The sequence below is a fragment of the Vidua macroura genome, chromosome 12 (assembly GCF_024509145.1).
Source record: "Vidua macroura isolate BioBank_ID:100142 chromosome 12, ASM2450914v1, whole genome shotgun sequence".
NCBI lineage: Eukaryota > Metazoa > Chordata > Aves > Passeriformes > Viduidae > Vidua > Vidua macroura.
In genome coordinates this window covers 10,704,787-10,848,965 of record NC_071582.1, presented here as the reverse complement: position 1 = coordinate 10,848,965, position 144,179 = coordinate 10,704,787, and the positions used below count along the sequence as shown (strand labels likewise).

The window sequence follows — 144,179 nt, the reverse complement described above, 5'->3', positions numbered from 1 at the left end:
AACTTAATATCATTCTATAATGATAAACCTTTTGTTCTAAGGGTTTTTTTCCTTCCTTTCTCCAACTTTGGATCATATTCATCATTTAGATAATCTTACTACTTTCCTCTGAGGCAAATAGCATTTGTATTTTTAAAGGCTTACCTTTTAAGTATATATATATTTGATTATTTTTCAGTCTTTTATTATTTCCTGACAAATTTTTTACTATTTTTTAAAATGAAAATACAACATTCAATTTATAAAATAAGCTTTCAATAAAAATTTTGACTTCCATGAGTGTACATGAACTTAGCTCAAAGGAGCTTCCAGGAACACACCAAATTAACCTTTTTTTGTTTTCTCCTTTATAAATCACCATTAATTTTACAGTAAATCTATTTAGCTCAAATGCAGTGTTTAAACTGCTTTGGGAGAGAAAATTCAACTGCTTCTACAGAGCTATTTGATACAGAGTAGTTCTTTGCAAAACACTCCAACATTTCCATTCCTTTTTTATAATTCCTTAAGCATCATAGCAGGTGTGGGTGTAAATGTATGTGATAACTAGTTGACAACCTTTCTGAATTTTTATTTTCTATAGTTTGGTTATAACTAAAACAATTCCCAGATTAATAGTATCTGATCCACCTAAAGCAAATCCCACCAAGTTTGGCGTGTAATATTAAAGTGTTCTGACAAAAAAATAGACATTAAAAGTAATGAGGAGTGTTGCAGGTAGCTTGAATATCTATATAAATTTTCAGTGATTTGTTCAACACTGAACAAAAATTCCAGTACAAAATTAGCTGTAGAACCTTCATCTACCAATTCCCAGCACAAGAATACCTCTAAGTCCAGGAATGGCTCGTATGTCAAAGGTTCTCAACTTAATCAACAGGATTTCCTTTAGGATTATTAGGATAAAATATTCCAATAAGGAAATGTTCTTCAAACTAGAAAAAAAAGCACAAAACTTTCTCAAATATTTTTCATTGAATTCATTGCTTTTGGCAGTCATCAGAAGAGCTGACAGCTGCATTTCAATTTTCAGATTTCAATATTGCTTTTGAGAGATGTTATTCTTTGTATATATCTGGATTATTTCTGAGCCTTATTCTTCTAAAAGTCCCTGCACAGTTGGATTTAGTTTTCACTGTCAGTGGCCCGAACAAGATGATCACTTAATGTGAAAAGACCCATGAAGCAGCAAGAGAGAAGGACATGTAACAGTGTCAAATGCTGCAAGATTCTTCTGTACTACTTAAGTTCATGTGACTGAATCACAGTCTGGAAAACTTAATTTTGGAACCCATAACTAAGTTTTGGAAGACAGTTTGTAATTGAAAAGTTCATTTCTAATGAAAATATGAGGTGATGAAAGGTTGGACTAGCAGACTAGATCATTTGAGTCTTTATTAATAATATGAGTTCATTTTAATTCAGTGAAGCACATAATTGGCATCAAGCTTTCCAAGATCAGCACTCTTTCCTGTGACTTGAATCTGTAATATTTTAAGACATTTTTAATGTTATGGTAGATGTTTTTCTTATTTGCATTTCTAAATTAGGTTACTGTTAGATAGCTCAGAGGAATTATAAGCTTGTTGATTTTATTGAGCCCAATGATATCCAGTGGCTAGTGACAAATCTTTATAAGCCTAAACCAGAATTCCTTGCAATGACTCTGCAGTCATCTTGCACTGTGGGGCAGAGATGAACAGGTCCCCCTGAGATTACTTCACCTTGAACAACCAGAAAAGGGCAATGGGGTCAATTACTGCTGCAGTTTACCTCACAGCTGCTGCATATAAATCAGTTTACCAGAAGCTCTTAAAGTGCTTTAACAACATTTACTTCAATGCCATTATCTTTGTAATTCCAGACATTCTCAATGTAGGACAATGAAATCCAGAAATAAAAATACACAGAATGCAATGGAAATGATCTTGGCCATTTAGACTGAAATCACCACTTTGAAAAATACAGAAACTTTCTGCCATTTGCCCTACTATCATGCATTTTATTGAGCTACTTGTCTACAAGAAAGATATGCTTTGAAAAACCTCCATGTAATAAAAATCACTCAGTCACATCAGAAAGTCCCACTCTATTTGGTATGAATTTTAATCAATAAGGTCCTTAGTATTTTTGCACTCAATGTCAGGATTCTCTGAATTACTCAAATTTTTTTGCAAATCCACAGTCTGATTTTTACTTCAACTTTCCAGAAGAATCTGTGATTCAAAAGTCTAAATTATATAATATTTGTCTTTGAGGTATAATATAGTCTTTGAGGTACAACAAACTTAGGCCCAAAATGATTGACAACTAATAATCTTCAGCTAAGTGATTACCAATGAAATTATTGTTTGGCTTTTTTTTCTTTTACTTTACATGAACTGCTTATTTAAGTTATCACAAATTGAGAATCTCCAGGTATCATTAAAAAAAAAAAGCTTAGAACTCAAATTAAGATAAAAGCAATCTCAAAGGACCAGTGTGTGTGTGTTGAAATTTACCATTATGCATCTCTGCCAAGGTTTACAGCCCTCATCATCTCCTTTAAATAGAAGTAACATATTGGAAAGTCTAATTAAATACTCTATGGCCTTTTTAGGTTTACAGAAGCATAAATGAGAACTAGCTACCCATCTAGCAATAAAAAAGCACAAGTCTGAATTTTCAGAAAGCCTCAACTTGCCATGGCTGAGCAATAAGGTGGGATTTCTCATATTTTATCTAGGCTGATAAAGCTGGTGAAAGTGGCAAGGAGAAACAGATGGGGTGTGGCTGATGCAAGCAGAAAGTTCTGGCTTTCAGTTGTGCCAGGCTGAACAGCAGTTCACGTGGCTTTACAGCATTTTTCTAGCTCCAAATACAGATTTGGACCCCAAACATAGCAACAGAAGCTGAAACCCACAGAACTTATGGAGTCACAATGTCGTTAAAACCAAGACTCTCCTTTCTGGAGCAGCATCTCACCAGAGCAGGTTCTGAGGTGGATCCCTTCTCATACATACTCTCTCTTTTGAAATGGAGTATGAAAAAGCATTGAACAGGCAACCTAACAGAACTTTCTTGAAATTAACATTCAGACTGAATTATTTTCCTTGCCTACATAATTGTGTGTTTTTAAATAATTCAGGAATACAGAATATCAATATATTAAGCTGGTATTCTTCAAAAGGAAAAAGACAGGAGGTGCCAAAAGGACAGACAGTATCTTAGCACAGAACGTAGCACAGAGTATTCAGTCAGTCTCTCAGGTGCTCGAGGTTTGAAGCCATAACCCATCATACTGCTCTAGGATGCTTTCTCACCCATTCAAAGCACTGCATAAGAAATTGATTGCAAAACTTCAGCCCCATATTTTAACAACATTTAAACAATGGAAATACATTTCTTTTAACTACTCAAAGTCAATTCTGAAAGAACCTGCAGAAAAAATACCATATTGTTTTCTGTCACCCTTTCGAAAGTACAATTTTAAAAGGGCTGACACAGTGTTTTCCTTCTAATAAATTAAAAAACACCGTAAAAGGTTTTCTACTAAATTGTTTTATTTGATGGGTTTATTCTAAACTCTCTCTCTTCTCTTGCTGTGCCAGCAGCTATCATCATACTTCATGGCACTTTTTTAGAGAACATGTCTGCAGACCAGAACTCTGTAAAAAAGAACAAACTAACATTGCAGACTGTGCATTCCACATTAGAAGGAAATGGATGTCTGCTGAGGGCAATGCTCTCCACTGTGATAGCCAAAGCTTTGAAGCTTGGTCAAACTTCCAGGACACTGCAATCTGCCTCGAGTAGATGACAGCACGAGCTGCACTCTGGCAGAAGCAGATGAGGGACAGGACACACTGTCACCAATTATCTGAGTCTTTGACTGCCAGAGATCCGGCTTTGCTTCTTTGTACGAGAATCCCCGCCCCACCAGTACTGTTCACTACTCATTCATCTCTTTTGTAAAAGCCTGTAGAGAGAGCCCTTCAATCCTTCATTTCAAAACCTCAGCAGACCCCTGGGCAGCTGTTAAACACAGAGTACTATTTGTGAAGCACTGTCAGCTGATGCCACCTCCAAGGGCACAATGGCAAAGGGACCAGTTCTGGCTGTCCATCAGCTCCTGAGCAGCAAAGGGGGGGATGCTGTTCTCAGAGTCCACCCAGACAAGAAGCCCCTCGGTCTTCATGGGATGGAAGTTTTGTTTGAAGGCAGTACAGGAACCGTGCAACAACATTGATGTCATAATTTTTTGGTAAGTTCTCGCTCAGCTGTCCATGCACAGTAAGGGCAGCAACACTCAGAATGAAGTCATTGCTCTACAGCCACATTCAGTTCAAACCAGGGCCCTCTGTCACTCAAGCTCAAATACACTGCAAATGGAGTTAGTCCTGCCTAGGCAGGGAAATACAATAAGGTCAAACAGATCAGCATAGTTAGAGACCATGCAAAATAACCGGTGTTATGTATTTCCTTAAAAAAAAAAAAAAAAAAAAAAAAAAAAGGATTTAAAGCCTAGAGTAATTCTATTCAGATAAGTAAGTGATATTGGAAGTCATCCAAGAATTGGTGACAAATGACATCCTACAGCATGTTTATGATGCTGTAGAATGTTCCTTTCCTACAGAGTGCACCCTTAGGATATGCCAAGTACAAAGGAACTCGAACACAAACAGTAATGTTCTAGAAAACTGCACACAAACTGAAAGCATCAAAGTGATATAAATAAATATTTTAAATCAAACCAATTATTTTTAAATTTAAACAAAACAACTACAACATTTACAAAACCTCCACTCAGAGCAAAAGGCATGGTAGTTCTCTGTAACTTGCAATTTCCACAACAGAATTTTGCTTGTGGTAAGCTCCAAATGTTCAACATCTCCCTCTCTACCTTCCCTCCCCAAGAAGCTGTAGAGAGGAATGAGGTCACCCCTCAGTCTTCATTTCTCTAAACTAGATAATCCCCAAGTCCCTAACTGCTCCTTACTGGCTATTCCTTCCAGCCCTTTTGTATTTCAGAATAATGGTAAAGTCTTCCCACAAAAAAGCAGGGAGTGGTGCATGTTTGTACAAGTGTCCGCTGAAATTGTGTCCTGATTCAGGCCCCTTTATAATACAGAAGATTAACGATCAACAACAAAGCTGCAAGACAAAATGCAGTAACAGTTGCAGCTTCCTTATGTGGTAACTGCTGATCAGGAAAACTTTAGACACTGCCTCTCATGCAGTGGGGCACATTTCTACTATACATGTGATTCTTAGCTGAGTTCATTCAATAAATCTATGTCCTCAATTCTTGACAGCTGCACATTCTGCTTTCTCCCTTTTCCTCTGAATTGCCTTCACTCCTTCAGCACAGATTGAATGACTGATTAATTGTAACAATTTTAGCATTGCCTTTGTTGCTCACATAGAGATGTCATTCATTTGTGTGAGAAAGCAGAGATATGCAGTGCTCAGTTCACCTTTCTGTCCTTGTACCTGCCTACAAAGGAGGAAGCATTGTCTTCAGGGTAATTATGCTGGTATTGGTTACTGTGGGTAACTCTGAGTGCCTTGAGGTGGAAGCATCTTGTTACCACAGCATGACCACCAACAGAAACATTCAAAATGCCTGTGTCTTGCAAATAGAAACAAGCAGAGAATTTCCAGAAAGAACAGTTGGCAATTTTATGATAACTGGGAAATTGAACATGTTTATGCTCAAATGGCAAAATATCTTCCTTCCTATAAACAAGGCCCAGCCTTGTGGTGTTACTGTGCAGAAATGAAGAGGGAAAAAAAGGTTTTGAATACATTTGTTATCATCCTGTCTTCCTGTATCCTGCCCCTTGTCCCTGGCTCTGCTGCATTAGCCTGTGGTCTTGAATGAACAATTATAAAGATAAAATGTTTTCATTAGCAGCTTATATTTTGCATTTTGTATGACTTCAGTGAGGGCAGATTTGTTTTAATTACATCTTGCATTTTAGTAGCACACATTCTCATCAGGCACTTTTGTCACCCGTGAGCAGAGTGTATGATCTCCATGAGCACTTGGCTGCTCTGTACTCAGACTGAACAGGGATGAATGCAACAGAAAACCTTACAAAGAGCAGGAAGACCAAATATTTTTTAATCCTACCATGACTTAATCATGGAAAAGCTGGCTGATTTTATTCCCCTGTACCACCCAGTCCTGCTCAGATCCATCACCAAAAGCTAGAAGATTCCGATTCACAATCTTGTCAGCTGACACTGTGAAGTACTGACAGATGCCTGAGAAGATTCTCAGTGTCATGGCCCCTGAAACTTCTCTACCCTCTGCATTATCACTCTGCTTGCTAGTCAGGAATTCAGAAATTATGCTTTGTTTCCTTTGCATCTAATTTATATCTCAGACAAGGTTGTCATTCTAACACAAAAATGAACAATCAAGGAAAAAAAAAAAAAGAATGGCTGCAAGAACACCAGTAAAGTACACACTATTATTAAGATAGCTGGTTTTAAATACACAAAAATTCTTATAAGACTTTGATGAAACCCCCTCACAAACTACCACCTCTAAAAACAACTTTCTGATCCTATGCTGATTGTAGGAAGGAGGATTGAAAACGAGCAGGAAACAATTCTGCAGTGTGAAATTCAGTGTGTAATGAGGAGTGCAGGTTCCCTCGCCCTGGGCATGCTTTGGTCAAGCTCATCAGGCAGCACTGGCACAGCTGAAGTACCATTGTGATTTTGGCAGTAAGGAACAATTCTGTTCACAGAAGCAACATCAAAGTGAAACATGCTTTGAAAACATAGAGCACTGAATCATGCTGCCATTTAATGACTTTTACATCTGATGAGGACAGGGTTTACAAAAGAATGCGAGATTTACATTCTTACATTCTTTTGTATCTGCAATTCTTTGATACCTTGAAAGACCCACTGCATTTCTTCAACTCTTCTCCATCAACCTCTTCCCAGGCACACCCTGGAGCAGCACACCAAGCCCAGCACATCAGACATAGGAACCCCATTCCTTCTATTTAATTTCCCCAGGGCTGATTAGACCAGAACAAGTACTGGTTTCAGAAATTGCCAGGGGAGGATTCCATAATATCTTTAGAAAAAAAAAAAAAGATTATTTGAGCCTGCATATAAATATTTAAAGACTGGAATTATATCAGGAAAAGATACACAGGTAGATCCTAGCATCAGAAGGGCAAGAGTGTAAACATTTTTAATGCAGCAGATGAGATGTTAGATCACAAACCTAACATTCAGTTAGTCAAATTCTCATTTGGTGAGAACTGACTTCCTAGCCTGAACAAAATTATGTCAGTCAAGGATGATGTTTATTTCCAACTGCACTGGCTTTGTAAAATTTAGGGCCTGATTCATTAATATTCAAGGCACTTTGCAAAGGCCATCTTTTCCGTGAACTTTTGTGGCAGAGATAGACTGATATATCCCAGTGGGTTTGTGATTCATAAGTTGTAATGTGGATTTGTTTTGGCATTAGCATAGTCAATGCTTAAATGAATTTCATTTATTAAATACATTCGCTATCAAGTGCTAAACTGTAAATAATGTGAGGTGGCTAGAAGCTGCAAAAATGTCAGAAAACAATCAAAATCTATGTCAAATATTAAGAAAGCTACACTGAATGTACATTCCTTCTCTCTCTGACATGGGTGATTCTATTATTTTTCTATCCTTTCTGTCTTCTCCTTCATTCAAGTTCCAACTTATTTCATGCTGCTACAATATTTAAAGCCATGCAACATACAGCACGTCAATTTATTATAGTCACTTGTTCACAAAATACAACCTAAAGAAGAATTTTCTTTCACTAGAACGCATTTAACACCAGGTTGTGTCATACATTCATGGGTTAGGAAGGCATTTAAAAGACTTTATAATTTTAGAGTAATGTTAGTAGGCAGCGAAGTCTGTTAACAGTGTTAATGAATTCCCATCTCAGCAAGGAAGGAGCTAACTACTCTTTCATTTCAGAATATGATTGTGTTGGGCTTCAGGCAACTACTTTGGTCATGGAAACAAACACCTGTTTTTAAAAGCTTTTGTGTAAGATCATATTTAACTGTGTATCTCTTTGGTTCTTGATCAATTTAACTTTAGAAAAGAAAAAGAGCAGGGGCAGAAGGAAATTGCAGATTTATACATGATAACACAATAAAACTCACAGTTTGAGATTTACAGATCACCATTAAGGTCATTTAAGCATAGCTTTAACATTCTGTAAACAGGTTGTAGGTTTTTCTTACCCTGGGCACCCTTCAAGATAAATAGAAATCTAGTTAAAAGTCAATAGTGTTCAGTAATTAATCTCATCCTATAGAAAACATTTAAGAGTAGCTCAGATGGAACATTCCTTCAGTGTATCTATAAACACAGAAACTGATCAGATTTGAAGGATTTAGCTGGAATGCGAAGATTTGTCTTAAAGATTTTTGAACAAGGCAGAAATAATATGGTTTGTTCCAGAGCCTGAAAATGATCATCCTAACTGAAAACTACAGGGTACTCTGACCTGCCACCTACCATTTCCCTCTGCTTCTCACCTACATTTGCACTGTGCCTTCTGAAAAACGACTTAGGTTCTTACTAGAAACCTTAGTTTAAAACAAACAGCATTTTTACTGTGATTTTTAAAACAAAAAAAAAAAAAAAAAGAATCATCTAAATATCAAGGCAAAGATCTGTTGTTACAAGATTTTTTTGAGCCACAGGAAGGGAAGCCTGATTTTAGCAGTCCCAGTGTTCTTATCAGTTGAAAATGTGAACATGTAAAGTAAATTCTCACAGCATTCATTTTACTGGACCAAAGCTGTCTTTAAAAAAAAAAACCCTGTATTTACTGAAATACAAACAGATAATCACATATGCATTTACTTTCACTTTTCTAGTCCTTAGCCCAAAATAAACATTAGAGAATGCCCCCCCACCAAAAATTGAAACAAACAAAAAACCAAAAAACTCACACCAAACAAAACCAACCAAGCAAAATACCCTTACCTGACAGCTTTTCAACTTTTTCTTTGTCTCAAATTTGTGCTTGAAGTGCTCAGATTAAGTACTGAATATAATATCGTTTGAATACACTTTTCATTAAAATATGTAGCAATTTTTTAAGGCATTTCTAGCTCCAAGTACAAAAATGAGTGTTCTTTTTCCCCTGCAATGCTCAGTGTAAAGATGAGAATCAAGTATTGAATCAGGAAAAATATCCAAAGAGATCAAATAAGAACTAGAAAAAAAGATGAAGCAGAAATTCAAAATTAAATTAATAGAATTTCAGTACTAAGAAAAAAATTACCTTTTTCCTATGCATTTTATCAGTCTTTCATCACCAAAATCCTGGATTTACAGATTATAGTTTACCATTTATCAATATGAAATTTTATGCAATCTAAGCACATAAGCACTTCTTAGTAAATATCAGTCTTATTTTATGAGTTGCCTAGGAAATGCAGGGATATGTCATAAATAAATAACATTTTTATTAATAAATTATTATGGCAATAAATAAGTAATGTTTCAAATTACCTACTAGCAAAGCACAGATACTGAGCAATTTACTTATTTTAAATTCAGATTTCCTAATTCACTCCTTATTCCATGCTGCCACAATAGCATTACAGAGTTATCTGCAACTTTCCAAACTCTAAAGATGTGTTAACTTTAACTGTCTCTCAAATTGACTGGATTATGAATTTATGGAATGCAGACATTTATGCAATTATAAACAAGAAAACAACAACAACAAAAAAAAACAAACTAGGCACAAAGATAAATCCAATGAAACTGAAATTGAAATTCTAAACAATATGTACCAAAAGTCAGTGGCTGTTTACACCTCAGATATTATCCCCAAGTACTAGAAATGAAACATTTTTAATTAGAAGTAGGGGCATATTGTATGAAACAATAAAATGGAAATATATAATGAAAGTTTTGAATTATTAAGATGAACACAGATCCACTCAAGTATTTTACTACATATTCCTTGTGTGGCATTATTTTGACAGACTCATACTTACAGTTCCCTTTTAATACTCTAGAAAGGAATAAAACACTGCAGAGCAGAAGCATTCCTGCTGCAGCCAGCAGTAAAAACCAATCTACACTTCAATGGATAATCCTCCTCTGGCTAAATACTGAGATAGCAACTCATTGTGATATCAATATTCTTGGACTGCACCGAGTGCTTTCATCTGGGAGACAGAGTTTTCCTGGAATGAACCTGTCTGGAGGTAGAAAAACTGAACCAAACCAATATGTGATGAAATAAGGAAGAGTAAAGATGACTTTAAATATCATCTAAATTGTGAAATCATTCTCTATAAGGATTTGAGTCAAACCCAAAGTGGATTGAGTGAGGATTTTGTGCAGCTGCTTAAATCTCTATGGTGGCCCAGAAGTGCTGAACTAGAAAGAGGCACATTATCCTCTGTTTCATCCTCAGCTTCACACAAAGCTGCTATTGAGAAACACAGACTCTTCCCTGAGTCTTCCTGGCACAGGGAGAATGGTACGGACTTTTGGAACTATGAACAATTTATCCCAAAATGTTTTGGGAGAGGGGAAAACAACATTTTATAAATGCAATATATGCCATTAACAATCATCAAAGCTATTGCAGCCATAAAAAATTTCCTCTGTGAGGAGAGCAACGTCAAGGGAAATAATGCCTTAGGAGGCAAAACTTGCATTATCTGCAAAAATAAATGCTTAAGGGGAAAGCCTGTCCAGTCAAAATGATCTGTTGGGCTGTGGGGATGAAGTGACCCAGGGGACAACCTCACAGTGTTTATGGTGCAAATATGCAGCTTAGTGTCTTTAAGGCAGTAGAATCTGCATATGCAAATCACAGGCACTGTTTTCACAGTCTCAGAATGTTCAGACCTTCATCCTTAATAATCCCAATGAAGACCAGTGTCACATCCCAGCAACAACAGGTATATCTATGAGGACAGAGAAAAGGATGAAAGCCAAGCTCAAATGTTAGCCACTGTTGGTTGAGCAGCTAAAAGCACATGTCCCTGTCAAGGGCCAGGCTGGCTCACACTGGAACAGGGCAAGGAAAAGGGCACAGAGAGGATGAACAGGACTATGGTTATTAGGCATTATCAGGTATTAAGCACAGAACATACCAAGAGAAATATTTCTTCACGCAAACTGAACTGTGAAAAATTGCATCTGTGCCACAGGTGTTGCAAGGGCTAAATTATAAATGTCTTGAAAAAGGTTTAGGCAAACTCCTGAAGGATAGGTCTATCACTGGATATTTGATGTGACAGTTCAGATATAACTTTTGACTTAGAAGTCCTTAAACTATTGATTGCTGTAAGAATATAAAATGACCCTTTTCTCAAAAGGGTCTTCCAATACTTTTCTGTGAGAATCTGCTGCTGGACTGTATAGAACTTTGGTATGACCTAGTGATATTTTTCTCATCTTACCCATCTTTTGTGAGTATATGTGGAATAGCATTGAGAGCCTTTGATTTGCCATCTGCCATAATCACTTTCTTTGAACTTGAATTGACAAGAATACTTATAAAGCCACAAGGTATATGCATGCTCAATTACAGTACAGAAGCAGTAATTTTAAACTCCAACAAAAAATAATTTTTGATGAAATAACTTACTAAAAAATTCAACTCTTACTGAGTTGCTTAAAGGAGTACTATGCATAGTCTGTTCCCACTCCTACATTTTGATCTTTTTTTTCCTAACAGTCTTTTAGCCTTTTATTGTGACTTGCTTAATCCTGGGAAAAAGTCTATTCATTACATATTCACAATTTGATTTTTCCAGAAGCTTATACAAAAGGTTTTATTGATATGCCCTGATGAGACAATTCCCTTTAATAAAGGGGGAAAAAAAACCCCACAAGAAACCAAAAGTCTGCTTAATATGAATCTAAACATCATAAAGGACCAAAGAAAACTTACACAAGCAAAATGGATTTTATAAAGTGAAGTCTGGCCCATTGTCAAGCAGGTTTGCACAGGTTATTGCTTAACAAAATTACCTGTGCCAGGACACAAGAGTGTGAACATTCTAGACACAGATCTAAGTGGGTAATGTAGAGCTGCTTGAAAATCTGTAAGTTTTCTAAGGGGCGGGGGGGGACTCAGAAAAGATTAATTCAGGGTGAGGCTGCAAATTCCTGCTGCAGAGTTTTCCCAGGCCTAGATGCAGAGGTCCTGACTAGCTGAGATCAACTTCATGAGCCAGGCAGGTTCTTTACAAAGGTTAAAGAATGTTTTCAAATATCAAAAAATATATGAGAGCTTCCTATAAACATTATTACATGCATTGAAAAATGAAAATCATATGTAGAAAAATTGCCTCATCTCATCCAGCAAAATATATTTGTCTGTTCTGGCCAAGATAGGGCACTAGATTTTATCATATTCAAATTTACTACACAAATATTATATGCAAAATTCAAGTTAAGATTGAAACACATAGTGAACATTTTCACATATACAGCAATTTTTTAACTTTCTATTTACTTTTGTTTTGCTTTTCTTAAAAATATGAGTTCCTCCAGTTGTGACCTGGGATATTTCCCCAAGTTAAGAAAATAATTATTTCAACAATACTGCCTCCATACAAAGATTAAGAATTCAAATCTAATTTTTCAAATAATGAAGCCAGGATAGTTGGGCTAAGTACAATGTAATCCTGGGAATGGTTAAATCGAAAGAAATCCATAATCTTGAATTCCCAATTCTGGAATTTATAGACATATCTATCATCCTGCTGACTGACACTGCACAAAGAAGTCCCAAAAGAGACTACACTAAGGTACCACACTCTTTACCACATTGACTTTTTATATTTAAATTATGCAAATCAAGAAATTAAATGAGAAATATCTCTCTTAGAATGGCATCAATCTGACCGTACAATTTAATAAAAGAGAAATACTGTGTCTGCCTTCCTTTCATACCAGCATTAAATATTAACAAGAAAAAAGATTCTCCACTGAAAATCAGCTCAATGCTACGAAGTATATTGGCATAAAGCACATCAGGAGAAATTTCTATTAGTGTATAAATGTTTTGTGTAGATAAAATCCTGTTATAAAATTGCAGGAAAACAGTGTTGGGTTTCATCTGGCCACATCTGCTCACACATAACAGAACCTGTATTTCTGTCGAGTTTGCTCTCATGAGAAATACCATATTCTCTTTAAAAAGCATAAGATCTGGTATTTACCTAATTTGTAAGAAAATGTCTCTTCTTCATGAAATCTTGACTGTTCAGTAAAATATCCATTCCTTTCCACTACTGAGCACAGGAAAAATATTTATTAGAGCATGACTGCTGGTGTACTACAGGTACTGTGAGGATGCATCAGCAAATGTGAAATGGTACTTCCAGATGGATTTTATCTCCCATAATACACCACTTTCCTTTCTAATAAAGGGAATTGGTGACTGCAAACCTGATCCCAGAATCACAGAATATTCTGAGTGGGAGGGGTTCTACAAGGATCATTGAGTCCAACACTTAAGAGAATGGCCCTTACAGGGATTGAATCCATCATCCTGATGCTATTAGCACCATGCTCTAATCAACTGAGTGCACACTGAAATCTGAGAATAAAACCTACCATGGATGGAAAAACTATCCAATTTACAGCTTCAATATATCAGAGCAGCAGTTGTAATACAAACTGATTTCAGGTTTGGTGGGTGTTGGGTTTTTTTTAAAATTTATTTCTAGCACATGCTGAAAATTATCTAAAAGTAAAAAATAATAAAACTTCATTCTTCCATTAAGAGTGATTTCAAAGTGGATATTTCAAATACGCCAAGCTTCTTCCTTAGTAGCAACATTAAGGCATCTAACACAAAAATATGCGCCCATGATCTACTAGAGAAATACTGGTCAAGTCATTAGAGTGTCCTTTATCCACGTCTCATCTAAGGGAAGATAAAAGCTGCACTAAAATTCCATTTCTGACTGAGACGTGTTGCATAGCAATCTTTATTCACCTCTACTCTCCAAGTTCCTGAATTAGCCATATCCCACTGCAAAAACTGATCGTCAGCATTGAATGCAGTCCCTCCAATGTGCACGTCCCTGTACCTGCAGAGCCATGATTCAGAGCACAAAGCCTTACCTAACCTCGTTAGGACAACGTTTCCAGCCAGCCCTTTAAGCAAGCTCCCCATTGTACACAGCTCTACTTGAGGACAGGAAGCAAAATAAAAGCATATCCATTTTGCCAGGGAAAATGCACATTTCTACCATGTAGATACAATGAGGTTACTATAACATTATGAAAAAGAGTGCAAAATTGATTTATTACTTACTTTGTATTCTGAACAGTGGTATATATTATTGTATTAGAAACTGGAAGGGGAAGTTTAGTCCTTAAGCAGGTGATAACTGGGAATGGGGCTGGGGGACAGAGCAGCCTTGTATTTAAAATGAACAGAAATACAGTATCAGAGGGAAATCTTCCTATGCCACATTTATAGTCCCCATATTAAACAGTATTAGTGTAAGATAACCCATCTGCAGTTAACGTGAAGACATCACATATATGATACAGCTTAACTGCCTTCTCAAAATCTCTAGCCTTGACATTTCATGGGCAGAAACTGACATGAAATGAATACTCCAGGATCTTTTCCTTTTGGGAGTGTAAGGGATATTATTCTGCAATTTTTTGGCTTTCCAAGTCTCCTACAAGCTTAGTTAGACAAACATTTCATGAGTTAACAGTGCCTCACTACACTGTGTGGCTATTTCCACAAAGACACCTTTCTATTGATCAAACTTATTAAAGTGTTTGTTGACTGCCTCAATCTGCCAGATACACAACTGCTTCATGTGGGAGCCCAATACAAAGCAATTGCTAGGTAACAATTAATTAGACATGTTAAATATAAACTAAATAATCAGAAAACACACAGCACAGAGTAAGGATATTTGAATAATACACTTTTTTGACCAATCTCTTTTGATCCAATGAGCTGTGCTCCTGGGACTTTTAGGGCACAAACATGGCACTAATTCCTCAAAGCATCATCTGCAGTGGTGACACAATCCAGATGCTCAAGAAGAAGCAGATTCAACATGAATGTGAATAATGCCATGGGAATTGCACTGAGCAGGGATACATCCTTCTGCAGTAGCCAATGCAGGCCTTGCACAAAACAGGCCTAATAGCTGAGCATCACTCTTCAGCTTTAAACACTCCTTGCCCTGGGGCTCTTCTGAGTGTTTCATTTCTCAGGTATCAATAAACATTAGAGAAATAGCATGCTGAACAAGAACAGAACTCTGGTTTTGCATGCCAAAATAGTAGTCAAAAGCATAAATACATTTTGTTAAGAACAACTCTAATTCCAGGGTTTCCTTACATGGTTATAGATTACTACAGAAAAAAATTGATGACATCAGTAGAGGAATGCAAAATTTGACCTTCAGCTAGACAATGATTGGCATTGACTGTAATTCTCCATGAGATTTCACATAATCAACATGCTGATGCATGCGGGGAGAGTACATAATCAGTTGCTCTTGATCACAGACCATTTTGCCTGATAAAAAATCCAGCACTGGCTTTCAAGAGTATAAGAGCTGTGAAAATTGCAACTAGAAACTGAAGTCATGGGGAAAATAGCAAAGGAAAGTTGGAAAATATACTATTTGAACTTGAAAAAAATACAATCCCACAAGGTTTATAAGCTTCAGACTGAGAAGAGATTATTGACTTAATCCAGTGGTTTGGTCTATGGGTGTTTGTCACAAATTTATCATCTTTGACTTCTACCATCATACCAGACAGATGCAGTCCCTTCCCAAACCACTCTTTGTTTTATTCAGCAGTTCTTGGGGACCCTACAAATACGTCAGAGCTAAAGACAGACATCAGTTCCAGATGGTAACAGTCAGGCTGGGAAACAGTCCTGCTCCTTCTCCATCAAACATTTAAAAAGGAGTATCCCAGTTATAAATATATCTACTTATTAATCCTGTTTGATTTTACATCCTTGTAATGATCTAGTCAGTTATTCTGCATAAATTCATGCAGTTTCTCCTATGATGTACATCATCAACAAACGTTACCTAGGCATTACCAAAAGCAGGGCATTGCCAAACTGTACACTTGCATGTGTAAATTCAGGGGCTGCACATAAGCAGTTAATAATTGATTCAGCTCATTTTTCAATATTCATGTGCAGTTGCAATAACTGCATAGGCAAAGGGATACAGAGACTAGAAAAAAATCTGGCCTTCATTAATAATATGGCAATCATTATGGTTAAATAGACATTTTTAGGACAGAACAAGAAGTTGAAACAATTGCCAATACAAATAAATAAGTCTTGCACCCTTTACGGCAATTAACAAAGTTCCAAAGTTAAGGAATAACAGTTTAACAGTAATAGTTAAGGAAAAACAGATTTTTTTTTTTAAGTGCTGATTAGTTACAATTAGAATTTCCCATTCAACAGACAAGAGTTTCAGGAGGAAAAAGTAGTAAAACCTCAGCTCAAAAGGAAAGCCTGTGGTTCTTCCAGCTGCATAAACAAACTTCCCACTCTAAGTTTTACGAAGACCATGGATGCTATGCCACACAGTTCAGCACTCACAGGCATAAGTTCAGAATCAGCATTATGAAAGCTTTATATTTGTATACTAAATTTTGTGACTGTGTTAAATGTGAAACTCAGCTGAGCTCAAGGTTCAATACAAATGGTTGACAAATTTAGAAAAAGCTGTATAAATCAAAATAACTTTCCTCAGTAACAATATATTCGTTGTGAAATGCTTGATATGAAGAAAGGGAAAGATGAAAATGTCTCCCTCACCACCCTGCAATGTGTTGGATTTGTGAAAGAGTGGATCAGGTCATCAAAAAGTGTGTAGAGTAGCTGTTCACAGAGCAGTTAAAGCAAAAAGAAAGGCACCTGTCAGTTCAAATTCAAATAGGCTTTTTCTTCCTCTGGTCAACAAACAGGGGTTGTCAATCAAAACTCCTTCACACTCCTAACAGCTTCAACCAACTTATTCGCTGCTCTGATCATATATGTACATAGTGCATTTTAATAAGAAAAGTGTCCCTGTTTCCTCTCTAGTATAGAAGAAAGAGAATTTGAGCCATGTCAAAAGGACTCCTAATCAAATAATCTTTCTAAAATAATTAAAAAGTACAAAAGTCAACAGAAACTTCCACTTTAGTAACCTTCAGCTTACACTTCAGTATAAACTTAAAATGACCCATTTTCCAGCCCAGATGTATAATACCTTCACAGTCCCCATGAGGAACTCCAAAAAGAGCAGATATAACTGTATGGCAAAATGGCAAAACAGTTTGAATAAGAATTTCTGTGCTGAATGTGTAAACAAAAGCAGCTTAGAAAACATGGCGAAATCGTGCACCTTTGCAAGAAAAACCAACATTCTTTTTTGGTTATACACACATATGTAGGGAAGGAGGGCATTTCAGCTGGCCCTTTTTAAAATTATTCGTTGTTGCACACACATATTTTTAGTTCTATAAAAGGTCAGTCTTCTTCTGATTCCACAACACTTGCTTGTGGAGTAAAGAAGAGTCCCATGAATATGCAGACACACACCCCTGTAACACTTCAGTCACTGTGCATTAATGTGTGTTCTCTGTATATTTCAAAGTCAAACAAATAATACCTGTCATGAACATGAATTTCTAATATCTTCTATATTTCATTTTAAATGAAATGTCAAAATGATGGAAAATATTTTCTAGAAAGCTACAAAGGGCAGTGTCTTGTAAGAAGCTGCAATATGCAATTCTGCACTAGTGCAAAACATCATTAAAGGGACACTGCCACAAATTGAATCAGATTTTTTAAATCCTTATTTTACTTACCTTTGTCAATCCTTACACAAACATTTCTAAGAACAGAAATCTGTAATTCTGGTTCATCATTCTTCAATTACAAGAGCCAGCTAGATTTCCCTACAGCTAAGAAAATGGATGCCAGTTTATAATTTTTCCTTTGTTATGCAGTATCATGTTGACACAATATTTACAAAACACACTGAGCTGGAAGCCAAGTTTGGATGGGTGGTGTTTGCAAAAGATTGATTTTTCTGGCTCTGACACCTGGCATGCATAGAAATGCTTTTTATACATTTATTCACCAATATTGGTTCAGCTGATTAAGCACCAAGGAAGTCTTAATCAGTTTATGTGGATATGCCAGTCACTCACATTCAAAACCTAAGCTGCCTTTTACATCCACAAACCAGGCCCAGCAGCTGTCCTCAGCTCACTGACATCTTTCTCCTGTCCTTGGCAATCCCACCTTCCCCAGAGCACTCAGGTTGCATTTTCTGTAATCACTCCACACCCATATGTTCCCTCTCTCAGCTCACACACAGCACACTGTGCTCTGCCAGGGGATCCTTGTTAATCCACCGAGTTCATCTTTCACTAGATTAGCTGTGTTCATAAAAAGAGAAGTCATTAAGGCAAGTGACATAATTTTATCATCAGCCACAGAATGCAGAAGAGTGGGGTTTGGTGGTTTTCCTGGGGGTAAAGTATTGGTTTTTTAATGTTGGCAGAGTCTTAATTTCTTTCACCATTGTTATTTCAGACTTGTGAACCATCCAAACACAGTTCACAGAGATGAAAAGATAAATCTTGGGAAAAAGAGAAAGCATTGATTTTCAGGCAGCAAATGAATCTCTAATGTCCATACTACCTTCACTGTGATCTCTAGCAGATAAATTATTAATGCAAGTGTATGAACATCATTTTGTTGTGATTAGATTTCACTTAAATTTTAATTTTAAAAAAGTCACAGGGGATTGAAGAAGCAGTCACATAAGATAAGTGAGTCAGTCAAAGTTTTATTTTTCATGTTTGTGTGCTGGGATTATCTGGAATCTTATCATTCATGCAGCAAATTACCAAGAACTACATTAAAAATGTGTATAGCCATTTTCATTTTTAAAAGATTCAAGACTATAAATAATTAAATGGGTGAGACATCTGTTATTTATGAGCTGAAATGACAGTTTTAATTTAGTTCTTCGTTTAGCTGAGCCTGACGTATTCAGACTAAGTAAGAGGAAACAGGAAATATTTTTAAATGACATCTCTCAGAGTTTAGAACTTCCAAGAGTGCAAATCACACACTTGGGTTTTTTGTTTGTTATGTTTTCTTTCCAGATCCATCAAAAAACACTCTTCATTTTTGACCTAGCATTGCATATCCATGAGGATTCTGATGACAAGGTAGATCAACCACAGTGGCTTCACAAAATAAATCAGCCACGTTACTTCTCTGTAAACATTCAGGAGACAAATTGTTTATTTAACACACGGACACCAGTCAGACATGTTGCTCAAACTATAACACTGTTATGAAGCAGATATTTCCCATACTTTTCCCTTTTATTTCTCTCTACTACCATACTAGTAGAATATTTATTGTTGTGAATCAAAATATTCCCTGTGAGAAAACGGAGGGCTCAGAAAACTCTGTAGCAAGGTCTGCACAGAGCTGGCTGTGTCAGATGGAAAAAAAAGGTGCCTATCTCCCCCTTGCCAGATTTGGTCTGGGGAGGAAACCTTGGCTTGTTCTAAAACTTTTGCTTTTCTCTCTCTTTCATTTTATGCTTGTTTTTGATTTTGCTTTTGTTTTAATAAAAAGTTTAGATACCATGAAATTATTCTTTAGGAACAGATCTTTAATGATTCTCCCTCATCATTGATTGTTGAAACTTCTATCTCATATGTCTGCTAACTTTGAAAGACAAGGGAATGGGCACAAATTATAGATTTACGATTCAAAGGATTTTTGCAGGTTTCAGTGAACAAAACAAAAAGTGTCAAATGATTAGAATGTAAGAGGGGTTTTTTTTGTAAAAAAGAAATATTTTTTTGTGATTGCAGCTATTTTTCAATACTCCAGCTTCAAACAAATTATACAGCCCCCAAAGCCAAAGGACCCAGAAATCAGAGCTCTGAAAGTAAATAAACTGAAAATAGATGCAATTATTTGTATAAATCTATTATTACAATTAACTTCAGATCTAGTTTACCTCGGAAATGACTGCCCCATTCTCTGTCTGAGAAAAGCAGATTCAGAGCTAAAGGGTATCACAGGGGGTGGGGAGATGGGGTGGGGTGGGAAATTCTGCTGAGACAGAAGCTTTCCAATAGGGAGGAATGTCATAATTCTTCTCAAACTGAGGAGAATGAGCTCTTGGCTTCTATGTGATCAGCCTGGGACAGAACTGCTTTTCAGAGTTGTTGGACATAAACAGTTTTCACTGAAATTCATCGAAGTTATCACTGCTCTGAGAGAAAGGGTTCATGGCACATGTTGAATGACAGAGGCTGATGGAAAAAAAACTCGAAAAAGGCCTAAGTCTAGAGACTTGTAATAACGAGCTATTTTTTATTAGATCAGTCATGAGAGGCTGGAAAGGAGAATATTCCAGCTGATCTCATAAAAGACTTTATCTGTCCCTCTGAACATAGCAATTCTTAAATCCTAGGTCATCACTGACACAACATTACTGCCGTGTCTAGAACCTGCAGTAACTTTTTTTGATATCTTATTGTTTCACAGAGGAACAACTATATATTCAGAATCTCAGGGTAATATAACCTTCCCAATGTTACACAACTGTATTGTTTATTTTTGGTGAAGCAGATAGAAAATCAAAGCCTCAAGGTTTTCTTTCCTCACCTGCTGCAATGCAAGGAAAAAAGCATTTCAAAAACCTGTATATTTTACATCTTATCTTTTAAACAAGAAAAGGCAAAACAAAGTAATAGTGACATTTCACTCCTGCAGAAGAAAGAGGAAAAAAAAAAATATATCTTTCTCAGCATCTTATCTTATTTCTCATTGGTCATTTCCCATTTATTTACTAGGAAAAAATTGAAAAGTGTTGGGGTTTTTTCACATACAGACAGGAAAGAAAAAGAAAAAACACCCAGCAAAAATGAGGTGGGGAAGGAATCCATTAATCCATTATTTTTCCACTGGAAGATTAGCTTAGCTATTAAAAAAATATCACAACAAATTTTCACATAACATAAAAACAATTACCTTCCTCTCCCCCCCAACATGTGGCAGTTGAGATACGTATTAAAAGGGAATCAGAAGAAGGTAGCAGGTGTTGAGGAGCATTCAGGCCAAAGACACCTGCTGTAGATGTCAAGAAAATTGAGAGAAATTAGGGACATCTAAGAGGACAAACACAGGTGAAAGCTTGAAAAGTAACAGGGTGCCAGGTGAAAAAATAAACAGTGCTAATCAGACAGATGAAATTAAGGGCTTGCAGATAAGCACTGCTGAGATGCCCACCCCATGAGTATAATCATTTGTAGCCACAGAAATAAACTTCAGAAGTTGCAGCCTGATGTAAATATCATCATATACATCCTATAACATCCTAAAAAGCTGTATGAGTTCATTTCAAATCCAACTTTTTTCTTTATTTTCTGTAAGAGGAAACTAATATATGTCCTGAAAACAGTGAATAAAAGATAAGCACATAAGCAGGACTGCACAAAATAGCCTGTTACAAGGTACCATTTAAGAGCATCTGGAAATCAGATGTCAAGTGGATAGCTTTGAGTGATGAGAGAAGCACCTGCTCCAATGCCACCAAGGGGCAGCTGTTTCAGTTGCAGAGCTGTGGACTCTGATCTGCAGAAATGTACTGCATCTGGAAAACACTTTCTGTTTAGGTGTACTTGAAATAGGGATTTTTTTTTTTTTAAGGTCATACATTAATAAAGTACAATTTTACTTTTGTGAGTAAAATTTTGTCAGGAAAAACTAAAAGATAGGAAGAGCAGGAATTATGTATGAAACTGCCAATAGCAATGCATCTCATAGTTCTGAAGCAAAAGAAGGAACACATGCAAACTGAACCAAGAGAATTGTTATTTACAAGAGGGGGACCAACACCACGCTTGTTCAGTGTGGACAGACCCAGTGTTTGTCTGTAACATTGGGCAGGTCGATGGAGGCATTGAGAAGTTGTGCCTTGCCAGTCAAGCACCCAGTGGCCTCTGTGTCCCTCAGGGCTGCAGCAGCACCAAGGGAGGACAAGTCCTGCTCCCTCAGGAGCCCCAGCTGAGGCTCTGCACGGCTGGTACCGCCTGCTTGAGCACATTCCCACAGCCAGTCTGGGGGAAACACACTGCTGGCACTGAGGAAAGGACACAGAGGGAATATTTGCTGTCATTTACCAGCCCAAGGACAGCAACTAATTAAAAGAGTTTTGAGAGTTTAGGGCAGTGAAAATCAAATGCAGAAACATGCTCAGATTATTCAGAAAAATTGCCATCATAGAAGATACTGACTGACCGTGACATCAAAGAAAGAGGCAGACAGGTGCTGAAAAGGGGAAAGATCTGCTCTGCAAACAGATCCAACATTCGGCACCTGAAGGAGGCATCTCAGTTTACCACTATCCGGAACAAGGTACCTGTCATGTGTTGCAGAGATTCACAAAGGTTCCTTCACTCTCTTGAATACCAAGCCACTTCTGCAGAAAAATATTTGGGCACCATAGAAAACATTGCCAGATTTAAAAGCAGGTGTATTTGTAATTCAGGTATACATTGTATATTAAAAGTATCAAAAACTGTTCAAGGTGAACTAAAAGTTTTAAAGTTTACAGCAAGCTCACTTTCTTAAAAACTCCCAACACCTAAAATAATGTAAATAGTATTAATTTTAAAGCAGATAAATGGAATACTCCACTATCATCAACACTGATCTCATACTAAAAATTAAGGGAAAGCATGTTAAAAAAACACGTAGTTAATCTACCTTTCACTTGTTGTCTTCGTAATGTACCACTGAAAGAGCTTAAATACTAGCATGACCTTTGTAAAGTTCAAGGATTCTGTAGCTGTATTATGGTTAAAGTAATTAAAACAACGTACTGAATACCTTTTATCTACAGATTAGTGCTACAAAAAGAGTTCATCAAAACTTGCCAATTTTGCTTCTAAAGAAGACAGAACAGAATGATTTTCCAAACTGAAGTCTGGAAAAAATATGCCACTTCCAAAATAATATGAATCATAGTCTTTTCAGGAAAATAAAAGAAAAAAAAACAAGTTTTCAAAAACATTAGAATATTATGCGCTAACACAAAGGTTTTGAAGACAGTTTTGCCTCTAGTTCAGTTTCCATTTCATCATCAAATGTCAAAATATCAGATTTTGTCATTACAAATACAAATGTGAGATCTTGATTTTAATTACAGGATGTTGCTGTACAGTGAGTGCTAAGATGTGGATATCAGATAAAATAAATAAATAAAATTTAAAAATACAATAGCTTGTCTTTTTCTTTGTCAGGAAATGGCAGCAAAAGGACATAATGTATCCCAGTACAATATCCCAGATGTATCTTCTCCTGTACCTATACTACTGACATGTCAGGAAATCATGGAAAACATAACAAGGTATATGATCTCCTGTCCCAGTAATACTTAGTAGAATACCTTGAAAAAATAAATTGATATACACCAGAATGTCTTTCTAATCCACCCATACAATAGAAAGAACACATTTCCCATTCCATAACAATGTTTCTAAAATGGAGGAAAACAACTTGATAGGATTTTAGGTTAGTTGAGTTTTCAATTATTTTGATAGGAAGAAAGAAAATCCAACTATAAGCTTTGACAGGATGAACAGCTCTGCATGTGTAAATCCTACTTCACCACAGTTGAAGTACATAAGTAACTATTTCCAAGTGATTGTGTGCAAAACAAAAGTAATAGAAATTTTCTATTCTCCTCCCACTTGCATAATAGCTGACTGCATTTAATTGAAACCTTCTTTAAAACTTTTGAGCTGAGACTAATGGTGGCAGTTTTGAGACAGCAGAAGTTTTTTAAAATGTAGTTGATTGGATAAAAAGAGGGCTTTAATAAAAGACTGTTTGCAACATTAACTAGGGTGTTTACTGGTGCAGAAATACCAGAAATTATCAACATACGTCTTTGCTCAGGTAGGCTGCAGATAAAACTTATGTGGCAAAAAAGGAAATTCTTCACTGGATTTCCACAAGTACAAGGTATATTATCCCAAAAGCTTTGTGTGAAAGGGAAAAATAACCCTTTTTTTTTTTTTTTTTCCAAAAGCCACTTGGTTGAGTTCCCTGAAGCAGAGAAAAATGCCTGTAGATGTACAACAAAAAGTCAAAGGCAAATCTCAAACAAGTTAGAACTGTGTTAGCATTTCTCATGTGAGTTGTCCCAGGTGTTGTTCAGGCATGAAATAAAGGGTTTGTTGAGCACAGTAACAAGAAGTGATACTTCATTATAGGGTACCAGAAACAAAAATTTCTATATCATTCAGATATTTACAGTCATATCTGGGAAAAAAAAAATAAAGAGATATTTGATGGAGAGACAACCTATCTCTGAAATAATTCGATAGTCTCTAAGTTAAGGTAAAATGTACTGAAAAATAAGAAATTGTAACATGTCCCAGTGCTTATAAAATACCGTTTGCAGGAGATGGAGGGGCTAGATGCAGTAAAGAACTTAAGCTCAGAAGCCCAGAAGGCAGATTTTAACTTAGTACATAACCCTGTAACAGTCTTTCTGTTTTACTCAATGTTTTCAGCCCCACTATCAGGGCACATGGGACATGCACCTGCTGCCTGCCTAGATGCTCCTGAAACCCAGAAATTAGGCATCCCTTTGCCTTAGGAAGCCACCAAATGAGCAAATTGAGGATGTTAGAGCTCTTTTTCAGTGTTTCATGGCATTTATCACCAGAAGGGTGACCTCAGTGTTCATGTTCCCCATGCACAGCACAGGCTGACACTGGCAAATCTGAGTGTGGTATCCTTGGCTGGGTTCCCAAACAGGCCCAGGGAAGTCCAAGCATGACTGGTGAAAAACACAGCAACACCAGCTAGAAGAGGAACTTTAACACACAACCAGCCCTCGCTGGCACATTGCAGGGAATGATGTGGGTCTCAGAAACATCAAAAATGGCACCAAACAAAAACTGGCATTTTCCCCACTTTTCCTACACCCAGCATCTTACACTGATTCTGTTGCATTTTAAATAACAGTCTTCCTGACTTTGAATATTCAAAGCATAAATAAATGTCTAAGAAATGAATAGAAATACTCAGGCTTTCCTTATTTTTAGAAAATACTTAATAGAAATAAAAAAAGCCCAATGAAAAGAAGTATCAAAATCAAACAACAACCCCATAAAAAAAAATACCCAAAACCTACAACTGCTTCATTGTCTACAAATAAACCACACAGAGAAAATACCTGTCATTTTCAAGCTCCTTCCCTTGGATTTCTAGCACTGAGAACCCACTTTAGAGGTATATTTCTGTAGCACAATGATGCTTATTCAACTATTAAGTTAATCAGTGGTATTTGTTCCCTCTGGATATGGTTTTGAAAATATTTTTTAATCCAAGCTTTCTTTTCAGGATTGCAGTCAAGACTGGAGGCAAAACAAAATTAACTCTAATTGAACTTGATCTACCAAGTTGCATGACTCAGCACTTTAGATACTAAAAATTCATCCATGGAAAAGTACAAAGCACTCCCAAATGCCTGACAAGACCTGCTTTTCTTACTTGACAAGCTGAGTCTGAAAAAACTCTTAATGGATTCATAGCAGTGAGGACAGGGAGTTAAGGATCCATTTATATGGGAGCTGATCCAAGCAGCACTTCTACACACAATAGTAGTCTCAGCCTCCATGAAAGCATCAGTGCAGTGCTGCACTCAGGGTAACAGGTCCTGCTAAACTCTGCAAAATGCATCACCTGCACAGCTCCCCACTGCAAGAGAAACCTGCTTCATACAGTCCAGAGATATTTATCTAGCTTGGCTAAAAAGTATAAAAAAGCCATCCAAAAATGTTGCATCCTGGGTCTTGTGGGATGTGGTAAACTACTGCAGCCTCCAGAATTTTGGTCATAATGCCCTTTCAATTGTGGCACACATGACCACAGAAAGATCAGTTCCTTCGGTGATGAATACTCAAAACAATGCAGGGAAAACTTTACATGTATTTGCCCACTACATGTATGGATTATATAGCATTAATTACATGCAGCTGGCAAGAGACTGATTTGCAGCATTTCAGGGAGAGCCCCTACAATATCAGCCCTTCATTCTAAATGAATAAACTCTTCATGCTAATCAGCTGAGGTTTGCTTTCTGTTTATATATAATTTTGCACATTCGATCCCTTCATTTAAACTCTCAGTGCTATTGCATATAGTAAGGACCAGTAATAACAACTAAAGACACAGCAACCTTTTCTGCTTATGAAGAAAAATGAAGGAAAAACCCCAATATAAGACTGCTGATTTCATACCTTGTGACTAACCAGGGAAAGGGAGTGGAAAGGATGTGCATGCTATGATTCTTTAAAAAACATGATCCAGGTCCTGCCTAGCCAGATACAGGAATATACTGGACTCCATAACTCCAAGAAGCAGCTGCCCACATTTAAAATCTTTGAGTAACACAGGTATGTAAAACAACTGAACTTCTGGAGCAAAATATGCACCCCACCCTACCCCCCCCACCCCCGTCTGAGTGTCCCTGATATGCAAAAAAACCAGCAAAGCATTTCCACAGAGATGCTGAACTCCAGACTGCACAGGTCAGCCTGCTCCAGTCCAGAGTTCTGTGACCTTACACAGCTGCTGTGGTATGGATGACTGCAAATCATTACAGAGTAATAGAGCTCCAAGGGAAGGACCAGCTCTCTGTGCTGCTGTGTGCATCTCTGGAGAGAGTGAACTGACACCCGATAGAATGGGAATCAATACATACCTGACACAAGCAATGTACATAAATTATAGATGAAGGATCATTTAAATACATTCAAACAGCACAGTTATCCCTTCAGATGCACTTGAAATGCAGATCTTGTTATATGAAAATTGGTTTGTGATACATAATTGTACAGGGAACCTTTTTTCAACAAAGGCAGGTCACATTACAGGCTCTGGGATGAGCAAAAGACCAGCTGCTTCAGAGATACAATACTATCAGACTAAGAATACTGTTAGGTATTTCCTACAGTTCCAGTTCCTTTACATTAACTGTAATTTACCTTAAGGTATTGATAACCTTCACCGAAGTGTTTCTTGCTTAGTGATTCTGCCCCATTCATTGCCTGCTTCTATTTCCATGTTTCTGCTCTTTTGATCACTTGGATCATGCTGAAGGCATGACTAAGAACATTATTCATCTGTTGTCCACCCCTTAGTTCAAGGACCTGATCTAAATAAAGGCACACATCATTTTCATCTTACTTACAGCACATATAAACCAGAATAATTCCTCCCAGAACAATTCCTCAGCCACGTCTCTCATCTTCAGCAGCACTATGCTGATTTACACTACTTAAGCATCCAGTCTGTGAGCTCTATATAAGCCCAAGAGAAAAATCAAGGCCCCAGGAGATCTGTTCTTTCTGAGATGCCAGTGAGAAATGAACTGAAGCAGTCCATTTGTCATAAGCAAACTTTGTTTTTCATCTTTATTCACCTCTATCACACATTTTTCATTCACTCATCACTTGTTTCTCTTCTCTTCTTTAGATGCTCACTTAGGAACACGAGAAAGAGCAATCCAGTTTGAATCAGAGGTATTCTCCCTCAGATAAACAAGGAGTGGGCACTCGCAAGAATAGCAAACTATCCGAGTTCATTTTGCAACAAGTACCAAGGAATAAGTTATTACTCCAGAGACAATTCAAGCTAAACCCCAAGAGCTGCTATTTCAAACATAGATTAGTTTAACTTTATTTTGTCATATGCAAGGTATCACTGAGACCACACCTAGATTTTCTCACAAAGTTAATCCTTTTATCGAGGAATACAATTTGATAGCCTGTCCCTAACATAGCTCTTGCAGTCAAAATTACTTCATTCATACTTTACTACTTCCCAGCTTTTAATACCTATTCAGCCATATGCAAAAGTGAAATATCCCATTAAAAATATGATCAAGCAATTCTACTGAAAAACTTACATTACCCTCACTGTAAAAATCATGACTAGTTTGAATTTAAGCTAAGAAAAATTGCTCTGCTCACAACAATGTAACAATGAGAGTCCATGAGAACAAGACTCAATTGGTTCCAAGAGTTTTACTCTTTACAAAATGGCAAAAAGCAGCTAGAAATGTGCGAAACCTTCTCATCCCCGAACATTCCTGTAGAACAGAGGAAATCCCTGGCTAGCACAGAGCTCCTTCGACAGCCAGCACATGTGGTAGTTTGGGAAATACCTGGAGTGCAGTTTCTGCAGCTGCCAAGAGCATCAGGCAAGGGCAGAATTAGTGCAAGAAAATGGGCTGTTAAACTGGTTACAGAGTGCAGAGCCTGCCTGGAGCTCTGTGCTGCCACACAGCTGTAACTGAGAATTCAGATAAATTAATACACATTTCAGTCACCACAGCCACACATACACAAATTGGATCCTTTTGGTCCCAAGTACACACAAATGCAGCACATCAGGAGCTGTTTAATTGTTCAGAATATAGGCTAGCACATAGCGTGAGCCCTTTCCAGTCCACGTGTGGTCCTCTCAAGAATCACTCAGTGCACAAGAGCAGAGGATGAGGTCAAAATAAAATAACATGGACTTCACAAGGTCTTCAGCCCAGCATCTTTCCCAGAGGGAACAGGGGAGCATCTGTTCTAGCCAAGGGCAGTTCACAAAATGCCTTTTCTCGCTCCCAATTGCCTTGGGTGGTAGTGTGGCAGCCCCTTCTGTCCAGCCACGTTGGCCACAGGAACCATTCGCATTTCCCCATTCTGCAGCCCTACCCTTCACTTTCCCTCTGGGAGAGCAGGAATGGGACTAACAGAGGGGGAAACTGTTCCAGGGATTATTTACAGAATTACTCTATAACATGCATTTTTAAAAGGAGGTGCATGTGGGTGCATTTTCTTTGTGCAGGATGAGAAATTAGTTACATAATAGAAACCCACAGAGCAGGGAAGGCACAAAGGATTAATAAAGCACATTGAAGTTCACTTGAATTGAGGTGATGGGTCTGCACTGTCAGCTGGCAGTCAGAGGTGTTCGTGTCTCCTGACAGAGACAGCAAGGGCTACATGTAACCTCTCTGGAGCAATATTTGATGTGACTGGTGGACATTTAGCTAAATGTTCATTATGCCTTCTTAGCCAAGACTTCAGAATGCAAATGCCAGGTACTGTATATCACAGCAGATCAAGCTGGAAATTGTATCTCTCCATTAATTAAACAGCCAAAACACAGAAAAAATATTCTAGATCAGGCTACAGTGCAGATTTTTATGTACAGATGAAGCACACAAAACATGAAAACACATGCAGATGATAACTAGAACAAAACTGCCAGAGTTTAATTGGTTGGCAGTCAGTGTGACTAGGCGGAAATAGCTGCAGATTGTTCTGTATTGTGCAAGAAATGAAAGCAGCAAAAAAAAAGTAAAATATTTACAAAACAAAAGAGCAGCAACATTTCCAGCCATAACTGTAAATCTGGATATAGTAATTTATTAGTAACAGTAAAAAAATTAATTGAATGATAAGAATTTCAATACCAATAATGACAACATACTGAAAATTCAGAGGAAAGCACGTAAAGCCTCACAAAGAACAACAAAACTTTACCCTGACCTCAGTATTTTTCCCTCACATAGCACACTGGTGTAAAAGAATGGCAATGCAGTCACACCTTTACACACAACTTCCTGCCATGAATGCCAATGTTTGCAGCGCAGCCAGGATTTTATTCTAGGTTTAGTGGAGCTGTGTGTAAGGAAAGAGAGAGATTGTGAGATCAAATGATGAGCTCAACAAGCCCGGGCATGAGTTCCTGGGCTTAAATAAAAGCATGGAGGTCAGAGAAGAAAAGAGAAGGAGAGAGGCAGGGCTATCCATCTTCTTCAAGTACTACCAAGGCATTCAGGCTACTTCTGCTTCCTGGCAAAGCCTACCAAATATTTAAGGAAGCACTAAGGATGCTAAAAAGTACATTTCCCCTTTACTTCCTTCCTTTCCTCCTGCCTTCCCTCAAATGGTTGCTATTTCACTATCTTCACCTTTTGTTTTACTTTCCCTTTAAATTTACAGTAGTGCAGATTGGTTCTGCTCTGCCTTGCCAAAGAGCATTCAGGCCAAGCTTGACTCGGCATGAGTCTATCCTCTTGATAAGAAGGCTGAGTAAAATCAGAAAAAATCCTCATTGCATACAGAAAGAGAATCACTGGTAAAGCCAGTTTCAAGTCAATCCAAACTACTCATGAATAGAGCAAATATTTTTGACCAAAGAAAGAAAAACATTCTGCATGGACTAAGAATGAAAATACTATGTCAAATATTTAAATTGATCTGGTATTTTAAACAAGGTTCCAAACTTCAATTAAATAAAACAAAACACTGCTGTTGACTAAAGCAATTTTAAACCTTATAAAGTATAAAATCAGTTTTATAGTTGTCCACAAACAAAAACCTACACTTCCCACAAGTGAACTTTGCAAATCACTGCTGGAATATAGCATACAGAACCCAAAAAGCTGTACAACTTCTTTTATCAATCCTATGAGGTGCCCACACACTGAGGGTGATGTTGTCATTAGAATCCAGTCAGCTGTTACATTACATAAAACAATACAGGGTTTTTTTCTGAAATAAGTTTGCAAATACTAAGAATTCAAAGAGAAAGGGATTTTGGTACTCTACATGTCCTCCAGCTGAACTTCAGATATCACTGGTCTGGCGCTACATTAAAATAAACTCTTATGTTTCCTTACCTTTTCTTCATCTTATTAACAAGTTTGATTTTCCTATCATTTCTACCTAAATAGAGTTTCTTTGAGATTAATAACCAATATTTCCTACAATTACACCTCAGTAACATCTACAAGGACATTTTGCTTTAATTTTTGAAGATCATGGTCTGGCCAAGAGAACCTTCAATCTAGTACCTACCTACTTCAAGTGAAAATAAATGGAGCCCAAAGAATTAAAGGCTTATACTTAACCTGCACTTACTCTGACCATTGCTCCTATTTGCCAAAGGGTGTCACAGCAGCTTTCCTGCACAAATAGTTACAACAGTAATCCATGGATGACAAGACAATATAAAGAGACCTTGAGCATAGCAAGCTGTGCTCAGTAAGACCTTCTGAAAATCAAGATTATTGTTGAAGTGTTGCACTATAGTTCCTTCCCAATTTGGGCAGTGTGTATGAGTGTGTAGCAAATGCTTACTCACTAGGGAAATTACTACCCAGGAAAATATTTCTGAAACACTGAGAAGCACAATACGTTAGGTCTAGTCTGAGAATATACCTTGAAATAAGCCTCAAAGGGCCCAAATGATGGCATGCCACTAAAAGTAGGCACCAGACTGTTTTGCTTTATCAAGAACACTGAACTAAAGCATGACCAAGGATGCCTGAAAAACATGGTTTTTACTCACAAACATGGGTTTTGTCTGAGTTTCAAGCAGACTGATTCAAACTGAGCTTGGGAAGCAAATGAGATATTTTTTTTTCCTAAGGACTACAATTTATGACTGGACACCTAAATACTTTTATGTATCCAGATTTTTATCGTCTTTTGCTCAATCCCAGCCCCCAGTATGATTTTAGGAAAGTTTTCAGTGCCCTCTAACAGAGATCCAATACCTGCTCAGTACTACTATACTCAGTATCTGCCAAAGCAAGATATATCCCTGCAAAGGCCTGGGATTGCCTAAACAGTTGTTACATGCAAAGTCCCTGTAGAAGGGAGGCAGTGGGATATATTGCCATTTTGTATGAACAGGCAAGTTCATCTTACATAAACAAGAGCCTTACTACAGAGCTACAGTCCCCACCAGACTCAAAAAGCAAAATACCTGCCATATTCATAAATCCCAAATAGCCTATGAATCCCAAGAGCTACTCTGAAATGAGTTTCCACCTTCACAGAAACTACATTATTTAAAGGACCTTGCACTTCTAATTTGTCATTGTAATGTGTTCTTCAATACCTTGCACTGACATTGTGTAATTTGACAGTGTTACATGAATTGCTCTCTGAGGACAAGTTATCCAGCAATATTCCCAGTGCTGTTAGTTTCACTGCTGAACATGGCCACTTTCACAAGAAGGACAGAACATGTAGTTATTGCAGAATAATTATTTCCATATTGGTTAATTTTGTTACAGAGAGTAAAAGTGGCCTCACTGAAGCTTAAATAGCCTCCATCAGCCCCTCTCTCTGACAGTCTCTTAAACAAAGCTGAAACTGCTGAGACAGCAGTGATCAAAATTTATCATGTTCTGCAACAGAATGTTCTATTGCTGAGAAGTCTTTGGTGATGACACTACTCTTTCTCATAAAATAGCACCTAAAATGCTTCATACAGTTGCTTCGCAGACTAAAACATATCCTTTAAACCACACACTGCTGACAAATCACCAACCAACAGTAACAGAACATGGCTAAAGTGCTTCACAGAGCAAGCAGCACAGAAAAGAACAGATCTGAGGCCACTAAAGGAAGCAGTGATGGCAGAACATATACAGCAAGTCTGGCACATCCAGGGCCGTGCTCTTCATCTGAAACATGCCATACTCTTCACCCACATTCCTCTTCCAATAGCACACTGTTCTAACACAGCTCTGGGTTTTGGTGGGTTGCGTTTTTTACAGCTGTTATCCATCGATTACTCTGATAACAACTAGACAAACAATGTTATCACACATATGTCCCTTAATGCATATTTTAACAGAGTTTAATTAAGAATTAAGAAACATCTAACACTGCAATCAGTGAGAAATACAACTCATTAGACCAGACTATTATGGATGTGGAAAAAACCCTTATAAATCAGGCATGTAGCTATTCAATTATGTTTAAAAAATGCCAAAACTATGATTATATTAAAATTACTGATAGCAAATTTGGCAGAAAGATATATTGACATTTCAAAGCAACAGCAGTCAGAAAAAATAAGTATGTCTTCTAAGCAAAGTATTAGGAATTTTCATTAAACTAGAGGTTGCAAAATTCTAGCTCAGCTCCTGATAATACAGTATACTTCTCCCTCTGCTGGAAAATCCATCCTACTACACAATCTAAAACCGTATAAAGATGAAGTATTATTATAACATACTTCTCTGACTCCTCCTGCTGGGAGAGGTAAAGACTTTAATATAAACACAGCTCAGTGTTTTTATAATGAATGCTGCATTGCCTCAATAATTTATTTATTTGGATAAGTGCTTCATTTTTGTGAATGACTTCCAATCTGAAGTTAAGGAGTTGTAACTGTTACTACTCAAACTCTTACTTCATGACAACTTTAAAAATTATCATGCTTGAATTTTCATGGTTAAATTGTCTCCTTCCAGAGAGATTTTTTTTTTTTTCAGAAAGAAGGGAAGGAATGCTGTATTTCAGCAAAGTTCTATAAGCCCTTTTTTTAACCACAGTGGTGAAAAAAATGTGTTGGTATGCAATTACTTTCTAAGAACTTCCACACATAGACACATTATAGAAAAACTCATAATTTTAGCTTCTATAGATGCTGAAACTAATGCTTAAGTGCCAGCTGATGTTTGGAGCAAGTAACAAGTGCAGTAAGTAATGAAACTAATTTGGAGAAAACTGTTTACTAAGATGAAGGATGGGTGGAATCAATTGCTCTGTGGAAATATTTCAAAACTAGCATAACTCATGCCACTATTTAACACTGCAAAGAGGTTTTCCTAACTTACTAAAGTACAGAGGTTCTGGGTAAGCATGTGTAAGCAAACCTCTTAACAGAGGAAACACACATGCGTACATTAATCTTTGAGGACACATCTATGCTGCTGGAAGAGTCTGCTGCCAAAATCCAGATATTGATGAATTTGAGTTGGATGTGCATCCAGATTTCCAACCATTCCTATGCTTCCAAAAAACAATCACAAAATTTCACTCAACTCATCAGAAGAACAATCAGAGAAGGAAAAAACAACACACCATAAAGCAATTCCTTAAATGTGCGCTTATTTTGTTTAATAGCTACATAACACACTTTAGGATGACAGTCTTCAACTTAGTTATCTAAATTGCATCATGATTGAACCCATTTTCTGAAAAGAACAAACGGCAATGAGCTTCACAAAAGACTAGCCTACTTGTAAGTCAAAAAGATAAGATCTTATTAAATGGAAGAGTAGTTCCCCATGAATTTCTGAGAATTGCTTTCAATTAGCAAGGCCCAATTCAGGCACCCTCCTGTGTTATGTCTCTTCTGGGAAGGAAAAAAAACAAAAACACACACCAAAAAGAATCTAAGAGAAAAAAAAATTATTGTAATTCCAGCTCTCTAGTCCTTTAAGTCCTTGGGTTAGCAGCCATGGGTCAGTGGTATACAGCCAGCTGAGATAAAGCCCACCTTCTATCAGGTCTCTTGCTGAGAGGTTAAAAGGGCAGGAGGACTTCAGCCCTAAGAGGCTAATATTTTCAAATATTTTCATTTTTCTCTAGTCTCAATATTGTCCGCTGTTCACCAAAAAACAAAATTCAGACACAAATTCAATCTGGATCCCACAAATCTTGTGACAATACCAAGTCTCAGGTCCAGGGATAAACCTGAAAACCATTAATAAGACAAAACTGTCCTACTCAGGGGGCCCAACTCTCTTTGTGTCCCCAAGCATTGCTCAGTCTGTGAAGCATCCAGCATGTACGAGGCACTGTGCTCTTCAGCCCATGCCCATCCTGCTGGGCTTTGTCAGTGCTGCCCACTGGGGCTGGCACTCCCTGCCTGCCCCCTGACCAGGGCTGGCTTCAGCTGCCACAGGCCACGGCAGCAAAGAGCCCGGCAGGACAGACTGACTGGGTGTGCCAGCCCATACTGACAGCTTCCTACTGCAGACCACAGGACCCATGGGGAATGACAAACAGTATTTGGTGTAGAAATCCTGTTCAGATGAAGCCAGGCAAAACATCTCATCTCTGCTCCAGAAGCCTTAAAAGGAAAAAGCTTCTATTCTAGCAATAACCATTAAACACTACAAAATTACATTTTAAACCTGTCTGAATCACTAGTTTTCTCTTGCAAGTGGAAAATCCTCACAAGGAACACAAAGTAAGCAGTTCTGAAGACTGGCAAACAAGGTCCACCAGAACAAACACAGGTGATACTGGAGAAGCCCCTGAGAGCATCCAAGAATATTGGCACCTTTGCAATTAGTACTTTCTCAGCCCAGGCAATGGCTCTTAAACATGAGTTTCAAACTGATGAATATTGGATGTATGATAGACTGGAAACACAAAAGAAAACCAAATGAAAAAGTATTCACAGACTCATTCAACTCAGAAACAATAGGTAGGGGAACTAAAAAATTAATGAAGACGATCTGAAAACTGAGATAACGTCAACAGAAACATGCAAAGTAAACCAAACCAGAGAGGAATAGAAAACAAATTACCTTGCAAGTTTGACACACAGCTGTTAAAAACAGACACCTCTGAGCAGAGGATACTTCTGCAGAGCTGTTTCAGGGCAAGTTCCAGCTATGAAATGCAGCAGTTTGCGGGTTAGAATTTTACAGATTTCATTTAAAGAATACAAGAAAATACAGTATTTTCTGCCACTTTAAATTGCCAAAAGAAGCTTCCATAGCTGCTCTTCAGGGCAGTCTCTGTTTTTCCAAATTACCTCAGATTTGCTCAAGTGAAGTTCAAGTAAGGTATTCGAACAGGAATCAAAACTCATTAAACAATGTTAGTGCTTTGGCAAAACTGCTACGTTTTTGACAAAAATGTGAATAAATCCAAGAACAAAAAGGGTACTTTGAAACAGTACCTGGAAAACAGGACTGGTCTAGGCATTGCCTCCATTTCCCTCTAAGTCACCACACAAGGTCTGTCAGCTACACTGACAGTTTTGACAAGAAAAAACCCAAACTCAAAAAGCTACTTCTTCAAATTAACTACACGGATTATTTTAATTTCTTTTTCATTGCTCAGCTTGTTCCCCTATATTGCATCCAAGTTTTGTCATTTTTAAAAATAAAATCAATTTTCCTTTAAATCAATCTTTTTCAGATTGTATAAACAGAAGAGAAGTCCACCCAAGTAATCTGAATATTTCCTGTAGACACCCCTTTTTTACAGGGTTTACCTTAAAGCATGGTCAGATACTTCCACATTAAAAAGGGATGGTCACTTCAACTGGGGCTCTTTTTTCCAAGGATTCTTTTTTGGAGGATTAAAACCAGCCATCAGTTATTAGAAGTTTAATCCATTTAGCAAACCTATATAAGCACTCTATTGCAAGTATGATTCTTCTCAAGGGAATGTCATAGTGGCTGCCCTGCAATTCAAAGAAGTAATAATTCAAATGCACATTTCAGTTACAGCTTTTTTGAAACAATATTTTTAGAGCTTTTAAAAATTTCTGGGGTGATGCCAAAAATTAAAGTATAGAAGAGTCCTATAAAATGACTAATCAATCTTTTTTTTATTTAAATAGTCTTTGGCTTGAGGGTCAATATAAAAAATGCTGCTGAGCTTCTTCCTAATACCATTGTAAGATATGATAGAATGTGCCATTAAAATACAACACATTAATGGATTTTGTTCTACCAATAAGTACTTTTCAAAAGTTTCAGTAAATATTTTAAAATACAATACAAATAAGACAAATTATTTGCTGAATCTGTTACTTAATAGCAGAATATCTATCAAAGTTACCCGAATTGTAAGTCCCATCATTTTGGTTTCTATGTTACATTTTCAAATCTGAAAATATTTTTCTCCATAGAAGTACCTGTGCATTCAGCTCCTACTCCCAGGCTGGGTAAATCTGTGACTATGCACTTGTCTAAATCTCATATATTTTCTTTTCATAACATGCACAGAAGAAATTCAGAACAAGCAGTAGGGCTTATTGCATAATTATTAGCTCCAGTAGGAGATTGTGTATGCATGAACAGCTTTGGAATTCTTTTTTTTAAAAGACTACTTCACATCTAAATCTTGAGCTTGATTTTTATTTTTAATTTCATCACTGCATATGTATTTTAAAATGACTGCTGTGTTTTATAAGTGCTAGTATTTCTTTTAAAAATAATAATTTTGTAACTTATCATGCTGTAATTTTGTAACTCAGCATGCTGATTCACTTTGAGAAATATGTATTAAATGTAAATAAATACTTAAGAAATCTCTAGCAGTGACTGTTATGTTGTGAAAGTTTCTATATGTCAGAAATTAAGGATGATATTATTTGTAATGAAGAAATACTTTGCTTAGTTTAAACCATGTTTTCCTGAATTGTTTCCACTGAATATTATTGAACAACTATTAATTGTGAATAATGAATGAATATTTGAATGCATACGTGAGCCTAAAGATCGATCAAGAATTGTGTGCTTTTCCTTCTTCTCCCTTTAATATGCTGTAATTGTTACCTAACTTGCCCCTTGACAATATGATTTATTCTTCTGAGCTCAGAATGATAACAAGAAAAATAGTTTCAAATAAAGGTAACCAATCCACATTCCATGCACGTGTGTGTTTCTTCTGCATACAATAAGGACTGGAATCTGGTATATCTGCAGGCAGAAATAACAAATAGAAATGTCCTATGCAAGACCAAGAAGCTGTTTAGAATTCAAATCGAAAAGACTGTTGCATTTGTTACAACCCAGTAGAACAACTCCACCCATTTGATTTACACACCACATTTCTTATATGCATAATTTTTTTAAGCATGGGCCTGAAATTTTTCAGAGAGTCTCTATATCCAAAAATGAAATCTGGCCAAAGAAAAAACCCACCTCACTGCCTCAGCCATTTTCTTTATCTGTCTGCTAGCGCCAAGAAATGTAAACACTTCCCTACAGAAAGATACCACTGCTTGAAAATTGGATCCTCAGTACCAACTTCATCATCTCTGCTGGCTGGTGCCTATGTCTGAATTGGACTCCAAAAAAAGTAACAACACTTAAAAATTATGTTCTGAGTGCTCATTAGTTAAGACTTAAAATATTGGCAGAGCCTAAAAATTCTTGAAATAACCCACAAGCTCCTTATAAGAAGTTATTCAGACTACACCACTCAGATGTGTTTCTATTTTAAATAGAAAGTTGTTGCAGAGGTGCTGTTGAAGATTCCTGCTCCTCCTCACAGTTGTCACTCTTCACACTCATGTTCTTGTATTTCTTACCATTGGCTTCTGTGAGTATGGATTCAGTCACCAAAAGTCTCTTACCCACATTCCATCCTTCCAAATAGCTGAAACTAGCCAAGAATTTTAAATACATCTCCTCAGCTGAAGGTTTTTCATGCAAAAGAAGAAATTCTCTTGTCAGTTTATTTAAATTTTTCTTATCAGTCATGATTTGAGAAGAGAAAGGCTCTTATTTAGAGGCATTAAAATCCAATTTAAACTTAGAAATTGCACACACAATCAGGCAGAGCAAACATGTTATTTCATTCATGGCAATAAGTCTGTGCTGCCTGAACTGAGACCTGTGCCCCTGTCCAAGCTCTCTACCTTGCAGCTGATCTCTCTCAGCACAAACCTGCACCCAAGCCATTGGATAAGGAAAAAACATTTCATCCCACAAAACCAGTGGGCCTCCACACATCCATATACTCTTCTGGTGACGTGAAGTGATCAACAGCAGGCAGATATTTCATTTCTATTTTATAGAAAAGTCTCCCTTGAAAGATCTGGCAATCAGATGAAATTTGTACACAACCAGAGCACTGTCTGCCTTTGTAACACTCAAATGTCACACTGAGCAACAAAGTCCTGTAATGTCACTGCAAAGCATCACTGCTTTATCCAGCTGAGGTGCACAGACATGTTGTTGTCCTTGATCTTCCATTCCTTCCTCTCTTGTCTTTAAGCCATCTCCCAGGCAGCACCATCTTTTTCACTAAATTTCCTGTTGTGCATAGGAGTCCTCACATGTGTAAGCTCCAGGCTGATAGCCTAAGGCCATGGCTATGGGAAAGCAAACTCCATCACACCCGTGTGGATGCTGCCTCACTGGAATACACAGACACATGTCACACCTTCACATGTGCAGCTGATACCAGCTTGATTTTACATGGCAGCAAAACAAAACACATTGTGCAGCTATACCAAGAACTGCTAAAACACACAATAGACTTAAGGTTGAGAAGTTTTAGGTTTGGAGTTGATGGACTGTGACTGTCTATCAGCTGTGATAGCCTAACTGAAGATATGCTCTTTCAAAGTGAAAGAGGATTAAATAACTCAGTCACCTTCCGAATATTCTTAATTCCAGTCTCCCTGACAAGGCAGGAACACAATATTGATAATATGTGAGATCTATCAGATATCACAAATAACTACAAGTTAAAATTTTAATTTTGTATTTCTAAATTCAATTCATAAGAACACATGGTGTTGCTTCTCTCTATTCATATCTCTGTGTTGTTTGGAAAGTATGGGCTATGTTTACTGCTTTGTAAGTAACTACAACTCTGACACCTTGTTTCCCAGCATAATTTTTCTTATTCCATGTTGACTGCCACTGTCAGAGCACCGCAATGTGCAGAGTAATTTCCATGCTCATGGTTAAATAGCTCTTGGTATTATTCATTTCTCTGGGAGACATGATAAATATATTCTGTACTTAAAGGTATGAATCTGAAAAAAAACATGAAATTTGAATATTTCAGCTCGAGTCTTGATAAAGCTAGACAGATATAAGAAAAATCAATCCCCCACTGGTCTCATTTCAGTTTCATGGATTCTCCTCTGCAATCATAAAGCAGGGTAGTAGCCTGTCTGAATGGAAATATTACTTGTTCTAAATTGATCAGTATTATATAAAAATGGACAGTAAGGGCTATAGATACTATGTGCTTAAGAGAGAAACTTTGAGATTTGAGTGGCCTTCTACTTTGTGGTCAGTGCATTTTGCTGCCCATTCCAAGACTGAAAATTAACCACTTCGTAACATCGTCTCTCGTGAAACAGATGCTGAAAAATGCAGCCATGCTTGGTGAGATTGCCCTTAGCACCTCCTAAAAAGGGACTAGCATACTGCTAGGCAAGTGTTCCCTAAACACAGGAGGATTTTATCCTGATGAAAATCAATGAAAACATTCTCTCTCTTCCATAAAGCTACTCCTTATCCCCCACCAGTAAAATATTTATTTTCCTGTCTCAGCGGACAGCTTAGGTCCGCCAAATCAAGCATGTGCACACTGCACTGGCCTGGCTCCATACTGTCTCTAGGCTTTAATGTATTTATCCTCAAAGCCTGGGAAACACTGATATCACCACATTACATGTCATGAGTAGATGTATTTAGAGCTATACAGGTTGCATTTAAAAGTAAGAAACTGAACCCAAATTTCCCTCATTAAGCCTAAAGTTTATATCATCCCCTAGCTGGACACAGATAGGCTCAGAAGCTAAATTAGGTTACCTTCCACCTCAGGCCACCACCCAAAATCACCCTTTCCTTTCTTCCTTCAACCTTCCAAAGCCCAGAAGAGTATGAGTAAGAATGTGTCATCTTTGTGTCACTGGGGTACAAAGTCCTGCTGTCTGGCCTTTCTGTATCCTCTGCTGGAATAACTGTCCTTGTGACCACCTGTATTTAGGACAGTCATTTTTAGGTTTTGTACAAATGCTTAGACCTCCTGCTACAGGTTGAATAAAAATAATTAATCCTAAGGAACTTAGTAAGACTGGCTTCAAGAACAGGTTTTGCTTGGGAATAAGGCAAGAGTTGACACAATAAGACAAGCAATTTATGACCTATAATTTCAAAACACCTTGCAAACATTAATCAGTTGCTAAATGTATTTGGCAAAACAACTAACCAAGTCCTAGCAAACCAGTTAAGGGGGGCAATGAAAGAGGGGAATGAAAATAGACTAAGTCAGCAAAGAAGCTTTCTGTAAAGATCTACCTAAGCCATAGCAGAAGAGAAGAATAAATCATACATTAATACAGTGTATTATTTTAAAATAATGTCAGATAAACAGGGGAGGTAGGAAAGAAAAAGAAAGAAGAAGGAAAATTATTTCATTTCTCAAAGCACAAAATTTTTACTTTCTCTATTGTCATTAAGTCCATGATAAAATGAGAACCATTTCATAACAAATTTGAAGTGCACTTTCCCCCCTTAATTCTCATTATTTAAGCTTACTTAAACCTTGGAGCCTGAAGTACAAGCAGCATATATACCAGACAAAGACTCACAGACTCAAACAGTTTTTTCATGGGTTCTCTGACCTCCAGTTTTTATACGATCTTGTAAGTTTAGAATAAACTTTTTAATGTCTGTTAGTCCAGGACCAAATATAACCACTGGGTGTCACTAATGCTCTATAAAAAACGCAGCACATGATTGCATTTCCCAAGTATTTTCTGGTGGAATTACTGCCACATGCTTTGGCAATCCCCGAGCCTTCATAAAATACTCACATATTTAGGACCAGCATTAAATTCAAGCAGATGACTAAGTGGGAGCACAGGCTCTCAGGAGGTCTGTGTTTTCCTGAGAATCAATACTATCTCTGCCTCAACTCTGACTGAATAGGATTCAATTTAGCGAGCAACAAAATCCTGCCACAGAACAACAAAACATGAAAGCAACTGTTTCTATGCAGTCATTCTGAGAACAGAACAACCTAATTAATTGGTGTCAAATAGAACAACAAAGCCAATGTGCTCCTAGGGTAAAAATCAAGAGATCCTTTGTTATCATTTTTTTTATCAAGTGATACTAAAATCCAGCACTGACAAGAACTATTCATTGTGCTTTGTATGTCTGTGGGGTTGATCTGTAAGTGAGGTTTAGAGGTGAGGTTCTATAAACTAGTTTTTTTTATGCTGCCAGAAAATTAACTTTCCACTAGCAAAGCTCTATTTATCCTAAATAAAGCAAATTAATTAAAAGGATTTCCTTTCATCAGGTTTAGGAAAGGGCTTTTTCAAGTGTCAGGTTGCCAGCTTTCTAATCACTTAACAAACGATAAATCATTCAGGACAAAAAATCAACCTTTTTAAAGTGTTTTCACTATAAAAAAGGATATCGTTTCTGCCAGAGTAGAACTGCATTTAACATTCAGTTTTCCAAGTGCAATACTAAATAGCTCCTTTGATTCTGTATTGGAAGGACCAGCTGTGAAAACATCACTTCAAATATAAAACTACTGAGATCAAGTTTATCACTGCAGTTTAAACACTTCCTTTTCTCATTAGTAATTCTGATTTTTATTCTCTTTGATCTTTTCAGTCTGAAAAAAAGTAGAGCATCACCCATTTCCTTGATTCTTGGAAATAGATTATTATTTAAAATGAACCAATTTTTTACTTCTTTTTCACAATCATTCTAGAATACATTAAGCATAAGAAATAAAAAAAAAAAGTTACGCTCGCAAGAAGACACCTCAGTGTAGTTTTATGTCATCACCAACAGCTCCATTGTTCCATGTATCATTCCAACGTAGTCCCATCCACATGAAAGCTACATGCTGACTGACAGAAGACAGAATGTTTCTTTCCCTTTCCTGTCCTGTTCTCTTATTTCATTTTAACAGCAGATGGCTGACATGCAACACGTTAGGGTCAGAGCAAAACAAATGTATAGTACATCAACCATTTCTGTATGCTTCCCCAACACAGTGCCTTGCCACTGGAACATCCAGCACATGTCCCTCACTCCAAGAAACCTTGCAGGATGACACAAACAGAAGCAGTCTGGTCAAAATAAAGCACAGATAAGTTAACAAATTTAATCCATATTTATGCTTTTCATTAGTCATTACAGTATGTTGGTTATGTTTCTATCAAAAAGGAAGAGATACCTATGTATGTATAAAGAAAACAGACATATACTTGAATGGCATTTCTATGAGATGGGGAATGATCTCAAAGCGAGGTAAGCAGATAAAGGTCAATCAAATACAACAAAGTGGAACCACTGCACATCCACTAAAGTCTTAAGAATCGCTTTGGTAGAGAATCGCTTTCCAAATACATTTTTCTTCATTAGTGAATGAAGAAAGATCCTCTGGGATTAGAAAAAAAAGACTTCATAACTGAAGGTTCTCTGGCATCAGTCCATTCCAAAAGAGCAAAACCCACATACTTCTGGAAAGAAAGAGAGCTAAAAGCCTCACTGGTACTGATAGAGAAAGCTGAAGATCTTGTCTCCCTCTTGAGAATAAGAAGTTTTCAGCATAGGAAGCCCTATTCCTAAACAGTGATTCTGACTATCTAAGTTGCAAGAGCCTTGTACATTCTATGGTTTTGTTCTCTTTCACTTTTATGGATGGGAGGGGAGAGGGTTTGCAGCCATCTATGTCCATAGATATTTCATTTTAAAAAGCTTATAAAATGTGTCAAAGGCATCTGCTGTGTCTCTCTAGACGTCCATTCTGTCAGTATAAGTCCTTCCTGAAACATAACACATTGTGTGAGGCTGCCTCTGAGGATGCTTAGTCATTTTTCCAAGGAAGCTACCAAGCATTCCTTCAGAAATTATTCTGATCTATTTTGCAAGATTGCTACTTACTAATTACTAGCAAGAAGGGACAGATAAGAATTTTGGAACATAACCTAGAAACTGAAGAATAAACGTTTGAGAACAGAATAACTGAGAACTAAGCACACAAAAAGGCTGGTTTGTGGGTTGTTTGGGTAGCATAGACTGTCAGAATACTACCTTGCACATCTTGCTCCCCTAAGAGTTAGTAGAGGAACAGAACCCAGCATTTTTCCAGCCTCCACCCCTTCATTTGGATTCTTCTATTAGATATTCCATTCCTGGGCTAATCTTCCTACTGCTTGTTCAAATATGGGGAGAAGAGGATTTAATGAAAGTTAAATTCTCCTTTGATCAGTTACTATAATCATAAGATAAAGAATAATTTAGTGAATGTTTTGATATTTTTAGGAGACATATTAGGTTTTTGAAATAGACAATGTAAGGCCTGCTGAACCCTGAGATGGAAATAGAAGTGAAAAGAATTTTCAATTACATCTCACTGAGCAAAGTAACCAGTCTGAAAAGCTTCATGAGACATTTCTTATGTCCAGCCTCACATCTGGTGAGACCAGTGGTGGTTTCTACCTCTACTGGACCAATAAGTCAGAGGCTCATCAGTTGCCATGACAAATATTTTACCAAATGAATCATAGAACTTACTCACAGCTAACGCCATCTGGCAGAGCTCTGAAACTCTGGTGTGGCTGTACTACCCTGTGGATACAACCCTTGCTAAATACAGTAGCAAAGACTATTTCCCTTCCCTTTACATCCAGGCAGCAACTGAAGAAATTTCTCAGGCGTGGAAAAACAACACTCCAAACACACCTGCATATTTTTGCTGCCTTTTTGCAGTAAATGCACTGTCCTTGCAAATAAAAAAAATACAAAAAAACAAACACACAAAAACACCAAAACCTAACAAATTATTCACACTGTCTGCACTGACTCATCATTTTTTCTCCCACTCCCATCTGTTCAGTTTCACTCAGCTGGAAACAAGAGAAAAAGCCAGCAACATTCAGCCGCTCTGTTCCTTGGGAGTTGGAGCAGTCAAGAGACTAGAGTTTTAAAAGGGACTCATATTGCAGATATGTTTTTAAATGCATTGATAAATTACACATATATTGGAAATATGTCTTTTATCACCAAAAAAAAATACAAATTGTATTGCCAGGTGAACAGGATTGTAAAAGGACTGAACAAAAATGCATATAACATCATAATTTCCTTAGGCCTTTGGGCTCTATAATGCAAAACATATAAACCCATAGACATCTCTCATGAATTTAAAAAAATATTAGAGTTTATTTTAGTCTCTGCAGTTGGAAGAGGAAAGTATTCCCAGTGGTCTTCCAGCATCAGCTCCCAGGTTTCCTAAGCTGTTCACTTTTGGGGGTGGGAGGAAACAGCATTTCAAACAGTTCAGCATCTAGTACTCAAAATAATAAAAATAATTTTTTCACATTTCTTTGAGGTTTTGAATTCCTGTTCAATAGTTGTTCTGGTTTATTTCTCAATAAAATGTTTCCATTTTCTTCAGAACAGAGATTCCACTCAACAGCCAGGTCTGTAAATTTATCTGGGTTCTTTATATTAGTACAACTGCACAGATGGAGAATTTACACTGGTGCTAGAGGTCTAAGCACCCAAGCATCAAATTAAGCTGTACAAACCATAATACATAGAATGCAAAGCAGGTGATTTATATCTACTGCCTATCTTGGGGATGGCAAGACAAAACAATCCAATCATTTGCAGTGCTGATACAACTCTCCTAAGCATCTCTCCTTTTCAACATTATATGCATTTATTTAGTACCAAGACATAATGGAAATAATTAATCTTTGCACTGGAACCAGGCCCAATACAAGAACCAAATGGAAACCATTTTGCTTTTGAGCATTACTTTGACTCTTTGACACAAAGCAGGCCAAATTCAAGGTTTACCTAACCCACTGCTTTCAGGAACAGTCAAGTTGTACCATGGTGCTACCAGTAAAAAACTGCTGGAACAGACAGAAGTTCATCCTGGATGTTTCCTGCTCCATGGACCCCCAGAAAGAACAGGTAAGACATACCAACTATTCTCCTCATCACCAGCAAAATACTGACAGATTCTTTAGCTAAGTGAAAGCTGATGACTCCAAAACAAATTAATGAGGCACAAAGAAGTGTTAGGATAGAGAAAATCAGAGAGCATTTGAATATCCGAATGTAATTCCTACAGATATCATATGCTGTGCATGAGATCTTTTAGCACAGTTCAGTAGCCCAGCACAGCTGGTGCCCAAACAGCTTTTTGCAATAGAGTGTCTGACACTAAGTCTGAGACCCTCTTCAGACAGACCACACCACAGACTTACTTGGGTTGCACAGCCAGTACTCAAAATAAAAGTGTTTTAAATATGTTATTTGGCCAAGAATAATGGCAAACACCCATCAGTAACAAACATGGCAGCGACTGTAATTATTCTATTTTATTTATTCTGCTAAAAATCAAAATATAGACTATCTGATAACAATGACTACAAGGTCATTTGGAAATGATCCCTTGTGGTTACTTCATCAATAAGATATAAAAAAATACTCTACAATCCACATAACAAACTGCTTGTCCTGCTGCCTTAGTTACTGCAATTATGTATTTGCTAGAATTGAGAAAAAAAAATCAATATTGATTAAATATAGAAAAAAAGTATTATTTACTTAGCTGTGGCTCCTTTACCTAAATTTGCAATAACCATGGAATTTCAAAGTATTGTGATGAATAAAGACACTTGACCTGAATTCAGAGATAATAAACATCCAGAGAAAAAACAAAAGCAAGTTTTTCCACAAGTTTTAACATAAGTAAAATGGTACCATTTTCTGCTTCTCTTAATGTAGCAAATCTTTGTGAACAGATGGTAGCAGATCTGTGTGATGCAGTGGGCAGCATTTCCATATCACGCTGCTGGCAAATATCACCACCATTTAACTCATTTATTCCTGTGCACACCCTCACAACACATGGACACAATGCTACCTGTCAGAGGTGCTCAGCTCCTGCCATTTGAGAGTACTTAATGCCCAAGTCTGGCTTCTCCCTGTATTGTACCCGATGAACAGCCAGTTTTTTCATCGCTCCTTCAATGACTACAAAATTAACATTGCCCTCTGCTTTTCAGGCAAAAGCAGATAACCCAAATTCAGCCATTCCAGTTTAGACAAAAAAACAGCTGGTCTATGCTTTGCTGGTAAAACAAGAGGAGCCCCTTCTGTGAGATGAAGTGTTACATGAGGAGTACAGTGAATAAAGCCTGTCCATGGCTCCCACCACCTTAGTCCCCTTCTTACTGCCCTGCCACAGCCCTTGTGATATCAATCTTCTCTTAAACAGCATTGCTTCCACTAACTGCAGGTACTGACATCCATTTCTCTCCTGTGACATATTTTCACCACAGTTTTACCACCAGTGAGGGCCTAATTAAATTCTCTTCTCTATGCTGTTCAGAATTTCCTCAATATATACAAGGGACTTCAGCATTTGTTTAAACTGAGTTAGGGAATTCAGGAGTTTAGGGAGATGGAAAGGGGAAAAGGGAAACTGATGGGAGGGTGGGACATGAACCAGGAAAGCACAACAAAATCTCAAGAAAATATACACAAATTTAAGACAACGTGTACTCTTCCCAGCAATCAATGCACTAGTAAAATGATTTGCTTATTTAGGTCCAGATTTCACCCTTTATTTTGCCCTAAGGTATATGACTGGATAGCAATGTGCGTTTTCAGTGTATTTGTTGCAGAACATAATTAACCATGGCCAGCATTACATTCATTTCTCATATCCTGTGTGCAGATGTAGGATGAAGAGGATGTCTTTCACAAGCATACATCTTTATTACAATCTCAGCATTGTCTGCAAGATCAGAACACACAGTTCACATCCCAAATTAATCCTAGAGGTTCTCAGTACTATATAATATGAGGAGTCAAGCAAATTTCACTTTTACATCTACTGCAGCATCCTGCAGATCAGTTTGAAGACCAGAGAAAATGCACATGTTCCTCACCAATATGTTGGCACAGGAACCAGCAATCCTCAACTGTCTCTGCATTTCTAGCTGTAGATACTCTACAGACCTCTCACATTCCCTGGAGAGAAGGTACAAAGAACTGAGTTGTTGCACATATAACCCTATTTGGAAAATATTAATTGTCAACAGTTACTTGCTTTTCATTATTTATTACATGTAATACAAATCCCAAATAATTCAGTCACCAGTTTGAAACTATGAAGTCAAAAGAGGTTTGCATATCACCTGTCAAATTTGCTGCTACCTCTTAGAAGCCTTACACGAGTCATTATTTATTTTAGCAACTGAATGCATAGACAGCACTTTGTTCTCGAGATATCCTCCATAGATGCCACTTTTCAAATACTGCATATACCTTAAATATTAATGCTCTTTATGTACTATTGCAAGAAACTTTCAAAAAGGTTGTTCTATGGACACAAATTATGAGCAGGTGTTAAAGCAAGACCAGCTGTGAGGCAGCCAAATTGAAGTGGAGGGTGTATGGAATTTTTAAAAGATTTTTTATTTTAATTTTCCATTTTCCAGAAGACTTTGTATTTTCAACTTTTTACTCTGATTGGGAGGCAGACGATGTGGAGGAGAATAACAGACTTTCATACAGCCCCAGTTATTATTAACTATGTGGTCTGGTTTATATCCCCAGCTTTTTAAAAGTCAATTAGCCATAAGAAACTTCCTCAACATCTCAAAATAAATTTCCACACTAAGCAGAGCTGAAGAGATGCCTCAGAGTTATGATAGTGAGATGGAATATTGATAACCACTTCAAGTGATTCATATCTGTCCTGACAGACTGTCTGGAAATGCATAAAGCAAATAAAATACTTGTGGTCTCCAAATTACCCACAGCAAACACATTCATACCACCCAAGCCACAGCCCATAGAGATAAATTGCACTGTTGAGCTCAGCACAAGAAAATGCCATTGGGTTAATTAGCAATTGTTCAGCTTGAGTGTTTATGCAAGAGACAGGAATACTTAAGAGTTAATGATTAGAGCCTCAAAAAACCAAACTAAACCCCAGCAACTGGCACACAGCACTTCAGTTACACTTAACTGTGACAAGTTGCACAGGTGGCAAATTCAGTCTTGTTTTGCACACTTCTTTTCACAATGCATTCCCTGTACAGACAGGAAAACAGTGAGATGTTCCAGGGGGCACTCTGGAAGACCTAGGCAAGTACTCTACATGAGGTGTTAGTTTCCAAAGCCTTCGCTGAGCATCTAAAGAACAAAACAAATAAACAGTGTGGATACTTTTTCCACTCTCCTTCCTCCAAATGCAAACATACCTTTAAAGACAATGTTTATTGGGTTTTAATATTGCAAACAGCAGAATATAATAAGAGGTTCACAGTGATTTTCAGCAGCTAAATGCACATGATTGCACATGTTATTTGCATCAGCAGTTCAAAGGAAACAAAACTGACAGCTTTAATGTTACAAGCTTGGTTGGTTTTACTTCAGTTTAAAAACCCATACTACAATCTTCGGAAGCATGGATAATATTACAACAGCCTTCAGGTAGTTAAGGTCTTACCAAAAGCAAGTGAGTATTGAAAATATTGGATAAGGATGCATTCAGGTACCTGCAGAAAGTGTTAGGCAAAAAGCCCAGAGCATGTAAACATGCAGATCTGCATGTTGTTTCAAAAACAGCCTATATAGAGGTGCCAGGAAAATTCAAGAATGGTACCATATGGAAAGCTAAAAGAAAATAGCATAAGAGAAAAATTCCTCCCTTACAGATTCCCAATAGCACTTATAAAGTGAGGATGTATTCACAAAATGGCACCTTGAAGTTGAAGAAATACCCAGTACAAGAGCTACCAAGAAAGCAACACTAACCAAAACTCATAAGAAGCTTTTCAAATTTCAGTCCAAAATATTTTGGCTAAACTTTCTCAGAAGGGGTTTTAAATTCAAGCCTTTCTCAGCCTTCATAGCACCATTGTTCCTGCAATGCTTGTAAAACTGTTGGTGTTGAAGACCCAGCTGTGCTTGAAAACAGTTATTAGAAATTTATAACTGGAATCTTCTTTTGGGGTCCTCCAGTTCCTGGATAGGAATTTGCTCTGTAAATTCATGCAAAACTTTTCATCACCTCCTTAAGGACAGAAACATCTGCCTCTGAAATTAAGAGCTGAAACCCTGAGTAGAATATAACTCGGAATGCATCTGATATTTGTTTTGTGGTTTTTGGTCCCCAGTGAAAAGACCAGGGAAAATTCCCCAAACATCTTTTATATACACCTAGTGCCATCAGAAGACTCAGTCTGAATGCTTGTTTATATATTAGCAAAGTTATTAGTGGGTAATTGACAATAAAATTTGTCATTCTATTAAGTCATCTTTTAAGAGTGGAAGCTAAAGTAGATGGTGCATGAACTAACACACTTGAATGAATTGCATGTGGTCATTTGTGACTTCATTGGAGGGATTCTGTCTTCCAGTTGTTTGGAAGATATATTGAAAGGCAGGATACACAAATAATCAGAACTGAAAGGGAGCAGAGCACTAATTATTCTACCTGAAGAAAAATATCTACATTAAAATAACAGTTTCTCCTACTATATATTAGGATCCCAATGCTCTGAAAATTATCCTGACCACATTTGTTCAGCAAAAGGTTCAGTAAATACCTCTACAGGATACGCATTTAACAGAGAGCACGTGAATAAATCTGGCTGATCTCACTCTAAAACCTTTTGAATTTTCTGCCTTCCCATTAAACACTCCACCTTTTGCCAAAAGCAAAACATTTCTCTTACCCCTAAGCAAAACTAAAAAAAAAAATAGTTAGATTTTTTTTACATAATGATGGTTTCTATATAGAAGCATCATATTCACTTCTGATTATTTTATATAATACCACTTTCCTTAGATAAGTGAAAACTCTACTCCCTAGTAGAATTGCACCTGTGTAGTTTAGTGATTGCTCTCCAAATTTGCAGCCCTTTCCTCTGTCTCCTCTCTCTCTGGAAGCAGCAGAAAAGATGACTGAAGTCTCAGCCTTGAAATACCTCTGGATCTGACCTGGACAAGCAAAAGGCAAAGCTGTACAGTCACTCTCATACCTGATGCATGCAGCCTCGAGAGGTCACCCAACCCATCCTGCCAGACCAAGCCAGAAGCAAAGTACTCTCAGCATGCCTAACACCTTCTTAAAACACCACTTAAGGCAGCTCCAGCTGTAGCTTATTAGAATGAATTAAACAGACCTTTTGATTCTATGCAGCTGACACTGTCCTGAGGTGCAGAAGTTCTCTTCTCACAAAGTCAAGCCAAAACAGAGAATTCCTAGGCAGATTCCAGCAGAAGGACTGCAGGAACTTTTGTTTAGAGTTAAAAATAAAATAAAAGAATAAAGCAACAAGATGGTCAGTAATTAAAGGGGAAATTAAAAGATTGAAGGCCCCTTACATGTTTTTACTATTATTTTACATTTTATATATGCATATATATATATATATATATATACACACACACACACACACGGAAGAGAGTGTTTCATGGTCTCAGGCATAGAAATCACAGTCACACAGACTAAAAATTACTTTAATGTGATGTATTTAAGTCACTAATAAGGAAGAATGATTTCAGGTGGGTAAAACAATCTGTCAGCAAAACTCAGGTAAAATATTTGCTTTCAGGAAGAATGTGGAGGCCTTATCTGCAGATACTTGCAGAATGACTCTCGCTCAAAGTTCTGTGCACAGAGGTAGCCACGTTTCCTCAGCCACAAGAGCTACAGTCAGACTTACTCTCATCAGGTGACAGACCACTGAGCTGAAAAACAAAAATCTCACTCATCCTGTGTGTACCTAGCAAGACTGAACCAATCCTGCAGGTACTCAGCTTACTCTGAAGACTCCATGCCACCAAAACCAGGAAAACCCTTTCCTTTAGTTCACGCTGTTCATTCTCATTACAGCTGCCAATCCAAAAGCCAGCTGCCCTTTTCAGGCATTAGCTGGACTTAGTTCCACTCATTAAAACAAACAAACAAATATCCCAACCAAAACAAAAAAAGCCCCACCAAGCACTTTTTGCCTTTAAGTCCTGTTGCAGGTATTAAAAAAAAAAAAATCTCACTCAAAATAATAATCAGTTGTAAATTACACATCTTATGTGGAAGAGCCTTCAATCAGAAAATTTATGGAATAGTGAGCTGAAGCACATGAACATTAGATAGTGCTCTCATGTGTAACCAGGTCAACTGAAGGTTTAGATGCTTTTTTCCTTTTTCCTTTTTGCGCCAGCTAGAGACACTGTGGCCTTTTTAAATGGGATTGTCTATAACAAGCATGGGAGTAGACAAAATCTGAAGTGTTTTCTTGACAATTCCTATGGAACTTGACTTTGTGTTTCTTTACCTCTACACTTTGAGTAGTATTTCATTTATGTAGTAAGTGATGTACACTTTTAAGAAGCAGTACAAGGCAAGAAGAATCTTGTAGTCTTGACTCAGGCAATACTGCCATAGACTTTAAAGGAGTGGGAGCTTTGCAGCTTCAATTATTAGCAACGGTGACTCTATTGACCTAGGACAGGAAAACAGAGAATGTTCCTTATCTCATGACACACAGCACACAGAGTATTTTTATTCCCCCACTCAGAGATTAGAATCCCTTCCAAAAGATTTCCCAGATCCAATCTTCTTCCACACCTCTGAGACAGAGAAGGATAGGGATACTTAAAGGCTTTAGTTTTCAAGAGTGTTTGGCCTTTATTACAAATAAAGCAGCAAAAGCCTGGCCGTATTTTCTGCGAGGTGCACGAAATTTAACTGAACTCCTTAACCAAAGTCCCCACACTGCGAGCACGTCCCTGCCCCCGCTGCGGGCACTGCTGGAACGACGCTGGTACATTCCCGAGAGCATCCCAAGCTCTCTGGGATATGACCAAACGAGAGGATCCTTAACGGAAACAAACCAATCCACCCTCAGAAGCACTATACACACACACAGACGTGTGTATATGTATATATGTATGTATGTGTGTGTGTACGACTAACTACCGAGCGGCAGCCGTGCGAGCCGGGCGGCAGCGCGCCCGCACCTCCCGTGCTGAGGACACCGCGCTCCCGGGACACGCCTCCCCGCCGCCCCGGGCCGGAGCGCCGCCGCCGCGGCAGCCGAACGCCGCAGCCGTGCTCCCGTCCCTGCCGCCCGAGAGGCGAGTCCAGCCCCGCTCCCGGCCGGCCCTCCCTCCTCACGGCACCGACTCCTGCCCCCCACCCCTCCCCCTCCGGCCCCGCGCGCGCGCGCGCGCCCTTCACAACCCCTCCGCCCCGCCCGCGGGCACGCGCACGGCCGGGCCCGCCTCCCGCGCGCGCAGAGGGCGGTGCCCGCGCGCGCGCGCGCCTCACCTGATCCGGGCGCTGCCCGGCGCGTGCGCCGCCACGCGCGCCCCCCCCGCCCGCCCCTCGCGCGCGCGCGCCCGCGGAGCCATCCGGGTCCCGGCGGCGCGGCGGGGCCGGGGCCGCGATGCATCTGCACCAGGTGCTGACCGGCGCCGTGAACCCCGGCGACAACGGGTACTCCGTGGGCAGCGTGCAGGACACCCCCTTCACGGTAACGGGCGCCGCGGCCGGGGCCGGCCTGGGCACGGCGGCCGTAGGCCCGGCGGCAGCGGAGGGAGGGGAGCCTGGCGGGCGGGGGGCGCTGCGGGCGGAGCGGGACCCGGCGGGTCTGGGGGCAGCCGGGGATCGCCTGTCAGCCCTGGCCAGCTCCGTCATCTGTCTCAGCCGGGGAAACCCCCGGGTGTGTGTCCTCGGATTTCGCTGGTGTCTGTCTGTATTTTTTAATTTTTTAAAATATATTTGTGTGTGTGTGTTTATATCTCATCTGCAAAGCGCGCCCAGTCAGTTGCACTGGGGTTCTGACGAAGCCTGCCCGCTATTGATGAGCGTCTGCCTTCCATTACTGAGGCTGATAAAACACAAATTTGTCAAATGCTCCTCTCAAACTAGAAAAGAAATAGAAACAGATGATAAAGAGATACGCCAAGTGAATTTCAAGAGCCCCGTAGTTTATAAAACTATTTGTTTCTCATTCACAAGCTATTTTGATTTATTGTCAATTTCCAATGTCAATTTCACTCCGTTAGGTTATGTATGCTTGGTATGCTTTGATTTTAGTGAGTGATCAGCTTCTGCAGTGTTTTCCTGCTGCCATCTAATCAGTATCTTATTCTTTAGGTATCACTTGTCTTACTGCATTTTATATTAACAAGATTATATCCCAGGCACAAACCAATTCCAAGCAAAATGATGCAGAGCATCCTTTTTGGTGTAAGATAAATGTCAGCAGACTCGTGAAACATTTAAAACTTGCAGTGAATTACCATAGATATCTTATTTCAGTAATGAATGCTGGAGAGTCTTAAGAAATAAAAGGTGCCATGTTTGACTTTATTTTCCTGGTTCTGCTGCTATGCAGCCATACTGCTATTAAAGGGGCCTCTGTTACTTTTAATATTTATATAAGAAGTCATTTACTCATATTTGCATTCTTATGTGTTTCTTTTTACTATGACAATTTGAAAAGTCAATCAAATGATATTATGCAACACAACTTTATGCTAATTCTTGTCATAGTTTTGATAACATCAGTAATGAATCATAATGTATATTGTGGTTTATACAAGAATTTTCCAAGAGCAAAGGTAGCATCTTCCAAAATGATGCAGGATTGCTTGGTAGGATTTTAATTATGGAACTACATATAACAGACCACACTGTTTCTCTGGCTGCTGTATCCAATTTTTTTATAATACAGTAAACAAGGAACTAAAGAGATAAGTATGTTTTATAAATGTATCTTCTGGACTTCCATAGCTGTAACTTTCTTCTTTGCTTTTTCTTCATTCTCTGTATTCATGGTATTGTTTCCTGCTCTTTTAGGCCTTGATCCTAGAGTAAACGGTAAGGTTAAAAACTGTCTGCAAACAGTTTGGGGTCTTATATCCAGATTCTTAGGAAATTGGTTACCTGTGTGACTTAGTAGAATCATAATCTACCATTGACTGCCAGCAGTTCATTGGTGCCTAAGCTCAAATTCTGTCGGTCGACATCACCTGTATGGGCAGAGCTTTGTGCTCCCAAACCAATGAGCTCTTTGGAGCCAGAACTTCAGCTCAGATCCTGAGGCAGGTTTTGCAGTTCAGGTAACAGAGCGGTTCAGAGACAGATTCTGCAGACCTGCTCTGAAGCCCCAGCACCTGTCAGGCACTGGCACAGAGCACCAGCAGAGCAGGAAGAGGGCAAGGGAGATGTGCACAGCACGCTGTGACTCCTTGGGTGTCTGTGGGAATCCATAGGGCTGTGGCACAGGAGCTGCTGTTTGTGTGCACATGTGCCCACTCACGTTTTGGTTGGTGTTTGGGCGTTGAGAATGCGTGAGAATGGTTCAAAATTGCTACAACTGATTCATCACAGGCACTTGAAAATACAGCTTTTTTTGTGTGCAGAAATGAATCACTGCTGTTAAAAATACTCTGCTTAACAGCAGAATAATAGCTTGGGTATGTATATATATGTACCCACTAGTTAATAGGTTTGGAACTATTTCCCTTTTTTCTTGAGGAGGAGTAGGAGAAGAAACTTCCTCTTAAGATGAATGTACTTTAGATGCCTAAGTCCAGCAATCTTAGGATTCTGAGAGAAGAAACGCATTTTCTTCTAACCTGATTAGGGACATTACAATTCTCAGGTTCTTCATTCTTCCCTTCTTCTTTGGTTTGTCCTTGGCTTGTTTACATGACTCCTTGCTGGGGATAAAGGTAAGCTTTTAATTTCCAAGTCGGTGTAACTAGAGGGAAGATGATAACACAATCTGACTCAACTTTTTTAAAACTTTGGTAAAAGTCATCTAGTCATCTAGCTTTCTGAGAATAAGACAGGGAAAATAATTTTTCCACTGTTTTTTTCTCCGCCTGCTAAAACATAGGTGGGAATCCACCTATGGACTCCCACAGACACCATAAAACTGTAGAGATCCAAAGACATAGAGACAGGTGTCTGTAGGCTGGCTACAAAGGTTTTGTCAGTGCTTATTCTGGAATGTGCAGAGTCTTTTCCTCCCTCAGCTCCCACATCTGCCTGCAGCAATCCTGACATATATCCAGCCTTTCCCAAGGAAGGGCTGAGGCACAGAGATGTGTGGTATGCCTGCTGGATGGTCTGGTAGAGCAGATAATACACAGGAAAAACTGTTGGAAGGGTGATTAGAAGCAAAATAGCTCCATAATGCTGTCTTGTACCAGACGGTCTCCTCAGCCTCCTTCATCTGAGCTCTGGAAAAGATACTGCTTCAGCAAAGGGTTGAAGTACTGAATGACAGAAGTTCTGGGAATAATTCTGTGCACTCTTCAGCTTGCTGTTAGTTCATGTTCTCATTTTAGCAAATATTGCTAACTGTGTTCCACAAGAGCGTTTACAGAAGGTTGAGGGTTGAGCTTTAAGCAAAGGGCCTTACAGCACACACAGCCTTGACAGAGAGATATCTATACCTCACAGTCCAACTGGCAGCTAATAAGCTTTTAAAGGTAGTAAAATGCATTTTTCAAACCACAGCTCATTTCATTTAGCTTTTGTTCTGAAAGAGCTGGTTAAGCAGCTACAGCAGAATGTAACTGTTTCTAAGGTTAGTCTGGGTTTAAAAATGAATAGATAAAAATAACTATGTCATTTACCTAGAGGCTGGATTCTGTAAGTATAAAAATTTCAAGTGTCAGACAAACAGGAAATAATATTTACTTCTGCACTAATTGCACAAAATACAAAATTATGAACATTCTTAATGAAAAATCAGAAGGTCAGATTTTAGGGGTATCTAAGAACTTTACTGATAAAAGTGAGAAAAAATTCATTTATTATTTTGCATTTTTGAAAAGGATAAGCTTCTTAACATATTTCATGACAGTACTGACACTTGGCCTGGAGCTGCGTGTGGTGAATTCCAGAAGCTGTTGCAGATGAGTTTCCCACACCCCTGTAAATTTATTACCTCTCTGAAACCAGCAAAATCGTCATTCACACAGTTGTCCACAAGATACAGCAACTGAGAATAGGCTTTCTCTGCTGTGTCAGGTTCTCCTACTTTTTCACTGCTTCATCCTTCTTAAAACACTTATTTGCAAATCCCTCTCAATTATATATTACTATCTACATATATCTATATGTTCTGCACTGTTTTTATGTAAACTGGATTAGAGATGCTTAATATCTCAATCCTTACTAAGTTCTTTTATCTCTGTATGTTTAAGCATGTTGTAAAGTATTTAATTATGAATTTGTCTGAAATGTCAGCTTAAGAAAGCCTATTTTACAGGCCATGGGCTAGTAGTAAGTTAAGAGTTGTTTCTCAGTTATTTTGCTGGTTTGCATTAAGTGTATGTAATTCTAGTAGTACATGGAAGGAGGAGGGGGAGGAAGTGTAAACGTTGTGTCCATTGATGAGAGCTTGGAAGCGGTTCAGGATTCAGGTGTCTTCATCGCTAAGTGGAAGGTGGAGGAATTTCTGCCAGAAACTTAAAGATGAGTGTTGTTTTACTAGAGGAGCCCTTTAAGCCCCATACAGACTTTCAGGTTTTAATTTATGTAATTTTAGATGTTTATGATTTTTTTTGTAATAGCATTGTGGGCTGATTCTGTTTCTTGACATCATTTGCCATCTCTAAATGCCTCTGCACCCCTGATAGCGCACACAGGAGTTTGAGGACTTGTGTTTTATTGTGCTTATGCCAAATTTGTAAAGAGTTGCAGGTTATAGAAAGATAATTTTGTTAGCTTTTTTATACAGAGAAAAGTATTTGTATAAAGAAAAACCAAGATGAGAATGTGAAGGAATATTTTTTTCCCTGTCTCTTAGTTCCAGAAGCAAACTGGAAAACATGAGCAGCTGAAAAAGACAGAAGCATGTTCTGCTTTCATATTATCTGAAAACTGAGGATATAGCATTAACTCTTACACCAGAACACAATGTCCTACTTCTGTGTGGTGCTCCTGCATTCAATTAATGTTTTGTAATTGTTCATTTCAGTGGTCCCAGATCTTGACAGATAGAGCAGACATTGGCAAACTACAGCTTATTAGTTGCTTATGGATCCTGCAAGTCATCCTTGCATTCTGGCGGTTTTGCAACTCTATTTAATTTTCTCCTTGAAGTTATCAGCGACATTAGAAATGGAGGTTGGCAGATACTCCCTGTGGGTGGTTCTTACTGCACTTGTTTTGTTCAGTCACTGCTCATAATTCTGTTTATTTAAGAGCTCTGTGCTTCTCTCATCCATTACTGTATCTCAGTGCTGTATTTTTCATCTTCCCTGTCTGTATGGCTTACCAATTTTCCATTCCTTTTATCAGGCTAGGCAGATTGTTAGTCTGCTACCACCAGTATTGTGGCCTTTGTTTCTCTGGCAGGAGAGACCTGTGGTGGCACAAATGACCTCATGAAGATGTTGTCAGCTGAATCCTTAAAAAGGAACTACTGATGTTAAATATTATGACACTTCCCCGTTCTTTGTCATGGGGTGTTTCTGCTGCATTACCAGCTTAAAGATGAAAGAAAAGAGGATTTAACAGAAAAGTGTTCTCTTCAAGTATAAACATGTTAATATAATGAAGACATCAGAAAAGCTGCATAAAAGCAATCAAATGAAAAACTTGTATTCAGGCACATAACATGAAATATGAAAATGTCTTTCAGTACATAAAACTATATGGACCTTTTCCAAACGTGTGTTCTAATGACTTTACTTCGTAAAATAATTTTAAGATTTCATATACTTTCAAGAAATAAGTCGCATTCTTAGAACAAATATCTGCACTCTGAAAATGACCCCAGAACCAAGAGATAGCAGCACTTGCTCTAACAACCTAGAGCTGAAGGCTGGTATCCTGCTGCTGGGAATGGGTTCTGCCTACCCCCCTAACCAAGGGATCTCCTCTGTTGGCACAGGACGCTCAGGTTGCTGAGTCACTTGTTGGTGCAGCAGTAAACACAGGCAAAGAGTAGGATGGCTGCAAGTGACAGTAATAAGATTTCACAAAGGAAAGAGATCTCTGTGTCTTGATGAGTAAGAACCACCTTTTTACTTAACTGTGTAAAAATATGCTAAATAGGTAATAATGAGCTGAAAATTTAATGCTTTGTTGGTGGAATAAGTGCAGGTCAGGGACAGGAGAGATGAAAAACTAAAATGTTTGAATAGAAAGACACTAAATTCTTTTGCTTCACAGAATAAATAGACATAGCCAAGTATAAAATATTTTCTGTTTCATGCATTATGAGTTATACACACACATACAATGGGCATGTTTAAGAACACTAAGCATAAGGAAATCTAAGTTGAGAAGTCTTTTCCTTTTATAATTTCTGAGATACACATAAATAATATTGCTAATAAAATTGCAACTAATGATAAGTTATGTATAATGTAGTTTGAAATTTGCAACTCAAGTTATGAATACAAACAGTGAATAGGGGATTTGAAAGATATAAGTCTTGTTTTAAGTGGATCAGCACCTCTTTTTATTTAGATAATTTGAGTCACATCTTTTAGTAGGTTTATATTGGTAGTTATGAAGAAGACTATTGAAAAGAAGACAAGTCAATACTTTTCTGTTTTAATGCTCACTCTTTGAAGTTTGAGTAGGAGAATCAATTTCATGTGAATATTCGAATTTTGAATAAATTATTGGAACAAGAGGATGTGCTTTTATTTTCCTGTCTACTTTTGGGCATTCACATTTTGGTCTTAATCTTCTTCCTTCTTACTAAGGAGCCTACACTGTTTCATCCAGTATTCAACACTGCTGGTGAAGCTTGTTTTATAAAGAAACTCTCTATAAAAATAGGAAAGCAACAAAACAAAAGGACTTTCTGTTCAATGACAGAACTTATTTCAGAATCTCATTTTTCATTCTCTTACATTCTGGAAATAATCCTATTCAATTTTAATAATAACTTACTCCCTTCCAGACTGAGTCTAATGATCACATAGCCTAGTCATCAAGGAGCTGGGATATTCTGTTACACAGATAATCTCCCTCCAACAACCTTTTAGCAATCCTGCTTACATTGTGAATCACTCCGGGATCAGTTCCTCAGAGCTTCCCAGAACAGCAGTGTGGGTTATTATGTCTCACACAACACTGTGTCACTCTATTTTTGTGAGATGACCTTGGAAATCTTTTAGACAATCTATCTTATCTGCAATTTTCATTTTTGTGTGTGCAGTTGTATGGTGTGTTAATTTCTGGGGACTGAGTTTCTGCTTTGCTGCTTGCATTGCTGTTTCCTTCTGTTTCATGCAGTGACGTACTTTCACTAAATTAAGTTCTCTTTTTCAGCCTTTCTCACTTGTTGCTCCTTCCCAGCAGAATTAGAAGTAGGCATAGAAAGTCATGAGACCTAAACTGTCCATTCTAATTCCAGTGGTTGTCTTGCACCCTTATTTTAGTGCAGCCACCCAGGGGCACTGGTGGTAAATCAATACAAATACAATTTTTATACATTAACAATAAAGTAGCCTTTACACTGATTGATCTCAAAGGAGAGGGCAAGGACTGACTCAGTATTTTAGAAATTATTGTGAAAAATCCTGTGGACAAGTTAAAGTGATAAGTAATTTTGTACCATCTGAAATTCACTGTGGAGGACTTGCACTCTCTGCTTAACTCAGCTGTTGTAAAATTTCTGCCTACTGTATTGGAATAAATGGAAAACTTACTTTAAGGAAAGAGACTTCCAGCTCTAACTGTAAAAGGCTTAGTGGAGATTGATCCTAGGGAGAGATTTCCGTGCCTGAAGGTGGGAGCTCAATGGGACAGATAATCTGGAGTGATTAAACTTTTTAGAACAGGTGAAAGGTTGGCAGACAGGTATATATTTATCCTGCCAATAAAAAGTGCTGCAGGCTATCACTGTTCTATAGCTACTACATAAACAAATTCTTTAGAATATAGAGTGTATTGCACAACAGTATATCCAAAAGAAATATTTGTTGTTTTACAGTCCTATGGTAATGTGCACTTCTTAAAACTCAGAAAAGCCCAGAAAGTACATTCTTATAGAAAAGAATCCCTTAACAATCTTGATTTAAAAAAAATAATAAAGAAGGCAGACGGGGGTATAAGACACATCTATTGAAGAAAGGTATGTGTGAATTCACTAAAAAAGGCTTGACTGACTTGCTCAAAGAGGCAACAAGAATTGGAGGGGAGAAAAAAATTAACTAAAACCTAAAACAAAAAAAAAGAAAAAGTAAACAGAGAGCTCAAGTTCTCTATATAAGTTTAGTAGGAGTTTGGTTGGTTTGTTTACTGTTTCTCTTTGCTGTGATTTAAACCCTGGTAGAGTTATGGTCGTCCTTGCTACTTTGTTTTTCCTTGTTGCTCATTGAATTAGTGAGGAGCAAGCCCACTACATTGTAACTTGCTGTTTAACTGGGATATTCACAGCTTCCAAAAACATCAGTTCTGTATCAAGCGTTCAGTTAGCTTTTAAAATAAAGCTAACTTTATTTTTATTTCTTTTAAAAATTATTTCAGGCATATGGCTCTGGTTGTGACATTGTTATTCTGGCAAATGACTTTGAATGTGTGCAGATTATTCCCGGTGCTAAACATGGAAACATCCAGGTCAGTTGTGTGGAGTGCTCCCAGCGACAAGGCAGGGTAAGGATTTTAATAAATCTCTATCGAATTTTTAAAATTTGAGAATTTTAAATTGAATAATTGCAACATAATACATGAAAGGAATGAAAGAATTAATTTCACAACAAAGATCATGGTTTACTGATCTGGGACTTTCTGAGTAACACCTCTTGTGTTAGTCTTTCAATTTATCAGTAATTTGGGGGAGTGAAGAAGGTAGAGGAAGCAGGAGACATGTTGGAACAAAGGTTTTATTCTCTTTCTGGGACCTGCAATAAGAGGTGTCACAAAATGTGGACAGATGCATTAGTTACAGTAGAGTATCAGAACTGGAATGCTACTGAAATGATGGTTACTGGCTCCATTTTGTGTGCTTCCATCTAACTAAAGAAGAAATGGATAAATCGTTTATCTATACATAGATATACACATATGTGTATGTATCTGTGTGTCCTGCAAAGTAATGAATTTGAAATACTTACATTTTAGAAAGGTTTCAGCACATTTAATGTGTTTAGAAGTGCTATACTATGAGCTGTCATGACTGCATGGCCCCTTGATTTGCTTTGTGGTTTCATTTTAAATCCCTAAACAATGCTAGAGAGGTTAGAAAGAGGATGGGAAAAAATTTCTAGGAGTTCCAGTAGTGCACTGAGCAAATTTTGTTTGTCAGTTGTCACTGCTGACTAGAATTAGCCAGGTAAAAATTGGTACCAGTACTGAGGAAGCCCTAGTTAGGATTTGGGCAGATTTAGTTGGCAGAGCCCTTGAACTTCAGCAATGCAGTCCCAGTAAGAGTGGGAGAGAGATTCCAGCTTCAGAGGTGGTCCCTGCAAAACCACCACAAACCCCTGGGTGGTTCTGCATTCAGGACTCTGAACTCAGGTCTGTTCTTTACTTTGGAACTGACTCTGTTGTTGCAACCTTCTCTCCCCCTCCCCCTATGGAAGAAATAAATTTCATAATAAATGTCGTGAAACTTTTGCATCATTTCCATTTTGAGGAAACCAGATCCTGGATGGGAAGGAACTTAAACAGTTTTTCTTTTAAAAATCTTTTAAAGAAGAAAGAGGAATTTTAAAGATAGTTAAAAGTACTTAAAGGATGTGAGTGTTAGGAACAGGCCCAGATAAATACCTAAGAAATACTATTTTGTGTTTAGAGATTTCTGTGAAATAAGTGGGTGAAAGAAACTGAGGGGTTCAATGGCATATGTACTTCAATTTTTCTATTTACCATTTATCTCCTCTCAAAATGTATTTGAATGTTAAAAATCGAATTGCATTTCTTTCTTCTTCTTGTAACTATTATTTACTGGTTTAGTGATACAGAGTGGAATCTATGGACACAGACACTAATAATTAATGCATTAGTTAGCTGTGAAGTACACAGAACATGAGCAGAAGCAGTGAAGGCATCAACTTTCTCTTACTCATTAAAAGTGATTGCCCTAGAAGAATGTGACTCTGTTTGTGCCACTGAATGAGATGTCTGCCCTGTTTAGAGTTAAAATGTGAAAGGTGGGCTTCTTCAAGAGTATGTTTTCCTCAATTGCCTTAAGAATATATACCCATAACACAGTTAATTACATTTGTATTAACTTCACTTTTCAATAACCCTGGCACATAGAAGAGGTACTGGAAATTCTTTAGCTATTTTGGAATACTAAGGAGCACTTATTCCACTTGCCTCCTAACCTTACATTTTGAGTCTTCAACTTTTTTTTTCCTTTCCTTTCCCCAGATTGCAGCATCATATGGAAACGCTGTTTGCATTTTTGAACCACTTGGTATAAATTCTCATAAAAGAAATTGTGTAAGTGTGTATTTCATAATTTTAATTCTGTTTAGGCTCTTAGAAGAGGCAAAAGTCTGTCTACAAGTTATTTTTATTATATTATGTCGGCACACAACAGAATAATGGATAAACAGTTTCCACCATTCATAATACAACTGGATGGGTAGACTCTCCCACTGAATGAACTGTGGACTGCACTTCTCCTAAGTTCCCAACATCTTGTTCTTGAGTCTCATACTAGAAAGGCAAGCTGGTATTTCATACTTGAAGAGGTTGTCAGAGGTGCAGTACAGAAATACAACAAAGACTTGTTTAGTGCACCCAGACTTGTTTTAACAGCACAGCCATGGCCAAGCACTCAAGCACTGAGGATGTTCTCAAGCAGATTTCACAATCTTTATGGCAGCTATACTGCCATCCCTTATGTTTCTGTATGGTCACAGTAGTTCAAAGTAATCTGCAGAAATCGTTGTATGTGGGACAGGTCCAGATCTGGTTTGCAGGGCACCCTAGGATGCACTTATATTTTACAAAACAATTTAAATACATATTAAAACTAGATTTAGCAATCTACCACTGAATACTTTTGCAACAGGCTTAATAGCAATTTCATGTAGAAAGAAATACCAATATTTTTATTTTTTGCTGTTGATGTGAGAATTAATTCTTGACTGTTTTTACACTACAGCAGCTAAAGTGTCAGTGGCTAAAAACTGGGCAATTCTTCCTCAGTTCTATGACTTACAACCTGGCCTGGGATCCTCAAGGTAATGCATAATTTGTGAAGTATTTGGTCAACATTTGTAGATAGAATGACTTGAACACAAAATGTTTTTAATGTAATAATGTAATAAAGTGAGAGCTTGAATATGCAGATTTTAAATTACCTCTTCTCAGGCAGTGTTGCATAAAATGTGAGGCTACAGTTAACATTTGTTAGGATGCTGTGCCAAGTATTTGCATCTCTTATGTAAGATCTTAGTTTGGGAATCACAGTGTTGTTAACTGACTTAAATTATCACTAATAACCACTTAAATAAAATTTTAGCACAAATAAAGTCAACAATGTACCTCGATATGAATCTTTATAAGATGTCTGTGTATTTATTTGAGATGTGAATAGCTATTAAGCGTCTGCAACATTTATTAGTAAATACAATTCTATGATTCAAAGTTCTCCTTTTAACAATGCAAAAAGAGGAGCTAAATAAATAACCTTGGTATTCTTTCTTAAAAGATACTATAAATTCAAAATGTTTTAATAAAACCAGCTGGGTGAGATGATGGAATACCCTATCATATTTAAATTGGACTAAAGTTTAGCTTTCAACCTGTTCTGGATAATTCACAACAAAATATGATGAGAGGCTTCATTTTTCAACATACCTTCATCATCCTGGTTCCATAGCTTTGGTATCACTCCCTTGCAGGTAACAGGTTATTGACAGCAACAGACTTTTTGCAATTGTGGGCCCCTCCGTCTGATGACATTCTGGAGGAAGATGAAGATGATGATGCCAGCAATCAGATCAAAGATGATAAAGTTCTCCCGGTTCTAAATGACTGGAAATGTGTCTGGCAGTGCAAGTGAGATAATTTTTGTTTTAAGACAAATTGCAGTGATACCTTGTCTATATTTTAAAATGTGCTTTTAAATACCCTAAAATTCAAACAATATAAGTTATTTCAAATAAAAAATCCTCACTCCTATTGGATCTAACCTAGGCTTTCTGTACTTAAACCAATTTTTGAGCTGTCTTTTCAATAAAGTATGAAAATACTTTTATGCTCCTGCTATTCAAAAAGTATGCTTAAAGAAACAACTATAAAATACTTATTCTAATTTTTACTTAATTTAATATTAAATTTAAATAGTTAACAGTAACACTGAATCAACTGAATACCTATGGAGTAATATTTTAGAATAAATAGACCTTACTTAACTTCCTCTTATGTTCTGTAGGACTGCAACATCAGTACATTTGATGTCATGGTCTCCTGATGGTGAATATTTTGCAACAGCTGGGAAGGTAAGGACAAAAAAGAATAACTGACTTTTTGCAATATTTTTTATTTGTTTGACAAAAGTAAGTAATATGAATAGTCCTGGACCATACATTCTATGGTAGTCTTAGCAAACGTAAATTATGATCTCATGTAATGCTGTGTTTTTGTGTAATTCCGTGGATTTTAGCAACAAGAAATTGGATTTATCTATGTACTCTTACTGAATACATGAATGAATGACAGTGATACAGGCTTGTATGTTTGTATGTGTAATATATATATATATACATATATATATATATAATTTTTTATATGTAGTATACTTAGATGATTTTTCAGATAAACAATTAAAATAATGAGATTGTTATGATAGAGCACATACACATTTAAACTGGTGTAATATGCACATGTCTGGATAAATTCAAGAAGGTTTTTATTTAGTGAATTCTGGGTTCAGTTATCAATTCTATTTCAGTTTGCAATAATTTTGTCAAATCACTATTCAAGCTAAGTTTTCAATTAATAATTCTCTTTAATGTCACCCTTTCATTTGAATCATTCCTTTTGGTTTACAAGTCTCAATAGGTAAGCATTTTTTCCTTGCACCTACTGTTAGTTGAACAGTGAGATGAATTTTAGTTCTGAGCCAAGTTTTCGTGAACAATACCAGAACAGCAGTTGCTTATTGCTTGTGATTTTCTTTTTGTTACATTTTTAATTATAGCTACCCCCTGGCTTTTTATTGCTTTACCTAGGATGACTGCCTCTTGAAGGTTTGGTATCCTATGACTGGTTGGAAGTCATCTCTTCTGCCCCAAGGGAATGAAGAAAAGAAAAAATGCTCAGAGGATGTGCAGTTTTCCTTTGTTTATTTGGCGCATCCCCGAGCAGTGACAGGATTTTCCTGGCGGAACATCAGCAAGTACATGCCCAGGTTTGAAAGCTGCCTTTTTTCAAAAAGCAAGCAAGCCTTTGATCAGATGTTTTTTTAGCATTCTGCTTAATGTTTTGCCATCAAGAGCATGAGACTTCTCTTCTTATACTTTCAAGAAACAAAGCATACCAACATCTTCCCATAAACTTCTGTATCACCAGGTTTAATAACGATACTCACATTAACCTTCAGTTACGGGAGAAGCAGAAATTTGGATAGAACAGTAACTACTAAATTCTTGTACAATCCCCTAATTTCTGCTGTGTCTATGTAGCTAACTGAGTTACCCAGGCAGTAATTTTGCTGTCTCTGCCATCAGGGGGTTGGTCTGTAATGTGTTACTCACATCATGCCTTGATGGCATCTGCCGGCTGTGGGCAGAGACGCTGCTACCCGAAGATACTCTCCTGGGGGAGCAGATCTGTGAAACCACCACTTCCAGCATCAGCAGCACCATCTCTCAGTCTGGAAAGCAAAAGGACACTATACAGCATGCACTAGAGGTACATGTAAATACTTAATTTGTGAAATTTTTATTTCACGATTCTTAAAACTTTAAATATTTAAGGATATAAAGCTCTAAGAATGTATATTATGTAATCTCTACATGCATAACAGAATAACCTGAATTATTCCATATCAGGTTTTGAAGTCTATTACTAAACACTGAAAAAGTCAGAGACTCCAACTCTGCATTCAAGCACCATGGTTTTAAAACTCAGTTTGCTTTTTCTATAGTTAACAGTGATGGAAGAGACAATATTCAGTGTGGAATGGTAATGATGGTATCATTCTGATTGGGTCTGAAAGTCTGCAATTATAAAGACAATGAAAAGAGTAAATGAACTCTTTTAAATTCTAGTTATTTCATTAGATAATTTTGTTTCAGTGACAGTCTTATAGTCTTAGTGAGTCTATTAAGTTTACAGTAAGAGAAAACCTGTCTGTAGAAGTGGCTGCTCCTGTTGCTTAACAAGCACCTTTTTCCCATGAGAAAGTGCATACCAAAGATCATCTACAGCCATAAATACCTGTGTGAGAATGTTTCAATTAAGCTGTGTATGTGTGAGAGTGTCTGAGATAAAAGAGAAACATCTGTTCTGCCATTTAGTTGTGTGATTGGTCAGTCTTCTAATCAGTAGCTGTGTAGTTGATCCTTCTTGTACACAGAAGAAACATAAATATTCAAGTGTGTTTAATAAAGACAATCCCGCTAGATGACAAAGTGGTGGTCTGTTATCCTCAATTGCTACACTATCAATATAAAAACAAGAAAAGATAAGAAAACAAAAAAAAAAAAAAACCCGCCCCACCACTCATTTGTAGACTATTACAATCAGACCAAGTTTTTACTTCTTAAATATCATGACCATAATTACACTTCGGGCTGTTAAATCAGTTGTGCTCTTTACATGCTCTCAGAGATTTTCAGTCATGCAAAAATAATTACTTATAAAGTTATATCACAAAAGTTGCTGCATTTAGGTTGTTTTAATCTTGTTCATGAACGTTGTGCAAAATCCTGTGTATTTTTGTGGTGTTGTTGAGTAGATAATAAAAGAGCTTTTAGAAGACTGTTAGAAGGGCTTTACTTTTAGGTAGATCAGATGTACATAAGTGTTACTAATCTGTGTTGAAATATGTTTAAAATAATCCTTTTGAAATTAGTCTTCATTTCTTTGGTAGAAAGAAGCTATAGGTTTTATGTAAGTGTAACTTTTTATCTTACAGTGTTTTTGGTATTTATTTGTTTATTTTTTATAACTACAACAGACAATTCATCATTTGAAAAATATGAGAAAAGGACAAAGGAGATCTTCAGTTCTTGTTACCCACACAGATGTACTGCCAGATCAGCAGGGCACTCATGAAGTTCAGCGTCACATTTCCCATCAAGCAAATGCACTTGGTCACTTCCACATAGCAGCAAGCATCAACCCTAATACAGGTGAAACACACACACTTATTAGACTGCAATAATGTATTTGCACAACATGAAAAAAATAAAGGAAGCTGAGCTTTGCCTAATGAAATAGAGGGAACTTGTAGGAAGTCTGTTATTTGGCATAGAGTTTAAGACAAATTAAGCTGAATTTATTCTGAATACCTTCAGCACCTTTATGAGCAAATTAAATTCATCTTTGCAGATGAGAAGGCAAAAGAAGCATAAATTTCCAGTCTGGATCGTGTTTGATTCTTGGATTTGGGGGCTATGGTATATGATGAATAGGGTAATTGCATCCTACAGAATGTAGTGATTGAAAAAGAGCTGTATCAGAGTCTTGGGTGGGAAACCAGCTGCTTTTTATAGAATAATGCAGAATATTTTTAAAGAAGGAAAAGATTAAAGAGCAGTGACATGCTATACCTAAAATCCATACACAAAAGTCAACACTGCAACATATGAAACTGAGCAGTTAAAACCACTAAATGTCATTTGCCATTCACATAAGAATAAATTTTCATGTACATTTATTTACCTTAAAATATCTTTACTGTTTTCATTACAATTGGATGAAAAATCTTGATCTTTACCTTTTTTAATCTTGCAGGCACAAATTATGTTATACCTAAAATAAGTGAAATGTGTGTGTGTACATATATATATGAATAAAAAGATGAGTGGTTAATATATGGCTTTATATACTTTTATATAGTTTAATACATAGGGTTTTTTTTGTTTCAAAATGTCCACAGATATTCCTTCGGTGTTGGCTGGAACTGCTTTTAATATAGACGAAGGAAGTGGAGGCTTTGTTGTCCACTGGCTGAATAATAAAGAATTTCATTTTACATCCTCTATTGAAGTATTCATGCAGCATCTAAGACAAATTTCGGAACAACAACTAGAACAAGATTTTGATATTGAAGCTGAAGAGGAAGAAGAAACAGAAGAAAAAGAAAAAGAAAAAGGCTTACATATGAAGTTAGATCATGGTTAGTAATCTGGTTAGTTCTGATCAGCTAGTACTACTAGCAGATTAAAAAATACTGTGTTTTGAATGGAAACTGATAGGGAAATCTTTGCATAAAATGGCGCATTTCTGTTACAGATTTGTCAATAGACAGAGAATCAGAGACAGGGACTGGTACAGGCTCTTCAGAACATGAAGATGGAGAAAGAGAGGGAAGCCCCAAAACATCTTTGCTAGCGGGCCCACGTCTGCCTCTGCCGACAGTTTTGTTGGACCGGAAAATCGACTTGCTCCTAACGGAATGGAACAGGAATCCAGATATGCTTTTTACTATCCATCCTGTTGATGGTACCTTTCTAGTGTGGCATGTGAAGTATTTAGATGAATACACTCCAGGCATCTTTCGACAAGTTCAGGTATGGTATATGTGAAAGGGTTTTATTATTTTTGATGTTAACATTGTCCTTTGCTTTAGAGCTGAACATCAGTAGGAATTTCAAGTACTTCCTGTAAAACAGCTAGCATTTATTCAGGCTGAAGCCAAGTTCATATATTCTAATTGTTTTTTTCTTCTTTTTTTAGGTTTCATTTTCTTCTAGGATTCCTGTTGCATTTCCATCTGGAGATGCTAGCTCCCTTAGCAAAAATATTATGATGTATGCCTGCCCTGTCTTTGTAAAAGACAGCAGCAGTGCTGCACAGCAGAAAACAATGGACTTTCCAGATAATAGTGTAGCAAATAAAGGACCAAGCTTTGCCCAGGACAGTGCAAATGTGAATATAATTTCTCCTGTGGTAATGATGATTTCCAAACATATAGATGGCTCTCTAAACCAGTGGGCAGTTACTTTTGCTGATAAATCAGCTTTCACTACAGTGCTAACTGTATCTCATAAGTTCAGGTACTGTGGGCACCGCTTTCACCTCAATGATCTGGCCTGCCATTCTGTTTTACCACTGCTGCTGACGTCTTCTCATCACAATGCTCTGTTAACTCCTGAGTCAGACACTTCCTGGGACTCCGACAGGATAAACAGGATGATGGATCCTGTTAAACATAAGAGAGGTTCTTCTAAGCAGCAGCTTAAAAATGCAGCAACCCGTACATTCCATGACCCAAATGCAATCTATAGTGAGCTGATTCTGTGGCGAGTAGATCCCATAGGACCTTTATCCTACACTGGAGGAGTGTCTGAGCTGGCTCGAATTAACTCTCTTCACACCTCTGCTTTCTCTAACGTAGCCTGGCTTCCAACACTAATTCCCAGCTATTGCCTTGGTGAGTATACCTGGCATGTTTCCATATAGAGTTAACACTGTGAGTTGTAGAATTAATTTGTTAAAATAAATTGCTGTTTTATTTGGAGTGCATTTACATTAACTTTTCAAAAATTTCCTTTTACTATGCAAATTAAGCATTTTTACTTTGTTAGTGGCTAAGCTACTGCAAATCATTTGCAATGGTCTGAGTGTGTCTGCAGTCCCTGTGGATCAGCTGCCACTCAGGAACTCCTTTGTGTGAGTAAGCACTCCTTGCTCCCACAGAGAACAAGATGCTGCCTTTCCCAGCACTTCAGGCAGCTTCCTTGAGTGCTCTCTGCATTGATGTGGTTTGCAAATTCAGGTGTGCTGATGGCTTAGGGTGCTGGCCACGTGCAGCTGCAGGGGCAGTGGCTTGAACAGAGCTACTATTTGGACCATCTGAACATCAGAACTGTAGGGGAAGAGTTCCAGCCAAAATCAGCATTATCAAATTCCTTTAACATGCTGGCTGAAAACTGCTTAGGAGGTCCTGAAACAGTACTGAAATTCTTCAGACCACCAGAAGCTTACAAAAGCCCAGTTGGAACCCAAGATATTTATAAATAAATAGACTACATTAACTTTACAGAACTGCAAAGAACACTTTTTCAGAGGTCAGGCTGTACAACATCTGATGTGTGATGCCCCTGGCCAATTCTTCATTTTTTGTTTTTAATTTTAGGGCTTTCCACTGCAATTAAGAAAATTACTTCTACAAATGTTACTCTATCCAGCCACACAGATACTTATTTTCTAATTATCACAAAGATGCTGTTGACGTAGTTGTCATCTTTGTATACAGTACTAAAAGCCATTTTTACTGTCGGTGTAGCATTAAATTTTATACTAATGCAAAGTTATAAATACATAATATATTTGATTTAAAATAAAACAAATACATTTTCTCTGCTTACTGGGCTGTCTGTATCCCACAAAGTGTTCTAAATACAAATAATGAGCTGCATTCTTGTAGTTTGGAGGAAAATATATATCAGAGTGTCAAGCCTGTTATATATACTGTTGAGAATCAAAAAAAAGACTCTCTTACAATTTTTCATATCTTATTCAGAACTGTAGACAGATCTATTTCTCCCTCCACTTTTATATCTGCACTTTCAACTTCAGGGCAGAAGGGAATATTCATAGAGGTTAATTTTATGCAAAGAGCCTAGAGTCAACAAACAAGGAAGAAAGCTATGGCTGAATAGTTTCCCCTTAGACTTGTACCCTGAATTGTCTGTGACAACCTTGGGAATCTGGAGTTGGCTCTTCCAAGCAATGCCCTGTAGGTGACAGTGAATCAAATATCACCAGAGTAAAGAATGGCAGCATTCCCTTAGGTGTACTACAGACTGTGAGTAGTGTTTGTAAACATACATGAGTTCAGCTTAGATTATTGAACCTTTTTCAGGAGTCCTGGGTACATTCATGAACAGAAAGGGAATTATTTCAAAGTTCAAATGATGTTGTATTAATGCACACATTTGCTTAGGTTTTTTGCTTCAATGCTTTATGAAAATTGTTTGAAGCATGTTCACATACTGAGGATTGTAATAGACTGCCTGATGCCATTGACTGCCATTTTTTACTTCATGAATTTTTTTGTGTCTTCTATTAGGTACCTATTGCAACTCTGCTAGTGCTTGCTTTGTTGCATCAGATGGCAAAAACCTGAGGCTCTATCAAGCTGTTGTAGATGCACGAAAACTTCTGGATGAATTATCTGACCCTGAGTCATCTGTAAGTTTTATGTAGCAAACGTTTGGTTTGAAACTGTTAAGATACAAGTAACATAACTCACTTTTTCTCCCTTCAAGTGGTTTGTCTTCCTTTAGTTCTGTGTGCTTTTTGTGCCATTCCATGTATAGATCTTATGCATTGCATCTTGCATAGTTGCATGTTTTGCAGCTGTCCTTAAGCAATAGCAGAAAAAATGCAGCTATTACTACTAAGAGTGTCTGCACTCAACCAAAATTCCCCATATAAGTTTCCCCAACCTGTAGCAAGTAGGAAAAGGAAAAATAGGATTTCTTAGTTTGTCCTCTCAGAAAAGGGGATTCAAGAGCAAGAAGGAAGATGAAAACAGAAAAGCAAGGCTGAGGTGTATCCACTTAAGTTGCATCTATATATGAGGAAGGGCAGAGATGGTGGAATATAAGGGAATCAGCTAAGGGTCATATTAGCTTTCTGTTTTTCCAATAACTAATTTTTTCATTCTTTTGATCTTTCATTTCTGTGACTTTAGGAAAAGTAAAGCCTGATCTTGTACTGTTATTGTATAAAGAAACACATCTTTAATTTTTTCCCATACTTCTGTTGTTTTTATAAACCATCCTGCAAGACAGGGCCTGTCAGTATTCAGATCAGTCTGAAGAATCTGTTCTAGAAGCAGTGACTATGAATGTTCCAGCAAAAATCAATAGAGCTTTCAGTATATATAAGCTGTACTGAAGGTGTTTTCTACATGTTGTGACAAAACCTGAAGCTTGAAAAAGAAGTGAAATGGTATATTGTTTCTCTTTGCACAGACACATTATGTGTGTTATGCAAGGATAAATCTTTAAATTAGCAATATTTAACTTCCATAAAAACTGGTGTTTCATGCCCACGAAGTGCTACTGACTCACAACAGTGCACATGCTTTGATAAATACATTATTCATGAGTGTCAAAGTGACAACTGCAAGAGCTCTGTTACGGTTTGTGCCAACAAGAAAAAATTGAAGCATCAGTTTATCATAAGCAACTGCAATTTTCTTCTGTCTGAAGGAAAAATATACTAATTCTACTCATTTTTCTCTGTTTCAGAAACTTATTGGGGAGGTGTTTAATATTGTGAGCCAGCAATCTACTGCTCGACCAGGATGTATCATTGAGCTCGATGCAATAACTAACAAAGTAAATAAATTGTTGACTCTTTAAGGGTATCACATAAGGGTGTTTGAGAAGTTTATTTGTTAATTAGCCTAATCTGTTGAAAAGACATAAAAGAAACCACATTTTTCTATAGTGACAATGACTGCCTTGAATTTTTTTGAATATTGAGATGCCGTGAGCATTTTACTATGCCAACTTTTTGTTACATGCTAAGAGCTCAAAGTACATTTTTAGAGTAAAGCTATATTTTCTAAGCATAATTATTGAAGAAAACAAAACTTTACTAAAGAATGGTTTCCATGGTATCATAATTTAAAGGAAATAATTACAATCCCCTCAAACCCAAACAAACAAAAATAAATTTTAAATAAGTTTTAAAAGCCCAAACCTAAAAACTAGATCTAACTATCCAAAATGTAAGAATGATAGCCAGGTATGACTTTAAGCTTTTTGTGTTTGTATTGTAAAATAAATTTAACAATTAACACAGCTATACTTCTCAATAAATGAGCAGGTAGGATAATTGAACCTTCTTCTTACTCAGTTATTTTGATGATACATGCTCCAGTCCTGTTTTCTGTTAGCAGCCTGTAAAAACAGTAAGTTTTACCAATTTTAATTAGAAAACTGTGGAGTTTTGACATTTATAAATAAGTATTTCTCTATTGCCAATAAATTTCTGTGTCTTTTATATACCAATAACATATAATCTTCAAATTTAAGATCAGATTTACAGAACATTTTCCTATAATTTTTATAAATGAGTGCAAGAAATACCATCTTGTTTCTCTGGGGAAAAAAAAGGTGTTCTGCAGCATAACTTTGCCATCACTGTATTTTGGGGATGTATTTTTCCTTACGAGCAGGGAAGGATTTCACCATGAGCAGCCTTCTCTGTAGCAAGGTAGAGTTACTGCAAAGAAATATGTTGCTGTCAGGAAAGTCAGATGTTAAGATACCTGAGAGAAGGAAAATCTGCAATTTGTTCCCTTTTTCAGATTTTCCAAGCAATTCACTGCAGACATGTCCTCCCACTGAAGTGGGATAAAAGTCTGAGACTTTTTGCCACTGTCATTTATTCAACACCAAAGAAATAAAAATGAATCAGATACTAATTCTTCTGTCAATAACTGCAGCAGAAGTGTTATTACAGAATTTGTCTATCCTGGCAGACCTTGGTGAAATTATTTCAATATACAAATGATGAGTTCTAGAACATGCTGTTCATAGTATGAAAGGAAAATATTTGGGTTTTCTGATGATAATTTTAAACTTTATAAAAGAAAGTCTTCCTCATTGGTAGCTAGATTGCAGAGAGGAAATAATTAATTGCATTAATACTAAATTTTGCTGTACTGTTCTGGAAGCATAACAATTGCTCAATGTTTCAGTGTGGCTCAAACACACAATTGCTTCATGTCTTCCAAGAAGACTTCATTTTGGGATACAAACCACATAAGGAGGATGCGGAAGGGAAGGAAACTGAGATATTTTTCCAGCCATCACAAGGTATATCATAAACTGTAACTAATATTAATTAAATTGGTACCAAAAATGTAATTCAGGAATACTAAAATCTGGCTGGCATGTGGTAATTTACTTTTAAATGATAATCTGTAAAATGTATTGAAATGGCTGTTATGTATTGCTCATATGAATTGTTGCTAAATGGTGTTAAATAAAAACTTTCTAATTGCTTAGAGTGAAACAGCTTATATGACAAAGTACATTTTTCAAAGTGTTTATGTTGAACAGAACAGAAGCACATTTTCTGCATCAATAGGTATTTGCAGGTGATGATGTCAATATATCTGGCTTTCAAGTTAAGACAGTGGAAAGTCACTGGAAAGTTTGGTAGTAGACTTAAAACTTCAAAAGAAAAAGGAAAACAGGTAGAAGAGTATTTATAAACTGGCGAAACAGTTCAAACTGAATGGAAAGGCAAATATCTAATAAATTAGATTTGCCATTAATACTCCGATTGTAAGTCAGTATCTATTTTGTAATTCTTCTGTTGTCATGAGCAATGAAAATGTCAATTAAAGCATGCTACTAATGATACTGTTTCAATATTTTGTTTTATAATCTAATTATTTATTTCAAAGATGAAAATAGGGGTTTTATTGTCAGTAGTTTTTAGAGAATCTTTTGCTGTGGAAAAATTATTTAGGTTAAATATAAATTTCATGACCCTAGAGCAATAGATATGCTTATATAGTATATATGTGATATGTAAATTACAGGGTATCGTCCACCACCTTTCTCAGAGAAGTTCTACCTGGTAGTAATTGAAAAAGATAGTAGTGGCTGTTCTGTTCTTCAAATGTGGCATCTTCATCTCAAATCTGTGCAAGCCTGTTTAGGTGAGTGAGTGATTGTAATTTTCTTAGACATTTATATCATATTACTTAAGATAAAACAAACTTTGGTGGTTTATTATAAAACAAATTATATCACCTTTGCCCAGCAGAAGCCTAAATATGAAGAATCTTCTGAATAATATATCAGTGTAATAGAAGCAGTAAAGTTCATTACAAATATTGATTGCATTCTATACTACTAACAATATAAAATGTGTTGATGGGATGAGTAATGTACTTAAGCAGTGGCTTCTTTATTTGAAACTATCAGTATTTCAGAATGTTATGGATGTCTTAAATGAATAGTCACAGCATGCAATAAAACTGACACAGCATGCACACATCATATAATTATTTTGTGTGCAACTTGAGCTCTTGTAAAAACAAATAAATTTGATTATCAGATTCATGCTTTGTCCTTACAAACAATATTTAACACTGCTGACATTTTTTTTTTTATACAGCAAAACCAACTGAAGCATCTTCAGCAGATAATAAGCTTAGTGTACCTGAGCAGAAGACTGTGGATTCTTCTCCAGATGTATCACCTGGCATAAGTCCCATACCACGATCTTCATCAATTGCTAACCTTCAGACTGCTAGTAAACTCATTCTGAGCTCCAGACTTGTGTATAGCCAACCCCTGGATCTTCCTGTTGGTGTGGAAGTAGTAAGAGCAACTCCTTCAGCAGGTAACCTTAACAATTTTTGCTGTACAGTTGATCCACTGATTTATCTCCTAGTTTATAGAATTGTATCTGCCCAGCCTATATTCCGATTTACTGATACAGAAAACACAAAGGACAGAAAAGGTGCTTTCAAATCATCATGCCCATGTCATGTTACTCTTCTGTAAATGTATCAATTCCCCACAGGAACACAGTTCCTGAAACTTACTGCTCTAATAGTTGGAAATGTAACTTTCAGTGTTAATCTATTAATGAACAGTTTATACCCAATTGCTCATTTGCTAGAATTCCTGTATTTGATATATAGTGGGTTTTTTACCTGATGCACTTACCCTCCTTCTGTTTGTCTTTGTATTCCTCTCATTGTTCTAAGAGCCCTTCTCTGAATTAGTTCAGTTCCAGTTTATCTTCTTTGAATAGTAACCAGAAATGCAGATGATAGGTAATGTTCAAGCTGCAAGACTGTTACCAGCTCTGATATTATTTGCCCTTATCCAAATCCAAATTAAAAAAATAATTCCAGATTGTAAAGTTCTCTAGCAGTAGGTAGACAGTGTTACATCTGCCTTAATCCTATAGGCATTCTACTGTCTATTACTAAAAGTAAATATGTTTGTTCTGACTTCAGGTCACTTGAGTTCCTCATCAATATACCCTGTCTGCCTCGCACCTTATTTGATAGTAACGTCCTGTTCGGACAACAGAGTGCGGTTCTGGAGATGCACTGTAGAGACTGACCTGAACAGCAAAACTGAGGAGAAGGAGACGTACCACTGGAGAAAATGGCCTTTAATGAATGATGAAGGGGAAGACAACAGCAGTACAGTGAGCATAGTAGGAAGGCCGGTTGCTGTTAGCTGTTCTTACACAGGACGTCTTGCAGTAGCATACAAACAACCCATACAGCATAATGGGTTTGTTTCCAAAGAATTTTCCATGCATGTTTGTATACTTGAATGTGAGTCTACTGGAGGATCAGAGTGGGTTTTGGAACAGACAATTCATCTGGATGATTTAGTTAAGGTTGGAAGTGTACTTGACTCAAGGGTCAGCGTGGATAGTAATTTATTTGTTTACAGTAAGTCAGATGCTTTTTTGAATAAAGACAAATACCTGGTGCCTAGTATCAAGCATTTGGTGCATTTGGACTGGGTTTCAAAAGAAGATGGTTCACATATACTGACAGTTGGAGTGGGTGCCAACATCTTCATGTATGGAAGGCTTTCAGGGATTGTAACAGATCAAACCAGCAGTAAAGAGGGAGTAGCTGTCATCACCCTGCCACTCGGAGGGAGCATAAAACAAGGTGTGAAGTCAAAGTGGGTGTTGCTGAGGTCCATTGATTTGGTTTCATCCGTGGATGGCACTCCTTCCCTGCCTGTGTCTCTATCTTGGGTGAGAGATGGAATACTGGTGGTGGGAATGGACTGTGAAATGCACGTTTATGCCCAGTGGAAACATGCGGTCAAGTTTGGTAATGGAGAAAGCGATGTTTTTACTTCTGAAGACTCAACAACACAAGATCCATTCAAAACAAGTGCAGTAGTGAAGAAGACCAGTGTAATTGATGGGGCAGGTATTGTGGATGATGTTTTTGGCACTCCAACTGTAATTCAGGACGGGGGCCTCTTTGAAGCTGCTCATGTTCTTTCACCTACTCTACCCCAGTATCATCCAACCCAGTTATTAGAACTGATGGACCTGGGTAAAGTTCGCCGAGCCAAAGCCATTCTGTCGCATTTAGTTAAATGCATTGCAGGAGAAGTTGCAATAGTCAAAGACACAGAAGCTGGAGAAGGGACTGGTCCTAAACGCCATCTTTCTCGCACCATCAGTGTGAGTGGCAGTACTGCCAAGGATACCATTACTGCTGGGAAAGATGGTACCCGAGACTACACAGAGATAGACTCAATTCCCCCACTGCCACTGTATGCACTGCTTGCTGCAGATCAGGATGCCACCTATGTTGCCGAAGAAACTTCTAAAATACCTCAGGGCTCTGAAGACCATGCAAAGAGAAAAACAGAGGATCAGTACTCAGATCTGTTCCAGATTCAACCTGTTACAACCGAAGACTTTATAGATTTTGAGCCTGAAAAGAGGGAGAGTAAATCCAAAGTTATTAATCTGTCACAGTATGGGCCAACTTACTTTGGCCGAGAACATGCCAGTGTCCTTTCAAGCCACCTGATGCACTCAAGTTTGCCAGGCCTCACTCGACTGGAGCAGATGTTCCTTGTAGCTTTGGCAGACACTGTGGCCATGACAAGCACTGAACTAGATGAGAACAGAGATAAGAATTACTCAGGTTAGTAACTGACATATTATTGAATTGATATTCTTGTTCTTCTCAGCAAAGGTAAATTTAGTCCTTGGGTATTTTGGGATAACAAAGCTGAAAGCTAGCATCACTTATTGAGGTTAGATACAGCAGGAAAGAAAAACAGATGGTAAGTATCTACTTGTAGTTCATATGTAATAAATAACTTGTAGTTCAGGTTCTCAGCAGCCTTAGAAACATACATTCCTCACACACTGTTGTGATAATTTGTATCTATGTCTACTGTAGTCAGCTGCATGTTTAAAAGTGTTTTCTCTACGGCACAGGAAGAGATACGTTAGATGAATGTGGCCTCCGGTACCTGCTGGCCATGCGCCTGCACACCTGCCTGCTGACATCCCTGCCTCCCCTGTACCGCGTCCAGCTGCTCCACCAAGGTAACCCTCACAGGATATGCTTACCTTTGATTTATAAGGTCATATTTCTATTATCTGCATATTAATTTTCTATTTCATTAAGGCCATTATCTTGCAAAGGCTTGGAGTAGGCTTCCCTACATGCACTGTAAATAGCAAAAAAATTATAGCTGTGGAGTAGAAGATTCTGGCTATCCAGTTTGAGGCACGAATAAATTGCCCAACCAGATAAAACACAGATTGTATATGTAATTCATTGTTTCTGCTAGAAGAATTAAGACATTTCCTTACATGAGCATGGGTTTATCTTAAAGAATATTTTATTATTTTCATCACAGCAGGTTTTTTTTCCTCAATCTGAGTAGACAGCAAAACAAAAAATTATTTCACAATAAAAGAATAATTACAAAAATAAAATAATAACAGAAGTTATTTGACAATAAAAGAGAAGAAGTTACCTCATAAAGAACAGAGAGAAGGGTTTCTGGCCCAAAATGAGTCTGCTTCTCTGATAACAGAATATTTTTCCTTTGGTCCTTCAACATATAATTTTTGTATAGTTATGAATGGGGTACTTGAAAATTATGAAAGAAGTACAGAGGTGAGCAAGCAAAAAGATACTTCAGCTGTTCATTTAACAGCTCTACTTCCTTTTGAGGGAATCAGTGTCTCTCAGATGTACCCAGCTCTTGGGTTGGAGACCCCAGTTTGCATCCCTGAAATAATCCATTTACTTATTAGGAACTCTTAGTCTTCTGAATTGTATTGGTTTATGTTATTGTTTAGGCCTGTCAACTTGCCATTTTGCATGGGCTTTCCATTCTGAGGCTGAGGAGGAGTTGATCAATATGATTCCTGCTATCCAGAAGGGAGACCCACAGTGGTCTGAGCTGAGAGCTATGGGCATTGGTTGGTGGGTCAGGAATATCAACACTCTCCGAAGGTGCATTGAGAAGGTACTTTTTACTGGTTACAGATTCTAGCTCCATGCTCTTAGATGTGCTACTATACTAAAGCCACCTAATGTAAAAATACATTTTTAAATGTTACCGTTTATTCAAAGAATCCAGGAGCAAAACAATTATCCTAATACTCCAAATCCAGCTGGAGTATCCTAGTACTCCAAATCCAATCATCAATTACATGAGAGTCCTATATAAAACCCAAATAGTGTTCATTCAAGAAATACTGTTATTAGCTTAAGTATTTTTAAGTAATGGAGGAATTTCACCTAATAGTAGGAGTTACTGTAAAAATTCTAAAGAAAATATTTTTATTTGCACATTGCTAATGTCCCACTGTGCTTGAGAGGGGTTGCTATCTGCAATAGCACTGTATTTCTGGCTCTTAAAAACATTTACAGTCTAGAGCTTTGTTATATCGGAATAAAACATTCTCACTGAAATTATTTTGCTGCATTGTAGGGATAATACAGTCTTACCTACCTCCTCTGTAACAAAGAACACAGGTTATTTAGCTAAAAGCAGCTTTTGTATTTTCATCAATAATAGTAGGCTTTGTTCACTACAGGTTGCAAAAGCTTCATTCCAGAGGAACAATGATGCCTTAGATGCTGCACTTTTTTACCTTGCTATGAAGAAAAAGGCAGTGGTGTGGGGTCTGTTTAGGTGAGTTCTGCTGACTTGAAGTTTGATTAAATCTTAATTGAACCAGGAATGCCAAGCAGAACTCATTCAAGAGTAGAGTTTAATTTCAAGTAATGTTGTTCAAGTGACAGTAAGATAAGGTACATAATAAATAGCTCTATAAATTGCATTTCTTTATACAGGTCCCAGCACGATGAAAAGATGACTGCCTTTTTCAGCCACAACTTCAATGAAGACCGATGGCGTAAAGCTGCTTTAAAAAATGCTTTTGCTTTGTTGGGAAAACAACGTTTTGAGCAGTCAGCTGCATTTTTCTTGCTAGCAGGTTCACTAAAAGATGCTATAGAGGTATCTGCTTTTGAGAAATTAAGTTTCAGTTTCTAATTTGACCTATGTTACCGCATCCTTACAAGCTGTCCTCTGATGAAATTTTCACAATTTGTGGCAGCAGAAATGGGATGGTATGTCCACACAGGACCCCCTTTTGCCCTGCAGACATACCATTTATCTCCACAGTACTGTGAAAAGCAACTGGGAAGCTGATTTGAAGGCCAGAATAATTGTTCAGATACACCATTCCTCAGTGGAAGTACTCTTGGGAGTACTTGGAGCTGTGACCCTTCTGGCAAAACTTTGTTTGAACTGCACAGTTAAGTTGTAGCACTCTGTTCAGCCTCGAGCTATTTTGCATGACCTCTTGGTACAACATTAAGTAAAAAAAAAAGAAGTCAAGAGTTCTCTTGTGAAGCAGTTCTGGGATCCCTTTTTAGTGGAGCTGTGATGCTGCTTGCCACAAGGGAGGTGGGAGCTGTGAGAAGGATCATAAGCTAAGCAGTATCTCTCAGGAAAGGATGGGATTTAGAGAACCTTTAGACTATCTGCCTATTTGTTTACAGTATGTTTGTCTTCACTTGAGAATGTATCTTCCTCAGAGATGTAGTCCTACATGAGATGGTGTGAAAAATAGCTTACCAGTGATGTAATAGCATGAAAGTTGGAGGGTGCAATTATTCTACTAGATAGAATAAAAATAGACATTCTTATCTTATCTTCTGCCATATTAATTTTTTAATGCTATGTACTGCTATGCATATGAAAATCCCTAAAATAGAGAAAAGTACACCTCTTTCCAAACAGAAGAAAATGTTACTTGGATATATATCACTTATATCACCACATTTTCGACCTGAAGATTAATTTATACTTCAAAGAACAGATAAGAGAAAAAAATAAAAATCTGTTCTATAAACATATATTGCTATCTACTTTATTTTATAGAACTCCCCTTATAAAACAATCTTTTCCCCACTGCTTACTATAGGTGTGCCTTGAGAAAATGGAAGACATCCAGTTGGCCATGGTCATTGCTCGTTTGTATGAATCAGAGTTTGAAACCTCTGTCACATACACCTCCATTCTCTATGAAAAGATTTTGGGTTGCCAGAAGGATGGAACTGGATTCAGCTGCACTAAGTTGCATTCTGATCCATTTCTGAGAAGCATTGCATACTGGATAATGAAAGATTACACACGAGCACTGGATACTTTATTGGAACAAACACCCAAAGATGATGATGAAAACCCAGGTAAGAGAAAAAATATTAATCTAATAGGGCAAACTTATTAAGAAAAAGAAGAGAGGGTCTTCAACCCTCTAACATCAAACTCAGTTCCTGCTGTCAGCTAAGCTCAGGAGAGCTGTCTTTGTTTGCCACTTCCATACAATACTTTTCTAGTAATGAATGCTGGTTGGTCTTTTTTCCAGTGGACTTAAATTCTTATTCTTACTTCTAGGAATTAGCAGTATTGTAGCAGGATTTCCTATCCCATCTATTCAAGATTAATGTTAAGTGACAGGTGGCCACATAGGTTTCATATTCCCTATAGGAATTTCCTTGGGGAAATCTCTACCTGGATGATCATCTCAGCTGCATTATAGCTTAGCTGAGTGCAATGTAACTGCAAGGCAAATGATAGAATTTGTATCTTTCTAGTCATTCAGCTCATACCTTTATTCTTATTGTGGGAAATAAGTAATTATTTCATTTTATTTTGATAACTAGACTCCAAATTGTCTTTCTTTGTGTGTTTTGATAAATCTCTAATGCAGGAAATAACTGCAAAACAGAATAATACCATCTAAAAGGCATTTTCAATGGATGTCATATCTGTTTAATTCCTCAGTTATCGTCAAATCCTGCAATCCTGTGGTGTTCAGTTTTTACAACTATCTTCGGACCCACCCATTGCTCATCCGAAGATACTTCAGCTCACCAGAAGGAACTCTTGCCACCTTAGGTCTAAAAACTGAGAAAAGCTTTGTAGATAAAATTAATCTTATAGAAAGAAAATTATTCTTCACTACTGCAAATGCTCATTTTAAAGTAGGCTGCCCTGTACTAGCCCTTGAAGTCCTTTCCAAAATTCCAAAAATAAGAAAAAAGTCACCTGTAGCTGAAGAAAAAGATTCATCCAGTCCTTCAATCCAGGCTGACATTTCAGATTCCAAAGCCCTACAGGATGGTGCTGGAAGTGGTGATATAGACTGGTCAAAACCCATTTCAACTTCCTTTGCTTTGGAGAGCACTGTTGAATCTTCAGCACAATTTGACTGGAGTCAACCAGCAGTAAAATTTGATGATGAGCCCCTTACTCTTGATTGGGGTGAAGACAAAAATGGATCAGATGAAGAAGACAAGGATGTTGGGATAATGATGAAAAAGTCTGATTCTAAGAGTGAAGATGAGAGGACCTCAGACACTAGCATGGTTCAAACACCACATGGGGAGGTTTCTGAGGCAGGAGACACTGAGGTTGATGTTATTGCTGAGCAACTAAAATTCAGAGCCTGTTTGAAAATCCTTATGACTGAACTGAGGACTTTGGCTACAGGTTATGAAGTGGATGGAGGAAAGCTCAGATTTCAGCTGTACAACTGGCTGGAAAAAGAGATTGCTGCTATGCATGAAATATGCAACCATGACACAGGGGACAAAGACTACTGTAAAACATATACCAAAGTAAATGGGGATCTGCTTGACCCCGAAGATATTATGGATAAGCCAGACATTGGCTCGTACGAACGGCACCAGATCGAAAGACGCAGGTTACAGGCAAAGCGAGAGCACGCTGAGAGACGGAAGTGGTGGCTGCAGAAGAACCAAGCTCTTCTCAGAGTTTTTCTCAGTTATTGTAGCCTCCATGGGGCACAAGGTGGAGGTTTAGCATCTGTAAGGATGGAGCTGAAGTTCTTGCTGCAGGAGTCACAGCAGGTAAAGCAAATTCAAAATTCATTTCTGCTGAAGAATGTGAACAGTTCTAGACTGTCAGTTATGTCAAATGCATAAGTCTGTGCCTAGATAGATTCTGGTAATGTTCTGTAAGTCTAATGGTCATGATAATTTTAATGTTCTTGGAGAAAGAGTTTGCTGTTTAAGTGTGCTGCTTTTCCCAATACGGATTATTTGGTTCTGAAGAATCTCTATGTGACACTGAGGATCAGGCTACTTATGATGATGGAATATAAATGCTGCTGTTTTGTATTGTATCTGCAGTGATGTATGTGTTACTATGACATAATTTTGGTCAAAACTTCTAGGTACCTATATAATAAATTAAATTCACAGTTTCTGAAATAAAACAAAATCTCATTCCTAGACCTCTGCAGATCATGCAAAGGAGCTACAAGGAATGGGGTGTTAGCTTCGAGGCTCAACAAATAATATAAAATCAGACAGGGTACTGTTCTCTTTACTCTGTTATAGCATTTTCTACATTTCATACAAAAAGAGATATTTTACAGCAAATGTTAACTACTACACTGAGCTATAGCAAATAATCTGATACTGGGCAAGTCATTTCACATGCTCTAGTCCTAGATTTCTCCTATTTCAAATAGGGGCAACAGACAGCTGTTTTGGTGGTACTTGACTTAGAATGTATGATGTAGTCAAGCATCACAGAGCTACAGCAGCAACCATCCCTTCCAGGATTTCTAGCAGAAGAGAATGAATGTACATTAAAGAATTTTTTTAAAGTTCTGTTTGTTTTCCCTTGAGAAACTCAGATGAGTACAAATCTGGCTTTGTTCCCAAACTCAGACCAGTGACTATTGTACCAACTTGTGCTACTGCAAGTACATTTTTAGTTAGTGTTTCTTAACAATCTCCACACTTCCTAATGAACTACATGAAAATACTCTTCCTGCTTGAAATCAAAATGTGATCCAGCAAACATGGCTATCAGGTCTGAACCCTGTAATTATAGTCAATAATTTGCTTTTGACAGTAAAATCTCGTCTGTATTGAGTAGACAGCAGTGGAAGAGGATAAATAATCTGGGAAATATATTTAAGATGTAAAATTATCTCTATTTTTTTCAAAGCAATGATTTTAAATACAATCTTTTCTTTTAAAACAGGAAACTACTGTAAAGCAACTTCAGTCTCCGCTTCCACTTCCCACAACACTACCACTGCTTTCAGCAAGCATAGCATCCACAAAAACTGTGATAGCTAATCCTGTGCTGTACTTAAACAACCACATCCATGATATACTTTACACTATTGTGCAGATGAAATCACCACCACATCCCAGTATTGAAGATGTCAAGGTAATTCATAGCTTTAATCTAAGGCCTAATGTTTGATGAAATGGAAAGATAGCAGGAAAAGACAGGAATGAGCACAGGGTGAGTTTAGGAAAGTTTGCTTTTTTAACAGTTGGACATTACCATTTTTTGACACTGCGGATTTCATTGAACTTTCCAAGAAATCCTTGCATTTCCTTTTTTTTTAAGAACTGGATTGTGTTTGTTGCATTGTGAGGCAGAACCAGTTACTTTGTTACTCCTGGAGACTAAAGCAATTTATAAGCACATAATTGAGATAAGAAAAGAGATTTTAGACAAAAATATTATATCATGACTACACAAATTCTTTGTATTTTATGTATATTGAGTAGCTGTTACTACATTGAACTGCAGTGTTATATAGTACAGATTCCAGGAACCATTTCATCAAATCCATTGTCATAACAGGACATGCTTAATCACTACTTCAGTATGCTCATTTACTGTGGCTGTTCTGTATTAGAATCAAGTTAATTATCTTGACATAGTATTAGAAGGTGTTGACTGCCATCAAATTATCTTGAACAAATAGTTATGATTTTCTAAGCACTGTAAACAGTAAACTTAAAGTAACATTCAGATACTATTTCTTGCACTTGGTTTAAAACTAGGACAATCCTGCAGAACACATTTCCAATACCCTTTAGAAAGAAATGTATTTTACTCACCTTTTATATAAAACATATAGCTCATTGGTTCTCTTTATTTTAGGTGTACACACTTCATTCTTTAGCAGCTTCACTTTCGGCATCCATTTATCAAGCACTATGCGACAGCCACAGCTACAGGTAAAGAGGGAAGTTTTCATACAGTCCTACATTTGCAGTATACTTTGTGCATCCTAAATGGAAATTCTTCCTGCATGTGACATAAAAAGGGATTAAATGTTTGTTTATGGGTAAAGATACTTTTACACGTTAAACATTGCTAACTTTGATATGCCCAATCAATTTTACACAGATAAAATGAAACCAACCATTCAGGGTTTTTCAGTAAACAGTAGGAAAATATGATGTCACACTCACTTGGAATACTCACTTTCTCATCAGAAAAAAATTTATTTGTATGTAGCAGTCAAACAGAAGCAAATCAGTTTACTGGGATGGTTTATCAAGGACTGCTTTTGAGTGATCGACGTAGACTGAGGACAGAAAGCATAGAAGAGCACGCAACTCCAAACTCATCTCCTGCTCAGTGGCCTGGTGAGACTAAAATAAGGTTACTTTTAGCTCCACTGGACCAGTTCCATGTGCCAGAATTATTTCATTGTCCTGTATGAGGGAAGAAATAGTGGATAATCACTGACAGATGTTTCTAACTCAATTCTCAAAATAGTAAGAGCCTTTCACTTTTTCACGTATCAAAACAAATAAACTTTGTATATGGCAAACATCTTGCTTGAAGAAGAGACCACGATCTTTAGGATAAACTTAATGACAATTTGTCACCCCAGAATGTTTTCCTCCAGTCTACCTAAGCCCTTAGCAATGCTACCTCTGTTGTCTCCACAGTACAGTCCTACATGTATGCTGTACTCGGTATAGCTGTCAAAGCAGCTAGTTCTGATGTACAAGCATGCACTGTGGAAGTGGTGCAGGAATTCCATAGGCACACTGAGCTGCCCATAGTATTTGCAGAGAAGTGCAGTGCAAAAGTCCCAGACCCAAGAAGGCTTTTTATAATTTTGATCTTTATGATTTTAAGAAAATTGTTAATAGTATGTTTCATCTGAATAAAAGCATCATGTGGCTTCTAGTGTTTACCATAAAGTGTAGAGGTAAAATGTTTCCTTTTTGTCCATTTGTCCTCCTACTCATTTAATCCCAGGATTTTTCCTCTTTGCAGGTGTGAGTTCACTTATCAACCTCTTAAGTTCAGCTCAGGATGAAGACCAACCAAAGTTGAACATCCTGCTGTGTGAAGCTGTTGTAGCCGTGTACCTGAGTCTCCTGATCCACGCCCTGGCCACCAACTCGTGTAACGAGCTGTTCCGGCTGGCGGCGCACCCCCTCAACAGCCGCATGTGGGCTGCTGTCTTTGGAGGGGGAGTGAAGCTGCTCGTGAAACCCCGCAGGCAGTCTGAAAACATCCCAGGTACGCTGCTCCCTAAAGGTCACGCTAGTGGTGTGCATTTTATGCCTCTTCTAGTAGGAGAACCTTCCTTCCTTTTAAAGAACTGAATTTAAGAAACTGCTGGCAAGAAAACAGTTACATTAACTAAAAAGCTGAAACAAATAATAGCCTTGCAGTTGTGCTTTGTAATGGCATACAGCACATTTTGAATTTGCCATAAAACTGTATAGTTATTATAGTAATGATAGTAATATTAGGTGCTTACTTATAACATTTTCAGGACTTTCAGCCATTATTTTTAGGGAAAAAAAACCTGCTATAAATCAGTGATATAAATCAGTGTTAATACCAATGGGTTTTTTATGGGAGATGAGTGTTGTTATTTAATGACTGCAGTAAGTAGGAAACAATATTTCTGAAATCAGTTTATATTGCAAGGTAGGATTTCACCTAGTACAAGACCACAGAGAAGAAATACCAACTTCATCTGGCAGAAAAACAGCTCATGCATATGTAAGCTCCAACTAAACTCAGGGTTTTTTAAAGATGAGCGAGTGTAAATATGCTGCATCAGGAAAAGCAAAAGTGGAGATTGAGTTCAGACTCTGAAGACAAAGACAGATACAACCATTTGTGATAAACTTCAGCAATACTGAAAATCACATCACACAGACTTTTAAATCACCAATAGGCTTGAAACTTATGCAAAAATTAGACATTATCTCTCCAGAATGTAAAACCAAACAGTAATAAGGCATTGCACCATTTCAAATTTGCACAACAGGTATTTGTCATTCATGGAATAAGTTGAACTCATTTAGGACAGTTATTTTCATAAGGTGATAGCATGAATAATTTCTGTAAGTCATGTTCATTTGAGATGTATTCTGTTTTCCTTTAACCTTCAAGCTGCTACAGCTTCTGATGTTTCAGAGGATGGTAACAAAGGTTTGTAAAGACTTGCAGTGTAGATGAGTGTTGGTAGTGGCTTTTTTGAGCAAACAGAATAGTTTTTAAATACCTAGCTCCCTTGTAATAAAGTAAGTGTGATATTCAATGTTGCCTGGCCAATAACACTTTGAAAAACAAATTCCACATTAATATTTTGGTTACTATTAAGGCATTTTAAATCATAACACTTTAAAGTAGACTTCAGTTGTCAAAAAGCCTGTCTTTCTGTTCAAATATTTTCTTTGCTACCCTAAGAATTCCTCGATTTATATTTGAGTAACTGCTAATTGTGCAGCATACTGTTAAGTGATATTTTACATATTACTTTATTTCTCAACAAAGTTTCTGAGTTTCTTTATTTCTTTCTTGAGAAATTTTTCAGCTAAAAGACTTCTTAAAAGCTACATCTCCTAAGAATTAATCCAGTATGTAAATACAAAGTAAAATGTATTTTTATAATATATCCAGTATCTAAATGCCACAATTATTTAATTTATCAGAATGAAACTTTTTTATGATTACACTTACTTTATTTAGGCTGGTTTTGATTCTAAATCAGTAGAAATTAGTATACCAATAACAGAGGTGGTTAGTTGCTTCAGTTATAAAATACAGACATTTTAAAGATGCAATATTAATATCATTTTTTTAAATTACTGGAATTTAGCACCTCCTCTTCCATCAGAAGAAATGGATAAACACCGCCGTCGGTTTAACATGAGAATGCTGGTGCCAGGAAGACCAGTAAAAGACAGCAATGTACCACCACCTGTACCTGCAGAAAGACCTTCTTACAAAGAAAAGTTTATTCCTCCAGAACTCAGCATGTGGGACTATTTTATGGCAAAGGTAATTGAAAATTCCATTAAGCTTTAAAAGACAAAAATAAAGTGAAAATTTTGAGCATTCTTAGTAGTAAGATGCAGATTATTATCCTGATAGTAAAGGGTAAAGAGCCTACAAGTCTATTACCTCACTTTCAAAACATGCCTCCTGTCAGTAATAGTGATTAACACTTTCCCCCCTCTCTAATTACTTGCATTTCTAGGGACATTGACTTACAGGCTAAATTGCTGTCATTTAAACTCTATGGGAGTCATAAGTGAAGTCAGAGAAGAGATGAGAATATTGTTTTTATACAGACTTTTGCTTTGCATTGCAGCCCTTTCTCCCTTTATCAGACAGTGGTGTTATATACGATTCTGATGAAAGCATTCACAGTGATGAGGAAGAGGACGACGCTTTCCTCTCTGATGTGCAGATCCAGGAACACACAGATGCCAATTCTTACAGGTCAGCAGAAATTGTCACTCTTTTAGAATAATTATGTCATATGCTTACCTTTGCTTCCAAATTGAAAAAAAAGTACGGATCTTCTGCACCATCCAACGTAAGTCAAGCAATTTTAGTACTGTGGGCAGACTTGTCTGTGGCAACAGGGTTACAGAAATTACAAATTCTCATCACAATAACAGTTCCCCATTTACTTGCCAGAAAAAAGGGATTAGGAAGTTAAAGTTGTGTGGCTTGCAGTTTTTTGGGGAGGGGAAAACAACTGAGAAGCACACATTTTCATTTTTAAGACTCAACAGAAGGTGCCACAATACCAGCTCTAGAATAATGATTTAGATTGCTGATTTAAGCATGTCGCTTTTGAATGAGGTGCAGGTTAAATACAACCTTTCTACAATGTTTTTCTAACCTGTGTATTTGCTTGAAGAGGAAAAATACTCTGTAGATAACTCTTAATATTTTTTTAACATGACTAAATCTTTTTATACAGCTGGGCTCTTCTACATCTGACAATGGTAAAATTAGTTCTACACAACATTAAGAACTTCTTTCCCATTGCTGGTCTGGAATTCACTGGTATGCTAAATCTTGCTTTACATTTTATTTTTCTGTATATATGGCTTTCTGTCAGATTTCATGTTTTAATTCTAACTTTAAAATTTAAATAATTAAATATATTATCTATTACAATTGCCAACATATACATTTCCAAAAAAGATTTTTTTGGATGGTTATTATGGGGTTTTGTACTCACTGTAGCTTAATGTTTTTTCTCTGAGCCTTACTTCATTAATATTTCTGTTTAGATCTGCCTGTAACATCTCCATTGGGCATAGCTGTAATAAAAAATTTAGAACACTGGGAACAGATTCTTCAAGATAGAATGGACCAGTTTGAAGGCCCACCTCCAAACTACATCAATACTTACCCCAGTGACCTGGGTGTAGGGGCAGGACCAGCTATTCTCCGCAATAAAGCAATGATTGAACCTGAGAACACACCATTCAAGTAAGTATTTTTTTCCTAGCCAAAACACATTCTTTGATCACAGAAATTTTAAAGAGGATTTCCTCCTCATGTTAAACAGCCAAACGAAGATTGTTTAGCTCTTAGGTCTGGTAGCCAATGTTTTACAGAAACCATTTTCCCACATCCCTTTGTTCATTCTTATGCAGCTGCCTGTCTCCTGCAGCAGCCTTTACTTCCTCTGCTGCACCTCTCAGAGCTGCAACAAGAAAGGAAAATGAGGAAAGAGCAGAGGTTGTAGGAATCAAGGGCAGGGGCTGCTGCTGAGAACACCCTATTCAACCTGTTTTACTATTCCTTCAGTAGCAGTTGTCTCTCACTCTGTCCCAGCAACAGAAGAGTTATTATAATACATGCAGATGTCTGGGGGAGAAGGTCCCTTTAGAGGCTGATCCTCCTGTGTTTAGACAGTGTCATGCCTGGAGGTGTCTGTAAATGCAGATAGTGAACTGTGTTTTCAACTCAAAAATAGCTTGCTTTTCTCAATATATTAAACTACAACTGAGTCAACAGTGCAAAATGAGTCAGCAGTGCCCTGGCAGCCAGGAGGGCCAAGCGTGTCCTGGGAAGCATCAGGCACAGCATGGCCAGCCAGACAAGGGAGGGGATTGTCCTGCTCTGCTCTGCACTGGGGCAGCCTCACCTCGAGTGCTGGGGGCAGTTTTGGGTGCCACAATATAATAAGGATATAAAACTATTAGAGAGCATCCAAATGAGGGCAGTGAAGGTGGTGAAGGGTCTGGAGGTGAAGCCATGTGAGGAGCAGCTGAGGGCACTGGGTCTGTTCAGCTGGAGCAGACTGAGGGCAGACCTCACTGCAGGTACAGCTTCCTCCTGAGGGGAAGAGGAGGGGCAGGCACTGATCTCTGATCCCTGGTGACAGTGACAGGACACGAGGGAATGAATGGCCTGAAGCTGTGTCAGTGGAGGCTTAGGTGTGTACTTAGAAAAAGCTTCTTCACCCAGGAAGTGGTTGGGCACTGGAACAGGCTCCCTAGGGAGGTGGACGCAGCACCACCAACAAAGTTCCAGAAGTGTTTGGTCAACACTCTCAGGCACATGGTGGAATTCTTAGACTTGAGTTAGGCTTCAATGATCCTTGTGGGTCCCTTCCAACTCAGGATACTCTGTTTCTTTCTTTCTTCTGTTTTATCCAGATCAAAGGATTACTCGGCTCTTCCAGCAAAAAGGCTCTGGCATTTTCTTGTGAAGCAAGAACTTCTTCAGGAGACTTTCATAAGATATATATTCACAAAGAAAAGAAAGCAGAGTGAGGTAAACAAAGGATGTAACTTTTTTTTAAAAAAAAGCTCAATTATAACTGTTCTTCAGTCTCCTCAGTATTTAATTTTTCTTCCCATTTTTCATTGACATTTCAGTTTCATTTAGCAATGTTTGGATTTTTTTCAAAATCAACATGACTGTCATGTTGTTGATTGGGATATCAACTGAAACAAACATTTTTAAACAAGACATATCTCACCTTTATGTATTTGAATACTATCCTAACAAACAGAACATTTGCAATAACAGTAAAGAGCAAAGAATTTTGAAAATTCTTTCTTTTTTTGGTGTGTCATACTGAAAAAGGAATTTAAATGTGCTATTCATTTGTGTATATGTATATATGCATGAGTAATATATACATATAAAGGTAATATTATATAGTAATATATAATATGGGGCTTTACAAATTGTACCGGTTACAACTTCTATGTTCTAACTGAAAATTTAAGCCAACACATAAATATCATGGGAAATAAGTATATGATTTAATATCTTTTAGAATTCCTGTAAGTATGGAGTTTGTGTGTGTATTACTCCTCCATTTATTTACTATATCATACATTTTGTGTTCATCTAGGAGGCATTACATTTTAAGTGAGTTTGTTTAGATTCCTGTCTTAGTTTCTGTGCCTTTTATAAAAAGTTAAAAGTACATTTGTCATCATTTACTGACAGAGTGGCCTTTAAAATCTAGTTTGGAATGTTTCATTCTTTTTTTATATTTGTTTGTGCATGTGTTTTGTGTTTGTGACTGTGTGATGTTATGTAGTCTGTAGAAGATCGTGTGGAGCAGGTCAAACAAAACTGCGTAGCAGAAGATCACAAAAACAAGGTAGTATCCCTTCTCCCAAACCTCTAGCACATTCTTAAAAGTTCTGTGGAACTAGCTTTTCTTTTCTAATGTGACTAACAGAAGCTGTGTGTTCCATGTAGTCTGTGTGACAGGCTTTTAATCCATGAACTAACTTGGATGTCCTGATAATTGGGATGAGTGAACACCTTGTAAATAGTGTTGCACACACAACTTCGTGTTTCTTACACTCAAATATCACATCTGGCTACTAGAACACCAAAGAGTATGAGAAGTCTAAAGTTTAGCTGCTGAAACAATGCTAAGGCCACTGAACTTTTCTTGCATGAATTTTGTATAGATTTTTGCACTCTGAATGCATCACTACAAAATGGATTTTCACATTAATTGAAGTTTTTTATAAATGTTTTGTAGGTTGAAGCAGATCTTGGATACCCTGGAGGAAAAGCAAAGATCATTCACAAAGAATCAGATATGATAATGGCATTTGCAGTTAACAAGGTAAGCCTCAAATACTACAAGAAATTTAATAAAATAGCTTAATTATAGTTAGTATAAATTTTGTATTTGTGCTGCATAGGCAAACAGCAATGAAATTGTTTTGGCATCTACACATGATGTTCAAGAACTTGATATTTCAGCTCTACTAGCTGCTCAGTCATTTATATGGATTGGGGAAGAATATGACAGAGAGTCTAAAAGGTAAGACTGTTTCTTTGTGATTATATTAATAAGAGTATTGATTTTCTGTGAGGCTGTGTCTGTATTACCTGTGTAAGTACAAATGGAGCATACAAAAAACATTAATTACTCTTCTTCAGTAGGTTTCAAATTGCTTTGCAAGTGAGGGAAAGCAAGAGAATAATTACTGTCTTTAAAATGTGTGCACTGCACAGTGACATGAAATCCCATGTGGTGCATAAGATAATGAAGGAAGTGCTACCTTGGACACTCTGCAGTTCCCTTGCATCAGTGCAGTGTGGAGGGCAGCTGTGGTAGCTGATGCTGGTTGTTCCTGTCCCCTCCATTCCTGTGCTGAGAGCTGTGAATGCATCAGCTGCAGCCAGCACTCCGCTGTACCAGCTCCCTGCACACTGCACACACAGGTCAGGGACAGCCCAACAATATTCTTCTCAGGGAAGCTTATATTCTTATACTGGGATCATCTCTTGAGATTAAACATGGATAGATTTGGGGCTCATGGAAAGAATTTGTACTGCATAAGTGCAGGAATTATCAATTTATAGTCTCATTATTGTCACTTCCTCTACCCACTGCCATTAGGCTCTTGACAAATAATTAAAGACTATTAGGAGCAAAGAAGCATTTGTTTAAAGCAGAACTGTTCTTTCACAGTTCCGATGACGTTGACTTCCGTGGTTCTACCACAACACTGGCTCCTTCAAGTGCACCATCATTTGGAGTGAGTCAGATCCAGCCATCTCCATCCATGCCCTGGCTAGGCACTGGGCAAACCAGCACTGGAGCTGGTGTGGTGAGTACTTCTGTGTGTGCAGCTCAGGAGAGGGGGCTGTTTATCATCTGTTATTTACTAGAGAGACCTAGTGTGCATTAGTCATCATACTGTCAATTCAGTATTGACATAAAAGGCCAACAGCAACCAAGACCTGGCCAAAAAGAAGGCCAAACTAATCATTTGCTCATATATTGTGACTTATCATTTTTCATATACTGTGACACAGAATTATTGTGATATAGAAAATAATGGGTCAGTCTGGGTGGTTTATTGTGGGAAATAGTAAAGGTAAGAAGACTTTCAGAAAGATGAGAAAGCAGGCCATAGAGGGAGAGAGAAATTAGAGCTAGCTACAGCTGCAAAGTCTGAAAGTAGAAAAGTTACAATAGTACAGCAAGCAAGGACATGAAACAATAGTTTGAGTTTTAGGCTTGGCCAAGACAGACCTTAAGACTGCAGAAAAATATGCTTAGCAAGATAGAAGGTTTTAAGCTTAGTAATGAAGTATTGTATATTATTAATAGAAAGTATTGTGTGAAGCAGGTGTACGTGTGACTGGCCAGAACAATCGTCTATAAGCTTTAGCAATATGCTATTGGCTAGAAAGTTTTTAAAATGCTCTGTAACACAGAAATCTTTGGCTGCTGCTGGCAAGACATGAGCTGTTGCCATCTTCCAATTGTCTCAACCGTGTGATGAGACTGATGCTGCAATAAAGCTCAAGGAATGTAACCCAGCAGTCCTGTCCTGTTCGTGAAAACCACCAACAGTTTTCTTTCTTATGGGAATTTTGATGTAGGACCATTCAAATAATGTTAGCTTAATAGATTTTTTTTTTAACTAGGGGACACTTACCATGTAATAGCATAAACAAAATTGAATAGTGTGTTTGTCTTTTTCAAAATTATTTTAATTGTTCTTTATTTCATGTAAAGCTGATTAAAAGAAATCTGAATAACGTCAAGAGAATGGCTTCACATCCAGTCCATCAGTACTGTAAGTGAATCATTAGTATGGAATTGATAATTTTCTACAAAATACTGTACTATTAATGATCATCTTTTAATCTTAGATCTTACAGGAGCACAAGATGGAAGTGTCCGAATGTTTGAGTGGACAAGGCCACAGCAGCTGGTGTGCTTCCAGCAGGCTGGGAATGCCAGGGTGACAAGGATGTATTTCAATGCCCAGGGAAATAAGGTAAGTACAACATGTAGGGTTTTGTTGGGGGGTTGGAGTTTTTATTCATAAGGAAACATCTGTTTGTGCTGTGACCTCTAAAGCAGTTTTACTGCTGCCATGCAGAACTCTTAGGATGCCCTAGAACAATGATATTGTGTTGTGCATTTTGGCTGCATGTGGGAGCTTTGTAATAAACCCTGACCCTTATTCTGCTTGTTCTTCTCTCAGCTCCACACTGCCATCCCATATCCTATTTGCCACATTTTCACACTATTTGTTTTCCCTCTTCAGAAACCTGTGTTCCCAGGTGGTGATCTTTTTAAATTAAATATTTTTAAAAAACTACAGAGATTCCTTATTTTATAGATGCACACTTGTATCAATAATAGAATCATTATGGGCAGAAAAGACTCCCAAGATCATCAAGTCCAGCTGTCAATCAGTATATGCACAGGTCTTCAAGAAGTGCCTCCCACTTTGCCTTCTGGCCAAGATAAAGTTTTCACATAATGCATTACCTAGAAGAATCTGGAAGACAGGGATAATTCAGCCCATGAGTCAAAGGCTGTGAGTGTACTCCACTAGAATGGAGAGCAGAAGGAGTATAAAAAGGCATGCTTTGGCCAGAAGTGACTCTGTGAGGGATATGAGATGCAGAAAGAAGAGTAGAGAAAGAAAGAAACTGGGAGGAATACCCACCTCTTCAGTTTTTCATGTTGCCCATTCTATTATTTTAACAGGTCTTGTCTGCATTTTAACTGACAAAATATTTCACTTCATTATTGTTAAAAGTTATAAAAAGTTAATTAAAGGTGTTTGGACATGACTGTACATAGATATAAAACAGCAATTGTGACATAGCTGGAAATATAAAGTATCTCTCAGCATATCTATTTTCAGGTGGCATAGAATGTCATTTAAACTTATTCTAAAAATGTGTTTTGAGATATTGCAATCTTACCATTATGTGGGAATCAATCTTAAGTCAGGAATTAAGATGTACTTGTTGTTGCTGTGCTTCACATGAAGGTCATTCAGGCGGGACTTGTGAAACCCAACTAAAAAGAGAAAATACAAAATATATTTCTAAATATTTCTAAAATTATTTTGTAAAACACTTACAGAACATGCTGCATAGAATATACAATATTAAATGTTATTCATTTTGGTTAATAAATATAGTTCACTCATTTTACCATTCATGACTTTGTTTTTATCATGCTTTTGTGGCATGCTGTCATTCATCTTACTTTTTTAAGCATTTTCAAGTAGAGTCATGGAGTAATGATGCCTTTGTTAGCTTTAGCATCTAACATTAGGATTTGAGAGATAAGCTTCCATGCTTTCTACATTTCCAGAAAAGAATTGGGTATGCAGGAGAGCATCAATCATTAAATATTCATTAAACAATCAGCATTGAACTCACTTGGCTTCTAAACTGGTTTTTATTTTATGTCTTCACCATGATTGTTATTGATATTCAATTTGCAGGGGAAGATTTGGTGGTTCAGGTGGGTTTTTCCCTGAAGTCAGCAGTTTACTGTCATGAAGCATCCAGTAACCACCATGTCATGCTAATAAATGCAGTTTATTCCTTGCAGTGTGGTGTTGCTGATGGTGAAGGTTTTCTAAGTATTTGGCAAGTAAACCAAACCACCTCAAATCCTAAGCCCTATCTGGTAAGTAAAGAGAATTTTTTAATTGTTATTATTATTGTAGAGGATAGCAAAGTCTTTGAAACTGGCCCAGAGTATATGATTTTAATGGGACATATTTGATTTTGCTGCTTTTTAGTTGGCACACTTCATCAAAACGACTGCAGAGTTTCAATGATACATCTTTGCAAAACCAATTGCACCATAACCATAAGCTACAGTGTAATTACCAATACTCCTTCAACATTGCCCGTGTTTAAATTAAAAATCAGAGCCACAACTTATGACTTTATAATCCCAAAACTTAGTAAAGATACACTCTTCAATACATTTTACTGCTTCTTAACATGAAGACCATGCTTAATTTATCAGGCTATACTGTGGATTTGTTCTTTGTCTCTTATTGTAGTATCTTTTCATTTTATACTGGATTTTAAACCATTAGTTCCATTCTCAGTTTCAAACTGTCAGTTTTTAAGCTTTGTTTCAAAGACTCTTTGTGTTTTGCTATCACTGACATCAGACTCAGAATAGTTACTTTTGATGCCAATAACAACTGGTAAGTTTGCACTTTTCTGTTTGTTTTGTTTTTAATAGAGTTGGCAGTGCCACAGTAAAACCACAAGTGACTTTGCATTTATAACCTCCTCAAGTCTAGTTGCTACATCGGGACAATCCAATGATAACAGGTGTGTTTAAAGAAACAATGAAGAATTTCAAAACTACTTTTTCATCTCCCTTAACTTGCTAAACTCTTGGGCATTAATGTGTGGCTGACATTTTAAGGCTCATTGTTCTAAGTTTTGTTACAGCTTGAACTTGCTAGATAATTTCTTTGAATATCGTTTCTTCAATTACTTGTTTCCAAGTTTAGTTTGTGTGAGGAGTGGTCAATAATTAACCATTTTTTTCAAGTTGTATTCCCAATGCAACTACTTTGACATGATGCTGTTGCTGGGAGTAGAAATTTGTTCAGCAAAGCAGGATAATTATTTTCCTCTGAAAATAATAACTTCTATAATTATTTGACACAGCCTTTGATCAGTGCACATTTTAAGGGTGGAAGGTATAGTTCCACTAAGAAGCATAAAAGAGCAAAGAAAAGCATTTAAACTCTTAGTTCTTTGCTAATGCTCTACAATAACTGCAGAAGTGTTCAATTCTGCCTTCTAGACTGACATAAAATGATAGCACTTTTGAAGTCATGTCACCATGAGTCACCTGGCAATAGGCCATAGTGATTTTGGATTTTTCTCCCTCAGAAACGTGTGCCTCTGGGACACCTTGGTTTCATCTAGTAACAGTCTTATACACGGTAAGTACTGTGGTGAAAATTGAACTTCTGCTTCTTCCTGACTAAGGAAATACAGCTTTTGTGCATTTGGGGCAAGGGGAAAACCTTATACTGGGGAACAGATCTAAGTTTGTGTTGCACACTAGGTTCTACATGTTCTCTAGCATGATGTTAATCTGCTCTCTATGGAAAAGTATGAAGAACATCATAGAATTGTTTGGGCTGGAAGGGACTGTAAAAATCATCTCTTTCCACTCCCCTTGCCATGAGCAGGGACACCTTTCACTAGACCAGGTTGCTCAAGATCATCTCTACTTTTTCTAAATCAGGAATTTATCTGAACTTTATATGGTGAATTTTTATATTTTCTTAAATTTTAAATTCAGGTATGACCCTGTATTCTAAAGTAACTTAGACTGCATATCATGCTTTCTTGTGCATTAGCTCTAGGTATTTCTTATGAGAGCACTAAGCTGTCAGCTGATAAGACATTACCCATATGAAGGAATATGTCCTTCATAAGGACATAAGCAAAGTTAGAAAATATTCAGGTAGCAATTTATAGAAGAAAGGCATTTTAAGATTGAGAGCTACTTACAGTTTCAAATCTATTAAATTCTGATATCCTTCTTCTTCAGCCTTCACTTGTCATGACCACGGTGCCACAGTACTTCAGTATGCACCCAAGCATCAACTGCTCATTTCTGGAGGTAGGAAGGGATATATCTACATCTTTGACATCAGACAGAGGCAAATCCTTTTCACCTTCCAAGCACACGAGTCGGCTGTTAAGGCCCTTGCACTGGATCCTTCCGAGGACTATTTTGTCACGGGCTCGGCTGAAGGCAACATGAAGGTAAGGCATGGAGGAGCAGGGTTCTGGAGGAGGGTGTTTGGCTGAATACATACTGTCTTATGTAAATATCCAGATAAATGCAGTAGCAAAACAAAAACAATCTTCAAAACCCCAAGCCTCCACTTGTCGTATAGCCTGCTTGCTTTACATTTATACTGTAAACTGAAATGTACTGGTAGGCTTCTAAAGCAAGTAGGTTTTTTCCTCCTCTAAAGAATAGTCTTCTTAAGGTTGTGAGACTGATTTTAAGTGGATAAAGCAAAGCGCATGGTTCTGAAATCTTACCTTTGTTTTTCTCTTACTTACAAATATTCTGGCTTTGCTGTTGGACATTTCCTTGTAACACAGGAGGCGCTCGGCAACTTCGACATTGTGTAAAGTTTCTGTATCACCAAGTTCTATTTTTTTCTCCTGATGCTGTAGCCCCAGACAGCTACTGAGAGGTCAGAGTAGCAAGAAACAAACACCAACATGAAAACAAATGAACAAAACAAACAAACCAACACACAAACATCAAAACAAAACAAAACAAAAGCCACAGAAACACAGTCCCTGTTTTAAGGGCCATTTTACCTGAATACTAAGGGAAGGAAATAGCACATGGTAAAGAGAAGGTGAATACAGTTTCTTTCCTTTTCTGGAGGACTGCTTTACAGGGGCTTTCATGGCCTGGCCTTGCTGAAGCTCCTGCTACTTAGGACACAACAGGCAGCTGTGCTTCCTACCCCTCTGCACACTTATTAATTATGCAGCTTACTCTCTGCAGCATTCCTTAGCAGCAACGCTTTTCCAGCTGCTGGAAAGCTGACAGTAGTGATCTCGGATGAAAATGCAACCTTTCCATTTCTGCAGCTTTCATGGGGGGCAGCTGGGAGAAGGACTCTGATCAGGTAACATGGGGAAGCTTCACCCTGCCCAATACCCAGCTGGTCCACAGTAAGGCAGCCTTACACTGCATCAGCAGCCTCTCAAGACTCTTGGACTTGTAGTAATTGTTGCAATGAGGCAACAAAAAAATATCCTTTATCTTTCTCAATAGAGTTTAGAACAGCCAGGAATCTGAAACATTAGGGGGGGAAATACAAATCCTTTAATATTAATCTCCTTTTGTCATTCTTTTGATACAGGTGTGGAGACTGACCGGCTACAATTTAATTCATTCATTTAAAAATGAACATGCTAAGCAATCCCTTTTCAGAAATATTGGTGCTGGTGTCACCCAGATTGAGACTGTGCAAGGCAATCGTATCTTCTCCTGTGGAGCAGATGGCACACTGAAAATGAGGGTTCTTCCCAATGCTTTCAATGTACCTTCAGGCATTTTTGACATTCTGTAGCAGTCTGTGAGCTAATCCTGGTTTCTATAATGTCCCTATGAGTAGCTAAAAACACAGTGATATGCACTGTGGAAAGAAAACGTTGTGTTTCCTTTCAAATCAGTTACTGCAGCATTAAGTATTATGAGGAGAAAAACAACACTTTACAACAGGTATATTTTGAATATGCCCATAAGGATCAGTGGGGTGGAAATGCACGTACTGGATTGTAAAAGCAAGGAGTTCAACCCGGTATTGTTGGTTGTGGGGGGTTATTGCTCAGTAACCCACATGCTGCATTTTGTGAGTGTTGTAAAGATCCTCACAGTTGTCAGTCCCTTCACAAGCACTGTGGCTCTACAAGTCAGTAAGCATTTCTGACGTGATTCTGATTACTTTTATTCCGGTTTTTCCCACTAAATGAAGCATGTATACAACTTCTCATTGTAAAATAGTTTAGTTTTAATTAAGGGTACTCAGTGTATTTGATTTCTGCAGAAAGTGTAATGGATGCAAATGCCGTGGAACATGTGCAATCAAGGACGTACTGTGAGAGATGTATCATTTTATGCTGAGATTTTTTTTCCCAGTTAGTATTATTGCACAGTTGATACTGTAACTTGCACATCAATACATTTTTAAATGCGATGGGGTTTAATTTGCACAGTATTTTCCTTTCTTTCTGAGCTATGTTTTCTATTGGACACCTGCCTTTACTTTAGGAATGTATTGTAAGCACTAAATGTTTGTAGTGAAGACATCCAGCATTCTAGTCAGCTTTGAGTTTTGAAAATCATTTGTCCAGAAAATACTTCATTAAATGAAGCTGTTAAGAGAATACCAATGGAACATATAATGCCACATTTCAGATGAATGTCAGGCTTTATGTGGCCAGCTAGTAAATAGTGGATAAAACTGGTAATTAAATTATTACCAGAGTATATTGTATAAACTATGCAGAGTTCAATATTGTTTGCTTGTAATATAACTAGCTACTCTTGTCAGATGTATTTTTCTGTTGTAAACAAAAAACATGTTCTTCAAGGACTGGAATGGATGTCTGTGTATTTAAATGTTAACAAACTGTCTTATTCCTCCAATGAAATTTTGATGTCTGTGCTGTATTGTAAGATATACTAGAATAAAAAGCACCTTTCTCCAAAGGTGATTTTAAATTGCAGCTTGTGAAGTAGGAGAAGTATGAAAAGAAGGAAGGGTAAATGTCACTGTTTAGTTTTCCCTTTGTAAGTTAAATAAATTACTTTTATTTCATGAAACAGTCCATTCTAGAACTCTTCCTTATATTTAAACAGATTTATCTAAATCTCCAGTACATTGACTGGATACTTACTGAGTTAGCTTTAACTTGACCTCAGACTGTATTGAAATAAAAAAGATTAGCTGTTTACATTTTATTTTCAGCTGTTCTTGACAAGTGCAAGGTTAACAGAATTAAATTCCACAGCTGCAAGAAGAAAAGAGGCAGAATTTTCTGGCTTTCTTTCTTCAAGAGATTGATCCAAGTGTTTCAACAATGTTTTGCACAAGTTTACCATGCTTTGAGATAGGTACATTATCTAGAAGATATCACGTCTGACTTGAACTGTGTTTGCCCGAGTATATTGCTGACTTTAGGGGTATTTTAGCTGTATTGTGGTATTAGTACCACAATTCAATTTTTGAAAAAACACCACAATCAAACAAACATGAAAAAACTACCAACCAAAACCCTCACGCCCCCCACAAAAGTCACAAGCAGCCCATGGAAGTGTAGCTCTGCAGTGTGAAGTGTCACATAGGTATGGATAGAATTTTTAGTCTGTGAGTTCTGATGTATATACACGTTCAAAGTATTAATTTAGATTTTTTGTTCCTTTCTGCATCTCTCTCCTTAGCATGCAAGGCCTTAGTGATAACAGCAAGTATCCCGAGAAGAGCCCAGCCATCCCTGTGTCACACACTGGAGCTTAGCTGCAGCAGAGGGATTCCTCCAGCACATTTCCTAAACAAGGTTCTGCAGGCACAGACATTCCCAAATTCATTCATTCCTTCAACAGGGCCTGGATCACACAGGTATTAAACAGCTCAGTGCAGTTCAGGATTTAAATAACACTTTGCTTCTAAGTATTTGAGTGCACTCCATGAACTTTAGCAATAGACACAGGCAGCTTAGAAATTCAGGTAGGGGTTTTCCAAGAGCATGATTTTGAATCTAGATACATAAAACAACAGTAGAGATTTTTGTTCCAACATTAAATTTAGAAATCTGAAATACCAGCACAAAGTTAAAATAAAAAAGTTCCTATTATTTCTCATCTTTAACTCAAAAATTTGAATGTGAATTGGCAGTCTCAGACTTATGGTTAACAACAGATTAAGTCACTAAGCAGTATGATGATTCTAAAAATAGCAGCATTCATTTTATGATTTCATTTGTGTGGATGAATGTGGGGAGATTTTATTTTAGTAATATGCCTTATTAAATAATTAGAAGCAAGTTATACTGGTATAGTTTGCATGGCAGTGAGAACCAAGGAAGAGTCTGCAGCAACACAAGAAACTCAAATACTGTTAAAAATGAAATTTTAATCATAAAGGTTACGTCTTTAATTTTAAAGAAACACAATTCATGTCTATTCAGTATTTAATGTCATTATTCCCATTTTAGTTTAGCTGGATTTTGCTTTTGATTATTAACACTTGATTTGACTTGTCAAATTCTAAGCTTTCTGCTTTATTTCCTATTTAAACAAGTATTTCCATTCCCATTATTTTTACAGCTTTAAACCTTTGTCCAGAAAAAACGGTCACACAGAATCCCTGAAAATTAAATGAAAGTGACAAAGGTGTTTGTACACAAAAGTTCATTATTCAGATATTTATATTAGACCATCATCACTGACTAGAAAATGATTGCAGAGAAGATGATTGTAAATAAAAGTTACGAATAGTCTCTGCTGAGCACATGACCATGGAATAATCAATGTACATTAGACACAACTATCAGCTGAGTAATGGGAAAAACAAAAGTATGTCTATGCTGTGTGCCATCTGCAATAGTGAACAACAATTTGTTTTAAAGATGAGGATGGCCTATGTAATTGAAGTGTGTTTATACAAAGGCACCTGATCTCCCTTTTGTACACACTCACAAACCACCAACAGCAAACAGAAAATTATACCAAGTGAAGAGACCCCCATGTGTATGTCATAGAGCTTTAAATAGATCCTTTAGTCAAAGGTGGCATGTGAAAATATATTCATCTGCCAAAATGGACTGGGTATACCATTAAGCTTCCATTCTCCCACGTGTACAAATTCTTGTCTCGCAGACTGTATGAAAGCATAGCAAGAACAGACTGGGAAGACCGTAGCTCAAACCTTGCATCAATCTGCTTCCCTTTCAGTAAATCAAAAGCAAAACTTACTGTCATGTCCTTAGTGTCAGTGACATACAGAATGCCACATGCTATGAATGCATTACCAGCCTTGGACTTAGGATAGGTGGTATTGATGTGCCGAATGACTGAGAACGTTTCTTCATCAACTTGTGCTACCATTATATTTTCATCAGTGCTTGAGGCATATATAATCCAAAGACCCTTCTCATCCACTGCTATGTTGAAATATGTCTTGGAGTTAGAGAAGAGGTAGTTCCGGCCCTGGTGTAAGGCATTTTCGATGAGCAGGGTGCCCAGCGAGTCTTTATCGAGCCCAAATCTGAAATGAGATAAGGCAAGGATTCAGTACAGGTGATCAGAGCTCATCACACACACACGGGGTGGTGAATCACTGATAGAGATGTTCTTGAAAATACTTGTTCAAGGAACATTCTGATGTCTTTTAAGATTATATTCTTAAAAAACTTTCCAAAACACCAGGAGAAAAATACGAAGTAACAACCAATCTGAAAGGTGCACAAGAGCATGGATTTGTTTTTGGCAGGTTTCACTTTATTTAGTCTATGAGCTTTATTATCACCAGGATGAAAGAAGCAACTAAAAGGAATGGGTATGAAAAAGAATTAGATACCAAGTGAGGGCCCAAAATTGCGAAATGGAATCTATACAAAAGTTTGTTTTGGACTAGGTGGGAATGAAAGGGAGAAAATGTGATTGACCAAAGCAGGAATTCTGGGCAGCTTCATCTAGTCTTAGAGATCCTCTGATGAAAACAGTTCAGATAATGCGGTGGTTTACTCAAGTAGACATGAAAGGAATTAAATTCCTACTTTTGCAGAGCCAAAGTTGTGACCTTATGCTGGCCTCAATGGGACAGTCTGAATACTTCCACCTCTGATGTATAAAATTGTTTTTATTCCTTGAGATTCCTTAATAGGTTGATAATCTGAGGGCAGGAGCAGTGAGCAGCTAAATCATGTTTCTCTACTGGTTTAGGAGGGTAATCAGCTCTTCCCGAGACACGTCTGCTGTCAGCATTTAATCACCCAATAACACTGGGCTTCAGCAAAGGCAGGGAGAGCATGGCTTTATCTTTTTAAATAATGCCCTCTGCAAAGAAGCACATTTCAGTGTCTGACTTCTCTCTCACTGTATAGCTCCATGCTTCAAAGAGAAGATGGAAAAACACTACTCAATAAAGGAATCTGCTACACTTGCAAGTGTAAAGTTTCTGAAAAGATAGGCTTAATCACAGGAACAGTTCAGATCCAGGAACATACAATACTGGAAGAACAATTTTTCTGTTTAAGCAGCATTGATAGCATATATTGGAAAAATCATCCTAAGGAAAGTCAGGAATACCCAGCTTAGATCATTCCCCTGAGCTTTTGTAAAACTCACATCTGCAGCAACTCCATATTCCAGCAGCATGTATGTGAAATAAAAAGAACAGTTAAAGGCTGGAGGAGATTTGAGAAATACATGTGTCAACCCTGTTAATCTTGTTAATTGCTTCACATCTATAAATAACCTCATGCAAGCGCTAGAAGGACAGACCTTAACAGGACTAGTCAGTCAGAAATGCAGATTTTTTTTCAGGATTCTTTTCTATAAAAAGCCAACAAGATAGAAAGCACCTCAAGATTCGTTAGAAATATACAAGTTCTGCAGCACACCACACCCTATCTTTTCCTGTTATATGTGAAAATCCTTAAGGTAGCAAAAAAGTGAGATTTCATTCCCAGGTTCTGTTGGGCTCCTCCAGTCAGGGACAGTCCAACCTGGAATTCCAAATGGTTCCAAAATTCTTTAACCTTCTGACATCTTGGGGTAAATGACAAGATATAGTGTAATAGTTTCATCAACCACCAGAACTCAAGCTATAAACATTTTTCTGATCACTAATATCAATGAAGTCAATCAAAAATAACAGAGATAGTAAAGCATGTTATGAAACGAGGCGAAAGGAATGAAACAATCACAATCACAACCATCATGAGAAAACCTGCCAAGGATCAGACAAACCTAGTTTTACCAGCTCTTTAATATGACAAGAAACGCATTTTGAATGGTTTTTTTTTCAACATTTGCAAAATTAACTAGCCAGATCCTCACCTATACTTTCCATTAAAACAATACAACAACTCCCAGAAACTTTTATGGAGCTCAAATTCAAGGACTTCAAAGTCACAGAATCCATACGGCCTCATTCTGTCTATGCTGAAGCTAAATAATGTCAGAGTGAAGAACAGAACAGAAAGACCAGTTCTCAGCAGCTCCTTGAGAGGATTTGAAAATTCCACAAACAGTTGGTGTTTCTCTGTACACAAAGGCATTTCCCAATTAATGGTATGCAAGCAAAGGTGAGGAATCTCTGCCCTATCACCATGTATTGCTTAGACAGTGATGGTCTTTTACAGACTACCAGAGAAAAAGCCAAAAGTTGTTTAAAGGAGGCTGCCAAAAAGTGAACTTGTGCTTGGCAGAATAAATATTATAGAATCCTTTCAACTTGCTCACATTCCTTGGCATGCACATGAATATAGGAAGGCAGCACTCACACCTGCTTGGGAACAGACATCAAAGTATAGTAAATGTTCTTGGCTCAGACATCAGAGTCGTGTAAGAACTTGAAAGCACAAGCAATCTTTCACTTGCCCTTGGACTGTCTTTGGCTCTTCCCACAAGGTGAGATTTTGGGGTTGATTTGTATTGTTTGTCTCTGTCCTCAGTAGAAAGTTAAATAAGAGATGTAATTCTCAGTTCTAGTTCAGGGAGATATATCAGGAAACTAATAGAAACTTCTTATAATGAGGAAATCAAACACTGGAGCCACTCCTCCCCAGTGGAAAGTGCAATTCTCCAGGTCACCCTGTCCTCAGCAGGTGCCTCAGTGCTCCCCTCCTGTACCAGCAGCATTCCCTGCTGCCATCAGCCGGAGCAGAGCACAGCAAGGGCTCTGCAAAGCCAAGTTTCATGAGTAGGCCACGGTCACAAAACCACCCACCTACACCTCCCACACTGCAGCTGAACCACTTCTGACTCAGATGCAGGTAGGTGCACAGCATATTCTTCTAAATGTAATCCTTTCTTCTGGTACCCAAATTCCTTAGTCAGTTCTCATTTCTTTCTTGTGATTACGAACACAGCAAAGAATCCAAGTTGAAGAACACCCACAGCAATGTAATGTTCAATAGAACCTGTTGGATCCCAGGATAGCCAAGAGCAGAATTTGTTGTCCTCTCTGCACATGGCGTCTTGTTCATCCTGGGGACCTATTGCTCTATGACATGGTAACTGCAGAGGTGAACCCCTGAGACACAGGGCTGAACAATGCCTGAAGAACTGTCACAGCAGAGTAGTGGTCCTGAGCTATTCTCCCAGTTTTCCTCCTCCCACAACATCTGCACACACAAAGTGGAAGGCTGGTGGCCCATATTCTAGTTACAGATTGGAAAGGATCTGGAAAGAGCTCTGAATCATTCCTCCATTTTTCCTATTTTGGTAGGACCAAAAAGAAATACAAAATGCTACAAGGAGAATTGTCTGCTTTTCTGAGGTTCAGCTCTGGCACTCCAACCCATTGCTCCTCCTTTCACAACTTCACTTGTCTTAGGCCAACTATCTTTGACTTACTTCAGAATGACATCAGTTCCTCCCTTCTGATAGTAGAGATGATTGTTTTGTACTGCATGACCACATCCATAGAAAAATCCTGTGATGTTAATGATCCTGTAGCTGTCATTCAGCAAGGCATTGGAATTTTCATATTCTTTTATATAGTTTCCTAAACAAAGAGGAAAATGTTGAAAAAAAGGACTATCATTTGTTTCATCTAATTTTGAGATCTCTGTACTAAATTTCAGTCTCCACTGAAAGTCTATCTCAATCAACTATCAAACAAACAATTGTATTTGTGTTTTCAGTAGTGATTCAACTTGCTGGAATGTGAAAAAAGAATCTAGATACACACAAAAGTAATCTATAGAAAAGATGATCAAGAGCCTGCTTCCCACAGACATAATGGGTCCTCATTCTGAACACAGTTGATGTGTATGCAGAAATATTTCCTTTTCCAACTTAGGTCCTGGACATTTTCCTGCTCTAAATGTAGCTTATGCAGCAGTTGACTTATTTTCATGCCTAGCTAAATGAAAAGGCAAAACACTGAGCTACAATTTAGGGAAGTAAAGCCATAGGAAACAGAAACTCTTGAAAGAAAAGGATAAAAACAAACACAAACAATACACATTTAAACTTGGATTTAGTAAAAAAAACCCCAAACATCAAGCTATTTTAAAAATCTGATGTTGACTCTGAAAATGTCTAAAGATACTACAAATGCCTACAACCATATGTATAGTCAAGTATTAGACAGGTAAGATGGAAAATATTCTGAAAAAGATGTGGCTAAAAACTCATCATTCTTATGAGTTTAGGTTGAAAGGATTAAGGAAGCAATGTCAGGATAACAACAGATTTTTGGTCAGTGACTACCACTAAAAATACCTGAAAAATGCATGGTGAGCCAAATCCTTTCATCACTTATGTTTGCAGGTTCCCTCATCCAAGTTCCAAATGTTTGCTGTACACTGACAAAGTGAACAGGACTTCCTACAGACGTTATGACACATTCTAGTGGGAAAAAAGCACATGTCCATGATCTGTGACACTGAGAGAGAAAGTAGCACTCAAGTCACACTTTGTAGCAGGTTACCAGCTTTTTTTGAAGGACCTGGGTTTCTGTCTTCAGCCTTTCCAGCGAGGGTGTCATCATTCGGTACATCGCATATCTCATCTAGGGTGGAGGGAGAAAGAGAAAAATTACATATATTACCCTATTTGACATGGCAGATGGACTCACCAGTGGCTCCACTAAAATAAAGGAATGACAACTGGGATTTTGCTTCATCTGGAAAAAAAATGCTTAGGTTGGTGTGGTCAAAAATGAGAGATAAGAAAAGATCTGCTCTCACTTCTGCCAAAGAAATGAAGTGTTCATGCTGACAGTCAACTTTGAGGAGTAACTAATTAAATCAACAGATTTGGTTCCTTAGCTGTGAATTTCTGAGTAGCCACTTTGGAAGAGAGAGTTGCCCTTTTTATGAGATTACTTCAGGCAGCTGAGATAGCTGGAAAATGGCTGATTTGGTATTAAGACGAAAAGCATTTTCTTGGGAAGGAGTAGTTGTTAAACTCAAAACCTTCATGCACAAATCCCCACAGACCAGCAGAGAGGATGGATCCTATAGGCAGCACAGAGTGTTTTGCTCATGCTGTTAATGGCCAAGACAGCAATAAAGCAGTAACACATGCACTGAGTACATAATGCATCAAACTTGACATCCATGCCACTAAAGAAGCAGGAAGAAATACTAAGGGAAATGAAACATTATATTATTTACACACATAGAAATGGTTAGAATCACATTAAAATCAAACACCTGGAAATATTTTTCCCCACCTCGCAACAATTTAAGGACTAGCTGTCTGGTTCTCTTAGAATTCACTGTTAAAACAATGCCTGAATTAAATTATTTATGGACCCTTTTCTTCAAAGCCAGGTATCTCTTCTGCCCTTAAAACAATGTGACACATTTCAGTTTGCTTAGAATGAATAACCACAGAGAACAGTTCTCAGCTTTTTGCTGGTTTCTTGTAGCCTTGTTTTCTAATTCCATTCTTAACTTTTAACTCCTGCATTTCACTGCTTGACACACAGGCTGCACAATTTTTAGACTTCCATTTTCATTTTTGCCTTCTAATATATTTCTAGGATTTACAGGTCTGTGATGAAGTTTAAGTGACAAAGATAGTTAAAAATAGGGAAAAAATATAAAGTAATGCTGAAAGGGTACCATGACATTCAGGAAAGAAAGGACAGCTAATACAGCATTGTTGTTTTCTCCTTTAGGTCATATCCTCCTTTTGTTCGTACAGAAGAAAAGTACTCCAAGATGGAGCAAGAACAACATGTATTTCTCCCATCCATTATCTAGGGCATTTGGTGAGATGACATTAAAAGTTTGCAAGTGATCACAGTGTATCTCCAAGGGACAAACAGTCCACCCAGGCATGGTAAGCTGAATGCCTACAGCTAGAATTTACCAAGCCCTCGAAATCCCCTTCCGGCTTCTGATCCCAAAATCCTTCGAGAATATTTCAAAAAACAAAATCACTCCACAGAAATTATAAATTGCAAAGCACAAGTTAATTTTTCTTGGGCTGAGTCTAATAGATGCAGTTGACTGAAGGAGCAGTTCCCTGTACAGCAGTTTATCTAAAGCTATAGGATAGCCAAGGGCCAGGTCAGTGTTTGTAGCAGAGCTGAGTGCACTATTTGCCTTTGAGAATATTTGCAATATTTCCAGCTCCATGGATTAGAAAGCAACTAAAATTAAAGAGACAGTTTTCAATCAGAGATTCTTATGGGAAATTTTCACTACTTTCTTCCCATCAAAAACCAAGATAAATATCCTGCTGCTTCCTATCATAAAATATTCTGGCTGACAGTTAATGGAGTTTAAAAGTCATTAAAACTATTCATTTGTTCTGTTGGGGGAAGGTGGGAAGGATGGAGCAGAGATGTTTTGTTTCTTCCAGAATTTACCAAAGTGTCAGAGAGAAAAAATATACCTGCACTACCAACTAATTATTCTCTTCTCTTGAAGAAATTAAGTTTTACCAGATTCAAAATTTAATTTGAAAAAGCCAGGCTTGTATTCTTATGCAATAACTTAATTACAATTGTAATTCAGCATATGTATTTTCTTTCCTTGAAAGAGCAATGAATATTTGATTACAAAATATGGATTATTCATTGAATTTTGGTAATAAGATCTCATAGTTTGCTGTGTCATAAAACATAAAAGCTCATTGAGGAAGATCTCATCTTTGCAGAGTTATTTGAGTATAACTCCTCCTGCAATTTAAAATCCATCAGAAATCCATCAGAGAGCTTATCCTCCCAAGCATTTCAGTTTGTTTCAACACTTGAAAAGAGGCCACCTGAGCAAATGGCCCAATTATCTCGTACAACAGTTCATGCATTTCTGAATTTCAAATAGGATGATATTTCTGCTCCAGCTCTCTCCTGTCCATTGTAAGGAAGCTCCCTGGGCTCTGTTCAATGTCCAGAATCAGGGGTTTATATTTACATCTAAAATTAAATATTCATTATCTAAAAGCTAACCATTTCAACTGCATTTCTCTTGCTTTCCAAATTTATCCCACCTAATAGAAAACACTATTTGTAAGTACTTTGCCTAAGCATTAGCAAAGCACCTGAGCACATGTTCAGCTTTAAGCTTATGCTGTTTTAGTGGTGCCAGCAAAACTAAACTCATGCTTACTATTTTGAGCCTTAAAGCAATGGTTTAATCTTGGTTTAATGGAAAAGGACACTGGAAAGCACTAACCTGTGCATTTGCTGCTGTAGATGTTCTCCTGAAGCTCCGCTTTGGCTTTACCTTTACGTTTATGTGGAGGCCCTGGGGGTCCAGGAGGTCCAGGGGGCCCAGGTGGTCCAGGCTCACCTTTAGCACCTTTGTACAAAATGCAGTGTCAGGACACAGCCCTTCCCCAGGCAGCAGGAAACCTGCAGAGAACTGTACATGTCCACAGGACATCCACAGAACAGCTTCTCTCTTTCTTAAGAGGTTCCTGAGTACAGAATATGCTGCAATAAACTCTCTGAAATGCTGTTTGTTAGAAAGTGAACCAGACAGAACGTCACAAGGAGTAGGACATCAATGCATTTTATCTGTCTGGATTACAGGCCCATTAGAGAGTTACAATTTCAGATGCTACACTGCTGTAATTTTATACAGCTTATATTTGGCTACCTCATGTATTCCTGAGTGGAAATCTGTCCCTCATTTTCTAATAAAACTTCTACTAAAATAGAAAAATAAAACTACACTGAAATAAGGAGCAGAAGGAAGTCAAATGTATGAAAGCATTCTGGAAAGGGTGAAATTCATATACACTTCAACCCAAAGGTCAAACAGAAAGGTTTCTGTGAAGACTTGCCTTGCAAAGAGAGCAATCTCCTGTGCATAGCAATACTCAGACTTCCCTGTGTATATAAACCCTATTTCTACAGGTTGGTCCTGCCCTTGCAGATCACATTCATGCTTCAGAAGTGGAACATATCTTTTTCTGTCAAGTACACTGTTGCAGAACTCCCAAGAGCACTTTTCCATACCTTCTAATATCACATCATTGTTTGCATCCCCCTTTTCTCCCTTGGATCCTCTTGCACCTTTTCCTCCTGGCATACCATCCTTGCCAGGTAAACCCATTTCTCCCGGTTCTCCTTTCTGTCCTTGATCACCTTTTGGTCCTGGCAAACCTAGAAATAAAAATCATTTCAGTATCAAGAGCACTGCTCCAGTATTAAGCACCAATTAATAAATATTTTTATTACGAACCATATTCATTCTAGTTATATTTTTCACTTGTATTTAGCTGGATAGGTGTAATTTCTTTGGATTTCAAAGAAGCATTGTAACCTAATATGAAGGGAAACTGTACCTATTTTTCCTCTTTTTCCATTTACTCCTGGTTCTCCCTTTTGTCCTGGAGTTCCTGGGATTCCATCTGATCCATTGTAGCCAGGCAGCCCAGGAGGCCCTGATGAAACCAAACAGCATAACTGAATTTTCACTCTCAAATGCAAGTTACCCTGAAATCTACTATATTTATAAGCAGCATATTTATATTTATATATATATTTAAACCCCAGCAAAACATAACTCATACTTTTCTGATACAGAGAATTATTCCAAGCAGACTCACAGGTTAAGCAGAAAGAAAACAAGTAACCATTCATAACATAGCCTTGCAACCACCTGAGTGAGAACTGAGACAGAATTCAGTAAGAAAGGAGGAAAAGTTATGGGGGAGGTGGGAGGGTGTAATCAGTAACCAATATTTTTTTTAAAAGATAGTTTTAGTGTTAAATTAAAATATCCATTTCCTTGGGAGGTTAATATATAAATTCATCTCTTCACCTAGATGCTACTTCAACATATTAATTTGGTTTTGATCAAATGTTCTACTCCCTTCACTAGAAAATTAAAATGTCTGAAACCTCCCCTCTCTCAGAAGGTGCATGAACTGACTTAAATACAAGCATTACAAAGGCAGGCAGTCATTCAACCCTCCCTAAATCTAATTAGCAAAGGAAGACAATTTTGTGAAAGATACAGTTCTGTATTTCAATATTTTATACCAGCAACTGTTTCAATTACCTCCACATGTTACTGCAATTGTCCAAGTGTCTTACCTGGGGGTCCTGGGGGGCCTATAACAAGAGAAAAAAAAAAAAAAAAAAAAAGAAACACAAGAAAGAAGAAATGGTAAGTTTAACCTAGCAAGAAAACAAAGCAATTCCAAACTGAACTGATTAGCACTAGATCAGAGCAGTAAAAGGGTAAGAAAATCCCTCTAATTTCAAAATGAGTGTCGATCTGTTTAACTGCTTTGTATCATAAATAACTATCTGAGCATTAGCAGTAAGTCAGAGTAACACATTTACATATACATGGTTTGCTTTTTTCAAATTTCAGTTGATAAAGGTTTAGCAACAACCTCTTCAATGTAACCTCACTGTCAGGGGCTTTGGTGCCTTTACAAAGCCATGGATGCAAGACACCTCACAGTCATATTTCCTTTATGTAAATGTTCTTCAAAAACCTCTTCTAGTGGAAGAATATTGGATTTACAATACTGATGAATGTCACAATTAAAAATCCTATTGGAAATACACATTAAAAATACATGCCACACTTCTCTGTGTTTTACAGATATTTCATTACAATTCAGGACTCAGACTATTTAAATAGGAAAAAATGTCTTGTCATTCATATCAACATTGAGACTTTTCACATGTGATAGTTATCTAGTCTGGGTCAACCTTCCCACAGAAACTGGTTGGTACATTTAGAAATTGGACTTGCTCAGTCATTCAGTAACTTGTACTACAGAAAAATCTGTCTCACTCTCTTACACAGCTTAGATGTAGGGCCCTAAAGAGAAGCAAGTATAGCAGGCAAGAGTAGAGAAAGATTAACCAGAACAATGTCTGTGATTCATCATCTGTGATCCCCAAAACGCATTAAAAATTTTTAAAATGGAAAACCACTTGGAGAATACAAAGGTGACAGCTGCAATTAAAGAACCAAATTAACTCTGTGAGCATTTTTATCCAGCCAAAGTACTGTCTTGTTTCAACCAAACTTTTTACAACAGAAAATAACAGTAATTAGTAGATTTCCCTCAAGATGACAATTTTCAGCGTTAAATACAAAGCATTATGAGTAAAGTGAAAACCATTTTACATTATAGGAACCATCCCTTTTAATCAGTACAGGCAGTAATACCAGTTAACATCTTTCTGTCAGTTTTCCAGGAAATGGCTATTTCTTCCACACTATGTTACATCCATTAGTGCATTGAATTACTTCCTTATCCCTAAAACTGAGGCTCCTTGTACAAGCATAAGATACATAAGAAAGGTGCTTGAAAACCCACAAATGTCATTGAGGCCTACAGCAAAGAAAGCCACTCATGTAATGGTGTTAAGAGAGAAGAAGGTGCAAAAGGCACCAAGAAGCATGAACTTACAAGTCTGAAACAAAAAAAAAAAAACACAAAACTTAGATTGTCTGTGGTTCAACCACTGTTGCAATCAGAACTGATATACAGCTTCAGAAATATCATTTACCATCTGTGTGTACAATGGTAGTTCTCATTTATGTTTAATCAGTTGAGTCAAATGGACCCTATTGCCATTTGAAAATTCAAACCAGACAGCAAGTGAAGCATTTTTTTAGACTCATAAGAACTGGCTTCTTTCTAATCCTCTCATTTCCAAAGGGAACACAATTCATTCTGTGACAGACCTCAAAGCTGGACCATAGCCCTTAAACTGGCTACTACCAGACACTCTTCACCAAAGCCCACAAAACTTTCCACACCTTCTCATGACTCAACCATCAGCAGCTCCAGGTCCTCACTGGTGACATGTGATTTCACTAAGTGCCACTGCTCCACTGCAGTTGTAACAATAGAAGCAAGTTTCTATCCCCTGCATATTCCTCCTGTGTTAGGCCTGAAGTGTGACATATGCAAAAATATTATGACGAAACCTCAACTGGTATTTGAAACACCCAAGTCGAAAAGATCTGCTTACAAAAATTACATCAAAGAGAAATGGCTCCAAATAGCATCAACTGAGCTCCTTAAATTCCAGCATTTATATTCAGAGGGTACAGATAAGTCCCAAAGTGGTACATATTAACCTTTTTTAAAATTTTGATAAATAGCAGTTTTTTGACACAGTTATTGACCTCAGGTTCTTTGAGAACACTGTTTCTGGGTTCCTGGAGGTAACATAGGTGTAATGCTTAAAGCAGCAAACATACCTGTTAAACATATCCCTTTTGTGCTGTTACACAAATCCACCATCACTCGGACCTAATATTGCAAAGAAATTAAAGTTGAAAACAATGTATTTCATAAAAGTATCTGGTTCACTTTACCTACAGAAATAATTCCAAACCCAAAGATACAACTGGCCCTCTGTGCTTATTAGAATAAGCTGCTCAGAATACTGTAACACTGTGACACCATCCATCTCTCTGGGCAGTGTTCTGTTCAATAAGACTCTGTTCATCAGACCTCAGTTTAATCCTTACTGAAAATATGAATAAAATATTGGGCAGACAGCAGACAGCTCCATACATCACTTAGCCATTAAATTTCACACATTACTGGAACACATGTGGTTGTCCATGCATGGACTCTATCAGTAGAAGGTATTAAAATCCAATTATCAGTCAATATAAACTACATTCAATTTTATTTTATATTTGTATTAAGTGATGGAAATTTTCTAATGAAGCATACCCAGGGGGAAAGATGATCTGTGTTCCAAGTAAGCAATTTCTTATCTTTGAATAACCAAGATGTGCAAATTTGAAATGGACCTTCATCCACTCAAAATAATTCAAGCAAAAAGGCAAGCCTTTATTAAATCAAGCTGGAAGACACATTCATAAAGATGCTTTTAATCTAGAGTAGACTAAAATTTATCAATAGAGGAGATGTCTTTACAAAATACAAAGTTCTTGTCTGAGCAAACATTCACTTTACATGTTCTGCATAATGAGAGTCAACACTAAACATTTTGCTACTCATCAAAGCAAAACCATGAACTCTGGAGGTCCCTCAACTCTCTATGGGAAAGTCTAATGTTTATAGCCAGAAAATAAAGGGTCACTATTTCAGAGCTGTGCAATGTGTGATCATTTATGAACCATTTAGCCAGAGCTGCACATTTGTTGATCTTTGTGCAGTTACTCGTATCTACAATTAATAGAAATTAATGGAATGCACTAGTCCCAAAAGACAGAAGGAACAAGTGCAAGGCAGTCTGAAAGGCAGATTGAAGTTTAATCCTAGCATGGTTTATGATGATTTGCCACTGTCAATCATTATTTTTAAATCATTATTTTAAAATCATTATTTTAAAAATAAATGCATCGTTAGTTTCAACTGCCAAATCTAACAGACTCAAATAGAGGACAATTAGTTTAATGGAAAGCATCCTATTGCTGCAGAACCAAACCATATTTGACAGTGAGTTCCTGTTCTGTTTGATACATGCTGAGAATGTACTGATTCCAGACTGTACTGGAACAGTACATTTAAAATTTTAGACTCAGCTTAAATTAGCTGAGAAGTGTTAACTGATTTTGAATAACAGAATATGCTTGTTTTCTTTCCCCTCACACTCCTCAAAAACACTTGGCTCCTACCCTGTAATTTGTAAAATACATATTGTCCATGTGCACTCTAATTCTAACTGCATTTTAATTTAAATAGTTCTGTTGAGGTTGTTGAAGTGATTACAGCTTGCTTTGGGGCCCTCCAATTATCTCAGCAGCACTACTTTTACCAGTCAGTGCAACTCAGGTGACAATTAAAAAACATGGCACTCAAGAAGTGCAAATAGCCTGTGACAGAACCTCCAGCTTAGCTATGAAAGATGAGCAGACCATTCACAACCAGCATCATCACTAAGAAAAGCTACAGATAAAAATATCTATTTAAATGCTAAAATCTTCATTTTCTCCTGGAGAAATGATGGGAAAATAAAAATAAAATAAAATAAACCCCTAAACTATGAAATTTTACTCAGATAATTGGTAGCCACCATCTCTTGCACTGTCTTAAATCACACTTTACTCTTACTGGCCTGTTATGCCCCCATCAGCCTTTCTGCAGCAGCAGATTTGCCAGTTTCCTATTTTTATTCGCTTGCAAAATAAATATATGTATACTTAAATAAGAGGCCCTGAACAAAATCTATGCTCATGTTATTAGAGCTAACATGATTTTTGCTGCCTGTGGTTATTTCAAAGATTCATGAACAGTGGCACAACAGCTGTGTCCTGAGCAGGGGCTGTGCAGAGCAGTGGGACACTGATACCTGCACTGGCCGTGGCAGAGAGAACCTGCTCAGGCCCACATTCAGCAGGGACCATCAGTGTCACAGAGGTCATCCCACCAACTCTGAGGAACTTTGTCTCACACTACAAAAGTAGCCAAGTCTTCAAATTACATTGGTGGGAGTTAGATTCAAAATACAGAAATGCAGGAGTGGGAGGAGGGGGTGCTTGAATATTTTTCGAAGGACTTTTTTTCCCTTGAGCAAATGATTCTGCACACAGTTACACACTCTCCTGAGCAGTGGCCAGAATGAAAAATGTTTGATGGGAGTAAGAATAAAAAGGCATGAAACCCTCCCAAGCAGCTCCCTGCAGGATACACAGATTTAAATGAAGCACATCACACACAGCAGTAGTCACAGTGGACATTTAGAGACACAAGTGCACAGTCTGGCCACATGCTGTTCAAATATATACAATGTGCTCAGTGCTACTTGGAGAGGGCAATAAAATTAATGTGATTTATAATCATGGTACCTATTGACAGCAGAGTAGTACATTTAATGGGCACTGCCAAAATTATCCAGACACTCACCTGCAACTAATGATCCCAGTCTGAGCACCTAGCAGTAAATGGCATTGACTGTCTTCAAGCCCTATCAGGATCACAATCCTTTCCCCAGTAACTTTATTTGTGGATCTTTTGGACTCAAAAAAGTAATTCATATCAGATAGAGCAAAACAAACTGCAGCTGCCAAATTCAGGGATGACTTCCTAAAAGAAGTTATTTAAAAGACAGTTTTGAGTACAGAACCACATGACTTTACAGATTTTTACTTTTTGCAGAAGTCTTGCACTGCAAATTCTAAACTCAAAGCACAATGACTTAAAGGGCTGTGCTAAAAAAAAAAAAAACAAAAAAACAAACTATTCTAAAACCCAAAGTCATTATCAAGACTCCATGCTTTGAACACCTGTGCTTGACACTCGCATTAGCCTTAATATTAAAGGAGATGTTATTACTGTAAAATGAGGATAGCAACAGTTTATTAACAAAAATGCCATCAGAACATGACTGAAGAGGTATTTTCTGTGAATAATTTTTTAAACTAGCAACATTAATACTCAAGTAAGAGCCTGAGATACACTTTTGTGCAATCCTTACTGGGACAGTTTCCACTAAAGTTCTCTCAACAGCAATATTTTTCTTACATTTCTTCTAGCTCAAAACTCAAAAGCTTTTCAATCTATTAAATATTTTTCAACTATACAACCTGTGTAATTTTTCAACTACACGAGATTAGTTCCTACAGAGCAAGATCATCTTTTCACTGATGTGCAAAAAACTGTGCTGTTCTGCCAGAGAAAGGACATACAGTTCTCCTGATCCATCAAATACCATCTCAAATTTAACACTTACTGGAAGGGCATTTTCAGTTTCAAAGAGATGTCAGACATCAGCAGATGTCCAGTGCCTCATGCTGAGATGCTGAACAGCACAAAACACACGAGAGTTCTGTTAGTAGTGTTAGTTTTAAAAACTAGAAACGTTGGAAACTGGAAGGCTCCGTATTGAAACGAAATTTTGGAGTTTCACTAAACCCCCAACTTCTCCCCTTTGTAAAGTTGGATGGCACCCTGCAAGCTCCGCGGCCCAGCATTCACAGAGCAGGCAATGGGGCAGAGCCTCCGCTTCGCTCCAGGTAAAGCCGCCGCGGCGGGAGCGGGCGGGAGCGGCCAACGCGAGCGTCCGCCCGGCGCGGCCGCCGCGCTCCTGGGGCTGCGGCCGGGACAAGCCCCGGCTCTCCCGACCCCCCGGCCCGAGCGCAGCCCCGCGGCGGGGCCGTACCGGCACCATGGAGTAGGTGAGCATCATCAGCATCTCGTCGCTCTCGGCGCGCACGTGGCCGCGGGCGCGCTCCCCGCGGCGGCTGCGCTTGGCGCGGGCGGCGGGCGCGGGGCCGGGGGGCAGCCCCCGCACGGAGCCGTTCCCCGCCGCCTCCAGCTCCCGCAGCGCCGCGCCGAGCTCCCGCCACTGCGCCAGCAGGAACAGCGTGCCCGCGGCGCTGAGCGCCGACAGCAGCCCCACGGCGGCCAGCAGCGCCCGCCCGCCCGCCGCCTCCATCGCCCCGCCGCGCCCGCAGCGCCGCGCCTTTATCGCCCGCGGCCGGGGGAGGGCCGGGGCAGGGCAGGGCACGGCAGCGGGGCCGCCGCCGACCCCTCCCGCACCCGGGCTGGGCGCTGTCCCCGCAAAGCCGGGCAGGACGGGGGAGCTGCTCTCGGTCACTTCCAGAGGGGGATGCGCCTGGGACAGCGTGTGACCCAAACGTGCTTTCAAACGACTGACGTTGTACATGGCTTTTTCCAGGTGTCAAGCAGTGAGACTGCATAATAAATATCCCCCGTTAGACAGATCCTGTCATCACACAGATCCGTGACACAGGTCCTGCAGTTCATACCATCACTGCACTCTCTTACGAATACCATGTGTCATTCACTTACAAAAACTGACCTGCTGCTTTAGACATTCAAGCACAGACCTTTCTCAAATTACTACTGCTAAACCTTCTGTTACATGGGATATCTTTAATATAGCAAATTTTGTTATCAGTTAATTCATAGCCGAGATAAGAAAATGAATTACAGCATATAGCACAATCTGTCCAAATACCAAGACTTCATGAAGAATGTGGAAGCTCTTGAACTCAAAACACTTTTCAAAAAAAGCTATTTTTAAAGCTGACATTTCAAATCAAAGCCATGCACTTTCTTACATTGATACAACTTCAAATCGACCTCAAGAGACTCCCAGGTTTTGAATGCCATGTTTCCTACAAGAGAAGGCTTTGATCCTTTGCCACAGTGACAATTCTCTGCTGCAACTGATCACATACATTTTGTCTCCATTCTAACTATGCCATTGACCTGTAATTCATGCTAATCCCACACTACATTGACAGATGAACTATTAGGTCAAACTACATCTGAACTTAATACATTGAGTTCTGCTACAGCTGCCTAAGCACAGTAGAGAAGCGAAGATAGGAAAACAACTCCATGATATTAAATTTCTCATCTCTCTGAAATAAAAAATTACTGCAAAAAGTGCTGGTGTCCTCAGGCATTGCATCAGAGACTTTCCTTATGAAACTGCCACAACAGGTATAGGTCGAACAAGATGAAAGAAGAGAGAATAATCATTCCATCTCATCCCATGATGGCAGATGAGACAGAAGAAAAGCACCATACACCCAAAGGCAGAAGGTTTATCAGCACAGAAACAAAGAATAGTTTGGGCTGAAAAGCACCTTTAAAAGTCACCTAGCCCAACCCCTCTGCAGTGAGCAGGCACACTTTCAAACAGATCTGGTTGCTGAGAGCCCCATCGATCGTGGCCTTGAACGTTTCCAGGGATGGAGCATATATCACCTCTCTGGACAACCCATGTCAGTGTTTCACCACGCTTACTGTAAAATATTTCTTCCTTATATCTAGTCTAAACCTACTCTAAGATATTCTAAGGAATAATTACACAACCAAATGTGCAAACACTTGCTGAAAATCATTTGAGGCTTTGGGCCTTGGCAAATTCTTCTGAAGGTATCACAAAGTTCTCCATATATGTGAATAGCCTTTCTGATGTCAGTGAGGGTTACAAGAATAATTGTAACCCCAATATATCTACACTGAGCAGGACATTCCTTGGTGTGGAAAATCCCCTGGCCAGCTGGGGTCAGCTCTCCTGGCTGTGCTCCCTCTCAGCTCCTTGTGCACCTGCTCTCTGCCAGAGTGTGAGGCTCTGACAAGTCCCTGACTGCAGGTGAGCTTGCTCAGCACCAGCCAAGGTGTCACTGTGGTGTCACCATTATTCCCAGGACTCCAAAATGCAGCACTGCACCAGCTGCTAGGAAAACAAATAATTTTGTCCCAGCCAAAACCAGGAGACTCTGCAGTTGATGTCCCAGCTTAGCATAGAAGTGCATATTTGAGTTCTGCTTATAGTATTACTCTTGCAAAGGAGAAAGAAGAGAAAGAAATAAGACCTTGCATAGAAAGTCCCAGAAGACTTATCTTAAGTAGGTTTGTTTATAATTCATAGACATAACAAAATTAGTAAGAATCTATCACACCAGCAAACTAAAACTTTCTGTCCAAGAGCAAATAGAACTGCACCCCAGAGACCATACAGCACAACAAACAGCAATTCTTCATTTTTATTGTCCATTTCAAAGTGCAATGACTGAGTAAAAAAAGGGTATAATAATTATGAGCTACAATTTGGAGAATAACAAAAGCAATACAGCACTCTTAGCACTCTTGCTTTCCCATCTGCCCATTTTTACAAAGTTTTCTCTCCATTACAATCAAAAAGCAACTGAACATTGTTCATTTTAAAAATGGGCCATTGGATCACTACACACACCCTATCCAAGGCTGCAATCTGGAACCTGCTGGGATGACAGAGTGGCAGAGTTCTTCCCCAGACCCCAACATGTACCAGAGGTTTATGGCAGTGTGTGCAGACCTGCACTTGGCTTGCTAGGACACACAGTTACGCCTCTGGTGAGAATTTGCCCAATTTTTGAAAGTCAGGAATCAGTTGACAGCACAGTTTTGTGGCAATAAGGTTCCCTAGACTGCACTGAAAGTCCTTTTAGCTACTGCAATGGCAGGAGCACCTGACTGACTGAGCTGTGGACATTCCTGTCCCTGCTTTCTACTGAGTGTTCCCCCATCCCATATGAACAGCAGCTCATTCAAATGTCTCTGCTACTGCCTGATAATCCTGTGTCTCCTTCTGGATCTCTTGTCCCTGTGTAACACAGCTGAGATTTTGGTTCATCCATACAGCACTTGTTACCAGGTGCAATGCACTTCATGCTCAATGCCTCTGTTCCTTTACAGTGATAAGAACCAATGGTCCCAATGGGGATCAGCGAAGCAGAATGGGGGCTTGGGAATGCTGCTGGTAAATTCTAGAAACGTTACCACTGTTTTCTTACAAAAAAAACCAGAAAAATTTGCTCAGTAGCAATTTAAATCCATGTGAGAAAAGTGTTATCCCCTAGTCCATCATTTTCTCAGTTAGGTAGAATGCCAGCAAGCAGCACTTCAATTACTTCCTGGCATTTCAGAGCCTGTGTCTCTAAAGTACATCCTAACACTACTGTGCATCATAACTGACAGGGCATACAAAGGTCACATAAATCTGTCCAAGTAGTACTGGAACCAGAAAGAAGCTGCCAATATGCAAAATGCAGAGGCAACGCCATATTTTTATTTTTTAGAATTCCAGCTTTGCAGAGCTGAAATAAATTTCCACAAAATAAAACATAGCTTTCCCACAAGAGGTATTTTTGTATCCAAATTACTCACTTTGTAATACAATAAAAAATATTCCTTGATTATTCTCAAGCTGACAATGTATTCAGATGGTGTCACACTTAACTAATGCTCCCACTGATGTTTTAATTTGTAGAAGTTGTTATTACTAAAATCTCATCTATTTTGGCAGCTGTCCCAGTGATAAAGCACATTGGAGATGAAACACTGTTTTCACTTGGGTAGATAATGCTGGAAGAAGAACCAAATTGCTGAGGACAATGCTCTTATGAGACAGTTAACCCAACTGCCTCTGATCATGCCATGAAAGGATTAGATGGACTATAGTCTTTATGAATGCTATCAGAAGGAGGTAATGTCTTTCCCTGAACTAGTTAAAGTTGGAAAAAAGTTCTTTTAAAGCTCTCATAACCTGCCATGATAAGTGACAGATTTTATTGGATCTCCCTTCTTCTCAAGAAATATACCAGAGGTTTGATATATTCATTTTGCCATTCCAAAGCTACTACACATTCCAAACCTACAAAGTAGAAGGGGGAAGATCATTCTTTGGACTGTGAAAGTGATGAACGGTTAAGGCTTTTCAGTAAATTTCTTGTCCTTCCCATTGCCACAGCTGACAGTAAGTGCTGCAGCCGTGTGTTCAGCGTGGATGTGCCCAGGAAGGAGGCCCCAGTGAGAGCTGTGAAAGCCCTTCCTCCTCACCCCTGCTCCCATGGCTCAAACCATGTGATGCACCAGCAGCTGAGCAGAGTTGCTCCATCCAAATCACAGTTGCACTTTAATATCAGCACTGAAACCAACATTGTGTCTACAGCAGAGAATTAGCTCTAAAATATTAAAAGGCTTCTGACTACATGCAAAAAGAGGCTTGATTTTGAAATTCATATTAAGTCCTGGCATATTCATGTTCAGAAAAACTGGAACACGTAGGTTTGAAATGTCTTTGCAGCAGTTGTAGATCAGACACAATAGCAGATTTAGTAATTCAGGCCACACTAAGTTTTGTGATCAAGCTCACCCCACAGAATTAATTCAGGCTTCTATCAGGCACACACACCAGAATGCCTCCTACTCCATTTCTGCACATACATTCCACACAGATTATGGCATATTGGATACAGGCTTGCTTTTCAAGGAAAAAAAAAATACTGGAAGAAGATAAAAATACAAATAAAATACTATAATTCTCATGATTTTGTATCAGAGGAGGTGTGGAAAAGATGGCATAATATCCCCAACTCCTTAAATCTTGTATTGTGCTTTTCAGTGGCACAAATATACAAAGCTTCTTGAGGAATCAGCCACAAATACCTTAAAAATTATTTCTGATTTCAGGAAATTCCTACTTAGTACAGAGCTGCAAGAATAAGCAAATCTATGCAGAGAAAAGAATATGCCAGCTGTTACTTTGGAATATCTGGCCTTATTATAAATCATAAATTAGGATTCAGTAAAAAGTGTTTCTTAATAGGTAGGTCAAGTTGGTGTTTGAAGTCCAAAATAAAACCCATAAATATCTGCAAGGGCTGCAGCACAGAGAGTACTATTCAGTGGCATCAGCAGAATGTCTCATTGTCTTTGAATGCACATTCAATAAGTTGGAGGAAGATGCCTTTGAGATGCTTCATCAGGGCACTGGCAGCTAAAGACTATTTTCCCAGAAAACTGCTCAGAATTCCTCCAACACACATTAGAAAAAAAATCAAAGCTGCACTATAGACAAAGATGACTTAAGGAGCAAAGAAAGAGAACAATTCAGATACCATGGCTACAACAACCCATTCATAATCTAAATTATGGGAGTAAAAGCAACTGATCAAAACACATGACAAATAGGAAGTGACTTAAAAGATGTATCAGATCTTTGTGCCACCATTGAAATCTGAAAACGATGAGAGGAACTGTAGAAATCCAGATAGCTATCCTTGAAAATAGTCCCTGTTTTTTGCAGCAAATCCTACAGTTCAGTGAGGAAGCAAAGGACAAGGGCACTCCTCAACTACCCTGAAACACAGTCATGAATTAAATATTAAATATTCAGTATCAAACAAATCATCAAACTGATGCGATCTCCATGCTGAGATACAAAAAAACAAAGGACATTTTTTGGTAAAGGTATTCCAACACAGAAAAAAATTGGAGTTTGCATACTGGAAACTCTCTTACGCCATCCACTTTTAAGAGGTCTGTCCAAGGAGCAAGAGTGGATGTCTCCGTAGCCCAGGTATAACAGACTGGGAGAAATAAAATAGCTGGATATAAAATAGAGCAGAATGAAGATTTCCTCTCTGCTTCAAAAACTTCTCTCCACATCGTTTCACCGTACCTGGCACCCATCACCTTACAGCTTCTCCTGCACAGCGCTTTAGCCAGCTCTTTGTCACAATCCACTCTCTGTAGCTCTTGGTAATTTTCAGTCAGGAAGCATTGAATACAAGCAGTATTCCTGCTTTATTCCCCTCAACTTTTTGCCATTCATATTTACCACTGTGATTCACAGAGGATTAAATACAATTTTGCCTATTTGAGCACTTTTAACACATTAATTTGATATATAACTATAGACAGCATAAATATACATTTTGAGACTATTTATAAAGCCAAGAGAAAGAAATAGCACTATATAATAGCACTGTTTAATATGTCATACAGAAGAAATGTCAAATAATGAATTTACTACTGGTATTTTTGACTTTAAGAAAACTGAACACAGTCATAGCCACAAACACAGCTGAAAAATAAATGGACCAACTGCACTGGGATAATTGATAAATGGAGAACAGCAGTGTGATCTCAGAACACTCACAAGAAAACTGTTCTGTATTAGGCAGATTTTTATAGGCACTATATGCCAATTCATATCAAAACCATGGGACACATCTTTGAGGTCCTGATAGGAAAACCATTGCAATTTTAAAAACACAGAGAGGTAACAAAGATAATTAAACAGTAAAACCATGCATTAGAGTGACATAAAAACCTATACATAGGTATACATAACCAGCTATATTGAAGCAATTTAAATCAATCTGCCATTTTCATCTTTAAAATCTAGCAATAATCTAGAATTGGATCTTCTCCAGTTAGAAGAGTTAACGTTTCCATCAGTAACCAAATAGTTGTCAACTATCTATTCACCCAAAATCAGGATAAAAACCATATACACTGTATTAACTAAAAAGGAACCTTTAATGAGCTTATCCCTGACACCTCTCTGCCTCTATCAGACAGATTTGGGAACTCAGAGAGCAGACACAGACCTGAGAGCCACTCCTAGAAATGACTGCTTTTCCTCTACCACTGACAAAGCAGGGCCAGAAGACAGGTTTAGACCTAAATGTCTAAAGTTAAGGAAAATCAATAATGGAAGTACTTCACAGAAGTATTACCACCCAGGTAAAGTCTGATGCTAAAACAAACCTTATTCAGACACATTTCCTAAAAGACTCTCTCTATTCCAGTGACTCCATAATCTTTCAAGACATAACAGAAAAGGGAAACAAGGCAAGAAACAGGAGATAAGCTATACACTTTCATTATTAAATTGGACTTTGAATATGTTTTTCTAAATATAAATTATTCAGAAGCACAATTTTCAGAAAAGCTGCACATACAATAATAGAAGATACAGATGTAAAACTGTATTTTGAGTATTTTGCCCTATTCAGGGAGAAAGTGTGGAAGGCACTTGGGTTTTTCCAGATGAAGGAAGGGGCACATTGCCTTCCCCCAAGCACCCTTGTTTCAGAGCTGTGTGTGCCTTGATTTGCAGAGCAGAAAATGTGCAAGTCTGTGCAGATCTCGAAATGGCACATGGCTGTGCCACAACATTCAGATTGTTCTGGGAATTCAGGATGGAGGGGGCACTCTGGCAGAATACTCAGTTCCTTTGCAGGCATTGTAGCTGCAGCCCACGTCAGGCAGCAATTTGGCACATTCTGTGTCTGGGAAGAAGCCTCTCAGACTGCACTGTCTGAATCTGTGTTTCTTGTCTCCGCAGTGAAAGATCTGAAGATGCCACAAAAGGACAAGAAATACCACAACTCATAACTCAAAAAAAAAAAAAAAAATTGTAATTTTCTAAACAAGTAGCTCAAGTCAGAAAGACTTTTGAGAAAAGAGTCATTTTATCAGGTTTTTGAACATGAATGACTGGCTGCTACAGCACTGCATTCCCAATCCACCCAATCCACTTTCTGTGAGTGCAGAAGTCCTCCTATAAGGAGTAGGTTTGATGTAATAATGACATAGATGAGCACAACACTTAGTGTATGCAATGTATTTGTTATCTCTATGTACAGTTTGTAACTAATGTTAGGATAGGTTTAATATCAATGCAATTAAACATTATTTTCTCACATTCTCACACGTTTTCCCCACATTTCTTCAGGTGGGAAAGCTGGAAATCAGTGCTTAAGCTACTAGGCAGGGGAAGTGCTGCAGTGAGGAAGAGCTGCAGCATTTCTCCAGCCAGATCAGATACTGAGGAAAAAAAAAAAACCCACCAAACAGAAAAACTGAACCTCTGAAACTTCTAGAGTGATTTACCACATTATATTACTCTTCAGTAGAGGTGAGATGCAGACTGATTGTGGGCTAATCCTAGAAATTTTTTTTAATAGTGTACTTTTAATGTAATTTGGATGCTGATAAGTGTCCCTGCATGGCTAAGCAACTACACAAAGCCACCTAATTTGTCTATTTAGATACTAACTAGAATTCATGCTCATATGCATGGGGGATTGTCATTATGTGTTACAGAATTAGATTGGGATTTATTACAGGTATGTACAGAGTCTGGCAAGTAGAGGTGAGGATTATTTAATATAAAAATATTTATGTGAAGCAAAGCCACAATGATGAGTTTGGTTGTTCATTCAAAAAAGAATAGTTGTAATCTAGAATACTCTAACCTGATTTTTACTGCTTATCACTCAAGCCTTGGATCAATTATTTATTTAGTTTTATGGAAGATCTACTGGACCTGGCATCTCCTGAGCCTAGAAATACAATCTAAGCCATTAAGAAAATACAGACCAGGAGATTTCCTATCGATCATGCTCACCAGCCAGTGGTTTCAGTCACCCAAGCACAGCAGAGAAACTTCATCTGAGAACATTTACTAGGGAATTATCACAGGCAGCGACTGAAGTAACACAACCATTCTGCTGCCAAGGTATTTCCTTCAGAGTTAGCTTAGCTATTACTGTGGAGTACTGCCCTGTGCAGTGCTGGTTTGAGACTATGTACAAAGGCTTAATTTAGAATCACAAATAATTCTGCACAAATCATTTCAGGTATTAAAACTGACCGGATTCCACCAAACACTGAAGAGGATTTTGCACCATTTCCCTTATGCTGCTGCCTTAGACATAATCTTTAGCAAATAGGTGTCTTCAGGTGAATAAATTTCAGTACTGCTTCTTCAGCTTATCTTGTAACAAGTAGATTTTCAGAAAATACATTGTGTTTTACTTGTGTACACACACCAAAAACTGTGAGCAATTTTGAAATGGACAAGAAAACATTTTATTGTATGGCTGGCTGATAAACATAATTACAGATAATTCTTACCTGTGCAGGCTATGATACATTCAGCTTTGTTTACATTTCAGAACTTATCAGGAATTACCTGGACTAAGCATACTTACATACAGCCTTAAAGATAATTTTTTTACAGATCACAACATTTGCCATACATTCTGGGTCACGAATTCTGAGCTCACAACCAGAGATCAACTTTGGTTGTTTTGCTACACAGCCACAGGTAACTCTTTTGCTTTGCCCACAGCTTCCTGTGCAGATGGTTACGATTGTCACACTGTGCTGCATAGCATGAAAATATAAAATTCCATCTAATTCTTACATGAGAGGGTCTAAACATAAAACACATGTTCCTACAAAACTGACTTGCAGCTTTTACAAGGTGAAGCCATAATAATACAGGAGGTTAAAAGAATGTTTTTCAACACAGAGGGAATTACCTTAAAGGAGCATTTTCAACCTGAAATTCTACACAGCTTGAAATTGGATTCATTAACGGTTTTTCCTCCTTAGACAATTTAAAAACATTTGTTACTTGTATTTAACAAAACAGCATAAATTTAAAAACCACAACACTTTATGAGAATCTGATGAGCCCCAAAATACTTGGTCTGATCTACAGGCAAAATTATATCATCCTAAAACACTGAAAAACCCTTTTGTATAAACCACAAACCCAGTGCACAGAAAATGCTTTTGCAAACCTGCTGTGCCTACAAGCAGTATACTCTGCATGGTTCAAAGCAGGTGCAGAGAGGCTTCTCTGGAGCCTCTTCACTTCAGAGATTGTGCAGGCAAAGCTGTCTTAACAGAGAAATTGTTATCACTAACAGCACTTGAAGAAGCAGATTAGAAGATTCAGAACAGCTGGAAGTAGTTAGCAGAAATTTAACCTGATGCCACATAGCTTCTTTCCAACTAAACTTTAGTATTGCATTCAGTGCTTTAATTCTACTGAGAAAATGAGTGCAGCACCTTCAGCACTGCAAATGCTCTTGTTCTCCAAGCATGCTTAGCAGGGCTGCTTTGATTGGCTGGGAGGTTTGGTTCTTCCATTTCAGCGAAGTTTATATTGTTTGTTTTGAACTTTCCATGGAAAGTATCCCCACTTGTTAAAAAAATGTTGCCTGAATCATCCCAGAATATACCCAAGTGACCATTACAAAGAATCTGATGTGATACAATGACAGAGCCGTGGATTCAGGTTCCACTATAACTGCCAAATAACAGAAATTTTCTCAGAATAAGTAAGTGGACACTGGAGCATTTTCTAAATGTGGCACCAGTGGACGGCAAGTGGGGGGAAAAAACAGGGGAATTATTTGCAAGTTTACAAGTTTATGTCACCTTTATTGCAGACATCATGTAAAAGAACACTGCATGAGACTTGCAAAAACATGCCTGTGACAGCAGAGCTTAAAAAAGAGCATTTAACTGACAAAGAATCCTGTAACAATTTGAAGACTCATCCTGAACTGCTCTGAACATTTTGCGCATTTTTCCATGACAGGAGAACAGATTGTCTCTCAAAGTACCTTTCTCCACTCTCCAAAGTGTTGCTCTCAAATTATTCTTATGCCCACAGACAAAGACAGAAAATCTAAGACAGTCCTCACTAGTTCTTGCACATCAAGGACAAAAATCATCACACACCTCTTTCTTTTTCTCACCAGCTGAAATGCCAGTTCAGGAAAAGGAATAAAATGAAAAAAAAAAGTTGACCAGCTAACAAGCTGAAAGTGTAGATGCTCAGGCATTTAATAAATAGAGAGTTAGTTTTAGTACATCCATGACCTGTTCCTATAATACACCATTACAGCTGCTTCTGCCTGTGACAAGAACATGCTGTCCCCTTCTTCAAAATAGGTAGTACTTGAATTAACAAGAGTGGTTACAATAATCTCAAGATTTGAACTTATGTAGGCAGACTAACAGGAGAAAAATATCTATACTGTTAACTCTTTCCACTTCGGCTTTCATTAGGAGTTTTTACTGCTATTCTATCAATCTGATATGGACAAAATGAGAAGAGTGATTCTGGGGGGAGATGTGAGAGATGCACTTGACTGCTTAAGAAAATGAGGTGTTTGGCCCCAAAGGAGGCAAAGGCTGACCCACAGCTGGGCCAGAAACTCCTCCAGGGCACCCCCAGAGGAGGGGGGTGACCCAGGGAGCAGCAGTGTCCCCTGCATACCTTTTGAATGTCTGTAACTTGCCTGTGAGCCAAATGCTTCACTCCACAAACATGGGAGCCCGAGGGAGCTGCTCTGGGCCCTCCCTGCTGGGCTGCAGGGCACAGATCTCCCCTCCAGATTCCCAAGGTGGCTCCTCAGGACAGAGAGACCTTCTGCCAGTGACAGATCTTTGGATGAGCCCAACTCAAGCTTCTTCTGAATTGCCCCTGGACTGCACTCCAGGTGACTCTCCCCTTGAGCAGGAACACCTCTCAAGGTTTGAGGTTCCTTACCTAAGACTAGGAGATTCTTCCTTACAGATTTGTTGTGAAAATGACCCTCAAAAACCAGCTGAACCAGCCCCTGGCTCCTGTGCACCTCCTCACATACGGATTATTCAGGGGAAGAATTGTTGTAATAAAGCCCAGAGCACACAAACATTACATGAGACCAGTTTATAAGAAAATTAAAGCTCATGTACACAAATTAAGGAGCTGCATTCAGTCATACTGAAAACTGACCATTTTGCCTGCATTTGTTCCAGATAAAAGAAATCACTGAAGAGATCTTTTTGAGTGTTCAAGGCCATGTGGAACATCTTTTATAAAGCTCCTTACATCAACAACATTTACAATCAAAAAGAAACCCACCAAAAACATAAATACCAAACTCCAATTACCCAAAGGTGGTGTCTGAAAACTTGTACCCTGTCTCCAGGCAGTATAGGCAGGAAGATTTCAAGAGGCTCTTATGGATTGTTTTGTTCCTGACAATATAATGAGCTTCTCCTAAAGCTTTTCTTTCCTTCCAGAATAAGAAGCTAATGTTCTTTTTTGAAACTTTGATGACCATGACACTCTAGATGTTGAGCACCCACACTTCCCAACACTCTCTAAAGTTTGGGGGTTTGGGCAATAAGCCATAAAGAGAATTGTGAAGATTTGTGAAATAGAATTGCCAAATCTGCCTGGTGTTAGAACTGCAAGTAATATAGACCCTCTGAAGTTGGGCATGAAAGAAAAAACGTGGGCAGTATAAATGGGTTTGAGCAATGACATTAATACAAGAGTACTTCAGTGATTGCTTTAAAATGGCATTATCTAGGGAAGCCAAACTCCGGTTTACATTAAGAGAATTCTGCTGAGGAAAAAGTCCATCTCTGCACTGAATATAATGTTAGAAAGACCAAAAAGGACAGCTCCTTACAAGACACTGTACAAGAAAAATTCACATACAAAATGTGAAATGAGTGATTTCCAATATTGTGTTCCTAACTCCCTCAAAATACACCTGCCTATGTGCACACTGTTCTTTGAAAGGGTGCATTTATGACAATGACTAGAAACAGTTTTGCAGGGGATATGAACAGGTTTCAGGGTGCAGTGGATGCTGCCAAATGAAGGAGCTGTTTAGAAGCAGCACCCAGGCACCCCCCAAGGCAGCACTGGAAGTGTGTCTGGAGATGAAAACAATGGCTGAAAACTGATTGCCTGCAAACATTCTGCAGCATTTTGTGCTTTGCTAGTTCTTTAGCAACAGTGAACTGAAACAGACTCAAAATCTGCAATCAGTTCACTGTTAAGGAATTGAGAAGTTTTTATACACACAGTGTATGTTTGTTGGACAATTTTGCTCCCCAGTGAGAGAACCAGACAGGCTGAGCATCACCTGTTCCCCTGGCTGATACACACCTAAATCAGAAAGTAGTGCTGGAAGTATTTGAAGACAGGCACTTGCAGTAGTCTCAGCTCTCTCAGTGCTTGACAATTGACTTGTTAAGGGTAACAGGAAAATATGGGAAGTTGAAAGAAAAGGAAAGAACAAAAAGGCAGGTTAAATTACAATGTCTTTGAGTGCCTAGGAAAGACAGGCAGCCATTACTGCAAACATAGGGATGTCTAAGAGTGCCACTTCACATTCCTCTTCTTTTATATAGGGAAGGAAAGGCACAGCAAGGAAAGTATACACATTTTCCCATGTTTAAACTCCCCACCTGGCATCTGATTCTGTCCAATATCCAGGATGGAGCAACAATCTCCACAGATCTCCAGCACGACCTTGTGCTGACCTTTCTGTTCACACAGATGTCTCTGCTTCCTCTTTCTTTGTTTGCTCACACAGCATGGAGTACATCAGGGACAGATTCACCAGTGGCTGTGCATCCTTGGGGCAAAGAAAGCATTTCCTTCACATTTCCCTTCAAGACTGCATTGAAACCACCAGGACATAAAAAGAATTAAGAACTGCTGCCATCTTACCAGTTTCATAATACTGATTCTTATACCAGTGATTTCATTGCCACTGATTTAATGTAAGCAATTTTCTTTCTACCTAGTTACTAGGGGAGATTCAAGCTCTTATTACTAAAACCCAACCCTTATCATGTTATCATAGGAGCCACGGGGTCCCTAGAAGGTCACATACCCTTCTGCTCAGCTATGAAGAGCATTTTGCATCATTTTCCCTCAACAGCCTATTGTGAAATATTTAGAACAAAAAAAAAAAAAAAAATCCTGCTTTATTTTTGTTTAATGGTATAAAACCCAACTTTGTTAATTCAGTGAATGCCTACTCAGGCTCTGAAGAATTTATAGTATTCAACATAGACCTTTGTAGTGAACAAGAAGTCCAATCATTCTGGTTGCATTATGCAAAGTTCCAGGAATTCCTTGGCATGAGAGAAAGATACATTTTGTCTGGCATATGGAAATATTATTTGATTTAAAGTTGTATCCCATAAATGTCAGTCTTGACAAAACCTAGTTTAAATATAAACAATCACTTTCGTGCTATTTTACCCATTTTGAGACTATTTCATGACCATCTTAATCAGCTCCTACCCCTGAATTCGTACACAAATTCCTTGTATCAGTAAGTACATACATAGCACTGTCAGAAGAAGGAGCTCCAACAAAAACTTTAACAGATTTTTTCACTTTTAGATATGTACTTTTGGTTAAATAAATTATCATGGAGCAAGGAATAAAAATGTGCTTGTGTAGGAAACTGGCCATTCTTGGTCTCCCTTAAACTTCAAGCAACACATGCTGACCAAGAATAGAAACTGAGTTTGTTTCACATTCCTTATATTAACTTCTTATTTCACTAAACTCATCATTCTGATGAGCTTTTAAAAATGAGTACTTAAGTAGTTTCTTTTGTGCATGTATAATAAAGACTATCTAAGGATTTAGGTGCTTCCAAATAAAGCTAATATTTGTTTTAATTTCAGTTTATCACTAATGAAAGCAATGCCTCCGAGAGCTCTTTCACCAATAGCCAAGTTACTCTCTAATGCTAAAGCCTGCCCCACCACCAATAAAACAAAACACCATCACTGAGGGGTGGCTGCAGCCACACAGGCACTGGAGTGTCAGAACTTCCCTTTGCCTCCTTCCTCCACACAATACAAAAGCAATGATGTGTTTGCAGTGGCAACAAGGACCAAGTCTGGCTTCTGAAAAAACACGTGGGGAACACAAAGGAAAAACACAACCAGAAAACCAGCACAAAGTTCAACACAAGCTGCTGTTCTTCTCAGCAGCTGAAACCACAACCACACTAAATGCCATAAACCAGTTCCAAATTATGGGGAAGAGCTGGGAACTCTATGATAGCTTTCTTGCACAAGGCTTTCTTCTTTTGGTGTCTCTGAAACAATTATCCATCTGCTTCAGAACTGATCACTTATATTAGCTTGCCCACGTTAACAATCTATAAGAAATACATCATGCAATGGACCAAAACCAGCCCCAGAACTCAGCTCCTCCAGAATGTAAGTATCCCTAGTCTACAAGCAGTAAGAACATACAGCTGGCTTGTAAAGCAAAAAAAAAAAAACTAATGCGTGACTTTCCTCTAAACTTTGGTGGCCCCAAAAGTTACAACCAGCTATCGTGTCTTTTTGAAATAAAACAAAGTAATTTTAACACTTTCACAATTTCAGACGCTATGCCACAGGTTGTATCCATTATTAGTTCTGCCCACTTTTGCTTGTACTGTAAACAAGTCTCTGCATAATAAATAGACATGGAATGGTATGTACACATGGAAAAAGAAGAGTTTTGAAATCATGTTTTTTTCTGGTTGTCTAATCTGAGTCTCTTCCACAGGGTTGCAGTAATGCCACAAGAATTTGTGCATGAATTCAGCCCTTATTCTCCCCAAACTGTCTGCATTATTTATTTATTTACTTTAAGAGAGGCTTCTCAAAAGAGATTTTGCATTCAAAAAAATTCTAGGTCTCTTTCATCCTTTCCTGAGTTAAAAAGATTCCATCACTGGAACAATTGTACATAACCCTTAAACATCTTCTGTTCCAAGTGAGATCACAGTTCTTTAAATGTAAGACCTCTTTCCCCATTAGATGAGTTTTCTTATTAAAGAAATGTTAATGCTAAAGCTTTGAGTGAATTCAAAAATAACTTTCTTTCTTCAAAAGAAGAAGAATTAAAACATTTTATGAGAATCTTTTATATTTGTGGCCTGACAGTGGAAGACAGGGATGCACAGTGTCTTACTGCCACAGGATATGACACAGCCTTGCTGGAAACAGAATTGAGTCATTGAATTTTCTAAACTAGAGAGTACTAAGCCAAAAAAGATTATTTTGACCTATTTCCCAAAACAGTCTGTTTGGACTCATGGGGTAAACTTACAGAAGAGGCAGCTGAGTCAGCTAAGGATTTCCCATTGCAGACATTGAGACAATTTGGATTTCTCTTGCTTCAAACCAGTGACAGGCACAAGTGCCTGATTCATGCTTCTGTGTTAGTCTCCTCTATTAGTATCATCAACACCTATTCCTATAGATCTTTGGACATTACTTTAATGTTTCCTGTAATCACATAATGCAGTTCTTCAAAACAATTGGCAGTTTGTTTGAGTTGCCCTAAACTACAGCAGAAAGGAGAAGAACCACAAAGCAGAGAAACCAGCCTTAGTTTGTACAATCATTCTGAGGAGTTATCACCAGCTGGGAACAGGAAGCAAACAGCACATACCAAAGTATATAGGATATAGGTATATATATAGGATAGCAGTCAGTCCTCTGCAGTGTCAGTGAAGGATTGTGTCCTACAGACGACTTCATACATTCTTATTTTAGAATAAAACATTTGGACTCCCTTGCTGTTGGAAATTGAAAATACCTTTAGATACACATGGCAAAGAGTTCATATAATTTCTGCTAGTTGTATTTCCAGTTAAATGGCAAATCTGCCTCCTTGTTCAGAGCCACTAAACACAAACTATAAACTTTGCTTACTTCTCTGTTTTACTCTCCAGTCACAATTCAAATCAGCACTAGGCACGTGTATCTCTGTCACTGGCTGTTTTGCAGCAGATACACTGAGCTGTAGAGGTAAAATTACAAAATTTTCTTTTCAAAGCAACAGCCCCTGATCAACTACAATAAACAAACTTCCATCTCCAAGCAACTGATCTCTTAGCAACAAGAAGCACCTGCATAAAAGATGCTAGAGGGAATGATCACCAGACAACCTATGCAGACCTGTAAGAGGAGCACATCAGGAGCCAGGATAGCACTCTCCACCGGCAAAAATCCGCAAGTAACAAGAAGACACAGGTAAATTTCCAATTCATATTCTAGCATTTTTCTTCAAACAGTATGGGTAGGACACTAAATAAATGGGATTTATTTTTGTTTTGAGTGGGAAGTATGCCTTCTGGAGCTGCTTTGATCTGGTACTGTAATTATCTTTGTGTAAATTATATGCTGTCACTATCTAAACAGAGGGGTTTTTTCAGTAGAAAATATGCAGGTCTTTGGCAAAATTCTTGGTAGTAAAGCAACAGTAATATGCTATATATTTGTCAAGCTTTCTACAAAGTTTCTTTTTTAAAAAAACAGCACAATGTTCTTGCAGAATAGTTTTCCTAAGAAAGTGTATTCACTTTGTGCAACCTTTCAAGCTGTTTAGATTATATCAAAATTATTAAATAATTTCAGTTTTTATGGATGTGGCCCCCCCAGATTAAAAAACCAAACCTTTTCAGTGTTTCTGTGGTGTCTGATTTAATACTTTTGACTCTCAAGTGGATTTTTTTCATGTGTACCATGACAAAGTCATGGTGAAATACACAGCAGGGGACAGACACTGCCAGCTGCTGCTGCAGAGCAATGTAGAATTAGTTGGGAAGTTGTGAATTTTGGACAAACTGACATTTCCAAGCATCATTGTCACAGCACGGAAAAAATGGATTGTAAGTGAGGTTAAAAAAGTGAGATTTAAAAAAGCGAGGATAAAAATCAGGTAGAACAAGTCTTGAACTGACCCTGGGAATTTTTTTATTCAACCAAAGCTTGAGATATCTCAATTGGTGTTTGCCATGGAAAAGTGCTGTCTTTCTTCTAGCTGCTATATCTCAGTTAATTATGATGTCTGATTAATAAAGTCATTTGCAAAAAGAATGGTTTGAGAATTGTCATGCATTTTTTCTCAGTCTTTTTTTTTTTTTCAAACACACAGATAAATTTTTCTTCAGGATTAATTTACATACTTTGATAGAATACATGATACTTATAGCCAGAGGAAAAAGTCAAAAACCTAATATTTCTTAGAGAGTCATCCCTTCTGTATCAACTAACTTTTTGCTTGAATTGCTCAAGGTATTTGCTAGCAGTAAAAGTACAACAGCAGAAACATGACTATGGCAGAGAGAGCTGGTTTTTATTTGAGAAATTAGAAACAAAACACCTACCCTGTAGTATAGAAACCAGCAGCAGCTATCTACAGAAAACCCTGCTCATACAGGTCTGCTTTGCCACAGCCATAACAAGGAGCCTGATAAAAAACACTTTAGAGAGATTTCATTTACCATCCACAACTCATTTTCTGATTAGTTTTGAGTTAATTAGAGCTTGAGGTGCTGTAATGAAACTTTGAGGTTGATAGGAAGTAAATTACAGTCCTGCCACTACTGCAAAAGTTTGCACAACCCCAAGCTGGTTTTGATGGCTTACAAGCACTGGCACACCTGTTCTGCTTCAGGAGATGGCTTGTTTCAGATGAAACCCTGCTACCATCTCATGTGGATGATGCTTTTCATGGACATTGTGGTGGTTCATAAGCAACAGCAAGACCTTTTGTGAAAAGTGTTAAAATTGGCAAGTTATTTTTCCAAATCACACCTCAACCACCATATAAAGGCATAAAAAAGAGGCACTGCTCTTACAATAATAATCCAAACAAATAGTAATATTTAAATGGTGCCCTACATTTATAGAAGATATTTGCAATGCATTTGTTTCCCTGGCAAAGGGTTTAGTGACCAGTTAATTTCCAGCCACATGCCAGTACTGGGTGGTGCTAAGCAAACCGAATGACCAAACTGACTCCAGACAGTAGGAATGTCAACATTTACAACAGAAATTTTATGGTTGCATTTCCAAACTTCTCTGCACATTGGAACTCGCTGTAGACCTTGAGTAGAAAGGGTGACAGGAAATTGAGCTGTGTGGACACTGGAGCTGATAAAGTTGTGGCCACCAGCAGCACTGCAGCAATGCACCAGCAATTTACAAGTGCTATCAAAGGCAGCTGACAGAACTTAAAAACTCAGAGAAGCAGGCTCTAGGGATAGATCCTATTCAGCTGTGAAACAAGGTAACCCTGTCATAAGAATACTCACCAAAATTAAAAAATAAAATCAAAAGTAATAGCAGAGGCATCAAATGTAACAATCTTTCTTATCTCATAGTACAGAGGTTTTTTCAACATCACAAAATCATGGCTGTGTTCTACATTTCTCTTTCCCCTGCCCTCTGACACAAGGAGGCTTCTACCTCCTCATTTTAATTGTCAAGAGCCCCTTTAATTGCCAGGATGATCATTACTAAATTCCCACTTCCAAGCTTCTGCTGGAAGTTGTCATCTCTTCCTTCTCTCTTCCTCCTCCTCCTCTAACCTAAACAACAGATGAAGTTGTAAGTGCTATTTAGATTAGATTTCATAGTAATCAAGTGGTACAGGATTATTCTATCAGGCTATAATAATCATTCAACACTGCTAGAATACATTTCCATAATAATTAGATGGGATAGACCTCCATGGCTACACAAATTCCAGTGACTCAAACTCTAGAAATGACTGAAAAGGGGGTTTATTCCCTCATTTTCACATTTTACTATATTTATCTTCCTTTTGAGATGCAGAGTATTGAGTTAAAAGTAGAAGATAGTCCTAAAGAAGGCAGAGTGCTGCAGAAGCAAAGTAATGAAAACAACTAACTTTAAAATGCCAGCACTGCACAATGGGACTGCAAATCCATCTGTAATGAGAGATGTCTGACAGATGCAAAGGATCAGGTGACTAAAACACAGTGGGAAGTTATTAAGTGATAAAAATAATTATGTAATAAGACAAATGAAAAGTTATTAAGAAAAAAGTACAGCGGGTCAAAGACAAAAAAATGTCACAAAAGGAATGCAATATAAGATAGCCAATAAATTGTGATGGAAAACTCTCAGGGACATCCACTTTGCATCCCGAGAGAATTAAAGAATTAGAAGAGACCACAGAATCCAGGGTAACACTAAATAAATGTGCAGCCTGATGCTTACAGAGTGATTTACCTCTCACAAGGAATGGTAAAAACTCTCAAGTTTGAAAAAGTCTCCTGATGCGTTCCCAGCTTTAAACCCCACAGCCTTTCAAGGAAACAAGACAATCCCTCCATCAAGGATGTGACATATGCTGTACACTTGGTGATAAATATCCACTTCGACTCAATTAAAACCTACTATTTTATATTTCAGAGGTACTGTGTTCCATCAGTCTATATCAACATTGGCAAAAATTGTGGTACAGTGGGAGCAGATCTTTAAAACAAAATGGGGTTTGTGTGAAATAAGTCTGTTTATTTTTCCAAACTGTTTAAAGCTAGGTAAGTTGCTTCAGATGCTGCTAATACAGGTTACTTGGGAATTTATAACTTGTATTATACAATTACTTGGGAATTTATAACAAGTAGCAGATTTTTTTCTCTCCTGACAGACGAACCACTCCAAAGGAAGCAACTCCAGGACTCAAGAATGGCTCTTCAAGAGTTATCAGGCATTTTTATGAACTCCTCAAAATTAAGAGAGATTTTCAGCTCCGATTCTATAATATGGTTTTATGAATTTGCTCTTTTACTGAGTCATTAAGTACAAAGCTCTAACAGAATAAGAGGTGTCAGCACAGCTGTCCTTTAGATGTATGAGCTTTTCTCTTTACTGTGGACCTTGACATCATTCTTCACATTACCTTTAGCAAGAAAATGTTGACAGAACCTAGAACATTCTCCTAGTGCTTTGTAGCCAAGACTCAGAAATCAGTAATCTAAAAGGCCCTCTGCTGGCAGCTGCTTTCCCAGGTGTCGAGACCTGTAATTGCTGCCAGGCCGGACAGACTGTGCATATCCATCTATTCTGTCCCAAAAGCCTATAATAGGTCTCTTTTCCCCCACTGGATAGTGGGATTTTGAAAGTTTTGCCCCATAAATAACAATCCGAACTCTGATCTGAGACACCTCAACCAGCTGCAAGGAAAAGAAAAATTACTTACAGCAGACAAGCCAAAATGAGTAAGACCAGAGAAATCTTCCTTCGTGCACAGCGGGCACTCTAACTCGGTTCCATTTCTAACTTCTTCAGTCTGCTCAGTGACTTACTATCCAAATGGATTTGAGTTTTTATGAGGAGCAACTTCACTTGTGGGCAGCTCTTAAAAGATGCAATATATGTAAATATACGTAAAAAGTAGGATAAGCAGTTGAGTGGAAATATTTTTAAGATGAATTTTTCATGGCCCAGCTGGCTTTTGCAATGAAAAGAAAGAGGTTAAAAATGCAAGCCCTGAAAGTCTGCTTCAGTCATACTCATTGAAATGAAGAACCTCTCAATACAGGAAATGTCAGCTTTAAGGTCCTGAGGTTTAAGGTCCTGAGAAGCCACTTTGACTAAAGACTGTTTTAGATCAGGTCAAGAGTGTAAAAAAGATTCAAACCTAATACTTTGCCTTTAGTACTTTTATCTACATGACAGCACAGTCCAGGGTGTTAAAATTATAAATATAACAGCAAGGTGTTGGACATAAAAAAAGAAAAAAATTCTTTTACTAAAAACTATAAAATCGTGAAGCTGGGGTAATCAAGAATCTAAAACCCAATCCATTGCTATCTGTATATTTTGAAAAAACAGAAACCTGCCTGCATTCCACTGTCAAAACAATGATAAGCTTTAGCTGTGAGTATTTAAGAGCTGAACAAGATCAAAACTCAGGGCTGATTTTTAGAAAATAAAAGGGGGAGACTCATACTTGTAAAGTACACTGTGCAAACATATCAGGGCTTTCAACTCTACCAGGGCTCACTCTGCAGATATAATATTCATACATCCACACTGGGAGGTATGAAATTGGTTTATTTCATAGCACCCAAATGCATAACCAGCTCCATACTTGTTTTCACAAGGAATGTGAGGCAGTGAAACTACTGTGCACACAGCAGAATATCTTGGAAATAAAAAAAAAAACAGAAAACACAATGTTCATCAGTGCCTATCTGTGGCAATGGAGTACAAACATGAAGTTTATGCAGATCCAGAGAGAAAGCAACATAAAAATGGAACTATACACCCCAAGTGTGGTTTTTTTCCCCCTCTATAATGCTGTAAACTTGTATTAGTGAAAGAGACAGAAGCTGATAAAATATTTACATATACACAGACGTGCTTTTGTTGTGGTAAGGAAGAGCACTCAAGGAAATTTAAACTAATAAATACCATTACATGATAAAAATGTTTGTGAATACAAAACTTCTTTGCACAACACGCAAGACAACACAACAGCTGGAAGTACCCAGGATGGGACCTGTCCCTGGACACTCTCAGAAGGGGTGGGCTGCTCTCTATTGCAATAGCAGAGATGTTCCTAAAAGGTCACCTGGCACATTGGATCATAAAAACCCCAGAGGCCTGGCACACAAAACATCCAAAAGAGAGCATTGCATGCACCTGCAAGGCTTTAAACCACTTCTTTCTTTCCCCATATTCCCTTCCTGTACTCCATACATTTCCTCCTTGGACCATGCACACCAGATTCTCACTATTTAGAAAGCATCTATCCCATTCTTGGCTTGGTTTAACACAATTATAGCACTGATGGTCACTACAAAGCAAGCTCTCCTTTTTTCTGCAATGTGAGACCAAAGCACAAGACAAACAAGAAAGCACTTGCTGAAAGTATACTGTATCTAAAAGCTTCGAGCTAAGTAAATATATCCTTCAACTTTGAAATATTGTTGCAGGAAGAAACAAAACAAATCTCTTCTTAGTTATTGCCAGAACAGAATTAAGATGTTTTATTAATAAAATATTGTGCAGGTTCAAGAAGTACCTTTCTGTGGTTAAATGAGTTCTCACACACATTCCTTCTCACACATATTCCTTCCAGGTACAACTTCTTATATGTTACAATTTAATTCAAAAGCATGCAAAAAAACTTCAAATTAATCCTTCTATTTATGCATAAGAGACCTGTTGGCTGTCCTTGGGTTTTCTTTCCTGTGCTCAGTGCCGGAAAATACGGCAACAGATAATCTATGACCCTGTTTGTTATGGTATAGATTATATTTTTCAAAGTATTTAACAGAAAAACCATAAATCAATGCATTATGTTACACACAAAGGCTGACAGTAAAAAAAAAAAAAAAAAAAAAAAAAAAAAAACATTTCAAACAAAAAACTGTGGTTCTGGGGTACTTTATCAGAATCACTACCATAGTTATTCTGGAAATTCAGAAACTCTGGCACTACATGCATGCAGGAAGAGAACACCTAAGTGAGACAGACAAAAGCTGGCAAGTGAACTCAGTCAATGCTTCCACATGTGCTGAAAGTTTAATTTCTTGTGTTTTGGTTAGAGACTTGCAAGGAGTAAACCTCAGTGTTGGCCAGCAAAGTTGATATCAGAGATAAAAGGTCTGTCAGCCAAAATATCCAAAACTATGCCTCAACATCAAGGTCACAAAACCTTTGTTATTCCCAAGCAAAAAAATGTGTCTGCTTCATGTCTCTTTTGACTTGTGATGAAGCTTGTCCTGGCAAGCACTCCAGGCAGTCCCTCTCGTTATAAAGCCACGTCCAGAGCTGATTTGCTCATTTGTAGGAACTACAAAGGGGGTGAGAGGTACCAAGCAAAGCTGAGCACATCTGAGCTTTGACAGCCCCTGCCTCTCTCCCCCCTTCTCTCTCTCTCTTTCTGAAGCAAAGCAGAACATCTTTGAAAAGATGGTCCTGGAAACCCTGAACCCGCTGCACTACAACATCACCAGCCTGGTACCAGACACGATGCCCGTGGCCACCGTGCCCATACTCATCCTCATGTGCTTTCTCTTTCTGATATGGAATCATGAAGAGACTTCATCAATACCAGGTAAATTAGCTATTGTGCCACATTAAAGTTTTCAGAGTAATTTTTGTTAGTTTCTCAAATTTAAGTGACAAAATAATGCTGAATAATCATGGTATGACAACAAAATTTATTATTAATCAGTTTCAGTAATAGATCCTTAAAAATTCCTGATAAAGGAAATCAGGCTTATTCTAACTTCAGAACTTCCATAATAATTGTGGCTTGGCCATATGACATTTCGTCTTCAGCTTTATTTTGTGTACACTAGAAAGATATAATGTTATTTTACAACTCAGGATGTTCTCATTTTCATGTGCATTATAAACTGGTTTTTGCATGTTTTAAACTTTAAGTCTCTCTAAATTGCGTTCGCTCTAAACAGTTACCTAAGAAGCTGTTCAGATTTTAGTAGGTTATCAATCTTTCTCTATCTTTAGCACTGAAAACCCTCCAGAACAGAACAACATCGAATTCCCTTTCCCTTCTGGAACCTTTTGGGGGCTTGTTTGGACATTAATGGCTCAGCTTATTTTCCACCAGATGTAACGCCCTGCTGCATGGAGGAGAGCAGTGCACAACCTCTCGCAGGTGTTGGACAGGAATAATTCTAAACCAATTCAGTGACTCCTGGATGAAATTCTGGGAAAAGACCCTTGCCCAAAAGACAATTTCTTCTTTCTAGGGTGGAGCCATTGTCCCTCCAAAAGCAAGCAGTGGCTGGAAGTTGTACAAAGCAGCGATGAAGGCCGTTTGTTGTAGGTACCACTGAAAGCACTACAGGCTTCCTCAGATAGTGAGACTTCACCAACACAGCTGCAGTTCCTGAGACAGTTTCAGAGCAGGACTGTTTGTGTGAACTGCCCAGCACAGGCTGTGGCAGTCGTGTTTAAAACCCCCTTTCAAAAGGGAGATGCTCAGAGGTGTCTTCTTGTCCGTGAGCACTGCTGAGACCAAACCTCTCTCCCCCTGTTTCTTAGGGCCAGGATACTGTATGGGCATCGGTCCCCTCATTTCACACTGGAGATTTCTCTGGATGGGAGTAGGGAATGCCTGCAACTACTACAATAAGACATATGGAGAATTTGTGAGAGTTTGGATCAGCGGTGAAGAAACATTTATAATTAGCAAGTAAATCCTTATTTTCTATACTTAATAACTTGAAAAGCTTTATATCTTTACAACCTCTTTGCTACTTTATTCTAAAGCAGAATTGTAGTTATTATTTTCAAAAATTGTCCTAACAAAAGCCTATTACTTTCTGCTATTCACAGACCTTTTTCTTATCTTGTGTCTTTTTAAAGACTCTGCTATTGAAGTTTTGGTGAATTCTCCTAATATTTTTTTGTGGGTAAGAATGTACTGTGGCTCAATCCTAGAAATAATTTACCATCTATTTTACTATCCATTTATTATTAAGATAACATTCTGTTTAGGGATCTAGGCTTACTGCAATGTGGGATTAAATCAAATTTTCATTTTCTGTGTTTTTAAATTTCTCCTTAAAGTGGAAGTAAATGCTTGAAGGTTA

At 37.9% G+C, this 144,179-nt stretch overlaps 3 protein-coding genes across 9 annotated transcripts in view; 2 read left to right on the top strand and 1 right to left on the bottom strand.

The window, feature by feature from the left end:
- Positions 1-53,066: 53,066 nt before the first annotated feature.
- On the top strand, positions 53,067-111,885 carry DMXL2 (Dmx like 2). Of its 7 annotated transcripts, XR_008438927.1 has the most exons (47): positions 53,067-53,191; positions 61,174-61,299; positions 63,022-63,093; positions 63,764-63,842; positions 64,506-64,662; positions 65,039-65,105; positions 65,838-66,016; positions 66,336-66,519; positions 67,790-67,964; positions 68,714-68,953; positions 69,070-69,347; positions 69,514-70,210; positions 71,852-71,973; positions 73,041-73,130; positions 74,501-74,618; positions 75,353-75,472; positions 75,934-76,161; positions 76,787-78,466; positions 78,766-78,876; positions 79,642-79,811; positions 80,386-80,483; positions 80,645-80,810; positions 81,784-82,048; positions 82,647-83,734; positions 84,882-85,073; positions 85,803-85,879; positions 86,163-86,293; positions 86,937-87,185; positions 88,783-88,964; positions 89,278-89,408; positions 89,899-89,984; positions 90,215-90,416; positions 91,592-91,709; positions 92,491-92,553; positions 92,947-93,033; positions 93,113-93,234; positions 93,889-94,027; positions 94,945-95,005; positions 95,082-95,209; positions 96,793-96,870; positions 97,444-97,535; positions 98,109-98,161; positions 98,779-98,850; positions 102,208-102,385; positions 103,093-103,158; positions 109,628-110,021; positions 111,818-111,885. XR_008438927.1 is itself a non-coding variant. In XM_053987913.1 (46 exons), the coding sequence occupies exons 1-45, from the start codon at positions 53,105-53,107 to the stop codon at positions 103,145-103,147; spliced, it is 9,093 nt and encodes a 3,030-aa protein (XP_053843888.1). In that variant the 5' UTR covers positions 53,067-53,104; the 3' UTR covers positions 103,148-103,158; positions 109,628-111,131. The 7 variants fall into 7 exon arrangements, 6 of the variants coding, with proteins under 6 accessions (XP_053843888.1, XP_053843890.1, XP_053843885.1 ...); XM_053987913.1 differs by lacking the exon at positions 111,818-111,885 and having other exon boundaries at positions 109,628-111,131; XM_053987915.1 differs by lacking the exons at positions 103,093-103,158; positions 109,628-110,021; positions 111,818-111,885 and having other exon boundaries at positions 98,779-98,996; positions 102,208-102,305.
- GLDN (gliomedin) lies at positions 102,879-119,150 on the bottom strand. The gene is made up of 10 exons (XM_053987916.1): positions 119,021-119,150; positions 115,143-115,194; positions 113,003-113,020; positions 112,249-112,347; positions 111,920-112,066; positions 111,132-111,257; positions 108,431-108,511; positions 108,223-108,348; positions 107,350-107,500; positions 102,879-104,032 (listed from the first exon to the last, which is right to left on the bottom strand). Exons 1-10 carry the CDS (start codon positions 119,051-119,053, stop codon positions 103,573-103,575), a joined length of 1,293 nt encoding a protein of 430 aa, XP_053843891.1. The 5' UTR covers positions 119,054-119,150; the 3' UTR covers positions 102,879-103,572.
- A 23,362-nt stretch (positions 119,151-142,512) lies between these two features.
- Positions 142,513-144,179, top strand: part of LOC128813446 (aromatase) — a 12,055-nt gene continuing 10,388 nt past the window's right edge. Inside the window, exons 1-2 of the mRNA XM_053988583.1 lie at positions 142,513-142,672; positions 143,629-143,779. Coding sequence (XP_053844558.1) covers positions 142,528-142,672; positions 143,629-143,779 — 296 coding nt within the window. The 5' untranslated portion in view covers positions 142,513-142,527. The remainder of the gene's footprint in view (positions 142,673-143,628; positions 143,780-144,179) is intronic.

Excerpts from the sequence above, each read along its gene's own strand:
- DMXL2 (XM_053987909.1), top strand. The coding sequence starts at position 53,105 with ATGCATCTGCACCAGGTGCTGACCGGCGCCGTGAACCCCGGCGACAAC. Across the intron at positions 67,965-68,713 it reads AAGCATCAACCCTAATACAG|ATATTCCTTCGGTGTTGGCT; the intron begins GTGAAACACACA and ends AAATGTCCACAG. Across the intron at positions 87,186-88,782 it reads GCAGTCTGAAAACATCCCAG|CACCTCCTCTTCCATCAGAA; the intron begins GTACGCTGCTCC and ends ACTGGAATTTAG.
- GLDN (XM_053987916.1), bottom strand. The coding sequence starts at position 119,053 with ATGCTGATGATGCTCACCTACTCCATGGTGCCG. Across the intron at positions 108,349-108,430 it reads AGGTCCTTCAAAAAAAGCTG|AATGTGTCATAACGTCTGTA; the intron begins GTAACCTGCTAC and ends TTTTCCCACTAG. Across the intron at positions 107,501-108,222 it reads GCTCACCATGCATTTTTCAG|GAAACTATATAAAAGAATAT; the intron begins GTATTTTTAGTG and ends CTCTTTGTTTAG.